This window comes from Lynx rufus, unplaced genomic scaffold, assembly GCF_022079265.1.
Source record: "Lynx rufus isolate CCGP_SWC_20201006 ecotype Redwood Valley unplaced genomic scaffold, mLynRuf1.p SCAF_11, whole genome shotgun sequence".
Taxonomy (NCBI): Eukaryota; Metazoa; Chordata; class Mammalia; order Carnivora; family Felidae; genus Lynx; species Lynx rufus.
Genome location: NW_025814825.1, coordinates 32368026 through 32489921, shown reverse-complemented (window position 1 = coordinate 32489921; position 121896 = coordinate 32368026). Strand labels below are relative to the sequence as shown.

Here is a 121896-nt window from a genome sequence, read left to right as displayed (position 1 = left end):
AGAGCCTGACGCGGGGCTCGAACTCACGGACCGTGAGATCGTGACCTGAGCTGAAGTCGGCCGCTTAACCGACTGAGCCACCCAGGCGCCCCTAGTGATAATTTTTTAAATCAAGAAAAAAATGTTTAGACTTCAGAGTCTTAAATACACTTTTTTTTTTTTTTTTTTGCAATTTATCATTATATACACATTTGCGTAACAGGTGATAGGTTGATCAAAAAAAGATGTTCAAACATAATAACGTTACGTTAAAATAAACTTTAGTGTAATGTGGAATGGAAATACAAGTTAAAAAAAAAAGATAAAATTTCCAAATGTTAAACAAGAGCGGTGTAGGGTTTTGTTTTTTTTTTTATGTTTATTTATTTTCGAGAGACAGAGAGACAGAGTGCAAGCTTGGGAGGGGCAGAGAGAGAGAAGACACAGATCCGAAGCAGGCTCCAGGTTGATGTGGGGCCTCGAACCCACAAGCTGTAAGATCATCACTTGAGCCAGGCACTTAAACGACTGAGCCACCCAGGCGGCCCTGTGTAGTTTTAAAAATAGTATTTGTTATCTGACACCACTTTTGAATAGATTTAAAAGAATGACATCACTGCTTTATTTTTTTTAATGTCAGTATTTATAACAGTTGCCAAATTATATCTTCTGCAACTATTTACATTTATGATTTGAAAATTTACATGTCTAAAATTTGCAAGTGGCTGCACAGTTTTTCACAATTATCTTATGGAGTACACGCTTAAAAAAAACGCAGGAATGCGATAGCCCTACCGTGTGCCTGACTGCTGCATAGGAGGCAGGTATATCCTTAACTAGATTTTGCCAAATTCTGAGTCGTTGCCCCATTTTACACTCCCCCTAATGGTATCTGAGAGTTCTCCTACTTTTACATTTTCTCAAACACTTAATTAACATTGTCAACTTTTAAGGGTTTGCCCGACTGAAGGGTGTAAAATGCTATCACTTTGTACTTTTAGGTTTACACTATCTCGATTATTGGTGGGATTGAACTTCTTTTTCATGCACGGTTTGACCAGCTGTCGTTTCCTCTTCTGTGGGTTGTCTCCCTCATATCTTAGCCTGTTTGCCAATTGTTAAGGTACGTATTTGTGATGCAGGGAACTCGTTTTTACATGTTGACTTTTGCAGCTTGTTTTGGGGAAAGCACTTTATGCTTCTGTACCCCTGCTAGTTACAATATGAAATGTGTGCATCAGATATTTCATATATGGACAACTGGAATTCCTGGGAATATTTGTCCACGGTTGCTGTTGCAGGTAGGTGGGGTTTGTTAGATTTGAATGATGTTAGGCTCAGTGGGGGGTGCAAATAATATACAGATGAGCCTATTTTCCTATTTGCCCTAACAATGTTGATTAATCCATTAACAAATGAAAGCAGAAAACCCTCAGAATGGGGTTATTTTTCAGATAATTCTCATTTTAAATACATCTTATTTGTAACTTTGGAATATTAAAGAATTATCTGGAGAAGTGTGTGTTTGAGGGAGGTGGGCACCTTTGACAAAACGCAACATCCCGGCCAGTCTGTAGGAGACATGACAGATACTCAGGTGAAAGAGAGTTAAGTAACAACTACTATAGTCCTGGAAACAGAGATCTTTGCATGTACAGCAGTTGTTATAATCTGGAGAAAAGGATGGGAGGTAGAGAGAGGAGAGAATTGTAAGGGATTTTCCAGTATAAACAGTACAGGGAGTGCAAAGCTCTAACTCTCCTTGAGATCCTTTTTAATCACTTTTATTTTTGGTAATATAATCTCCTTTTTTCCCCTTCTTGACACATTTCAATAATTAGAATTATTGGAAAAATAGGATTTATTTTTATTGAAATTCACTTGGCGGTCATCTTTGAAATAATATTTTTGTTCCAAAAAGGTTTTACTGAATTTTTATAAAGTGGCTTTCCACAACCAACTAGAGTCTGCGCACTCCTTTTTGGTAACTTTCAGAAGAATCCGTAACTGATCAGACAAAAGCACAAACGTGTCCCTTAACCATTCCTACTTGAAAAGAATATGCCTGGTTTTCAGTGCAATGTACCTGTGGTATATCTGACAGAATTGAAGTTGCCAAAATTGTTAAGCAGATTCCAAGATGATTTGGGAAGTTTGGCTTGCTTCCCATCACTGGCATGCTGGGATGTGCTAAGATTCCCACCACTAGCATTCAGGGAAGTGCTAAGATTGGACTCCTACATAAAAGTGTTCAAGAAATAGGTTCACCTAATTGGGTTCAAAACTATATGAAGCCCAGGTGTCCCCAGTCTTCAGGGATCTGTCCTTTCCTTTGACACCCTGAGTCACATGTGGCAGCAGGGAGTGCTGTCCTCATTATCTTTCCCTCCCTAGGTATCTGAGAAATCTTCAAGTGGCTGCGTAGTTACTTTATGGAGTACATGTGCAAAAAACTGTAGGTGGCCAATAGGTCTTCAGTGTGCCCAAAGTAAGAAATCACCCGTGCCCCTCCTTACCCCATGTAGACCGTTCCTCATCACTTCCATCAACTGTCCACCCTTCTTAGGTCACTTCTTGCTGTTTGGTAACCGTTTTCACCTTCTCACTGCTCTTCTATTTCTGCTACACGACACAGGTAGGTTTGGGCCTTGCTTATTTCAGAGATAAGATCAGGCTGTTACAAGGAGCAAACATTGAATGTGTGTCTATAGCACAAGAGAATTACGACATAGAAAATATGACAGTGGATCACTGCCCCCACAGTCCAGCGCCCGTGCCCATCTACAACATGGAATATTCCTGATGTCGTATTTTAGCTCCCAGCTCCACCAGCCCCTCCCCACGGTGGGAAGGCCTTGGACAGGCTAGACTTCGTTCATCTTGCTGACATGTAAAGTAAAGGAAAATCAGTTCTAAAGCTGTGCTTCATTACATAATCTGTTCTAATATGCCATTAGTTGTAAGATGTAGCATTATTCTGGGGCGTCTGGGTGACTTAGTCAGTTAAGCGTCCAACTCTTGATTTTGGCTCTGGTCATATCCCAGGGTCTTGGGATCAAGCCCCATGTCAGGCTCCCTGCTGAGCATGGAGACTACTTGGGATTCTCTCTCTCTCCCTCCCTCTACCCATCCCCCTCCCACTCTCTCTCTCTCTCAAAAATATAAATAAATAAATAAATAAATAAATAAATAAATAAATAAAAACTTTATGCTTCAATGCTAAATAATAGTGTAATTCTTTGAAAATGTTTTGTACCAGATATTTTTTTCCCAGGGGCCACGATAATAGTTCTTGTCCCACATGTGCTTCTAGAACCTTAAGTACTTCCATATCAAGAGGGAAAGCCTAATTTCTTCCTGCTTGTATCTAAGCTAGTTTGTGACTTGCCTGTAACCAATAGAAAGCATCAGTTCTGCATGACTTCTGAAGCTAGGTCTGAGAAGGTGATACGGATGCCACTTCGCTGGCTGGAATATTTGCTCTGGAGCCCAGAGCCTCCGTGTTAACAGCCTCCGTGGTCTGTGGCTGCCATGCTGTGAGGAAGCCCAAACCCCCCCGCCTCCAGAGGGATCACGTGGAAAATCCCGGAGACTACATGAAGAGAGAAAGATGCTTTGCCAGTTGCCAGCTGATCCTGCTTCCCCAACCTCTGCTCTTTTGGTTACAGCTTCTAAAGGGCTGCAATGTCATGAGTGATTGCTTAACCCAAACCACCCAGCCAAGCCCTTCCTGAATTCATGGCCCACAGAAACTGTGAGAAATAATAAAGTGATTATTGTTGTTTTAAGCCTCCGAGTTCTGAGGTGATGAGTTAAACAACAGTATTAACCAAATCAATTTTAAATGTCAATTAAACTCAACAGAGGTTGTACTGGAAGTCATGGCAATATGAATAACCATGACCAAGTTTGCACATACACAGGCAATGACACCCATGTCATGTTGGTCCCCTGGCCAACAGCAATTGTGAAATGCCATCTATTTTAAGATGCATGGCAGTAGGAAAAAAAACATATGCAATTTAGCATTGAAAAAAATGTGGTAAAATTGGTGCAAAGGAGGGACAAATACAACAAAAAGAGTTAAGGAACTGGGAGGTAAGGTGACTTATTTTGAAAAAGCTTAATATCTGGTCATTAAGATGATACATGCGCATTATCAAAAACATAAAAATAAAATAAGACATAAATTGCAAAAAAAAAAAACAATAAAATCACCAAAATGTCATCATCCAGAGATAAACTTCCAGATTTCTAAATGTACACAGACAACATGTATAGAAATGTGGGCATATGCATGCTTTGTAAATAAGTTCATCCTACGTTGCAGCCTTTTTTTTTCCCTCAGTTGAAAACATGTTGGTTTCATGTTTCTACCTCAGTAGATAAAACACTACCTAATTTTTTAATGATAGCAGAATATCTTATTTACTTAGCCAGTCATTTAAATGATGGACATTTTCGGGCGCCTGGGTGGCGCAGTCGGTTAAGCGTCCGACTTCAGCCAGGTCACGATCTCGCGGTCCGGGAGTTCGAGCCCCGCGTCGGGCTCTGGGCTGATGGCTCAGAGCCTGGAGCCTGTTTCCGATTCTGTGTCTCCCTCTCTCTCTGCCCCTCCCCTGTTCATGCTCTGTCTCTCTCTGTCCCAAAAATAAAATAAAAACGTTGAAAAAAAAAATTAAAAAAAAAATAAAAATAAATGATGGACATTTTGTTTAGCTTTATCTTTTTGGTTTTGCTTTTATGATTATTAAAACATCAGGCATATTTATGCACATATGTTTTTCCTATTGTATAACTACCTCTTTGTGGAGAATTTCTAGATACAAGATTATTGGATTGAATGGATTTCCCCAAATAGAACTGTGGTATGGACTGATAAAAATGCCTCCCAGAAAAGTTGTATCCATTCAGACCTCTAGCAACAGCTTTTGAAAATGCCTGTTTTCTGTCTCCTTTGCCAAAGGAATGGAGAACATATCACCCCAAAGTGTGCTGCTTTGGTATGTTGATTATTTTGAATTAAAGGCACTTGAGAAATGGCAGATACAAGAGGGCATTCTGACCCTCCTTTTTATTTCTGAAGGCAGGAGATAAACCTCCCATGTGAAAGGTGTCCACCCTGTACCGGGAGAAAGGAGAACATTTTTATCACCAGTGACAAGGAACTGAAGCAGAAAGAAATCTGTTTGAGCAGACCTTGTTCAAATACATCTTATCTTCCTTTGGCCGCTCCATATAGTTACTTTGGTACAATTGCCTCTTATTGTTCAACCTACTATAGAGGTTCTTTATCAGTTCTTTTGGTAAAGTTCAGAGGAACTTTACCAGTTCTTTTGGTCTCAATCCCTATGAGGACTCTTCTGTCATGTAAAATAATATAAATGTGTGTGTGTTTCTCCTGTTAATCTGTCTTATGTCAGCTGAGAAACCCTAAGAGGGGTGGTAAAAATTTGCCTCCTCTACACCAACATCTGGCTTTAGTCATTCATCTAATGCCAATATTATGGTTTTTAAAGATTTCTTTAAAAAAAATTGCAGGATACAAAATCAAGTACAAAAATCCATTGTGTTTCTATACATTAATAATGAACTGTTATGAAGGGAAATTAAGAAACCAATCCCATTTATAGTTGAATCCAAAAGAACAAAATACCTAGGAATAAATTTAACCGAGGAAGTGAGAGACCCGTATACTGAAAATTATAAGACATTAATGAAAGAAATTGAAGAAGATACAAATAAGTGGAGAGATATTCTGTGCTCATGGATTGGAAGAATTAATATTGTTAAAATTATATACTACCCAAAGTAATCTTCAGATTCAGTGCAATCCCTGTCAAAATTCCAATGGCATTTTTCACAGAGATAGAGAAAACAATACTAAAATTTGTAGAGAACCACAAAAGACCCATAATAGCAAAAGCAATCTTGAGAAACAAGAATAAAGCTGAAGGCATTGCTTTCCCAAATTTCAAACTATATCACAAAGCTATCATAACCAAAACAGCATGGTTTTGGCATAAAAATACACATAGATCAATGGAGTACGATAGAGTGCCCAGAAATAAACCCATGTGATTAATTTATGACAAAGGAGTCAAGAATATACAGTGGGGAAAGGACAATTTCTTAAATAAATCGTGTTGGGAAAACTGGACAGCCACAAACACGAAAGGAAATGGGACAAAAATACACAAAAATTAACTCAAAATGGACTAAAGACTTGAAGGTAAGACATGAAACTATAAAACTCCAAGAAGAAAGTATAGGCGATAAGCTCCTTGACATAAGTCTTGGAGATGATTTTGAATTTGACACCAAAATTAAAAGCAACAAAAGCAAAACAAAAACAAAAACAAACAAAAAACACAAACAAACCCAAGTAGAACTACATCAAACTAAAAAGCTTCTGCATGCAAAGGAAACCATCAACAAAATGTAAAGGCCAACTATTGAATGGGAGAAAATATTTGCAAATCATGTGTATGGTAAGGGGTTAGTATCCAAAATATATAAAGAACTCACACAACTCAATAGAAAAAATATGATTAAAAAATAAGCACAAGATCTGAAGACATTTTTACAAAGAAGACATATAGATGACCAAAGATATGTGAAAAAATGATGATCACTCATTGTCAGGGAAATGCAAATCAAAAACCACAATGAGTTATCACCTCACACCTATTAGGATGGCTATTGTCAAAAAGGTAAGAAACAATGCATATTGGCAAGGATGCGGAGGAAAGGGAACCATTGTGTACTATTAAGTGAGAATGTAAATTGATAAAAGTTTTTGTGGAACACAGTACAGAGTTCCTTACGAAATTAAAAATAGAACTATCATGTGATCCAGCAATCCCATTTCTAGGTATTTATCTGCAAGAAACAAAAATACTTACTCAAAAAGTTATACGCACCCCATGTTTATTGTAACATTATTTGCAATAGACAAGATATGGAAACAACCTAAACATTCGCTAACAGATGAATGAATAAAGAAAATGTGGAATATATACACAACGGAATATTATTCTGCCATGAAAAGGAATGAAATCTTGCCATTTGCAACAACATGGGTGGACCTTGAGGGCATTAGGCTAAGTGAATTAGGTCAGAGAGAGAAAGACAAATACTATATAATCTACTTATATGCACAATATAAATACAAAAAAAACAAAAAACAAGCAAACAAATAAACAGAAAAGAAGCTCACAGATGTGGAGAACAGCTTGGTGGTTTCCAGGGTGGGGGTTTCATTGTGAGTGAAATAGGTGAAGGCAAAAGGTATAAACTTTCACTTATAAATGAATAAGTCATTGAGATGTAATGTATAGCATGGTAACTATGGTTAATAATACTGTATTGCATATTTGAAAGTTGCTAAGTGAGTAAATCTTAAAAGGTCTCATCATAAGAAAAAAGAATTCTGTAACTATGTATGGTGAAAGATGTCAACTGGACTTATTGTGGTGCTCATTTCACAGTATATACAAATATCAAATCACCAAGTTGTATACCTGAAACTAATGTAATGTTGTATGTCAGTTATACCTCAATAAAAAAAGTGGGAGGGGGAGCTTACCATAAAAATGTCTTTCTTGTTTTTATTTGCATTTTAGGAAATAATGAAACTGAACAGGTCTTTTTTTTGGCCCAGTCTAACTTATTTTTTTGTAAGTTGACTATTTTATAGTCTTTGACCATTTTTCTTTTTATAATTGATTTGTAAGAGCTCTTCATACAGTGGTAGTAATTCTTTGTCCATCATGTGTGTTACTAAATAGTTTTTCCTAAGTCTCTCAAAACTTCCATAATTGTGGTATTTTGTTTTTGTTTTTGCTGCCAGGAAATATTTAACTTCGATGTAAATTTTTTTCCTATAGTTTCTGGCTTTGGTGTCAAGTTAAGAAAGTCATGTTCCACCCTTATATCAGAAGTGTTTTCTCATAATTTTTTTAAATTTTTTACATTTATGAATGCTTTTTATCTAACTGGAATTTAATGTGTGAAATTTGACTTTTCCTTAAAGTGGCTGGCCAGTTGTCCCAAATTATTTAGTGAATAACAAATCTTTCCCTTGTGACTTGAAATGCCACATTTATTTTACTCTGAATTCTCATAATACTTGAGTGTTTCTGGAATTTTCTGTTCTGCTCCTTGGCAGTGTGTCTTTTCCTATATCAGGACCATCCATGTTGTTCTTGTGGCGGTTACTACTATTACTGCTGAATACAATGGGCATGCATATATCTCTTTAATTTTTTTTCAGTTTGAGTTTTTGTTGTGAGCTGCTATTTTAAATGTGGTAGTTTTCTCACTTGTTATGGTTGGTATGTGAAAAGAGCAATTGCATCTTTGTATCTTTATTTTGAAACTAGCTATCTTCCTGATTCTCTTAACAGTTCCAAAAATTTTGCAGTTTGTTTTCCAGGAGTTCACACATATAAAATACTAACACTTTTGCATTCTCCCTTCAGATATGCATGCTTCACTTCATTTGCTTGATTAATTGCATTTTCTTTGATGTTGAGAACAGTATTAAATAATTGTACTGATCTAAGATGTTCTTACCTTATTTCTGACTTTAAAGGAAATATTCCCCATTATTTAGCCACTAAGCATAACGCTGGCTTTAGAGTTACATTGTGTATTGGTTTTTTGTTTGTTTGTTTTTTAAATGTTTATTTTTGAGAGAGAGAGAGACAGAGACAGAGACAGAGTGTGAGCAGGGGAGGGGCAGAGAGAGAGGGAGACACAAAATCCGAAACAGGCTCCAGACTTCTAGCTGTCAGCACAGAGCCCGATGCGGGGCTTGAACCCACGAACCGTGAGATCATGACCTGAGCCAAAGTCAGACACTCAACCGACTGAGCCACCCAGGCGCCCCAGGCTGTATTTTTTTTTTTTTTTTAACATTCAGGCAATATCCATTTAATCCTACATCAAGCTTTTCAAAAAAATCTTAAATAGATTTGGAATCGACATGTTTGGGGTAGCTAAGCAAGAATATGTGAGTTTATTTAGTAATGTCAAATGGTCCTTGCAGTCTAGAATGAATTGCACTTATTCAGGATCTGTTATCCTTTCAGTATTTCATTCAGTTCTATCTCCTAATGTTTTGTCTAGGATGGCTTTGATCAACATAAGTGAGTTTGGTTAGTAGCTTTCTTCTTAAGGTTTAAGCTTTCTTCTTACGTGTTGCTTCTAACATGTATTTGGAATGTATCTTTTTTCTTTAAACTGTTTCAGGGCTCAGTAGAGAAGTTTCTTCCATATAGTTTTTAAAGATTTGCTCACGTGATTATACCAGGTGACTTTAAAAAAAAAAAAAAGCTTTTTCATTTTCTTCTGACTTTTGTTTCAAGGTAAGAAGGACTTTCCAATTTAATGTTATTAAAAGTGTTTGGTCACACTTTTGTATTACCTGTTAAAAAATTCTATCTATAGTTAATTTTGTGCTTGTTCTTCTTGAAATAGATATCATATTTTGGGTTAAATACTAATTAAATATTTTATGAATATTTTGGTAAAGAATGTATTTTTCAAGCAGCTCAACAACTCTCGCAACAACAACAAATATTTGGCTGAGTTGGCCATACCTGAGTTAAATTTTAACCTATGACAGTTACTCTAATGTCACAGTTGAATATTATTGTCTAAGAATTGCCCTATGTATGCCAGGCTCAAAAAAAACTTTTCCTCCTTAGGGAAATTATTAAAAAAAATTTTTTTTAATGTTTATTTATTTTTGATGAAGAGAGAGCACAAGCAGGGGAGAGGCAGAGAGAGAGAGAGGGACAGAGAATCTCAAGTGGGCTCTGTGCTGACAGCAGAGCCCAGTGTAGGGCTCAAATCCATGAACCACAAGATCATGACCTGAGCTGAAGTCAGATGCTGAAGATTAAGCAGATTAAGGGGCGCCTGGGTGGCTCAGTTAGTTAAATGTCTGACTTCGGCTCAGGTCATGATCTCGCGGTTCGTGAGTTTGAGCCCCGCATCGGGCTCTGTGCTGGCAGCTTGGAGCCTGGAGCCTGCTTCGGATTCTGTGTCTCCCTCTCTCTCTGGCCCTTCCTCTCTCTCTCTCTCAAAAATAAATAAACATTAGAAAAAAAATTTTTTTTTAATTTTTTTTTCAACGTTTATTTATTTATTTTTGGGACAGAGAGAGACAGAGCATGAACGGGGGAGGGGCAGAGAGAGAGGGAGACACAGAATCTGGGCCATCAGCCCAGAGCCTGACGTGGGGCTCGAACTTACGGACCACGAGATCGTGACCTGGCTGAAGTCGGACGCTTAACCGACTGCGCCACCCAGGCGCCCCAGAAAAATTTTTTTTTAAGATTAACAGATTAAGACTAAAATGAATGCTGGGCAGGCAAAAGGAACAAAAACTGATTCCACTTCAGTTTTCACACTTGGCATTTGAAAAGCACAGGGAGGACATTATGGAGACCACTGCGGTTCCTCTTGTCTCCCATCTGTTCCTCTTCCACAGCTACTCCCACATCTTATCCTCCAATTCTCAGAAGATTCTTCTTTCGGTCCTAGACCACACACCTCTTACTCTTCAACTTCAACTTCACCTCTTTCCTTCCAAATCTACATCACAAAATCTCCAAGCATCATTAGGCAAAACCGGACTCCCTCTGAGGGTGGGAGATAGAGACTAAAAAAGCTGTCAGCAAAGGGGAAATAGTGGGAAAATTCATACATTAATAATGTAATACTTAAGGCAGTGTAAATTTGGAAACGACCTAAACATGAAACAATTGGAAAATGGTTAAATTATGGCATATGTGGTACTGGCTGTATGAACAAGATATAGTCCCTTTGTTCATTAAGTTTATAGTCTAATAGAAATATTTTATAGCCATCAGCAACAAACATGTTTTGGAAATAAATTTAATAATGTGACAAGAAAACTCATGGTATAATTTTGAGTGGAAAACTCCAGGTAAGAAGCTGCATATATAGTAATAAAATCCCAATTTAAAAAAACTGATATACGTAAGTCCTTGCATACATATGTGTATGTACATATATATGTGTTTATATCAAACTGTTAAAAGTGATTATCTCTGGATATTACAGGCGATTCTTGTTGCCTTTTTTTTATACTCTTCTGTATGTTCAAAATGTTAAAGATAAGTATATTTTAATAGTAAATGGGTTTACAAATTATTGTTGTTCTCTCCTTATCATTGCCTATGTTTTCCAAATGTTCATAGAACGTATAAGTGGAAAAAAGCAGCAATCAATTCACAGTATTTGATATGACTGTGTACTGAGATACAGAAGTGGCTTCCTGATTTAGTAGACTTTTGCCTCCAGTAGCTCTATAGACCTGAATAATATATCTCTCAGTGTGTGTGTCTGTAATCTATTATGTATTATATATATAATATAATATAATATAATATAATATTATTAATTATAACAATTATAATATATAATATATATTATATATATAATGCATTCTATATCCAATTAGATTATATATATAATGTATTATATATGTAATGTATATAATATAATGTATATGTATATAATACATATAATATATGTAATGTATATAATATAATATATATGTATATAATACATTATATATATATATATATATATATATATGTATATATAAAATCTAATTGGATTGTTACAGGAGTGGAGTATTCCCAAAGCACAAACAATTCGCGTGCATATGCTTTCTTTGACTATGTCACCATGGACTCTAATGAGATCAAGCTTATTTGCCCTTCAAACTACAAGCACTAGAATTTCATCAGATGGCTTTTAAGTAAGCAAATTCATATCCTTAAAATATGGAGATGTAACGATGAATAGCACTGAATAGTTCTGTTCAAATTTATGTAGAAATTTTGCTATGCTTTCCTCTTGCCAGTGTAGAAATCTATAGAGGTATTAAAATGCAATTTACATTATGCTTAAAGAAAGTGACTTTGCCTAATACAATACAAAGCCATTGAATGCTAACCCCATGACATGTATGCCTCCTTGAACCACCAAATACCATTGAGAGGAGCGAGTGAATTATCGTAGGTGATTTTAATTTAGATTACTAAAACATTTCCATAGACATAGAAGTCTGGGTTGATTAAACTTTAAACTTATCTGATTATAGCACTTATTATATTATGGTTGAAGTTACAGGAAAGTACTTCAATTGATTGGATAATTATGAATAAATAGGGAAGGATATGACTTTTAAAATTTGTTTCAATTATTTAAGTGATTGCTATACGAAGGAAATTAAGAAACTGAAATGGTCTTGACACTGTATCAAATTGCCAGACAGAAACTCTGAAGATGAGTAACTTCATGGTGTCTATAGTACCATCAATTTAGAAATAGTTACTTTAAGAGATAAAAAGATAAGGATAAAAACATGAAAATTCAACTAATTGAAGTATTTCACCAATTGAATATTATTGGCAATCTGTCTCTAGCTCATTTCCTCAGTTGATTTCAGAGAAGTCTCCCTACAAAAGTGTCATTAGATGTGCTATACAGATCTCAGAAAAAGAACCGTGAACAACATTTTTATTGGTTCATTTGGTCTCAGATTTGTGATTCCCATTGACAGAGGGGATCTTGTGTTATAATTTAAAAACTCATAAGATGTTATTCTAAGGAATCTTTTCTTTTGCTGAAGATGGTGGAGGCTGGGAGTAATTGCATAACTGCCCAAGGCCATGTACCTAGAAGTGGGCAGGAGCAAGTCAAAGGCTGCTTCTTAGATAATAAAGCCCAAACTTCCTCTCAGCTCCCAGGATGCAGGCTGCCATGTCCCATTGCATCAGACCTTGACCAATTCAGAGGACTTTTTTCAGGTTCATCAGATATTTCTTGTCACGTGACTATAGATGACTACATCTCTCATTAGAGTGGTACATTTGTGACAACTGAACTGAAATTGATAAATTATTATTAACCCAAGTCCATAGTTTACATGAGAGTTCACTCTATGTGTTATACATTCTATGGGTTTGACAAATGTGTAATGACATGTATCCACCAATTTAGTGTCCTACAGAATAGTTTCGCTGCTCTAAAAATTCTCAGTGCTCCACCTGTTCACCCCTCCCTCCCCAGGCCCCTGGAAGCCACTGATCACTTTGCTGTCTCCATCATTTTGCCTTCACCAGAATGTCATATAGCTGGAATCATGCAGTATGCAGCCTTTGAAACTGGCTTTTTTCACTTAACAACATGCATGTAAGGATCTTCCATGTCTTTACAGGGCTTGATAGCTCATTTATTTTTAGCACTGAATAATATTCCACTGTCTGGATGGACCACAGTTTATCCCTTCACCTATGGAAGGACATCTTGGTTGCTTCTAGGTTTGAGCAGTTATGAATAAAGCTGCTATAAACATCCATGTGCAAGTTTTTGTGTGAACAGAACCACACAAAAGTTTTCCATTCCTTTGGGTAAATACCAAAGTGTGCAATTGCTGAATCATTTATAGGGATGTTTTTAGTTTTGTAAGAAACAGCTAAATTGTCTTCCAAAGTGACTGTATCATTTTGCATTACCACTAGCAATGAATGAGAGTACCTGTTGCCCCACATCCTTGCCAGCATTTGGTGTTGTCAGTGTTCTGGATTTTGGCCACTCTAACAGATGTGTAGTGATATCTCATTGTTGTTTTAATTTGTTTTTCCCTAATGACATATGATGTGGGGCATCATTTCATATGCTTGTTTGTCATTTGTATGTCTTCTTCAGCAAGGTGTCTGTTAAGGTCTTTGGCCCATTTTTTAATTGTGTTGTTTGTTTTCTTATTGTGCGCAATCTAATGTAGTTTTTAACCTTTATTAATAAAATCTTTTCCCTTGTTTCTTTTGTAACTCCCCCCCTGCCTTTTCAAATAAATTACTAGATTTGTTTTGCTAATACACTGTGTAAGGTTTCTTGCATTTATGTTCATGAGTGAGGTTCTTGTAACTGTCTTTTCTTGCAATGTTTTTATCAAGCTTTGATAACAAAGTTATTACGGCCTCATAAACCATGTTGGATAGTGTTCACTCTTAGTATATCCTTTGGTAATATTGTCCTGTAAAGTCAACTTTCTTGAGACTATGATTTTTTTTTGGTATAGGTTTTTAATTACAGACTCAGACTTTCAAATTGTTGTAGACTGTTCCGATTTATTATTTCTTCTGTATCAGTTTTTATAAGATGTATTTTTCTAGGAATTTATCTATTTCATCTCTTCTTTTTTCTCTGGCTAATACCTCTAGGAATTGATAAGTTTTATTAGCTTTTTTTCAGCACACAAGTTTTGGCTTAGTTAATATTTTCTACTGTAAGTATTATTTCTGGTAGGTTAATTTCTTCTTTTCATTATTTTACATTTTCTGCTTTATTTTATTTATTTTTAAAGTTTGTTTTGAGAGGGAGAGAGAGCAAGTGTGAGCAGGGGTGGGGCAGAGAGAGAGAGAGAGAGAGAGAGAGAGAGAGAGAGAAAGAGAGAGAAAATCTCAAGCAGGCTCTACACTGTCAGCACAGAGCCTGATGGGGCAGGGCTTGAGCTCACAAACCATGAGATCATGACCTGAGCCGAAATCAAGAGTCAGATGCTTAACCGACTAAGCCACTCAGGTGTGCTTCTGCTTTATTTTTATTCGTTATGTTTTTATACTTTCTTGAGATGGATGTTTATCTCACTGATTTTATAGTCTTCTTTTCTGATACTTACTCTAAAGTTACAAATTTGTCTCCAGTTGTGTTCTATGAGTTTTGACATGCCATTTTTTGTTAATTGAAGTATAGTTGACACATAATGATACATTAGTTTCAGGTGTACAACAAGTGATTAGACAAGCTTATGCATGATGCTGTGTTCGGCACAAGTGTAGCTACAATCTGGCACCTTACAACCCTATACCGTTGACTGTATTTCCTAGGCTGTATCTTTCATTCCATGACCAGAACCCTTACCTCCCACTCCCCTTTGAACATTTTGTCCATCCTCTCACACCCCTGCCCTCTTGCAGCCATTAGTTTGTTCTCTTGTTCCACCCAGTTATGGGTCTGCTTCTGTTTTGTTTGTTTGTTTGTTTATTTATTTAAATTTATTTATTTATTTTGAGAGAGACAGAGACAGTGTGAGTGGGGAGGGGCAGAGAGAAAGGGAGACGGAGAATCCTGCAGACTCTGTGCTGCCAGCTCAGAGCGCAATGTGGGGCCCAAACCCACGAAACCGTGAGATCATGACCTGAGCGGAAACCCAGAGTCAGAAGCTTAACTGACTGACCCACCCAGGTGGCCTGTCTAGTTTTTAGATTCCACATGTAAGTAAAATCATATGGTATTTCCCAACATCTTCCACAGCCAAGGTCAAGAGAGTCATGTATTCCTATTTCCCAAGGGTGAAAATCCTTGGTAGGGGGAGGAGTTTCAGATTCAGTTCGAGTCTCTGCCATCTTACCTTGTTTTCACAGATTTGTTTCCAGTCTTCCTTAGGCCTGTGAAATCCTAGGCTCTACACCTCCTGGAGTAATGGTAGGCTAATGTCTGCTTTTGGCTCTTACACAGTTCTTCCCCTACCAACTCAGCCGTGAATTAAAAAGAATTTAAAAAGATTTCATGCAGAATTTTAAGTTTTAGGGCTGTTACAGGAGCAGTTTCTATAAAAGTCTAGTCCGCCATGTTGCTGGCAGAAGTCTCCCCCTTGTCATTCTATAATTTGTGATTCTAAGATGACTTGATTAGTGACTATTATATTATGATTACATTTGTTACACACGAGCCGTTCCCTATCTGCATGTACCTAGGTCTACACGAGTCCACTAGATTTTGAGTAAAAGAAGGGGAAATTCGGCCATTAATCTGGAATTTCAGTACATTGTTAACATCAAACATTTAGATAATTATTAGATACGTCATCATTTAGATGTGCCATGTTGTTTAGACACAACGGTTTTTATGTCCTGACTTGCCACTTTTGTTTTAGATTTAAAAATAACTCATCCATTTTGGTTTTGGCTCATCTTGTCCTCTCACTGCTGCTCTATCTTTTGTTTAAAAATACCAACTGCATTTTAAAAATAGGAGGCATTATTTTAGAACTAGAGGTTAGTATAAGAGTACAGTTAAGCTGTGGTGGCATATAATTCTGATTATAATCAATTCCCTTGGCATATTCTCTTGAGGATGGGATGACCTAGCAGAAGGCATTAGTACCACCAGTTACACTGATACACTACTGAAATGTTTATTTTGGAGCATTAGGAAAAAACTTGGAAACCAAAGAGTAATTTACGATTGTTAGGGAGTTCACTGAGCCATTTCGGTTATAATTTATTAATCCCATTTTACCCACAAGGAGTTTTAATCAGATGATTTACCAATATATTGAGAAGTGCCACAAACTAGGAGAAAAATAGAAGCAAACATATTAGTTCTTATGAATAAACCAAGCTTCTTCCTCGAATTTTCTTCAGACAGTTTCTAAATAAGGAGATGTGCCAAGTTTACAGTAGAGGGGCCATTGCATTTATTGTTCCATTGTTCTACAAGTTGAAATCAAATTGAAACATGTTCTGTAATGTCTCTCTGAGGTCAACAAGGCACAATGAGCACTAGAAACAATTTGTTATTGTTCTAAGCTCTCGTTGGTGTCCACAAATAACCTTATGTGAAAATGACACACAACAATAATTCACCTGAAGAGGGTGGTTAGGGTTTGGGGATTGACTTCAGGAATAAAGATAGATTTGGTCCATACTACCTACACTCCACCAGTTGAGTTAGCCCAATACCTCATCTGATGACAATAATAAGAGGAATAATAATTCAACAAGCTGATGTTGCTGTAGTGTTTTATAATTTAGAGAGAGGTTTTTATTTACCTTATTCAGATTCTCCCACGAGCCCCTTGAGGTTGACGAGGCCATGATTATAAATTCCTCCTGTCACAAATGAGGAAGCCAAGGCTTAGAGAGATTGCACGGCACAGCTGAGACTGAATTTCAAATGTCTTGATTCTCCGCAGAGTGACCTGTCCCCATTCCAATCTGGTCATTTGGCAGGACTCTTGTTGCTGTGGGAGAAGAGTCCAAACAAAACAGAGGATGGATCCTGTCCACATGCCCTTGACATGTTCTGGGACATGATTCCTAACACTCTCATGTTATGAATTTCCTGAGGACTCTTCTGTGATGACCTCTGTGTGCTTAACCAATATCGTAAGCATCAATTATTTTGGAATAAAACAAAATAAAATCAACCACATAAAAAAACTTTTATCAGAAAGCATTTGGTGAGTACAATGAAGGGAGGAATTGGAAAAGTGAGAAGTGTGATGCTTTGAGAGTTTTATCTTTGTCTTTTCCTGTTATTAATCAAGTTAATCTTGTTTCCTTGCTTCTCAAGGTACAGAGTTTGCTGGAAAATTCCTCATGTTTCATGTCTCCTTTTTTTGATCCCATTTTTGATTGACAGTGGATGGAGGTGGTCAATATACCAGAGCGCCATGAAGTGACAAAGAGCATTTCTTGAAGAAACCTCAGCAGAGTGATGTGAGTGTTTGACAGCTTTTCTTTCACTTGTATGAAGACTGTAAGCTACTTTTCTGAGCCCTCTCCCAGTTTTGACATGCAGGCTCCTGTCCAAGTGTAGACCAGCTTCCTGAAATATTAATTTAGAAATTGTCCAGTAGAGAGATTCAGAATGGCAATAGAAGACAGCATTCTGAGATTCGTCAGACTGTTGATTTAGCATGTTTGGACCTAAAGTTTCTAGTTTCACTGAATTTTATTGTTGTATTTGGGGGCTTTTCTTTTTCTACTGCCATATCCAACCTGTCAGAAGCCCTGTATGGCCCACCATTTCATCATGTGTCTCCCTTCCTCTCTCTGTGATTCCACTACCGTTGCCTCGTCCAGGCTTGTGCACTTCTCAAATACATCAGTCCATCAACTTTCTTACTGGTCTCTCTGCCTCCATTTTGGTCCCCACCCACACTCACTCTTCATGGTGCTATCTGAGTGGGATTGTTATAAAAGACAATTCTAATCATGATGCTCCTTATTTTGACTCTTCCACTGTTGTCTTATAATTTTAACTAGTTTAGCTCAGAAGACTTTCTAGATGTTGGCTCTTCCCTCCTCTATAGCCATGTTTTTCACTCAAGTACCCTTTGTGTAGCCAAACGAAACCACATGCAGTTGTCTGAAGGTACCATGGTATCCCAGAGAAGTTACTTTAATCCTCTGTCAGGGATAACCCTACTGCACACCCAGGTGCTGAACTGATTCCAGAAGGTTTGGGCAGTCAAGGATGATGCGGCAGTGCCGGCCTGACAGCTGGCTCAGCTCCTGCCTGCTTGTGCAGAGCGGCTGCCCATGTGATAGGATTCAGGGACAAGCAGCTTCCCTCTCCTCCTCCTTCTCTACATGCCTGCAACTGTGCTGCAAATACAATATTTCCCGGTGATAGTCCTTGTCCCATTAAGATTTTGGCTTCCAATGTCAAATACAACGAAAGTATAAGTGGTCATAACGATGTTTAAATCCATTCTTTAGAAAACTGAACCAGGGGCGCCTGGGTGGCTCAGTTGGTTGAGCGTCCGACTTTGGCTCAGGTCACGAACTCACAGCTTGTGAGTTCAAGCCCCACATCGGGCTTCGTGCGGACAGCTCAGAGCCTGGAGCCTGCTTTGGATTCTGTGTCTCCCTCTCTCTGCCCCTCCCCCACTTGTGCTCTGTCTCTCTCTCTCTCAAAAATAAATAAACATTAAAAAAATTAAAAACAAAAAAGAAAAGAAAACTGATGCAGAGGCTCCTTTTAGAAAGTTATTTCCCTAAGGGGCACCTGGGTGGCTCAGTCAGGTAAGCGTCTGACTGTTGATTTCAGCTCAGGTAATGATCTCACAGTTCCATGGGTTTGAGTCCCACATCGGGCTCTGCGCTGATGGAATGGAGCCTGCTTGGGATTCTCTCCCTCTCTCTCTGCCCCTTCCCTGCTCTCTCTCTCTCTTTCTTTCAAAAGGAAAAAAAAAAGAGAAAAAAAAAAAGTTGTTTCTCTAAGACCACACAGTGGGCTGGAACCCAGGGGTCTTGGCCTTCAGTTCTGATGCTTCCTATGCTGTGATTCTGCTGCCGGTTAAAGAGGTTATTCTCAGTTCTACGTGTGTAGGATGGCCTGGCATAATGGCTGTGGTGTAGATTCCTGGGCCCTGCCTTCTAGAGCCCTAGAGTTACTAGGTCTCTGTGGACTTGGGAGTCTCCATCTTATGCCATCCCCTGGGGCATTCAGATGCAGGACAGAGATGAAAGGCTAAGCTCATTGGAGTGAAGATAGTTCCTTTCTCAGGGGATTTGTGTCTGTTGGGTAACCTAGGTCTGCCAGTTAGGCTTGTATGAAAGCTAAATATTTGAGAGGGGCAGGGAAGTAATCTGCTGCCTTATATATGCTTCTTATATAAAATGTTACTTATTTCTGGGGCCTGGGTGGCTCAGTTAGTTAGGCGTCCAACTCTTGTTTTCGGCTTAGTTGATGATCTCACGGTCAAGCCCTGTGTTGGGCTTTGTGCTGACAGTGTGGAGCCTACTTGGGATTCTCTGTCTCACTGTCTCTGTCTTTCTTAAAATGCATAAATAAATAAAAACTTCTTTAAAAATGTTATTTATTTTTAAAAAGAACAGAATTAGGCTCTTGAAATTTACCCTCTACTTAGAAACCGTAACTGCCATCAGTGGATATAAGAGGAATAACAGACAAATGTCTGGGGACAATGTGCACTCAGGGCTCATCAATTCTCCGTCTACCACAGGGCCCCGCTGTCATGCATGGCTCTTGGACTTTCACTCAGAGCCAGTCCCAGTTAGTCACAGTATGGGGAACAGTTGTTGGCCACTTTCCAAGCCTGTGTGGTTTGGGCTATTTGTAGCTTGTCCCTCGATTTCCTGGCATTTTGTCCACAAAGTGCATAACAGAAGGGAGTGGCCTCTTAATCCTTGGCACAGGTTTTATAACCTTCTACAGAATTTCCCAACACTGTGAAAAAAATGGTTCCACGGTTCCTCTTTCTTCTAACCAAAGGTTTTGTTTTGTTTTGTTTTAAGGAGACTGGACTGTTTTCTTCTAACTATATAAAACTTTCAAATTAAGTAGAAAACGTTCTTGAAAGCACTATTTATAGACTAGAGGGAGCCCCTTAGGGGCAGGATTTGATACTACTCATCTTGTCCCCTTGGGATCAACACTGAGCACGTGTCTTAGTGAGTCTTAGTGGTGTGGTTTTTCCTTGCAGGGGTGATCATTTGGTTCGATAACACTAAAGGCTGGATGAATTTACCTGGAGAGGACCGTAACGAAAATCTGAAATAACCTTTATAATTTTCAAGTGAGGAAATGAAGGCCAAACATGAGAGGCTACAATAAGAGTATACTGGGTATGTATGAATCCAGGGGGCTCTGGATAGGAAGAAAGGAAATGGGTTACATTTCAAGGCATTTATGATTCTCTGATTAACCAGCCTCCCAGGCTTGCCTCCATGGGGTCCATAGGCCCCTAAGACACTGACACATCACCAGACAGGCTGATTGTAAGATTCTCTAGGGTTTTAAAGCCAGGTGATCTAACAGCTTTCTGAGCACTTTCATTTGATCTCCTGTTTGTTTCACAACAGGAGATGTAGAGATATCTATGAGAAGGGGAGGGCCTTTGATTTTGAAGGGCCGCATTCCTGGGCACAGTCATGGCTTACTTCTTTTGAAGAGAGGAGGTTAGGGTTTTAGTAATAGTGGAATCATTTCTCCTTGACAGAGAAGGAGCTTCATTTCAGTTTAGCCTGGGTCTTAGTGATAATGAGTGTGTGTGTGTGTGTGTGTGTGTGTAGTAGATGTATGTATATATATGTATACTAGGTGTATGCTATATGTATATTGTATGCATATTATATGTATATGTATATGTATATGTATATTATATGTATATATATGCTAACAGTGTCTATCTGTCCCTGAAGTTGTGGATGTTTCCTGATTTTGTGGCATTAGTGTCTCCTGGCATCTCAGTGGAGGCCACCTCACTTTAGATTTCAATCCAATGGAATCTGGACTCTCTCTGATCCCTCAGTGATTCTTCAGGCAAGGACACTGGTGGGGAAGGTGGATTGGAAACCAATGGAGACTTAGATGGGAATCCCTTATTAAGTATGCTAAAAAGATAATTTTTGACATTCCACTCTTATAACATTTTATCTCTGTATTAAAAGAACAGGGTAAACTAAGTCTGTGATAGCCTTTAACACCTTTTTCCTTTTCCCTCACTTTCCTTCTTATTTAAAATTAAATCTTTCCAGGGACTGGACACTAAGAGCTGACTTATCTGTGCAGTGTCACAGTGTTTCTGGACTGTTCCTATTTACTAATCACAGTCCCTCAACTTTCCCAAGGTTTATTCCCACTTCAGCTTCAGTCTCTGCTTAACCCTCTACTCCTTAAAAATAAGGCCTTCCCAGGCTCTTCTTCATAACCTAACAATCCCTTATCTCCCCTTTCTCAACATCCTAGTCTCATTTCCTGCTTGTTTTTTTGTATCACCACTCTCTTTGTTAGTTCGCTTTGTTTAGCTAGAAATTGAGCTAAGGATAGGGATTTTTATGTGTTTTGTTTATGTGCTGTGTCCTTAGCACCTTGAAGACTATCTGATGCACAGCAATTGCTGAATAAATGTTTGTTGGATGAATGAAATGTGTGGGGAGGTAAAATACTGAAGTGAAGTACTGCTAGAGCAAAGAAAGAAGAAAAACGTAAACATAAGCTTAGCGTCTCCTCTCCTGCTGCCGGCTTCTTAGCACTCCCAGATCCCACGTTCTGAGATGTGTGACCAGAGTCTGTGTTAGATAAATAGATTAAGGACAAAAAGGCAGGGGGCACCAAACTGTGTCTTGTAACCGAGAAGTACAGGCTTGGGTCTGGGGATGCAAAACAGCTCAAGGACCCTGGCTCTCCAGCAGTTTGTTCTCTGCTTCTACGGTACTTCTTGGCTTCATTCTTCTGGTGCCCTCACATGGCGGAGAGGACATAGCTGCTGCGAGCTCTAAAATTGTATCTTTAGGGGTACCTGGCTGGCTCAGTCAGTCAAACATGTGACTCTTGATCCTGAGGTTGTGAGTTCAAGCCCCATGTTGGGTGTAGAGCTTAAAATAAGTGAGTAAGTCAGTAAGTAAATAGTACCTTTATAGCTCTCAGTTGGAAAGAACATTTTTCTCACTGTCTGCATATAAAATTCTGGAAAGTAACTCCATTTGGTCTAACTTGGCCAACTCTTCCAACTACGGTCTATAACCAGTCCAAGCTCCTCTGCTCGCCATATGACAGACCAGTAAGTCAAGAGGCAAGATGTTGGGGCAAGGAAAGCAACTTTATGTGGAAAGCCAGCATACCAAGGAAATGGCAGACTACTGTCCCAAACAACCATGTCCTCTAACAATGAAATTTAACCTTCTTTTATGTCAGCAAAAGGGGGAAGCGGGAGAGAGTTGAGTCAATGGGTGATTAATATCTGTAGACTTCTGAGGAAAGTCACGTAACTTCTTTGTCCTTGGTCAATTGATCTTTGTGTACAGACATCTGGTCATGTTGTTCTTGTAAATCTTAGACATAGCATAGTCATTTCTGCATGTACTTCCTTATTTCCCCAAGAGAGGTAGGTTTCGGGGTGTGGGGGGGGGGAAGCAGTTTTCACAAATCTTAGCTGTAAGCAAAATTCCTTCAGTGATTAACATGCCTATGTGGAGGGCCCATCAGAAGTTTCTAAGCTGTAGGTCACAGCACCCGGGAGAGAGAAACAATATGGAGTCAGACATGCTAAGCTTCTCCCTGGTACAGATCTAAGCTCTAAGAAAGCAGGAACATTTTTACTTTTGCTCACTGCTGAATTTTAAGATCTAGAATACTACATGGCACAAAGTAGGTGCTTAATAATTGCTGAAGGGACAAATGAATCACTGTGACAGGAACAGGATGCTGACTGGCAGCTGCACTATCATCAGATGAAATGAGGGAGGTGTTGTTAGCCCTGCCCCCCACCAAAAATATTAAATAGACCAAGAGAGGACAGGATGCTGGGCAGCTAAACTATTAGCTGACCACCATAGAGTCTAAAAGTCTTTATGATTATTTTTTTCAATCAGAAGTAGTAATTTTCCATTGTAATCTAAGAGTGCCTTTCTGGGAGAGCTTTGAGTGAAGGGGTTAAGGATTAAGATTGACATGAACTGTGGCCATCTTCCACGTGTTAGCATGTTGGGATGAAATGCTATCTTTCTAGTAAAAACTTTTACAGAAATAAGAAGATTAAATGTGTAAAGGGACTGAAGGATGGATACATAGGCACACTTAGATCATTTTAGAAATTGGTAAACAATATCACACTTGAATTTAAAAAAATTTAAGTGTAGGAAGGAATATATGTAGTGCATTTTCACAGATTAAAAGAAGGAAAAGTCCGGGGCGCCTGGGTGGCTCAGTCAGTTAAGTGTCCGACTTCGGCTCAGGTCATGATCTGGTGGCTCACGAGTTCAAGCCCTGCGTCGGGCTCTGTGCTGACAGCTCAGAGCCTGGAGCCTGCTTCTGATTCTGTGTCTCCCTCTCTCTCTGACCCTCCCCCCGTTCGTTCTCTGTCTCAAAAATAAATAAATGTTAAAAAAATTTTTTTTTTAAATTAAAGAAGGAAAAGTTCTCTATGGGCAACTCAGCAATATTTCCTAACATTTACATTAGAGATTTAAAAATCCCTAAAACTATTAAAAAAAAAATTTTTAAATGTTTTATTTAATTTTGAGACAGAGTATGAGCAGGGACAGGGCAGAGAGAGAGGGAGACACAGAATCCAAAGCAGTCTCCAGGCTCTGAACTGTCAGCACAGAGCTGGACGCAGGGCTTGAACTCATGAACCGGGAGATCATGACCTGAGCTGAAGTTGGACGCCCAACCAACTGAGCCACCTGGGTGGCCCTAAAATTATTTTTATATACTGGTTAGTGAAAATAGGAGTTTTTCCAAAAATGTCTCCTGAGGAAATAATAACAAATGTGCAAAAAATTATGTAAAGTCACAATTACAGTTACTTATAATAGAAAAAAAACCCCACAACTGCTAAAAAACAGGAATTAGCTAACCTGTGGTATATTCATATATAGAATAAGACCAAAGTCATGTTTTAGAACACAATAACACAGAAAATTATTCCCAGGATACTGTTAATTGAAAAAAGCATGATTGGAGATCATGATGTGGAGCATGATTCCAGTTTTATTTAAATACCTATCATTTGAACAGCGTGGTTCTCTTGACAAAAAGGATTAAATTATTACTGGTGGATTTTATTTTTTTTCTTTGTGCTTTTCTGTGAATTTTGAATTTTTTGTGTGTGAACATGTATTTCTTTTGTAACAACATCGAACACAAAAGACCTTAACATATTTGTTTGTAATTTTTCCAACATTCTTTGTATATAGAGCTTAAATAGCTAACCAGTCTTAGGAAGTACTCCTGGTTATATTTGACATGCTGAAATTTATACTGAGGCATTTTTTTATTAATTTTTTTTCAAAATATAATTTATTGTCAAGTTGGCTAACATACAGCGTGTCGAGTGTGCTCTTGGTTTGGGGGTAGATTCCCGTGGTTCATCGCTTACATACAACACGCAGTGCTCATCCCAACAAGTGCCCTCCTCAATGTATACTGAGGCATTTTAAAATGTATACATCCTGTGGACCTTTTCTTCTTTTTGGCTAGAGGGATTTGGTCCTGTAGCTTTTGTTTCTGCCATAATTGCACATGCTACCACTTTTCAAATGATCTGCTCCAAAATTCCCTGCAAGAAGAAAGTGTCTAGGAGTTACTGCAGAGAACCCACAGGAAGCATAAAATGAAACTTTACCTGTAACGGAAGTAGGTAGGAGTGCCTGGTTGGCTCTGTCCATGGAGCATTGGACTCTTGGTCTTGGGGTTGTGAGTTCAAGCCACATGCTGGGTGAAGAGATAACATAAATGTGACAGAAGCCTCGATTTGCTTTCTCTTGTAAAATCTACCACCAATGGGATGCTAGCAAGCACTGTGAAGAGCTCAACTACAGGATCTGTGGATAGAATTAGAACAATGTGGGAGGAATGGACAAGGTAACTTCAAGAGGACTGATTAATTAAAAGAATAGCAGAATGGTGTAAGGCACATGGGAAATCAGAAACATTTCTTGTTTTCATGCAAACAGGCTTGAGGCCGGGAGGTGGGGGCAGACGAAACAAATAGAAGCTGAAGCAAATCCACTATATTACTCAAGAAAATGTGTTCCTAAATCTGTCTTCACAGGGCTGAAGTGATTCCACAGGTCCAATATGTTTTGTTCTTTCATTCAAGCCCAGAGAAAACACTGGTATCACCACTGGTCCATTTTTTTTAATGTTTAATTCTTAAAGAAAGTACAACTTTTATTTTCGAGTGTCTCAGTGATGTTCATGGTTCCGCATTTGTATAACAAAAATTGACAGAAAAATATGTTGTTTACCTTGAGAGGAACAAAGCAGTCAGAAAAAATTGTAGAGAAGTGTCAGTCACTCAAGAGAGAATATAGATTTAAGTAATAGTTGCAACAAAAGTCTTTAAGATTTTAATCATCTTAATTGGCAAGAATATACCATAGTTTCAGCAAGAAAGCCCAAACTTAAGAGAAGATAGATTATTTAAAATAAGCTTCCTACACCCAAAAAACAAATAATCCAGCGAAGAAATGGGCAGAAGACATGAATATACACGTCTCTAAAGAAGACATCCAGATGGCCAATAGGCACATGTAAAGATGCTCAACGTCGCTCCTCATCAGGGAAATACAAATCAAAACCACACTCAGATACCACCTCACGCCAGTCAGAGTGGCTAAAATGAACAAATCAGGAGACTGTAGATGCTGGAGAGGATGTGGAGAAACCAGAACCTCTTGCACTGTTGGGAATGCAAACTGGTACAGCCGCTCTGGAAAACAGTGTGGAGGTTCCTCAAAAAATTAAAAATAGACCTACCCTATGACCCAGCAATAGCACTGCTAGGAATTGACCCAAGGGATACAGGAGTACTGATGCATAGGGGCACTGTACCCCAATGTTTATAGCAGCAATCTCAACAATAGCCAAATTGTGGAAAGAGTCTAAATGTCCATCAACTGATGAATGGATAAAGAAATTGTGGTTTATATACACAGTGGAATACTACTTGGCAATGAGAAAGAATGAAATATGGCCTTTTGTAGCAACGTGGATGGAACTGGAGAGTGTGATGCTAAGTGAAATAAGCCATACAGAGAAAGACAGATACCATATGTTTTCACTCTTATGTGGATCCTGAGAAACTTAACAGAAGACCATGGGGGAGGGGAGGGAAAAAAAAAGAGAGGGTGAGAGCCAAACCATAAGAGACTCTTAAAAACTAATAATAAACTGAGGATTGATGGGGGGTGGAAGGGAGGGGAAAGTGGGTGATGGGCACTGAGGAGGGCACCTGTTGGGATGAGCACTGGGTGTTGTATGGAAACCAATTTGACAATAAATTTCATATTAAAAAAATTAAATAAGTTTCCTATAGAGAACTACCTTAAAGAAACAATAATATGGGAAGACTACTTTGCTCAGAATAGTTGAAAAGTTAGAAAACTTTGTATGTCTAGTAACAGAGCAGCGGTTATATGATACATTGTCATATATCCACCCACTGTAACAGGATAAAAATATTAAAATGATGGTTATAAACACTCTGTAGCAGCATATAAATATTTATGCCCTAACATTAGTTAAAACTATAAAGGTGCCTGGGTGACTCAGTTGGTTAAGCATCTAACTTCGGCTCAGGTCATGATCTCCCAGTTTGTGAGTTCGAGCCCTGTGTCAGGCTCTGTGCTGACAGCTCAGAGCCTGGAACCGGCTTCACTCTGTGTCTCCCTCTCTCTCTGCTCCTCCCCTGCTGTCACTCTTTCTCTCTCTCGAAAATAAACAGGGGCACCTGGGTGGCTCAGTCGGTTGAGTGTCTGACTTCAGCTCAGATCATGATGTCATGGTTTGTGGGTTCGAGCCCCGCATCGGGCTCTGTGCTGACAGCTCAGGGCCTGCAGCCTGCTTCAGATTCTGTCTTCAGCTCTCTCTGCCCCTCCCCCACTTGTGCTCTGTCTCTCTGTCTCTAAAATAAACATTAAAAAAATTAAATAAACATTAAAAATATTAAAAAACTATAGATATAGCTTTGTATATATATATGGTTATATATATATATATATATATATATGTATATATAGTTAAAACTGTATGTATTGTTTTATATATGTATATATGGCATATCTTAAAAAATTAATGGAAGGAAACACTTCAGTATATATTCCATTTCATTATTTTTTTTTCTTATGTGTGCTAATAATATCAGTTAGAACAGGGGTGTTTTATTTTTCATCTTCCAAAATTTCCATACTATGATTCTATGAAAAAAAAAAACTTTTAAAAAATTCAGTCAGGTTTATCCCAAGATTAAAAAAAAAAAAAAAAAAAAGAACTACTCTGAGTTAGGCCCCTCTAAGAATCTGAGGTTAAGCTGACCTCATGTTGATTTTCTTATTTTATAAAACATAATGGAAATTATAAAATTTACTCTATTTTTACATTGACATGGAATATATAGTTTCCCCAGGTGTCCACATTTCTTTCAAGGCACAGGCATTTCTTCTACTTAGGATTAGATGAGTGATGCATTTGGAAATTATTTAAAAAATAAAAATTTTATTAAAACGAGAGCTAATAGTATCATTATCTCTATTAGCTGTGGTATAGAGTTGTGAATACACTAGACACATGCTCACTAAATGTGTATTAAATGGATCAGTGAACTCATGGGACTAGAGACACCTGAGTCAAAAGATGGTTTTTCACGGAATACCTGGGTAACTCAGTTGGTTGAGCGCCTGACTTTGGCTCAGGTCATAATCTCATGGTTCTTGAGTTCAAGCCTTGCGTCGGGCTTTGTGCTGACAGCTTGGAGCCTGGAGCCAACTTTGGATTCTGTGTGTGTGTGTCTCTCTCTCTGTCCCTCCCCCCCCCCCCATCTCAAATAAATAAACATTAAAAAAAATCCAAATTTATATCCGGTTTAAATTGATTTCGAAGGACTATCAAAGGAAGCTTGTATTGAAACAAGGACTCAAGAGCTGGTCGAAGGGCAGCATGGATGGCTCGGAGGTTAGACCTACTGAACTAGGTTGTGGGGATTAGAGGGAGAGGATAATGTGGGCTCATAGGAACCTCAATTCTGTGATTATTTTTATTTAGCAACATCTGGAAGAGCCAAGTCCTTCTCCACAGGCCATATGTATCCACGAGGAAATGCCAGAGCTGTCCATCACTGGGGCCTCTCCCTGCTCACCAGCCAAGGTTGCTACCAAGAGTCCTCAATCTGCTAAGAGTAGGATTGGGGTAACTACCTTGATAAGCTGGATTTTAATTTTTGTTTGTTTAGGATAAAGAATCTTCCTGCCTTGATAGGATGTACTGGACTATTTGAAAACTGTGTCAGTTGGGTGAGGCCTAGACACAAGCTAGCCTATGTGAAAAATTTAGTTTAATGGGTAAAAGGATGCCTCCATCTTAAGCATGAAAACCAGAGTTTACAAAAAAGTTAAACATTCATTGTAGAAATGGCCCTTCTTTAATAGATGTGAGGTGATAGGTCTCCCTTAGTAACCAAATTTGTCACGGTTCCCTATGTAGGTATTTCTGGGATTCCCTGCAAGATGCTTATAGGACAGAAACTGGTCACAGTTTTTGCCACTTCAACCATCTAGTTGCTGCTCTCTGTCCTCTGTCAGTGTATTTTCTGCCAACTCATCTGAACCCACTGCTTCCATAGATCTCATCCCCTCTAGCTGGATGCCTCTTGACTATTTTCCCCCAGGTGGGCACAGTCAGGTCCCTTAATCCCCCATAATCGCCTATTAGATGGTCCAAAGCTTTATGAAGGCTTGTAAGGCTTTAAGGCTTGAAGGTTTTATGAAGATTTCAGAAGAAAATAACAGCAAAGAGGATACAAAAAGAATGTTAGTTACGGCGGCCTTCAAAGCCCCTTCATGAGGTCAACTACAAGGTGTACCTCTTTCCCCAACTCCCCCTCCAGTGTAGCCCCCAGCCTGCTGCTTAACCACCCCCAGGGCAGTGCCCTCTAGCACATCTCTCTTAACTGGAGTCTAGGCCCCCAAACGCTAAAGGTCCCCAAGCATCCATGTTTCCCCACGCCTTTCAAGGATGACTGGGAATATTCATTCATTGAAGGGAAGAGGCCACAGGAATAAGGTTTTTGTGCTATCTTTCCCAATCAGATGGGGGCCCCCAAAGGTGGGGTGACCCGATTGGGTGGAAGCTGGAGGTACCGGCAGTGAAAGAATTCACCCAAGGCAGAACAAAAGAGACAGAAGTTGACTGAATGAGTACACCACCAGGTAGCCACAGGCAGGACAGCAAAGGAGAGACTGTCTGCCATGAGGGAGTGGTGAGGGGCCACAGTTATAGGATAGAGGGAGGGAGGACGGGGATAGAATTTTCCCTTTTTGGTAATCTTAGGAACTGTACCTGGTTGTAACTGGTCTCTTAGGGCCTATGGTTGTTTCCAGGTGGCCACTTAACGAGACCGTTTGTGTTCAGTTCAGTGGTTGGTGGTTGCCATGGGCCTTTTTACATTGCTCAAGTTTCCGTTGCTCAAGCGTGTTGCCTAAAAGCAGCCTCTACAGTTTTCTCAGAAAGCTCTGGAATGAATCAGAACTCTGAAGCTTAACAATAATACATTTTCCTAATTCAGGGTGTTTCATTGTCCATGACACCAATTATGGGATAAAGAGCCGAGGCCCGGGATGGGCTGCACCAGTCCCAGCCTGTTCTTTTTTTGACATTCTTGGTGGCGCTGTAGGGTGAGGAGAGCATCAGGACTCCAGACAGACCTCTCTTGGATGCTGGCTCTTCCATCCCATCTCTGCAGCCGAGAGAGACACATTACTTGGCCACATGCATTCATGTCCCACATGCACTCGTGTGTACGAATAGGACATTAAAATTCCACACTCAGAGAAGAAACATTTCTCTGCTGGCTATATAAACTGTAGAAAGCTACATCTGTTTTTTAAAAATCTGCCCACTTGACATTTCTAAACAGAGCCTTTGGCTTGCGATGGAACAGAGTACATCTGCGTTTGCATTTTAGGTGTTTAGGTGCATGTTTAGGGCTATGGGTGGGTACTGCATAACCCTAGGACCTACTCAGGTGGCTTTTCATGGAAGAGAAGAGCGCTCACCCCGCAAAGCAAACCCAACCCACCGCCTTTGAAGAGACAGTCTGCTTGCAACTTTTCCAGCTTGAAAATAAAACATACGAAAGAAGAGTTATGAAGAAAGACTAGCCCTACCAGATATTGAAAGGCACAATAAAGTTGGAGTAATTAAATCAGCTTATAATCAAGGTACAAGTAGCAAATCAGTGAAACAGATTACTGAGTCTAGAAATAACCTGCATATGTTTTGAATTTGACATGTAGGATAGTATTTGGAATTAATAAGCCAAAATTAGATTTTGTAATAAATTACATTTGAACAACTGCAAATTTAAGAACAGTATACAGTTGGTTCCTTACTTTATGTCCTACACCAGTGTAAATTGCAAATGATTAAAACACACTTAAAGAATTGAGTAATGGGGCGCCTGGATGGCTCTGTCGGTTGGGCATCCAACTTTAGCTCAGGTCATAATCTCACGGTCCATGGGTTTGAGCCCTGCATCGGGCTCTGTGCTGACAGCTCAGAGCCTGGAGCCTGCTTCAGATTCTGTGTCTTCCTCTCTCTCTGCCCCTTCCTGCTTGCACTCTCTCTCTCACTCTTGCTCTCTCTCTCTCAAAAATAAATAAACGTTAAAAAAAATTTTTTTAAAGAATTGAGTAATAATAGTGCTGGAAGAAAATACCCATAATTAAAAAAATAATTTGGAGTGGGGAACCTCTTGGGGTCTGACATAAAACCCAGAAGTTATAAAGCACAAGGTTAATAAATTGGGTTATGTTTTTAATGATGTGAAAACTTCAGTGTTGTAACAATAGTGCAAAAAAGTACAAACAGTTCAAAGGCTGAAGTAGGAAAAATTGTGAATGTATATGATAAAGATAGAGTAATTTCATAAATACATGTGTATATTCTTACAAGAAGAGTAATGAGCAATCCAAGAGAAAATGAGGAAAAGATACAAATGGGTAGTTCACGAAGGAAATGTGTTTCTGGGTATGTATCTGTGTGCGTACAACCAGGGCGTTATAAATGCACACTTAGGATTTGTGAGTGGGGGTGTTCTTAATTTTATTCATAATTAAAGAAATGAAAAGTAAAAAAAATATAATTTTCACCTACTGGCAAATACTGCATGCTGGCAAGGACGTGGAAAAGCCAACATTTTGCTTTCAATTATTGTTGAGAGCAACATGACTTCATGTATCTAAATTTGCAACGTGCATCCTTTTTAAGCCAAAGATTCCACTTCTAAAGGTATGCTGCCACAGGTACACAAAGATATAGGTACAAATAATGTAACCTCAACATGGCTTGTAATAAACGACTGGAAGTTACCTAATGGCAACGAACGAGAGGGCTCATTAAATTATAGTCTGCCCAAACAATATTCAGTTCTTAAGAAGAATGAATTAGATCCGAGTATACTGACACGGAAAAATGTCCACGTATATTGAGTTTAAAAAGCAAGCGATGGAACAGTATGCTTTGTGTGATTCCCATTTGAATATTTAAAAAAAAGTATTATATACAGATTTAATTACATGGATATAAATCATTTCTTTTTTTAATGTTTATTTTTGAGAGAGAGAGAGAGAGAGAAAGAGACAGAGTGTGAGTGGAGGAGGGGCAGAGAAGGAGGGAGACACAGAATCTGAAGCAGGCTTCAGGCTCTGAGCTGTCAGCACAGAGCCGGGTGCAGGCCCGAACTCACTAACTATGAGATCATGACCTGACCTGAAGTCAGACTTAACCGACTGGACTGAGCCACCTAGGCACCCCATTCATTTCTTTTCTTTCTTTCTTTCTTTCTTTCTTTCTTTCTTTCTTTCTTTCTTTCTTTCTTTCTTTCTTTCTATTTTTATTTATTTATTTATTTATTTATTTTTTGACAGAGAGAGTGTGTGCAAGCAGGGGAGGGGCAGAGAGAGAGGGAGAGAGAGAATCCCAAGCTGCACTGTCAGTGCAGAGCCCGACATGGGGCTCAAATTCACCAAATGTGAGCCAAAATCAAGACTCAGTCTTGACCCCATTTGGCATAACAGACTGAGCCACCTGGGTGCCCCACATGTGCAGAAATTATTTCTTGAAGGATATAAAGTAAACCATGGAGTGTGGTTGCCTGTGGCCACGTTCACTGAGGAATAGGGAGAGGGATTTTACTTTTCACTGTGTACCATTCTGCATAATTGAAGATTTTACTCTGAATATGTACTATTTTTATGATATATGTTAAATTTAATCTTTGGGAATAGTCTTGGCTAGGACAGCAAATTATATATAGGAGGTGTAGGTATCTGTGTTTGCCTCAAGGTTGAGGAAGCCACATGGGGTTAGGAGCACATGTGATCACTTCACACACAGCTTCTCTACCTCTTGCCTTGCTAAGGAATCCGGTGTGGCAGATCACCTTTGGGCAACCCTGAGGTGAAACAGGAAAGTCTCCAAGGAACCTTCTGTCCATCTTTCCTCTTCTCTTTCCCTTTCCCTTTCTGCAGCTCTGCCCTGCTGTGGTGCTGAGCAGAGGGTGGTCCCTGGCACCACTCTCCCTCTCTGGGCTTCAGAGGGCCCCCACCCTGGGTTTGGTACTAGCCTGTCACTGTACCCCCATCTTACCTCCCTCTTGAAAAAAGAGATGGCACAAGAGAGTAGCCATTGTAACTGAGAAGGCTCTGCCAGACTTCGTCTACTAGGCTCCAGCATGAAGGTTCTGGAACGGAAAGAACTACCCCACGTCTAATTACTATAAATGTGCTTGTGCATTAGAAAACATTTGAGTCGCTCAATGGCAACAGCTTGAGAACTGCTCAGGGCATATTAGGAAAAATGAAAAGTCTTTGGTGTAGCCTGCATTTGTTGTCACTGTAGAAAGAAAGTTCTTACTGAAGGAACTCTGGAGTTTGACAAGTCTTGAATGTTTTTGTCTTTCCTCTTTCCCCTTTCTTCTCTGGGAAGCCAGACAGCATCCTTATAGCTGAGTGTTCATAACTGCCTGAGGAGATGGCTGCTGAATATTCTTCCAGCTTTACTTCCTTTTCTTCTATACCCAAAGCAGCATTTAAGCTCCAGTCAATGGTGTGGAAATGACAGGATTCTCATGACAGGATGGGAGGCTAAGGACCTGGAAAGTTTCATTATGGGTAAGTCAGTGCCCTCCAGGAAAAGCTGGATGGCAGTTCAGTTTGACTTTGCTGGTGAGGGGGGCGCTCTGAGCTCCCTGGGCAGAGAGGGTAGCTGCCTCTGGCCTGCACATATTTTTCAGTCTGGGATATATGCCTGAGAAGTCACTCTCCATAGTTACAGTGACTTATTTGAGGTACGGAGCTCCCAGTGGGTAGGGAAATGTCAGGTGTGTAAGCCAGAGGCTGTGTGTTGCAGTGTGGGCATGTATGTGGGCTTCAGATAGGAAAAACTGAGACCAATTATATCATTTCTTCTTCGGGCTCTGGTTCTGGAGGCTTCCTGCTTCAGATGGCTTGTTCAGGAGGAGTACACTCTCAGTCCCTCTCAGTGTGATGCTGTGATGTACCTGCATGGTCATGTGGTAGAGTATATATGCATGTGTGCATGCACACGCGCGCGCGCGTGTGTGTGTGTGCGTGTGTGTGTGTGTGTGTGTATGTGTATGTGTGGGTGACAGAGAGAGAGAGAGAGAGATGGGGAAAGAAAGTGATAGAGCTAGAGATACTTTGAGAAAGAGAGAGGCTTAGGCTATACGTGAACTAATTCAGACAAATGAATTGTTGCCATATATTTGTCACGTAAGAGCTTATAGGGACACCTGGGTGGCTCAGTCGGTTAGGCCTCCAACTTCAGCTCAGGTCATGATCTCATGGTTCGTGAGTTTGAGTCCCGTGTTGGGCTCTGTGCTGACAGCTCAGAGCCTGAAGCCTGCTTCATATTCTGTGTCTCCCTCTCTCCCTGCCCTTCCCCCACTCATTCTCTCTCTCTCTCTGAAAAAATAAACATGAAAAAAATAAAAATAAAAAGAGCTTACATTTTATGCAAACTCTGTTAATTAGGGTGTAGGCTAACTTTTGATAAAATTGCTTATATCTGCTTCTCAAATCAAAGAGTCTTCTCCAAATCATCTTATTGGTAATTGCACCATTCTTGGTGACAGTAGTGTTACAGCCAAGGAATTCAGAACATCTGCCTCCCACCTATCCAGCCCATGTCCTGTCCTCCCTAGAATCTTCTCTGGGAAGGCACACCCAAATGGAACACATGGAAAGTAAATGGCCAAAACCACATGTTTGGCAGTTGGTTTTGAGCTTGAGGTCTCAGTCCACGGAACTCTAGTAAAGCCAACTGGACCGTATGAGCGCAATGTTTCATTTTCCCCCAGCTAGTTACCCAATCCTTCACCTGCCAGCTGCAGGGGAATCGAACACAGTGGAGAGAGAGAAGAGAGAGAGACTATGGGAAAAAATGCGATTGTTTCCAACCCAGTACCTGAGATGGCCTAAGCTTCATCTGGAGGCGTGGGTTCCGGCTTGGCTGTTGACAGAGAAGAGGGGGCGGAGCAGTGCAGAGAGCAAGCGCTGGGTCCTCTTCCCCCTCCAGCTGCAAGCCTGAGAGCAGGAAAGGAAAGCCACTTCCAAGTGCATTCCGCTCCTGAGTGTGCATTCCCCTGCATGATGACCCTGCCCTGTGGTGTAAGTGGCCCCATCAGCATCCTGGAGTCAGACGACCAGACCAGTTGACACAATCACTGCTGCTTCCGGTGGTGTTTGCAGTGGGAAGGGGAAAAGGTGAAGAAGCCTGGGTGTGAACAGGGTAGAGGGATTAGAAGGAGCCTCTGGAGTTTGAGGCTCCTGGAGAATCTTACAAACCACTTGGTCTCATCCACACAGTTTGGAGATGACATTTATGTAAATGAAGTGAATTCTACCAGCAGGAGCAGGATTAGACAGAAGATCTCAATGGGGAAACCATGCACCACACAAGTCCACCCCCCACCCCCCGCAGCCCCCACTCCCCGTGCTCTGGGACCCATCATATAAACAAATATCCCGCAGAGCCTGAGTGGCTCAGTCGGTTAAGCATCTGACTCTTGATCTCGGCTCAGGTCATGATCTCACAGTTTGTGAGTCTGAGCCCCGTGTCAGGCTCTGCGCTGACAGCGTGGAACCTGCTGAGGATTCTCTCTGTCTCTTTGTCTCTCTCTCTCCCTCTCCCTCTCCCTCTCCTTCCCTCTCTCTCTACCTTCTCCACCCCCTCTCAAAATAAATAAATAAACTTTAAAAAATTCCAGCAACTGGCAGACTATCCCATCTTTAATAATCATGACATTTGCTTTTATGATGCAAATTTATGTTTATAAGAATTTTTTTTTTTCCCTGAGCACGTCACATAGTCCCGGAAATTATAGAGAAGAATTGTTATTAAATTAGAGCTAACAATGGATATTTTTCTTTTTAGTTTGGGCTTCCAGGCCATGCCCGCTGAAACATGTAAGAAACCAACTACTGTATGTGATGCGGTGGTTCTAAAGGCTTACGACTGCTTTTTCACAAACCGCTGTCCTCATTTAGCCACAGTCCATGGAGATGGAGAAGGTAGAATCTTCCCAACATAATGACTGTTCTTCAGAATAATTTCATAAAAATAGACCTAGCACAGCCCAGTTATTTCTACTCTTGTGAAAAACAAGTGAAGGGTCTAAAGCATGCCTTCAGGAACCAGTCCTGGGGGTGGAATTGGCATTGCTGTGATTCTCCTTATATTTCTGATTATGAAACCTATTTATGAAAATACCCAGAGAAGGTTTTGGAGGAAAAGCCATGAGCTAGGAGAAGATGGTGAGTGAGTGAGGAAAACTTGCTTTATGTGACCCGTTGAGCTGAAATTGGACCATGATACAAACACAACAAAATCATTGTAAGCGGGGACTCTGGGATTTCAGAGTTCTGTTAGAACCTGTTGATCTCTGGTTCAAGTAAGGTCAAGATCTAGCTTATTTCTCATTTGACAGAAATTGGGGCTGCGTCTTCCATCTCAGGGGTAGAGAGAAGCCATGCGGTTGTCCTCCTATGTGATAGTATCTGCTGTTGTAAAACTTGTATCCTCTACCCCTACTCTTTCCAATTACAAGGGTCAAGATTTTACCATCTGCTTAAGTCAATAGTAGGGCACGTGAAATTGTAGCATGGGAAATCTTAGATTTCGGACCCAGATTTTAGGGTTTAAGTTCTGAATTCACCACTTCTTAGATAAGGAACCTTGGGCAAGTTATCCCTTTCCTACTGTGGTTTCCCCACTTGGAAAAGAGGGATCTATTTAACCAACATCAAAGAATAGGTGTGATGATTATATGAGAGAGCATGGGCATAAAGGTGTAGCATAGAGCTTGGCACCTGTTAAGCTCAGTGAAAGCCAGTAGTGAAGTGCACCTAGCTTCTGGTACATTGTATGAATTTAAAAATATTTGCCTCATTTCCCTTCCTTTACTCCTGAAATCCAACAGTCTACCTCTTAGGATCACATTGCTAGTGTGCGCAATAATTGTTTTAAGCTAATTAAATGTTTTTATCTGCAACACATGTCTTTTATATTTTATGACTCAAATCACCAAATAAGCACAGACATTTTCTGTGACTAAGTCAGATTCTCTCAGTACAGGAAACAAAATTCCTGAGTGGGATGGAGAGACCAAGAGGCTCCTGAATGTGTTGATATTAGAGTAACACATTAGATCAGAATCCTCATGGTATGGAAAAGTCAAGAGCTCTTTTCATTAGAGTTGTTTGGAAACGCAGCCTGAGAATAACAGAAATGAGGACCCCTGGCTTAGAAACAAGCTAAGTATTTCTGGAAACCACATACATTCTTTCATTTAGTGAAACATATTCTCCTTATGAGCATAACACAACCAACCTCCCAGTGCTGTGGTGATGTGTCCTAGTCTTGCCAGGGCTCCCTTGGCACGTTGCTAGAAGATATCAGAATTCTTTTCTGAGAGTTTCAGTGACCTGCGGGGGACACAAACAGACTGTTGAAGAGAAAAATTGGTAATCAACTAGTCTATGTGCTTTTAATGGTAGAAATATTACATGAGAATGAACCTCAGAATGAAGGAGTATTCAGCATGTTTCCACTGGACCCTTTCTAACCATTTATTAGGCACTTCCTTATAGTCAGGCACTCTGCTAACCTCTCCCATATGTTCTCTCATATAAGTCTTCCAACAGCTCTGGAATGCATTTTAAACGCAAGGAAAGAGGGGCACCTGGGTGGCTCAGTAGGTTAAGAGTCCCAACTCTTGATTTCAGCTCAGGTCATGATCTCACAGTTGTGGGATTGAGCCCCACATGGGGCTCCATGCTGAGCGTGGAACCTGCTTGGGATTCCCTTTCTCTCCCTCTGTCTCTGTCACCCTCCTACTTGTTCTTTCTCTCTCTTTCTTTCAAAAATAAATAAATAAAATTAAGCACAAAGAAACGGAGATTAAGAGACATTCAGAATGCAGCTTATTAATGGTGGAGCTCAGATTAGATTTTACATCTGACCTCAGGAATCAAATTCTTAACCATTATACTGCATGACTTTGCAAGTGAGTTCAAGGCATACACTTTGGATGGGTGGATGTCTTTAATTTCAACCAGTGATCAAATGTCAGTATTATACTCTACAATCCTGGGACTGCTGAAATAGTCTTAGGGGTATATACATTTGAGCAAAGACTTCCCTTCTCTGTCATGTTTTCAAGTTGCGAATCCTACAGAAGGAATTCTAGAATAAATCTGTGTAAGGGTGCTACCCATTTCCCTTAAACCAGGAACGGAACCAGACTCATAGAAGTCTGTTGTCCCAACTCATTCACTGACCAACTTTCACTCAGTGCATTCAGTGCCGGCTATCTGCTGGGCGTGCTTCTGGGCACCTGTGACACGTAAGTGAGCAAGATAAATAAGGTTCAGTCTCTCCTTATATTCCGGTTTCTATTCTAGGCTCTAAAAGTTCCAGAATCATCCTAACTCTCCAAAGAAAACTGGCATTTGCTAGTTTGAAACTCTGCAATGGAGATGGTCCAATGACTTGATTGCCTTTGTAGACTACAGTGAAATTTCCTCTTTGCTCCTTGGGTCTAAGTAAATGTCAGGAATACTGAAAGGTTGGAAGTGAATGGTTCTATCAACAAATCCATACTGATTGGATGTAGTGGCATAAAATGGACTCAGAAACCCATCACCCTCCAGGTATGCTGCTCTGCTTCTATCATCTGTGACCTATGTTGGTGCTTTTGGTGTTCACTGGCTTCTTCAATTGTCATATAGCTATAAGTACAAATAGGGGCCTTAGCCGTTGTTTACTCCTGCCCTGGAAGCTCACATCTATGTGTCTAAAGGTTCTCTGCTAGGCAAACATTATGATAATTATGATAAGGAGTCTTTTTTTCCAGTATCAAAAAATGATGTCTCCCTTCAAAAACAAATGAAAACTCAAACACAGGGTTTTCTGAAATTCACCCTCTCGATGAACCCTCAGGTAATTTGACCATTCCTTTCTTTACATCTCTGAGGTCACAAAGAAGAGGACAGTCAACGTTAAACTTCTGTTCTGACAAGAAGTTGAAATATAGTGGCTAAGTTCAGAGATCCTGAGGCTGGAATGCTTGGATCCAAATGTTTGACTCTGCCTCCAGCTAGCTGTGTGACCTTGGAAAGTTACTTAACTTTTCTGTGCATCAGTGTTCTCATATGTAAAATGTGGATGACAAGAATAGTACCAATTCCATCATTTGCCTATGAAGACTAAATGAACAAAAACATACACAGCATTTAGAAAGGAGCCTGGCACAAGATGAGTATTCAAAGTTAGCTGTCATTGATTATAGGTTTTATTGCATTGTGAAGCCTCTAATCATCCTGACTTTTCTCTGTAATGTGTCTGCTCAGACTTATACCTGTGGATCCCTATAATAAACCATGTACTTAAGATTAGTCTGAGAGTTCTCTGACCTGTTCTATTTCTTAAGCCCACAGGGCATTGTCTATGAGATGGTCATATCCCCTAGGTTCAAGGGCAGATAGGGATGGGGGGAGGGGGAGAAATGATGTGTGTTGTTTCCCATTTCCAGCACTAAATGGGTCGTTACTTTAACAGATCCTTAATTAAATTAGCTTCATCATTTGGGAAGCAACATCAGGAACTAAAACACAAGCTAAGGAGCTATAAAATTTCCTTGTTGTACCTAGTGGAACCTGAGGCCATTTGTTACCTTGAATTTGCCTAGTATTTCAAATATGGCAAATATTTTGAATTAAAAATTTTTTTATGTTTATTTTATTTTTGAGAGAAAGAGAGAGAGAGAGAGAGCGTGAGTAGGGGAGGGCCAGAAAGAGAGGGAGACACAGGATCCAAAGCAGGCTCCAGGCTCTGGGCTGTCAGCACAGAGCTGGATGCAGGGCTCAAACTCTCGACAGTGAGTTGCTTAACCAATTGAGCCATTTAGGCGTCCCAAATGTGGCAAATATCATTTTGGAGACCATGGTCTGTATAATTGGTTTAGGTTAAAAAAGGCTCACTTAAAATGTACAAGATAGTTGCACAAGTACTAGTGAGGGCAGCAGTAACTATATTTTAAAACTACTGCTTTTTCTAGGGGCGCCTGGGTGGCTCAGTCAGTTGAGCATTCAACTGCAGCTCAGGTCATGATCTCAAGGTTCATGAGTTTGAACCTGGAGCCTGCTTCTGATTCTGTGTCTCCCTCTCTCTCTGTCCCTATCCCTCACGCTCTGTCTCTTTCTCTCAAAAAGAACATTAAAAAATTTTTTTTAAATAAAAATAAAACTACTGCTCTTTCTAAATTGCCCTTCTTAGGGGTGCCTGGGTGGCTCAGTCAGTTAAGCGACTGACTTTGACTCAGGTCATGATCTCAGGGCTCACGAGTTTGAACCCTGCATCAGGTTCTCTGCAGTCAGTGCAGAGCCTGCTTCAGATCCTCTGTCTCCCTCTCTCTTTGCCCCTCCCCTGCTTGTTCTCTCTCTCTGTCTCTGAAAAATAAAATAAACATTAAAAAAGTAAGAATAAGTTGTCCTTTTTAAATGTATAGGGACGAGGTCCCAGTAAGGAAGCATCCTTTCTAAGCACAGGGTAGCCAGAGCATAAATGCTATACCAAGGAACTCTCTGGTTGTTTGAATAAACCAGAGACCTGGTCTCTTACTAAGTTTTTGGGCAGGGAGATGATAATGGCTAGAATGACCATTTTGGGGACTCGGGGATTTTAGAAGTCTCCATTATTCTGTTTCTGATGCAGAAAGAGAAAGAATATGAAATTGCCCCTGATAACACAGTCCACATACACAGATAGCAGTTCTCTTTACCCACAGCATGAATATTTAGTGAGAACGAACCTCAGTTTAACTTTGTCAGCAGGAGGATGCACCGTCTATTGTAACATGCAAGCTGCTAATAGCTAGGAGGGCAGGCCTGGCCTAAGGCAAGGAGGTTTTTGGTTTTCTTCTTTTGTTGAGAATATGAACACTTTCCTGAGCCAAATTTTAATTAAGTGGTGATGGAAACAAAATTTGGTAACCAGAGGTAGTATTCTCTCCCAACTCTTTTTATTTCAATATCTTTCCAACGTACTTATTGTGTGACTGAAGCTTACTTATCTCTCAGTGCCTTAGTTTCCTAATATGTGAAATGAGATGAATAGGGGCATCCCTTCCATGGGGTTTTTATCAGAACTCCATGATATGATATATGTAAAAGGTTTATGGTACCTGCTTGCTCACAGTAAGTAGTCTGGTAGACTGACCCTTGAACAACATGAGCGTTCAGAGCCCATGCAGCCAGAAATTCATGTATAACCTTAACTCCCCCAAAACGTAACTACTAATAGCCTACTGTGACAGGAAGCCTTACCGATAATATCAACAGTCAACGAACACATATTTTGTAGGTTGAAGGTATTATATACTATATTATTACAATAAAGTAATCTAAAGAAAAGAAATCGTTATTAAGGAAACTATTTGGAAGAGAAATCCATTTTTAGTCAAAAAACCCACACTTAAGTGGGTCTGCGCAGTTCAAACCCATGCTGTTCAAAGATCAACTGTATTTGCTTTTATTGTTGTTATATATTCATGTTTCATAAGTACAGTGTTTGGATGACCACATAGACTATTATTCCAACAGTTTCTCTGAAGAGAAAAAACCATCAAGAAGCATGGGAGTATGCTTCATCTCATTTTCCTCAGTGACTTACCCCAAATGGGGACCTTCTTGGTCTGGTCAACACACCCACAGCTGACTTAGATCTTTGAGGAGGGGAGCAGTCTGTGTAGGGCTGATCTTTTATTTCTAAACCTATTAAGTGATAGCAAACATCTTTCAGACACAAAGGAAAACCTAATTGAATGACTTATTTTATTTACCAGTATCACTTAGCCCCCAAGTGGTATTAGAGAACAATTTTGCTTTATTTTATTTTATTTTTTAAATGTTTATTTCTTTATTTTGAGAGAGAGAGAGAGAGCGCACATGAGTCAGGGAGGGGCAGAGAGAGAGAACCCCAAACAGGTTCTGTGCATGGGGCCCCTGGTGGGCTCGATCTCATGACCATGAGATTGATAGTGACCTGAGCTGAAATCAAGAGGCAGACGCTTAACCAACAGAGCGACCCAGGTGCCCCTAGGTTGTTATATATACTACTGGAAATTTTAGATAAGGATCTGAACTTTAGAAATTCAGCAGCAAAATAAGGATATATGAAAAGCGTGCATCTCCTGTATCTATAATAATTCTGTACTTATTGTTCCTGAAGAGACATACAGGTTGTACTGTTCCTGTCACATCTGTCTTAAAAGAGTGGTTGGCGGACTTAAAGTGGTAAAATAGCCGAGAAAATAGCCAGGATGTATTCTGATTAAGCAAACTGCTGAGCCATATTTTGTTTGAGGGAAATAGAAGAAATAGGCTCTCATCTCCTTATATCAAGGCTTCATATAAAGTGATCAAAAAGCCTTGTTTTCACCTTCTTGTCCCAGCTGTCTTGGGGTTTGGGCTCCTCCCAAGAGCAGCAAAGCAGAGGGAGAGGGAGTCCTGTTTTTCTCAGGAGAATGATGGTGAGTCAGCCGGCCAGCAGGCCTCCACTGCACGGGAACGCTCAGTCCTGCTCGCTCCCTCCTCCACCTGGTGTTCTGGCTGTCCCTGGATTAGCTCCTAGTGCTGTATGCTCTGCAACAGACTTCACCGTGGGGTTCTAGGCTCCCTGCCCCAATCTCCTGAAATTCTTGGCACTGACTGTGTTCTGTGGCCTACTGAGAAATATCAGAAACTGCATGATGACCCGGACCAGAAGCATGGAACCCCCCATGCCTAGCTCCCCATAGTATGCAGTACTGAAACGGACAAAGAGGACTTGAGAAAGGAAGTGTTCCCTAATAGTGAGGAGTTAAAACAGCAGGCTTAAAGTATAGGTTCCTGCCACCAATATAGAATTAAGCTGGGCAGGGTTAAACAGAATACCAGGAAATAGAAGAAATTAGCCAATAATGAAGAGTAATTATCTATAGTGACTCAGCGTAATTGCAATTACACAGCATAGAAGGCTTGCCGCTCAGGCATGGGGATACCTCCACTCAGCCTTTCCCAACTGACCACAGAAAATGATTGGGGTGACTATTTTCACAGTTTTCCTAAAGATGACACAGAACATTCTAGATGCATAAGAGAGAAGTTAATTTCTGACATATTAGATGCTTCAGGCCATTACAGCTTAATTCTCTCAGGTGAAGAGAGGGGTCCCCATTGTTCTTGTACTTCATGGATGTATCTTTTTTTTTTTTAGTATTTCAAGTTTTTATTTAAATTCTAGTTAGTTGACATATAGTGTAATATTAGTTTCGGGAGTCGGATTTAGTGATTCATAGCACCAAGTGCACATCACAACAAATGCCTTCCTTAATACATATCACCCATTTAGCCCATCACCCCCACGTTCCTCGCCCCCAGCAAACCTCCATTTGTTCTCTATAGTTAAGAGTCTCTCTTATGGTTTGCCTCTCTCTCTCTCTCTTTTTCCTTCCCCTATGTTCAACTGTTTTGTTTATTAAATACCACATATGAGTGAAATCATATGGTATTTGTCTTTCTCTGACCTACTTCACTTAGTCTTGCTCCATCCACATCACTGCAAATGGCAAGATTTCACTCTTTTTTATGGCTGAGTAATATTCCATTGTGTATATATACCACATCTTCTTTATCCATTCAGCAGTCAATGGACATTTGGGCTCTTAACATAATTTGTCATTGTTGATAATGCTGCTATAAACCTTGGGGTGCATGTGCCCCTTTGATACAGTATTTTTGTATCCTTCGGGAAAATACCTAGTAGTGCAATTGCTGGGTTAGAGGGTAGTTCTATTTTTAACTTTTTGAGAAAACTTCATATTGTTTTCCAGAGTAGCTCCACCAGTTTGCATTCCCACCAATAGTGTAAGAGGGTTCCCCTTTCTCTTCATCCTTGCCAAAATCTATTGTTTCCTGGATTGGTAATTTTAGCTATTCTGACTGGTGTGAGGTGGTATCTCATTGTGGTTTTGATTTGTATTTCCCTGATAATGAATGATGTTGAGCATCTTTTCATATGTCTGTTGGCCATCTGGATGTCTTCTTTGGAAAAGTGTCTATTCATGTCTTTTGCCCATTTTTTAACTGGATTATTTATTTCTTGGGTGTCAAGTTTGATAAGGTCTTTATAGATTTTGGATACTAACCTTTATCACATATGTCATTTGCAAATATCTTCTGTCATTCCTAAGGCTTCCTTTTAGTTGTTTCCTTCACTGTGCAGAAGCTTTTTATCTTGATGAAGTTCCAATAGTTTATTTTTGCTTTTCTTTCCCTTGCCTCCAGAGACATGTCTAGTAAGAAGTTGCTATGGCTGGTGTTAAAGAGGTTGCTGCCTGTGTTCTCCTCTAGGATTTTGATGGTTTCCTGTCTCACATGTAGGTCTTTAATCCATTCTGAATTTGTTTTTGTGTATGGTGTAAGAAAGTGGTCCAGTTTCATTCTTTTGCATGTTGCTGTCCAGTTTTCCCAGCACCATTTGTTGAAGAGACTTTTTTTTCCATTGGATATGCTTTCCTGCTTTGTCAAAAATTAGTTGACTGTATAGTTTTGGGTCCATTTATGGGTTTTCTACTCTCAAAGATGTATCTTTTTCAAAGATAGTAATGTAGATAGCCTATGGTTGGGGATGACTGTTTGGTCAGGGAGTAAGGTATATTTTCCTCATCCCCTGACCCAGGGCAGGTTTTGGATTTCATACAACTGTGAATTACCATTCGTTCATTCACTCAACAAATAACTATTCATCTCCTTTCCTTTCCTAGGCATTGTGCCAAGAACAGGGGATATAATGATGAACAAGAAACAGATACAAACAAATAAGGGATGATCTGTGCTACTTTGAGGAAAAACTCAAAGCGACCAGGAAAGAAAGAAGATGGATCCGGGAGCATGGTGGGTGTGTTGGGAGGTAGACATACTCCAAAGAGGGATGTTACTAAGCATACACAAATGTTGTTGACCCAGCTTGGCCGACACACCTATCTGGAAGGTGACGGTATAGCCATTCAGGCAATGTTTATGTATTTATGCACAAAAAAAAATGTTATCTCTCTGCCTCACAGGTATTTTATAAACACAAGCAATTCCTCCTGTGTATCACTGCCATGATGCTGGAAACACTGCATCGCCAGTAACCAGCAGAGAGCCTGGGACATAGCAGGCATGTGATCATGTTGAATAACAACACTCATGAATAAATGAAAGGCACTTGTAGAACAATAGGATGTTGAATTTATGGTGTCATAAAATAAATCAGTTCCACATTTTGTCTATTGTTGAATTTTTGGCGACTATGAAACACCTTCATTTTCTTCTCGATCTTATTTACTGAAGCCAAAGCAATCACAGAGAATATAAACTTCTTTAAAAGGTTGTACTTCTCTTTCCTGTAAAAGGGAAAAACCTGCTGGTATAGCATGTCTTGTGTGTGTGTTGGCTTTAGCTGTGTTGGTTCAATTCCAGAAGTCGTATACGTCTGCAGTGATAACAGTATCAGACATCTACCCTTAGAATGTTTTCAAATTCCAGTTTATTTCTACATTTAGTCCTATAATTTATTCCTATATTTAAGGACCTTGCAATGCTTTAGAGATTTTCTTTTATCTTTAAACAACTCTAAAGCTTGCAACACAATTTTCTCCTCTAAAGGGTCTGTGCTATTTATGAAGCAATCATTTTGACGTTTCTTGAATTTATTTTAGAACAAGAAAAATCACATATTTATTAACCTGGTAGAATGATATGTAAAGAATTAATTTCTGGAAGATCAACAATTTGAGACACCAGTAGGACTGATGCATGATGCTTAATTTCAATTGTCAACGTGGCTAGGCTATTGTGCCTAGTTGTTGGATCAAACATTAGTCTAGATATTGTCAGGAAGGTATTTTGTAGATGTTATTAACATTTACAATTACAGTTGACTTGAGATGAAAGCGATAGCCCTTGATAATGTGAGTGGTACTCACATAATCAGTTGAAGATCTTAAGTATAGAAACTAAGGTTTTGGGGAGAAGAAAGAATTTTGCCTTGAGACTAACATAAAAATCCTGCCTGTGCTTTCCAGCCTGCTGGTCTTCCCTATAGATTTTGGACTCAAGACTGCAACTCTTGCCTGAATTTCTAGCATACTGGCCTGCCTTAGGAGTTTTGGGCTTACCAGCTCCCACAATTGCATGAGCCAATTTCTTGAAACAAATGTCTTTATTTATAAAATATATATATGGAAATATATTTAAAATATATTATATATATATAATTATATATATATTAATTATATTAATATATTAAATATATTTAATATATTAATATATTAAATATATAATATTTAAATATATATTATATTTTACAAAAATAAAATATACCCTATTGTCTCTCTCTTATCTCTTATCTGTATATCTATATATCCCTACATATATGTGATTCTTCTTCTCTGGGGAATTCTGACTGATATAGGCTGTTTGATTCTTCTCTCCTGAAACTGTGTCTCCAGTCAGATCAGGGGAAAATTCGTAACAGTTTCTAGACTTCTACTGCTTTGATGGGAGACCAGAGGGTTGAAAGCAGGCTGAGAGAGTGCTCTACATTTCAAGCCGCCCCCTCCCAAAAGGAGAGGAGCTTGGAGCTGGGGAGAGGAACATGAGCACACCCATTCATGTGATTCATCAGTTCTCTATTTAGCAAACCAGAAAAATATGGGGAAGATTTTGACAGCGTGTTTTATTTTATGTCAAGGAACATCTCCCTCTTCATAAAAATCATATTACACTTTTAGCATTAGCTAGGGTCCTGCATGAGAGGAGTCAGGGTGGATCTCAGGGCAGGTGGTTTTTGTTGTTATTTGTTTGTTTGTTTTTGTTTTTGTTATTTAACCAGGACTTTACATAATATTAAAGTAGCTGGAAGCTGGATTATTATTTCCACAGGGAAAGGAGAGACAGTGTATCTCAATTGAATTCCAACAAATGACATTTATTTGAGACCAAGTTCACACGTTTAATTCCCAGTTTTGCAAAAAAAAAAAAAAAACAATACAAGTAAGACTGGGACCTCAAATTATACTACCTAACAGGTATACTTGTAATGGGGTCCAGGTGAGTGGTGTAGACAGACTTATTCCCATTGCTGTGGAAAGTACTCACATGATGCCTTCTATAGATACTGGGTTGGGAAGACCATCCCTCTGTACAAGAAAAACAATGCCTTACTTTAGTATTACAACTCTTAGAACAGCTTTGATCATGGATTTTTGGGGGGGGGGATTGAATAAAAGAAAGATGTACATAGAAGTTAGTTTCTGCTACCCAAATATTCTATTGTATAAAGATCATTTTTTTAAAGAGCACGTAATCATTTTAAACATATTAACTTGGTAACATTTTGCCTGATGAAAAATATTAACCTATTAGCCAAAGGTACATTCTTGCCACTTCCACATGGAAAATGGTGGCAACGTGTGATTATTTCTTGAATTTGGGCTCTGAAGATTATCGACCCGGATAATTACCCAATCCCTCCTCCAGTTTACTTCATAATCAGGACATATCCCTCTTCCATAGCTTCAATTATAAAAACATGCTGTACCATTAAATGAAAATTTGGGTGACTCAGATGGACTATAGCACAAAATACCCAGATGCAAAGTTCCACAGACACCACACTTTTTGAGGTAAAATATGGTGGGTTCTGACTAGATGATTGTGGCCATACCTTCTTTCACAGTCTGGGACTTCCATTCTGCAGGAGCATTAATACCTTTCTTGTCTCATGTTTTGTCAACCTGAATGGGCAGGGTTAGTTCCATATTCTCTCCCTCTCTTCCTGAGATCTCCTTTCTATTCCTTTTCACCCAAGACCAACTTTACTCCACATTTCCAATAACATCCATCTTACAGACTTCTCATGTACTTACTTTTTCTTGATTTATAGATCTATAGAGACCACTGCAATCTTGACCACTAAAAGGCCAGTTGGGGAATGATAGTGTAATTCAATCATGGAGTTTGATTTCAACTTTACAGAGGATACATGGGGGTGTCTTTCCCTAGGACACACAACTACTACTACTTAAACTTACACCTAGTTGCTACTCTCTTACTTGATTGTTGACAAACAGAATGGCAAATGTTGAAATTTTACTGTTCTAGAGTATGAAAGATTGCTTGTGTTGTCTCTCCTAAATTTGGGGGGTAAAATGATTTGTAGGTGAGAATGAATAATAGAACTGAAATGGATGTCAGGGTATCTAATTGCCCTAACTGCTTTCAGGTAGTTTCTAGACCAGCGACGGCAGAACAAGCTTTTTCTCACATAAATCGTCTAATTAATTGCGGGTGACTGCCTGGAAGCCCGTGTTGATATGAACTCTGTGTTCAAATCTAGGCTCTGGGTTTGCTGTAATCAATTATTGATGTCTGCCATGGGTGAGGGATAGGACAGCGTGGACGTTAATGACACCTCGTTTCCTTTTTTTCGGATAGAACCAACAAAGATGGAGAATTACTTTTTTAGTTTAAAATGATTTCAAACACTGAGAACACATTCCAGGTGAGAAAGACAGGGGAGGGGGAAATTCAACTTGATACAGAGAAAAGAGGATACTGACAAATAGCCATGTTTTTTGAATCTGATAACTTCTCTGGAAAGTGCTAAGATATAATAGTACTCTAGGGATGATTATGTGGACACTAATAGAGACTTTAGAGGCTAACAGAGTGTCATCGTTTGCTTTTCTAGCTCAGAAGAGCAAAATGGTGAGTGAAAGTGTAAAGTAGAAGAAAATTGGCCTTCTTCACAACTGAGTGAAGATGCTCTTTCTGTGTTCAGAAAACGTTCTTGAAATGGACTTTCAGTGATCTAAATTTAAACATGTAAACTTAAAAAAAACACTATTTTGCTGAACTCTATGAAATAGCCATTTAATGGAATTTGGCATTTCATAGAAAATCCATTTCCTCATGAAACCATAACTTGCTGTTCTTGGTGCAAATATCTTCAGAAAGACTTTTTTGTTGTTGCTTTGTTTTAAAATGTCAATACCCTATACTTAGCTTAGAAATAAAACAGAAGCCACAGTAAATTTCTTTCAGAGATGTTAGCCTGGAAATATGATTATATTGTAGCTAAGCCCCAACAAAATGTCTGAAGGACTAATGAAGTCTTCGTAAATGCAAGCAAATGGACTTACAACTCCACCTATAATATGAATAGTGACAGCAATCATAATCATGACCACTTATTGAACAATAAACTATCATTTATTATGATATGCCTGCTTGCTTCCTGACTTTCTTCTTTCCTTCCTTCCCCTTCCCATTCTCCCTCTTCTTGTTCCCACAAATGCTGACTTCCTACTATGTTCCAGAAACAATACAAAGCTCAAGAAACAATGACATTGGTGATCCTACAAGGATTCTGACTTCATAGAGTTTATACTCTAGCGGGGGAAAGCTGGGTATTCATCAAATATTAACAATAATGTGTTGTGTCAGGATGGACTGAGATGTCTGTTTCCCCTTTGGGGGATAAAGAGGAAATTTGAGGACTAGAAAAAGTGATTTCAGTGTGCAACTAGATGGTTGTTAATATGAGGAAGGACAAATATATCTTTATTGTGAAACAACTTGGATATTATTTTGCAAGGAATTGGGCCAGATTCAGATTAATAGGAGAAATTAAACTTAAAAAGTAAGTATACAGCTATATTTGTCTCTAGAAAGACATTTTGCCTGACAGTGGTAAGTTTTATTTTGCTGTAATGTGCTAACTACCAACAAATGGTTCCAGATCTACTCAGTTTCTCAGTAATCTACATATAGGCCTCTCTTGATTCCAGGAGGCTGCTTAAGGGTGACAGATGTTATTGTGCTATGGAATGTTAATTGTTAATTAAATATTTTTACTAAACAAATTAGTCTGTCATCAATCAAGTATAGCTTAAAGAGTTTTAATCAAAAGGGCATAATTTTGTGGTTTTCAAAGTTATGTATTAATTTTAAAAAGACAAAGAAGAACTATTACAAACTTGGAGATGAACAATTGAAGCCCTTAGTTTCTCTAAAAAGAAGATTGTTCATAATGAAACAATTAATACTTTTCCAATTAGTCCAACTTAGGAATATCCAAATATCTCAAGACATAAAATGGATGTGCTTCTATCTTTTGTTGCCATGGACTTGTGCGAACAGGGATTTTTAAATAATGCCACGGTGAAAACAAATGTAGGAATAATCTTGGTACTGCAGTGGAATCCAAAATATACCTAATATCAGAGGATAGGTAATAAAGACTACAAAATTCACTTCTTGTATGAACATATTTTATATCAAAAGTTTGTAAGAAAAATGTAAGAATATATTATTTTGATCTTAATGAATTAAGTTGATTTAAGTTCTCTCATATTTTTGTTACTTTATAAGGTAAAATATACTGAGCCTTTCTAGCATTGCTGAATACATTTGAACCATTCATTCAAGTATGGAGTACACATCATGGGTACCCATCTGAATGTTTGTTGAGCTACCCTTTTCAGAAAGCCGGGGTCAAATGAATGGGATGGAAGGTTGCTGCTTTAGAATGAAGGCTCTTCCAGATGGTCTCACCTACTCCTAGTTTTATAAGTGTGAAACAGAGGAATTAGAAGCTTCGGGAAAAGAGACAATTAGAAATTTTAACCATGCAGTTATTTGACTGAACAGGAACAGAAAGCAGTGGAACCAACCCTCTAACGGGGCCCATTGGTGGAGAAACTGTATCCAGCACACTTGTGGTTAGCTAATTTTCTCTTGTGGCTAATAAATCACCAGGCAGTGGGAGGGCATTCCCTATGGAAAGTTGGAAAGACGGTGCCTCAAAGCAGGTGTGTGTGTGTGGGGGGGGGGGTGCTAGGGCCCTAGAAGGAGATGGTGTTGGAGTTCACGCTCTGTGCTCTCAATCTGCCTCTCACCCCCTTGAGTTGCAGTTGGGAAGGATAACCTCTTAATTATTTCATTCTGTACCTTCCTTGGAAGCAGCACAATTGCTTAAAACTAAAAAAGTGAGTCGTTTAAAAACTATTCTGCTAATAAAATTGAAAGTTTAATTTCTTTATGTATGTTTTATATATGCATGTATATATAATTTTGCAGACATTCATATACACACATAATTTTGCATAAGTGTGTATATGTGTATACATATGAAAATTTTTTTGCATTTGAATGTTACCTGGCTTTTCCTTCCTGCTCTTCTTCCTTGACTCAGTTCTTTGATACATGATAATCCAAAATAATATTCTATTTTTAACTATCTCTCTCCCTTTTGAATATTTTTTTTTGCTTTTGTTTTAGAAAATGAGATATTATTCCCACGTTAGTACATTTTGATTTTTTCACTCAGTGATGCCTGTGGAAATTTCTCTACGATCATTAGGTTTTCTAGGTATAAGTGCATGCATCAACAGTAATATATTATTCTGTTTTTCTTTTTCAATACTTATTTTACTTTTTTTACTTGCTGAATTGGCTAGAGCTTTCATGATAATAATTAAGAATCTTGGTATTATATATCATTTCTTCTGTAATGTCTGATTTTAATTAAAATGCTTTATGACATTAGGGTATCAAATGTCTTTTCAGCATCTGTTAGTATGCTATAAATATTTTGATTTGTTGTCGGATTCTGTTTGCTAACACTTGTTTTTAGTTTGGGCATCTTTATCTGTAAGGAAAACTGGTCTATTATTCATTCAAAAGATGTTTAGTGAACACCTGCTTTATGTCATGTGTTAGTCTGGGTGCTGAGGTTATAGTATTTAAGTGTAAACATCTCTGTCCTTATGGAGCTAACATCTAGAAAAAAGTTTTCTTTCTATTCCTCTCTTCTTTTTTTAAAATTTTAGTTATCAGGTTTGGTATTAGAATAATTTTATCTTCCAAAAGTTAACTGGAGACATTTTCATGTTCTTCCCAGGAATGGAATATATTAAATAAATATGTATCTATTCTTTAAAAGGTGGCTAAAACATAGTTATAAACCCAGACGGTCTTGTACTTTTTTAAATGGTGGAATTTTCATCTCTTTTCCAATTTTAGGGTGATTGGAATATTCGAATTTTCCTTTTCTTCTTAGATCAGTTTAAAGAATTAGTGTTTTAAAAGAAAAGCATTTTCAAATGTGTTTCCTTAGTTTCATTGTCTTATAGATTATCTTAATTTCTTCCACATCTGTGGCTATATTTCTTTTCTTAATTCTAATATTGTTCTATTTTTGCTGTCTTGTTTTTTTTAATTCAAGATCCTGATGAAAACCTTATTTTTTCCCTTCAAAGAGTCCATTTGTAGTTTTTTTTAAATCTTTTATGTTCTGTGTTTTCTATTTTATTAGTTTCATTTTTATTGTTATTAGTTCTCTTTTCATTGCTATTTGGTTCCTTTTGTGATTCTTTCTAATTTCTTAAGATTAGTTCTTCTGCTCTTTGTGCAACTCTTTCTTACTCTTTCTTTAATAATCAATGCATTTAAGGCTATAAAATTTCTTTGGAGTAGAGCTTTGTCCCATAGATTCTGAATGAATGGTTCTCCCTTTCCTTGCTTTCTAGATGATTCTGAGTCCTTTTATTGTGCTTTTTGATCTAATACTTATTAGAAATGTGTTTCTAAATTTTCAGTAGTAATTCACGGCGCTTTTTTATTACTTATTTCAACTTTCATTGGCATATGTGATCAAAAAAATATAGTTTGTAAAAACCTCCAGTTTTAGAATCTGTTAAAGTTTTGGATCAAGTGCATGATTAATTTTTCAAAATGCTCCCTGTGTATATGAGAAAAACTGTATTCTCTATTTAAGTGTAAATTTTCATGTGCACACCCAGTGGTGTGCTGGTAACAGCAAACTCTCTGGATATGATGATTTATAGCATCTGTGGCATTTGCCATTTCCATGCTGTATATACGACCACCATGGCCTGTTTCTAGCTACCAACATGACATCACTCAATATGGAAATGGGTAGAGATACTCACAATTGACTCTCCAAAGCTGGTACAAACCAACTTCTGTGCCCCACTACATATACTATTAAATCAAGTTTATTGACGGTATTATTAAATTCTTCTATTCTTACCTTTTTTTTTTTAAGTTTATTTATTTATTTTGAGAGAGAGAGACAGAGAGACAGAGAGTGCATGTGTGTGCACGCACGGGGGAGCGGGAGGGGCAGAAGGAGAGGGAGACAGAAAGAATCCCAAGCAGACTCCACGCTGTCAGCATGGAGACCTACATGAGGCTGTCAGTGCAAAGCCCTACAGGGTGTTCTATCTCACAAACCTGAGATCCTGACCTGAGCCAAAATCAAGAGTCAGTTGCCTAACTGACTGAGCCACTTAGGTGCCCCCGTCATTATTTACCTTTGAGGACTAGGTTCTGAGACAACTGGATTGAAGTCTCCTAATATGATCTCATTTTCTTCAAGTTTTCCTTGTATAGATAGTAGTTTTTGTTCCATATATTTAGCTCCTGTGTTTTTTTTTTTAGTATATATAGTTTATAATGATTTAGCTAAATTCCTAAACTGTGCTTTTTATGAGTACATAATGATTCTTTCAATCCTATATATCATTTTAACTTTAAATTTCACCTTATCTGGTATTAATATTGCCACATCTGTTTTCTTTTTGTTTGCATTTGTCTGGTATCTCCTTGCTTATCTTTTCATTTTCCATCATTCTTTATTACTGAAATGTGTTTTCTGCAAACAGCTATATATATATATATATATATATATATATATATATATATAAAATCTAGTCTGACAGTCTTTGTATTTTAATAGGATACCTCAGCATATTCAAATTTGATATAATGACTGTATTTCTTCAGTCTCTCCATTTCATTACTTGCTTTGTTTCCCTTTTCTTAACCTAGCTGGTTTAAGTTGATGTTCATTCTATGTCTGTCCCCTTGTTAATTTGGAAGTGGTAGTGTATTTTTCCCTTTTCTTAATGACTGTCTTCCAGAAGATGACTAAACTATTTCCCTCATTTGGGGTGCTTTCAACGTTTGGTGTTCTATTTCTCGAGTTCCCCCTGCCCTAGAGGGTGAAATTATTAAAATATTTGGGGCACCTGGGTGACTCAGTTGCTTAAGCATCTGACTTCTGCTCAGGTCATGATCTCATGGTTTGTAAGCTCAAACCCCACCTAGGGCTCTGTGCTGACAGCGTGGAGCCTGCTTGGGATTCTCTCTCTCTCTCTCTCTCTCTCTCTCTCTGCCCCTCCCTGCTCTCCCTCTCTCAAAATAAATAAATAAATAAATAAATAAATAAATAAACTTTAAAATACTTTTCCTTTCTTCTACCATTTCCTCCTTCTACCATTAAACTTTTGGAATGCTTTCATTCTTCCTCACTCTCAATTCCTAGATTTTGCTGGGAGTCAGTCTCTATTAGTGTTTTCCTCCTCTGCTATTTCAAGCGTCCTTCAACCCTCTGTTGAGCAAAATCAGATAGTTTATCATCATTTTCATATCTTCAGCTTTATGTGTGTCTGCACCCATATTTATATACAAATCAATCAGATTTATTTTTCACTGATTCTTAATTTTTCTCTTTTTTCATCTTGTGATTTCTTTTTGGTTTCACTTATTTAATTCATATTGCTGAGTACTGTCCTAAGATGGACTATATGCATAATTCACTCTCTGAAGTCTTGGACGTCCTCCATGGAAGGGTGATCATATCTTCACAGGGTACAGAATTCAGCTTCAGCCTTTGCTCGTAGCTGTGGATTTAACCTTACTGCTTAACTTCCAAGGTTGTAGGTGCCAGTCTGATTTTTTTTTTTCTTCCTGTGTAGGCAGCTTTTTTTTTTCTCTTGGTGGTGTGTCAGATTTTTTCTCTTTATCCTTAAAAGATCAGAAATTTTATTAAGGCATGCCTAAGAATCTTCCAGGCTTGAAATCAGAGAGCCCTTTCAATCATGCAGATTTAAGTTTTTTGTTATTATCTCAGGAACATTTTCTCTGTTTATTTGTCTAACTACTACCTCCTATTATCTGTCTCCCTTTAAACTTCTAAAATATTTGTTATTAATTTGTTAGGTCTTCTGGAAATACAGGCTTTAAATCTCTAAGCTTTTCCTTCATGATTTCTATATATTCTTTTTTCTCAGGTCTTTGATCTATTTCTTGCTGGCCATTTTCTTTTTTTTTTTTTTTTAATTTTTTTTTTAACGTTTATTTATTTTTGAGATAGGGAGAGACAGAGCATGAACGGGGGAGGGTCAGAGAGAGAGGGAGACACAGAATCTGAAACAGGCTCCAGGCTCTGAGCAGTCAGCACAGAGCCCGACGCGGGGCTCGAACTCCTGGACCGCGAGATCGTGACCTGAGCTAAGTCGGACGCCCAACCGACTGAGCCACCCAGGAGCCCCTTGCTGGCCATTTTCTAGACTACTAATTTGGGGTTTACAATAATGATCTTCCCTGTCCCCCCCCCCGAAGAAAAGTAACATTGTACTTTTGTTTGATAAAATTTGTCCTTTAAATTAACACAAATTTCAAGAAGGGTGGATAGGTTTTGAAGTCACAGAGACCAGGTGTTGGAATCCTCACTCACCCCTTACCAGCTCATGACCTCGGACAAGGCAGTTACTTGCTTAAAACTTAGTTTCCTTATCTGTGGTAAAGAACCTGCTACCCCCCCCCCCCCACTTAACTGAACTATACTAATAATTACATTATAGGAAATAAATAGATATTTTTTGCAAGGTACTAGGAACCTAAAGAATATTCCATAAATATTTGACTAAATATCCATATTAAATGATATAAAGTTAAAGTCTGTGTGGGGGGGAATTTAAGGCTTTTTTTCAACATTACTTATATGTTCTTATGCTTTTTTGTGGCTTTTGTATAGAAAACTTTTAAAACTTTGCTAATAAAATCATAATGCCTTCTATCTGTATAATACTTGGCAGTTTATCTGTAGCTCTGTGATTGAAAGCAGGTATTATTATTTTAACTGCTGCTGAGTTAAATGATTTTGCAAACTTTACAGAACTAATAGGTAGCATAGGCTGCTGTCAAAATCTCCGAGCTAAAAACTTTTCTCCTGTTGACCGTCAATACCGCAAATATCAAGAACTATATTTTTAAAAAATGTAATCAAACAGTTTCTGGATGGATTTTATTCAGTCAGTTATGTATTCAATGAGTAGAAATAAAAAAAAAATACATAGACGCACCTTACTATGTGCCATGCATGCTTCTGAGTGCCGAGCATAAAATGGTGAGCAAAAGCAGATATATTTCCTGCTCTCAGGAAGCTTTCAATCTAGTGAGAGAGATGTCCATTAATCAAAGAATCATATACATATGTGTAAACTGAGAGCTGAGAAAAAGTACAATTGACAAGGGGATTTTATGTTGTTAGGAAGGTTAGAAAGGCTTCCTGGGGAAACAATGATAAGGTGAGGTCAGAAGGAAGAGTTTCTGTTAGTCAGGCAAAGAAGGGCTAAGTGGGGAGAGGAGCCTTTGAGACAGAGGGAAAAGCAGAGACAAAGGCCCTGTGTCAGGAAGAAGGCTTTCAGAGTGAAAGATTGAAATCAGACCAGTGTCATTGGAACTCGGAGACTGAAGGAAAATGTGTGAGGGGAGCTGCAGAGAAAAGTGGGGACCAAATGATGCAGGATTCTGAGAGACATGTTAAATATTTTGGTCTTGGGGCGCCTGGGTGGCTCAGTCGGTTAAGCGTCCGACTTTGGCTCAGGTCATGATCTTGCAGTTTGTGAGTTCGAGCCCCGCGTGGGGCTCTGTGCTGACAGCTGGGAGCCTGCAGCCTGCTTCGAATTATGTCTCCTTCTCTCTCTGCCCCTCCCCTGCTCATACTCTGTCTCTGTCTCTCAAAAATAAATAAATGTTAAAAAAAAATAAAAAAATATATTTTGGTCTTTATCTTAGAATGCCAGCTAGAGTTTTAAGAAGTGTGTGTGTGTGTGTGTGTGTATGCATGTGCTGACGGCACTGTGTTTACTTAGCAAACATTACTCTGCTTGAGGTGGAAAGTAGATTAGAAGGCCAGAGTGGATACAGGTAAAGAAGTCGGAGGCCCTTGAAAAAGTCCAGTTAAAAGACAATGGTGGCTTTGAGTAGCAGGTGGCAGTGAAGACAGAGAGAAGGGGTCAGATCTGTGAGGTAATCAGAACGCAAAGCAACAGGACCTGATAATGGGTTATATATAGAGGCTGAGGTAGAGGCTTTGAAGAATGAACTCTAAACTTCTAGCTTGAATAGCTCCTAGATGGTAGATGTACTTTCTGTTTTAAGGAAAACTGAAATAAGGCCAGATGTGGGGGATTACAGATGATGAATTTGGTCGAAGATTTTCAAGTTAAGGTGTCTTTCAGACACCAGATGGAGATAGGAAGTAGTAGTTGGCTACATATGTCAGCTGCTCAAGGAATAGGACTGGAGATAAAACGTGTTGAGTCATCTACTGTAGATGATTATTGATGTCGTGGGTGTAGTTGCAATAAAATCGTCTCTCCCATACTTTCTCAGACATTTACTTCTTGTTTTGTTTTGACCACTAGAATCAGTAGGTTAAGGAGCAGGGGCCAGCATGATACCCTAAATTAACCAGGCTTAGCTGTGTCTCCACAGACACTGGTAGAAAGTGCCTAGGAGCATTTCTGCACCAGTGACACGGACACTGTAGAGCAGTGAGGGAAGGAAAGCAGGTAGACCAGATGGCTCATCCTGCCAAGCAGCAGATATGTAAAAGATGTCTCCTCTACTCAGATACTATACTGTGAAGACGGAAGAAAAAGGAGAATGTTGAGATTAAAGAGAAAGGGAGTTTGAATTAACTATTTGTTCAAATGAAATTATTGCACTGAAGGAGACTTTTTCACAAAACTCGAGACTAAATCCCTTTGACTTGTGGAATTTAAGTATTTCATTTTCCCCTAAGGTATTTCCGCCATGGAAATGAGAGCCTCACAATGATGTGTATAGGTGAGGGACAAATAGGACTTTTGTTTGTTTTGTCATTATTCCACATCTGAATTGTATTGTTGTTTTGTGCACATCAATGCCCTGCCATACCATAAGTTAAATTGTCTGACGCGCATGCTGTTATAGACCTCACTGTGTCTTACAGAGTTCACAGAGCTAGCTAGCAGCAGAGATGGAGAAGGACCTAGTTCTTGTTACCGTATCTCCTCTCAAGAACTGTGATTAGATAAAATCTATATTCCTTTTAAATTTATGCTTTGGAGAGTTTTATAACCATTTTATGTATTAATTCAGTCATGGTATGGCATGTTTGATTTGATATATAAATAGTTTTAACTTTTGTGTACATGCAGCTGGTAATTGGGCTCTGATATATATATACACACATATAATATCAGATATATATTATTTATTATTAGTTATATAATATATATGTTATATAATATGTAAGACTATATTATAGAACATAATATATTATATAACTATATATTTTTTTTCTTTAGATTTGGCTCTCAGCAGTTTCTAACACCCAATAGCAGCAAAATCCAGAAGGGTGAGGAAATCTCAGCTGTATTCAGATAGCAATGATTAAAAACACTCAAGACAGAAAACTGAGGACAGCTGTCTCCACAAATCACCTTGCACAAAGGGACCGGCCAGCAAATGAACAGCTTCAAGAGCGCTGGCCTTACACATGTAAATCTATAAATCAGTTGCAACCATTCTTCTTCAAATGTGCATCTCATGCTCTTGCAGTCAGTGTGCACCTGGGAGCATCCTCTGCATGACCTTTCAGCTGTCTCCTGGGGCCAATTCAGAGAATAAACAAGCCAGCCCAACCTCAGGCAACTATCTGCACCCATCTATGGTCTCCTCTGACCGATCAGCTTATACAGCCTGTGGAATTTTGGAGAAACGGAAGCCCAGTGTTGAGATTTTTATCCCAGGTCCCACAGCCAGTGAGCAGGAACATGTTTTACGCTGGAGTTCATACTCTGTCCATGGTCCATGCTACCTCTCATGGGGCAGTGGTGAAAACAAGGGCATTGGATTCAGTCCTGGACTCAAATCTACTTCCAAGCTGCTTGGAAAAGCTAATTAGCATACACAGACTTCAGTTTGCTGGTCTAGAAATTGGAGATGATAATACTTCTATCATGGAGTAGTTGTGAGGAATGAAATGGTGGAGGCCACCTGCCATTAGCATGACGCCTGAAGTGTGGTTAGGGCCCAATAAATACTATTTTATTGGTGTTGGTGTTTTTGCTATTTTTGCTATTACTTGTAATGCCTTCAGAGGAAAATTCCTCCAAAACTGCCACAAAAGTTCCAAATTCTTAAAGGGATCAACACCTGACCTACAGCTTTCTGTAAATGACTTTTGGTGCTGATAGTATGAGCCATATGGGTTCGGTAGAAGCACTTCAATTAAAAGTTCTCCCTCAGATTGGGTTTAGTATGCTACTCTTTGGGTACAACATGATTTTCCTCAGCTAGTTCAAGCACTGACCTTTTAATATTTTCACCAAGGGAAGTGGAGACAACAGGATTTGAGTCAGATAAACCCCTGGGAGATGAGAAAGGATACTATTGTTGCTGGCAACTTAGTAACATCATGAGTACCCTGAGAAGTGCTATTTAGGGCTCCAATTCCCATCCAGCGTTAATGTCTAGAACCTTCCAAAATAGGCACTGCACACTGAGGAAGCTTGTTCATGCGCCTCTGGCGGGGCACTGTGGTAGACACCGTTGATGTGAATGTCTGTTCAGAACAGAGACCCCAGTAAGGGGTGGGATCAAGAATAATATGGGATGTGCAAAGGAGCGTGGCTGGGTCAGAACAAGTGCCCTGGCTACGCCGGTTAAAGGCTGTCTCTGTGTTGTGGGGAACTGGAGACTGACATCAGAACCCAAAGGGTCTTTCTTTCCACTGTATGCCAGCTTACCTCATACCAAGCACATTTGTCTTTATCATCATCATCATCTTCACCAAATCCACCCACAGGTGAAAACAAAACAATACAAAACCTTGTTGGACTGAAGCAAATCAACTTAATGATTTCACCTAATGCTGGTGCCCAATGGAGGAGAAGCTGGTAAGTGGTCACCCTGCCCTCTCATAGAAAACAGTTTAACGGGGCTTCCTTCTGTCTCTGTGTGTGAGATATTATTCTTTTAATTTTTTTTTCAACGTTTTTTATTTATTTTTGGGACAGAGAGTGACAGAGCATGAACGGGGGAGGGGCAGAGAGAGAGGGAGACACAGAATTGGAAACAGGCTCCAGGCTCTGAGCCATCAGCCCAGAGCCGGACGCGGGGCTCGAACCCACGGACCGCGAGATCGTGACCTGGCTGAAGTCGGACACTTAACCGACTGCGCCACCCAGGCGCCCCTATTATTCTTTTAAAAAGCAGAACCCAGGGGCACCTGGGTGGCTCAGTTGGTTAAGCCACCGACATTAGCTCAGGTCATGATCTCATGGTTCATGGGTTTGAGCCCTGCAATGGGCTCTGTGCTGACAGTCTGGAGCCTGCGTCGGATTTTGTGTCTTCCTCTCTCTCTGTTCCTCCCCCACTTGCACTCTGTCTCTCTCTCTCTCTCTCTCAAAAATAAATGAATATTAAAAAAAAGTTTTTTTAAATCAGAACCCATTCACGGCTTGATCTCAGAATGTAAAAAGACTCGACTTGCCCTGACATTTCTGCAGCATTTTCAGAGTGTAATTTAATTGCATTTAATTGGGTCTCAGAGTAACTCCAAACTTCTGAGCCGCTCCTGGAACTCACTTTTGCTTCTGCCCCCAGGAGTTTCCGTAACAAAGTCCCTTGTAGTTTCAGTCCAGGAGCTCCCTGAGAGCCCACCAGAGCCATTTAACTTCCTCCTGTTAGAGATAATGAAGGGGCAACTGCTGGGAACTTTCTTTCTGTTTCTTAGCCCCCTTGTATCTAATACTGTGAATCTTAACTCTATCAGATCCGACACCTAATTATAGCAAATATTTTGTAATCTCTTTACTATCCTAAAATGAAATACATATTCACACAATTGAAACGTTAATAGAGGGGCATCTGGGTGGCTCAGTCAGTTAAGCATCTGACTTCCACCTCAGGGCATGATCTCGCAGTTCGTGAGTTCAAGCCCCAAGTCGGGCTCTGTGCTGACAGCTTGGAGCCTGGAGCCTGCTTCAGATTCTTGTGTGTCCCTCTCTCTCTGCCCTTCCCTCGCTCATGTTCTGTCCCTCTCTCTCAAAAAATAAATAAACATTAAAACTTTTTAAAACATTAATATCTTAGCAATAATATAAAGGAAAAATAAAAAGAAAGAAATTTCTAAAATGAGGTGTGTTTCAATATGAAAATTTTCAACCATGGCCACAGTAGAAGACCTACTTGCATTTGTATTTGAAACTGCTGTGAATGCCGAGACTGTGAAAAACAGGCGCACAGAGTCTAGTACTACCATTTGTGCTGCTGTAAGTCATGGTACTGTCCAAAATGATGAACAACTCTTGAAAGTTTCAAACAATGGAAACCCTTTCTTTGATTTACATGGTGGTTGGGTTTCTGCAAACTTAGTACCTTGCAAAAGATACTTTGTGTTTATATGTATCGCAGGGTTATGTTCTTGGCTCTGATAATTATACATAGGTTTTGTTCCTCATGGCTCTCTGGAGTGACATGTATAAAGCATGTGGAATGGAGGACAATTGTTTGTCCCAAATGTTGTGAGACAGCTAGAATTTCTGTGGCTTCCCATCATCAGCACAACCAAAACTGTTGAGTGGATGAATTCTGCTCTTTGTGGATTTCATCAGTTAGAAATTTAATCTGCACCCTTGAACCCATAACCCACAATGCTGTTCTTAATAACGTGGCAGTATGCTTGTACTTCTGCAAAAAGTGATGGAGAACTGTATTCTTATTTTAACAGCCTTTCTAGGCTGCTGGTCTGTGTTCAGGTTGGAGTCTAATCCTCAGGGGATTTCCTTCAATTTACAAGGGCACTTCCACTCTCACCCCGACCTCCACCCCCAGCCCAGTGTCTGCCACGTTCCTGCCCACAGACTTGGTGCTGGTTCACATGGACCACTACACAGGCTGGAGACAGCCAAACTTGTCATCCAGGCCAAGCTTTATTGGCTATTTATTCTGTCCATTCCAGGAGAAGTCTTCTGATTCATAACGGTAAGTTCTTTCTCTCAAGTCATGAATCTTTTTCTAGAAAGAGCCTTTTAGCCATCAATAAATTGAACCCAATGACAAATGGAATTAACATAGATCAGGTCCAGTGTTTTGCAGCTGTGATTTCTGGCAGTGGAGGGATGATAGCCATTTTAATTTAAAGAGATTGTATTCACACTGCCTCTCAGCAGTGTTTCCTGCTGCTTTTATTTTCCGACCATCCACTTTTGGAATGGTTTTGTTGGGCTGGTCCCCCTTTGGCTAGTGAGGTACAGTCCTTAGTCTAACTGCCAGGTTCTTTCTGATTTGCCTCTTTCCTTGTGGCTTTCCCGTTTTGTGACTCCTGGCTTTCACTCATGATGCCTTGACGACACCAAAAGCCTCAATAGTTTCCAAGTCTTTACTCAAGGCATTCCCTCTGCTTAGGAAGCCTGCCCTGCTGACCTTCTGATTCATTCCTGAAAACTGCAGCTCAGACAATGCCTCCCTCCTAACACCTTGCTTAACCACCCTCAACATTGGAGTTGATCTCTCTGTGCTATGTGCAGCACATTTTACATGCTTCCATTGTCACATGCACCACACTGCCTTATAATTTATGATTTAATCACATGTCTCCCTTTACTCTGGGACTTCCTTATGAACCAAACCCATATGGTTTTTTTTTTTATTTAATTTAATTTTTTATTTTTTAAATGTTTTTATTTATTTTTGAGAGAGAGAGAGAGAGAGAGAGAGAGAGACAGAGTGTGAGCAGGAGAGGGGCAGAGGAGAGGGGAGGGGGGAGACACAGAATCTGAAGCAGGCTCCAGGCTGTCAGCACAGAGCCTGATGCGGGGCTTGAACCCATGAACTGTGAGATCATGACCTGAGCTGAAGTTGGAAGCTTAACCGATTGAGCCGCCCAGATGCCCTTATCTTTTTTATTTTAAATAAACTTTAATTTTTACAACAGTTTTGGATTTACAGAAAAATTGCAAAGACAGTACAGAGACTTCCCATATATCCCAGCAGCTGTTTTCTCCTTTTGCTAACATCTTACGTTAGGTAAAGTACACTCGTTATAATGGTTGAACCACCATGATACACTCTTAACTAGATCCATATATTAAGATTTCTTTGGTTTTTACCTAATGTCCTTTTTTTTTGTTCTAGGACCAACCACATTATTCGTTGTCTCCTTAGGCTCCTCTTGGCTGTGACGGTTTCTCAGACGTCCCTTGTTTCTGATGACCTTGGCAGTTTTGAGGAGTACTGGTCAGGTATTTTGTTGAACGTCCCTCAGTTGTGATTTGTCTCAGGTTTTTCTCATGAGTTGACTGGTGTCAGGGTGCATATAATCAACACGATTTATCACTGTTATGGCGAGCTTGATTATTTGGAGGAGTTAGTGTTTGTCAGGTTTCTTCACTGTAAAGTTGCCAGCCTTCCAGCCCTTTCCATACTACGCTCTTCGGGAAGAGTTGCCGTGTGCAACCCACACTCGAGGAGGAGGTTCTGCTGAGGATCTATTTGGGATGCTTCTGCACGGCAGATTTGTCTCTTCTCCCCCATTTGCCCAACTGTTCTTATATCATGAATGCTGAGTGCTCAGCTCAGGACTGAGTAAAAATGGTAGTTGCTTAATACATTTTATTGGTTCTGATTTTCTAAGCAACCACGGTAAATCTCTCTCAGTATGAGCGTAACAATGCTAGTAACTTCAACAATAAGAACATTGAAATAGGCAATGTGGTCTTAGAAGCACTGTTCAATGTGTTTTAGCTCAAGTCGTCATCACACGATCCTGTCAGGATGACACTATTATCACCAAAGAGAATTTGTTCAGCTCATCTAGGGTCACACTGCTAATACGTGGTGGAGACCAGATTCAGATCCATGGTGTTTGATTCCAGAATGCACACTCTTAAAGCAATAAGAGGCTGGAGTGCCTCTTTGGTTTCTGTTCCAGTTACCTTGGACTTGCTGTGTTGAACTGATCCCCTAGGACTACAGGGTTCAATATGCAAATAGTCCCCAGCTGGCAATCCTCCAGCAGCATCTCCTTGTTTATACCAAATTTTCCTTTAAATCTGTGAGGTCTGCACAGAAATTCTTAAGAAATCGTAAGAGGCCTCTCTTTTGAAGCTTTCTTTGGAGCACTAATCAAGTTCCCCAAGTTATGGAGTCCAGACCCCAACACCATACCTTGGAAATGGGCAGAGGGTACTCAGCTGTTATGAATAGGAAGAACTGCCTGGGCTCATGGTCCTTAAAATAGGACACATGGCTCCTCAGGGTCATAGGGGAGATGTAATAAGAAAGTTCCTAGATATTGGAATTTTGGGATAATTTTATAATTTATGCTAAGAATAGGCCAGAGTATTTAACACTGGAACTGTGATAGGAAATCAGGATCTATGGCCAACATTCTAGTTAGGTTATGAGTTGAGGACATATGTATGAGCCTCAAGCATCTCTATTTTCTATGATGCATAAAATCTGAGAGTAATTCCTTTGGGTCTTGAATATCCTGCTTCAAGGCTGAATAAAATGGATGGATTAATGCTTTTGTAGTCTGTCCCTTGTCTGTATTTCAGAGTGAAATTAGCCATTAAAAATGAGGAAAGGAGAAAGTAAAGATAGGAAGCTGAATTTTTTTTTTTTTTAGCAACCAGCTGTTATTCTTTGGTAGCAAGGAATTACGGTAGTTTGTACAATTTATCTTTGTAGAGTTTGTTTATATACTGAGTAATAATACCTCAGAATAGAATCTACTCTGAGCCCAGAGTTTAAGAGAGATATTAACAGTTTATTTTTAACTCCATTTAAAAACAAAATAAACAGCATCTCCCAAAGCATGATCTTGTACTTTGATTTATAGCCATAAGAAATCTAAGAATATTCTAAGTCACAGGATTCCTTTAGACCAAGAATTACAAAGATTTCAAACCATGCAATGAGCCTTTCAGATATCCCTATGGAACAGGCCAATCTGTTTGTCATCAAATGAATGCGCTAAGCTCCCACATGTGCAGGCAGCCAGAATCGGCGCAGATGAAAAAAATTATGAAAATTACTTGTTTCACTCATCCTTTAGAGCTGATTGATTGGGGAGGCGATATTCTGTAGGCTATGGTATGGGGCCCCATAACCAGTAGCTCTGTCACACCACTCTTGGTAGCTAACATTGCTAAATAATGACCAGGAAGGTATTTTCCTGTCTTCCTCACCGTTTCACCTGGATGTTCATGATCATTATCTTATCTGCCTGCTTGCAGGATGGTTTTAGGCCATCAGGAAGGGGGCTTCACTTCACTTTTCTTTTTGGCTTAATGGCAGGCACTACTCTGAACACTTCAGGTGTATTAACTCTTTTCATCCTCGTAACATCCCTGTGATACTATTATTTCCCCCTTTTTATAGATGAAGAAACTGAGGCACAGACAGGTTAAGCAATGTGCCTGAGGCTGCACAGCTAATAAATGATAGAGCTGGAATTTGAAGCCAGGCAATCAAACTTCAGAGCCCATGCTCTTAACCAAGATACTAGGCTGCCTTAGCACATTTATCGGCGTAAAATCATAAATTTGGAGGGTTTCCTTAAATCATCTTCCATAAAGACCTCCTCCACTCTATTTTGTGTGCTGGCAAAACAAATTTGGTGAAAACTGCAGCTGCTCTAGTTATTCAAGTTCTTCTAGAAGTCTGTGAAGTCTATCCTGTCAGGAAAAAGGAGTGGGGCTGCACATGAACATCTAAACATTTCAGAGGACTACTGTATCCTAAAAATAGTCAGAAACATGGAATAAGATTAAAGTATAAGGATGTTTTTCAGACGGTTAACTTATGAGGGTAAAAAAAGAGGAACAATTGAATGTTGGGAAATCAATTTAATTTTTTTATTTAATTGGAAAATAGGTGTATCATATTTACCATTCATCAGACATAGTTGTAAAAAATATTAGCTTGTTTAAACCTCAACAAAATCCTGTAAAGTGGATATTATTATCACCAGTTTACAGATTTAGTGCCTGAGGCATGGGTGGTTTAGGAAATTCATCCCACAGGATGGAGCCAGGATTTTAGCCCCCCAGGCCGGCTTGGGACCAGCTTTCACTGCTTTGCACCTGAATGCTTGGAGGCCCCTATAATTGTGTTTTTGAAGAATTTTGTATTTTGTCTTTGGTTTTTTTTTTTTTTCATTTTTCTGTCTTTTTTTTCTTGCCTTCTTGTGAATTACTTAAATTCAATTTTGATTCATAGATAGTGTTTTTGAGTGCTTCCTTTCGTACAGTTTTTATAGTGATTGCTCTAGCTATTGTCCAAGCTATCCAACATTCAGGGAACTTAGTATAAAAGACACCACAGTCTGTTGGTGTCAACATTCACCAGTTTGACTGAAGTGTAGAAGCCTTACCTCCCTTTACTCTCTCCCACTACACTTGTCTTAAATTCCTTTATATACATTGAGAACCATAGCACACATTGTGATAATTTTTGCTTCAACCCTCAAACATAATCTAGAAAACTTAAGAAGGAAATATTACTGTATTTACCCATATTTTTTATTTTCCTGCATTCTTTCCTTCATCCGGATTTTCAAAGATTCCTTCCCTTATTTTCTTTCCGGTTAGAGAGTCTCCTTTAGTCATTTTTATATAGTTGCTCTGCTGGCAACAGAGATAGTTGCTCTACCTCTGAGAATATCTTCATTTCTCCTTCATTCATGAAGGTTGTTTTTGCTAATGACAAATTTCTGGATTGACTCTTATTGTCATTCAGCATTTGAAAAATGTGGTGCCGCTTCCTTCTGGCCTTCATGGATTCTGATGAGAAGTCTGACTCCTGTGAATTGTTTTTTTCCCTACAAGCAAAAACAGGCTACTTTCAAGACTTTTTTCTTAGTCTTTGGATTTCAGAAGTGTAACCGTGGTATGCCTTCACATAGATTTCTTTGGGTTCATACTGTTTGGGTTTCTCTCAGCTTCTTGTATCTGTAGGCTTATGTCTTGCCAAATTTGGGAAATGTTCAGCCATGATTTCTTGAAGTACTTTTTCAGCCTGCTCTCTTTCTCCTCTTTTTCTAGACTTCAGAGACATGAATGTTAATCTTTTGTTACAGTCTTTCATGTCACAGAGGCTCTAATCATTTTTTTTTTCTATTTTCTCTGTCACTTCAGATTGGGTAATTTCTATTGTTTCATTTTCAACTTTCCCGATTCTTCCTCTGTCCTCTCCATTCTGTTATTAAGCCCATCTGCTGAGTTTTTTATTTTATTTAGGATGTGTTTGAGTTCTAAAATTTTCATTTGGTTCTTCTTTATACCTTTTGTTTCTTTTCTGTTACTTCCTATATTTTCATTTGCTTCAAACATGTTCCTAGGCTCATTGAAGCACTTTTATGATGGGTGCTTTAAAGTCCTTGGCAGATAATTCCAACATTTGTGTCATTTTGGCATTGGAACATGTTGTTTTTCTTTTCTTGTTTGATTTGAGATCTTCTCTGTTCTTGGTATGACTGATTTTCTGTTGAAATTTGGACTTGTGTAGTGTTATAAGACTGGATATTTACTTGTTTATTTATTTACTTATTTATGCATATATGTATGTATGTATGTATTTAAGTGCACAAACAGAGGAGGGACAGAGGGAGAGGGAGAGGGAGAGCATCTTAAGTAGGCTCCACCTCCAGCATGGAGCCTGAGAAGAGCTCGATCTCATGACCCTGAGATCATGATCTGAGCCGAAATTAAGAGTTGGATGCTTAACTAACTGAGCCACCCAGGCACCCCTGGATCTTATTTAAATAGTTCATTTTTAGAAGGTTTTTTTGTTGTTGTTGTTTTTGTTTTTGTTTTTTTAATATGGAGCCTCAGGGCTCCAAGCAGGGAAAAACAAAAGCTATAAGTCCTCTTAAAGCCTAACACCATTAGGGGCACTTGGGTGGCTCAGTCAGTTGAGTGTCCAACTTTTGTTTTCAGCTCAGGTCATGATCTCATAGTTTGTGAGTTCAAGCCCACATTGGGCTCTGTGTTGACAGCGTGGAGCCTGCTTGTGATTCGCTGTTTCCCTCTCTCTCTCACTCGCTCTTTCAAAAATAAATAAACATTAAAAAAAAGCCTAGCATCATTATTTGTACTATGTCACTCTGCAACATTCTATTGGGAAAACAACCTGCAGTGTCTGCCTTAACTCAGTGGAAGGCAAAATCAAACTCCACTTCTAGATGAAGGGAGTGGCAAAGTCAATTGCAAAAGGGCATGCACAAAGGGAGGGAGGGCTATGTCCATCTTTGAAAACAATCTGTCACGTTAACAGCTATTTTGCCTTATGGAATTACGGATTACTCTTATTTCATCAATTATTTTTTTTCTATGGTTTCCTAGTTTTCTATATAGGACAGTGCTTCCTTTAGTAGCAGAAAAATGTGTCATAAATAGCCAAAAAAAGTCATGTACTTGTCAAATTATACTGTGTCAGGTGATCTACAAATGGAATTCAACAACTGTAATCTTTGCTCTTTGAAATTGTAAAATGTTGAAAGGTTGTGTCTGGGATGATTTCCAACCCTTGAAAGTGATGATCTGCAACGTGTGTCTTTTAGTTCTGATCCTCCTGCTTCAAGCCTGAGATAGGGGCCACTCTGTACCTATCACCCTTGCCTTTACATAGCCTCAGGCAAAGGATAACCCTCGCAACCTTTGCACCTGCTGGGCTGTAGGCCCTTGGAAGATGCCAGATTTCTCCAAGCATTGCCCCCTCCGCATTCCTCCATACATCTTATTGGCACAGGTGGGAAACACACCTCTGTCACCATGTAACTACCATGTCCATGCACATAGCAGCAACTCCCTTTTCCCGGATATGCTCTGAGGGAGGACGAAGACATAGGAGGGATTCTCCAGCCTCTCCTTAGGGGTACATTAGGGCTCTCCATGGGGATCAGAAACTCCTTGAGGGCAGAAGTTGATTACACACAACCGTGGGTGTTAGAACATGTATGTTGAATTGGATTTTAAATGCTAGGATGAAAATCCACTACTTTAAGTAGATTCCTTCTTTTTGAAGGAAAGAATTGGGAGACCTTATTTTCCTCATCTTGAATAATTATGGCAGCTTGTGCTAATGTAGCACCATACAGTTTTCACCTCGCTTTTCCTCCTCACATAACTTTCAGTGTCTTGCATAAAATGGGATTAGTGATACCTACGTTGGAATGTTGGGAGTTAGATAACAACTACTGGTTTAGGTACATACTAAAGATTTTTGTTTTTTAGAATTAAAGGTGATGATAAATGTGAAAGGAGTATTTTAAATTTTGTAATATTCAGGGCGCTCAGCTCAGGTCATGATCTCATGGATGGTGAGATGGGGCCCTGTTTCAGGCTCTGCGCTGACAACATGGAACCTGCTTGGGATCGCTCTCTCTCCCTCTCTCTGCCCCTCCCCTATTCACTTGCTCTCAAAATAAATAAATACACATTAAAAAATTATTAAAAAGTTTTTATAAGATTCAAATATTAACTATTAGTATTCTTATTCCTTTGAGGCACAGTGAATACCATTTCCTTTTCTTTCTTTCTTTTTTTCATTCTAAAATGAAGGAACTTAGATTTGTGGAAGCTAAACAATTTGCCAGTTTGTTAAATGGTGGACTTTGGCTTTGACCTACATCTTGTGGCTCCTATTTCAGTGATCTTCCAAAGGCTGTCATTTCAATCTGGGGTCAGCCAACTGCAGCCCATGGGTTAAGTCCCCACTGCCTGTTTTGTAATGGAACACAATCTGCTCCCGTGTTTTGGGATTATCTGTGTCTGCTTTCACACTACAATGGTGGAGTTGAGTGGTTGCAACAGAGCCTAGGCTGGTCTAAAATATTTATTATCTGACATTTTACAGAAAAGGTTTGCTGCCTCCAACTTTTATTGTCGTCCCAAATATTATAGAACCAGTGCCCACAAAGAATGATATTCTGGAGTTCTTGAATAACGTCAGCTGGTGCCCGTTTCAGCTCTTCACTCCCAGCTAAGTCAAGGTGAGCAAGTGGGGCTCTTAATTTTCCTTCCTAGGAGAAGTTTGGAAGTACTTATTCTTAGGAATCCCTCTGACCCTAGCTTCATTAAACATCAACACAGGAAGGAAGGCAACTTAGAAACAAGTTGCTCAGTATCCTCACATGAAGGAGGAGAAAACCAAGACCCACCAAAGGGAAGCAATTCCCCTTAAGTTAGGAAGTGGTTGGCAGTTCGATAAGAGCCCAAGTATCCTGACTTCTAGCGATTCTACTACACTGAAAACTGAATTAGACTGAATTATAGTTCCCCACCTATGGATTGCAGGTGTGAATTTCCATCCAGGTATTTTGAGCTCTTTCTGAAAAGGCCACAGACAGATTAAATGAATCACAAGACACTAGCCAGAAAGTTCACATTAGGATCTGGAGCTCTTGAGCCTAAATATATAGACCAAGCATCTCCTTGTTTTGCTAAGAAAAATTACAAAGAACAGCTTGCACTATTCATTGATCTGTTTTTGACCTTGATTTCCCTCATCTCCTAATTTCCTCATGGATAAACATAGTGTAGATGTTACTGTCTGACCCAAAGTCATGGAGGGCTCAGGAGATCAGACCAAGCCTATGACAGCTGTTGAAATAGCATGAGTGAGTTCACAGAGGGAGGAGTTCTTTCATGAAGGATACACTACGTTCCTACTCTGGTTGCCGAGTTTCTTTGTGTTGTCTCTGGGTGAAGATCAAAGATTTTAAATTTACTGATTCATCAATTATGTGGAGTTTGTACAGTTTTATAAGTGAAAAAAAAAATGCCTTGTGTTAGGGGGAACCTAGGCCTGCTCATTGTATTGATGGTGTTTTAGGCCTAGTTCAACAGCATAAAGAGCTTTGTCCCTTAAGGTAATTAAACTCAGCAAGGCTCTCAACTGGAAACTGTCTGGAACCCAGAAGGGCCAATAGGAGGGGAGGTAAGGTAGCCGGAAAGGTCATGGCAAGGACATAGCTAGGGGATAATATCATTGGATAGGCCATTTAAAAACAACAAAAACAGGGGCACCTGAGGGACTCAGTCGATTAAGCGTCAACTCTTGATCTCAGCTGAGGTCATGATCTCACAGTTTGTGAGTTCAAGCCCCACTGGGCTCACTGCTGTCAACACAGAGCCTGCTTTGGATCCTCTGTCTTCCTCTCTCTCTGCCCCTCCTGGCTCATGCACTTGCACTCTTTCTCTCACACAAAATAAATAAATAAACTTTAAAGAGATTTGAAACAATGACAACAACAACAATGACTTTTGGATCTAAACTTTGTGTGACAAAGTCCTGATAACTCTCAGGACTGGGCATGGAGCTTATTTTCTGTCTGCCTACCATCCCTTCCGTTGTTCTAGAAGTAGTGTTTCCTTCCTTTAGGGAGCTCACCCTTCTCACTTCATGTGGCCCAAATGGGGTTTTCCACCACAGGGCTCTTTGCCCTTGATCAGATGTAGTCAGATGATCTAAATGAGGCCAATTGGGTTATCTCTCCCAGAAATTTACATCCTGAACACAGAGACCCAGGTAAGAATGCTCACTCTACTGTGGAAGTACCCAAATCTGCCCTGGGCCAAGGCTTTGGTTTTGGTTTTGTCTCTTTAGTTTTTTGAGCTCACTCAGTATCATTCCAATGTATTATTTTTTTTATTTTTTATTTTTTGCTTAAGTTAGTTTTCTGTTTTTATTGCTTATGGGATATTTAAATGATACCAAGGAACACAAAATAAATGGGCCTAATATACATTATCTTATATATTTAACAAAACACTATCTATTATTATATATGTAGGTTAGGTTACATTATTAGTTCTGTTGCATGCATAAAGAAATTAAAATTAGAACTTAGGTACACTGATAAGGTTTATGCTGGTAATAAGGGAAAGAGCTAAGGTTGGGGCTCAGGATTGTCAGATCCTGAATCCGTGACATTGTAGGGTCCATGAGTGCAGGGTGCAGCCCACGGAAGGCACTGGAAGCTGGGTCTCCAGAAGCATCCAGGAGAGTTGCAGGGAAGCCAGCTGCTCTGCAAGGAACAGCCTAACATCAATCCTGCCCCTCCCCCACCCTCTTTGATTTCCTGGAAGCAGTCAAATTTTACCTGAAAGGGTTCAGCCTTGTTTTACAGAAACATCGTTAAAAAAAAAAAAAAAAAAAAAATGTACAGGCAAGGAAACAGAGCTTCAGGGATGTCAAATGAATGTTGACACTTACGAGGTCACAGAGCAAGTTAGTGCCAGATCAGGGATCAAGCCCAGGGCTTCCTGACTCTTGGGGTAGCACCCTTTCCAGTTCTCCACATAGCTCTTACCTACTTGATTACTCTGGAACTGATGCCATGTTATCCTTTCCCAAAACAGTGGAGTGGAGTTGCACCAGATACGCATTTAACTTTTGTGAATTTAAGTGTTTGAACACTTGGCAAAGAGAGGAGACAGGAATAGAGAAAGAGCAAATTTCAATATCTCAAGTGGTTCCATCTGTCAGTCTGGATTATGGGCCAAACGAGAAATGAGATGGGTGAGTATGATGATCATTCAGTAGGTTTCATGTCCCATGTATCTCCCATAGTGTGAGCATCTAACCATGTATAAAATACATGGCCATGTATGTATGTCTTTTTTTATTCAACATGGACTCTGAAACACAGTCCACCTATTTAGACTGACTTCTCTCCCTCCCTAACTGTAGTTGTCTGTACAATATTGGTGGATAAAACTGACTCTGGTGGACTTCCTGACAGCTGGTGTTACAATTTATAGACAAAGACATTTTCAAGAATAATTTGGACTGTAGCTATTATTTGCTTAATGTACTGACTTAAGAATTTCAGCCCCATGTAAGGTGCAGTTCCACGCCTTACCACAGTGGAGGCAGTTGAATATGAAAAGCTTCAGGACATGGGCTCTGGTGTCAGAAAGATTTACATTCATATACTAGGATTCTGAGCAATCCTTTATGTCCTCAGATTATAGGGAAAAAATTGACGTAAAGTGTTTAGCATACTTCTGTCTACATCAAGTGCCTAGGTGCTCTCTATTAATATGGTTATTATAATGAAGCTGTTCAAAGAAATTTTGTAATATTAGCTAAATATAGTAAAGAAGAGGGCCGGTACTTCTGACCCTTAGTTCATGTCCTTTATGTTTACCTTTACATATATTCATAAAGTGAGAAAATTAGACCAAAGATGCTCCTCAAAGATCTACATCTCTAATCATGGCAATATAGATAGCCTCAAATTTCTGTTTCAGTTTTTTGTTGCCTTACTATTTGGATAGCAAACCATCCCAAATCTTAGTGGCTTAAAAATACAAATAGATCTAGTTTGCAAGTCTGTGGGTCAGCAAGGCAGGTCTGGACTCCTATGGGCTCATTTCGTGTGTATGATGAGCTGTGGGATGGACAAGCATCTCTGCTGATCTTGAACAGGCTTTTAACACGTGTGTGGATCTGCTGGTTGTAGGCAGGTCTAGGACAGTCTTGGCTAGTACAACTGAACTCTCCTTAGCTACAGTTCATTAATCTGGTGGTGGCAGGGTTCCAGGAAAGAGAGGGGAAGGCACACATACCTCTTGAGACTCAGTCTCAGGACTAGCACAACGTCACTTTCTCCATATTCTATTAGCCCAAGCAAGTCACGGGACTGGCCCAGATTCAAGGGGGTGAAAAAAGAGTTCATCATTTTGATAGGATGAGCTTCAAAGTTGTATTTTCAAAAAGCATGGGCACAATAAGGAATATAATTGGGACTATTTTTTAAATCAACTTTTCATAACTTCAGATGTCTTAGTATCTGTCAGTGGGCTCTGATGTGTTCTACAGACAATATTTTTGTCTTCCCTGGGAGAGAATTCAGGGTTTCCAGCAGCGTGATGGTGACTGACACATGTAGGCCACCAGGTTTCCCTCAGTCAATTTTCCCCCCAAGCAGAATTCCTGGGGTTGAGACAAAGTTTCTATCAGAGAGTCCTGTCAGAACTTGACCTGGAGAGGCAAATATTTGTTTCAGATTTGGAATAAAAGTCCTCCTATTTATTCATAGAATCATGACCATCTGCACATGGCCTAAATTTGCAAATGCATTTGTCAGTTAGGATTGTATAAAAAGGCAATTATTGCCCCAAATAATGACAGACTGATCATTATTCTCCCTCATGATCTTCAGAAGAGGGGAACATAGGCAAACATATGGTATAGAATACTACTTTCAATACTACGATATAATTTTTGTCCTTTGTTTAGCCATGGTAGAGGTGGTGGTGGTGGTATGTGTGAAAAATAAATTTAGAATGTCCTGAAAATGTTCTCTAAACAGAACAGTGGCTTCTTCTCATCAGATGTCAGCCAAGAGGTCTGTGATGTTCATGTGGCTACCATTGCTGATAGTACAGGTTCTGGTGTTAGTCAATGATGACGATGAGGGGGCTACTAGCTTTCGAGTTCAAGAATAGAGTGTGACCCCCTGATGCCATGTGACAGATTGCAGAGGGCATGACAAATACAAATATGAATAGTTCCATTAATTGCTCAAAGAAGTAGAAAATGCAGAGTCTGTAATCGTGTTCTTTTAATTACAGTACATACACAGAATGTGCATAGATCATTACTATTCAGTTTGATAAAGTTTCTTTGCGTGAACACAATTACACAATTAGTACTTACATCAAGAAATGAAAAGTATTACAAGGACCACTGAAGCCTCTCTCATCCCCTCCTAGGCACTACCGCTCCTCAAAAGTACCACCCTATTGTTTTCTAACAGCACAATTGGTTTTGTCAGTTTTTCTGCTTTAAATAGATGGGATAATACAGATTTTTATCACCTAGTTCCTTTTCTTCAACATAATGATTCTGAGGTTCATCCAAATTGTTGCATCTATCAGTAATTCTTTCCTTTTAATATTCCATTGTATATGAATCATCATGATTTGTTTTCCCATTCATTGGTTGACGAACTTTTGGGTTGTTTCCAGGTTTGGGCTATTATAATTAAGCTATGATGAATATTTTCTGCGCAAGCCTATATAGGAACATACATACCTATGCTTTTCTTGAATCAATTCCTGGAAGTGGAATGGTTGGATATTATGGTAGGTATACATGTAACATTTTAACAAATGGCAAATTTAGGTAATAACCTTCTTTTCATTCCCACTATGGGTGATTTCTGTTCTCTATTTTTTTTTAAGTTTATTTATTTATTTATTTTGAGAGAGAGAGATGGCAAGCTCAAGAGGGAGAGGAATGGGGGGGGGGGAGAGGGAGAGAGAATCCTAAGCAGGCTCCACGTCATCAGTGCAGAGCCTGACCTGGGGCTCGAACCCACTATCCTTGAGATCATGACCTGAGCTGAAATCAAGAGTTGGACACTTAAATGACTGAGCTATCCAGGTGCCCCTTTGTTCTCTCTTTTATTTCTTGATCAGTCTAGCTGGGGTTTCTCCATATTACTGATATTTTCAAAAAGGCAACCTTTGACTTGTAAATGTTTTCTGTTAGCTATCCATTTTTTTTCATTAAATTCTGCTTGATTTTCTCCTTTCTTCTACTTACTTTGGGATTACTTTGCTCTTTTTCTAGCTTATTTTTTAAGGTAGAACATTATGTCATAGTATTTAGATATTTTGTCTTTTCAAATTCAGGCACTTAGAGCTATAAATTGCCCTGTAAGCACCACTCTAACTTCATCTTTCACATTTTGATGTATTGTATGTGATGGCTAATTTTACATATCAGCTTGGCTTGACTTCAGTGTATAGTTGTTTGGTCAAATGCTAGACTAGTTGTTACTGTGAAGGTATTTGTAGATGGATATAGTTAACATTTGTAATCAGCAGACTTAAGGAAAGCAAATTACCTTTTGAGTGGGTTTCACCCAGTTAGTGGAAAGCCTTCACAGCAAAAGCCGAGGTTTCTCAAAGAAGGAATTCTTCCTGAAGACTACCCTGACTGAATTTCTAGCTGGCTGCCCTGCTTGCAGATTTCAGACTGAAAAGACTGCAACGTCAACTCTTACCTCGAATCTCTAACCTGCTGGCCTGCCCTACAACATACTTTAAAATTTCCCTGTGATTTCGTCTTTCACTCACAAATTACTTAGAAATATATTGGCCCCAGGGGAAAAAAAAAAGAAATATATTGGTTAAACTCTATGTAGAGTTTTCCTAGATATATTATTTTATTGATTTTTAAATCAAATTCTATTGTGATAAGAGGATGCCCTTTGTATGGTTTCAGTACTGTAAAATGATTGTGACTTGCTTGATGACTCAGTGTGTGGTCTCTCTTGGTGAATGTACCATGTGAACTTGAAAAAATATATATTCCACACTTGTTGGGTGTCATGTTCTATGAATGTCAATTAAACTGAAGTGTTTAAAGGTACTGTTCAGGTCTCTATGCCCCTGCTAGCATTTTAAAGGCTAGTTGGTCTAGCAATTATTGAAAAATGGATGTTAAAATCTTCTATTCTAATCATACAGAGGTCTCTCTCTTCCTTTAATTCTTCAACTTTTGATTCTTATCGTTTGAGGTGCCATCATTAGGTGAATATACATTTTATTTTATTATTTTATTTTATTTCTAAATGTTTATTTTTGAGAGAGAGAGAGAGAAAGAGAGAGCAGTGGGGGGGGGGGGGCAGAGAGAGAGGGAGACAGAGGATCCAAAGCAGGCTCTGTGTTGAGAGTGCAGAGCCTAATGTGGGGCTTGCACTCAGGAACCCTGAGATCATGACCTGAGCTGAAGTCAGATGCTTAATCTACTGAGCCACCCAGGTGGCCCAGGTAAATATACATTTTAAGTTATTATGTCTTCTTGATGAAATGATCTCTTTCATCATTATGACTGTCCATCTCACTGTTCATCATTATGAAATGTCCTTTTTGTTTTAAAGTTCATTAATTTTTATAATCGAAACCTTTTCTTCTGATATAAAAATATTAAATGATAGTCATTCCAGTGCTTCTGGAATTCATTCTAATGCTTCTTGTTTGCATGGTATATCTTTGTCCTCTTTCCCTCCCATTTCCTTTGAAACTATCTTTGCCTTTATATGTAAAATTTATCACTTTAAGGCAGCTTATGGTTGGGTCTTGCTTTTTAAAAATCTACACTATTAATTTTTGCCTTTTAATTAGAGTGTTTTCTTTAGGCTTGTAACATTTAATGTAATTATTGATATGGTTAGATTTAAGACTACCATTTTATTTAACTTCTGTTTAACTTTGGCTTTTGTTCCTTTTTTCTTTCTTTCCTGCCTTTTTTAGATTTTTGGATATTTTTTAGCATTCCATTTTAATTTACCTATTGCCTGTTTGGCTATATTCTTTGTAGTGGTTGCTCTAAAGATTACACTATACAGATCCAATTTCTCACTGTCTGTTTAGATTTAATACCATACCACTTCAGGTAAAATGTGGAATTCTTGCAACCGTACATGTAAATGTGCTTCCTCTCATTACCCTTTATGTTAGAGGTGTCATATGAATTTCTTTTACAATTATTGACATCTCTCTTTTTTTTTTTTTAATTGTTTAATGTTTACTTATTTTTGAGAGAGACAGACAGACAGAGCACCAGCAGGGGAGGGGCAGAGAGAGAGAGAGACAGAATCCAAAGCAGGATCCAGGCTCTGAGCTGTCAGCACAGAGCTTGATGCAGGGCTCGAACCCACCAAGGGTGAGATCATGACCTGAGCCCAAGTCAGACACTTAACCGACTGAGCCACCCAGGCGCCCCTACAATTATTGACATCTCTTGAGATAATGTTATAATTTTTGCTTCCATTGGTTATACATATTTTAAAGAGCTTAAGAGGTAAAGTAGGTTTTTACATATGCACAGATATTTACAGTCTCTTGCTCTTCCTTCATTCCTGAAGGTTTAACTTGTCCTTCCTTTGGCATCATTTCCCTTCGACCTGATCATCCTCTAGCAATTATTTCAGAGTGGGTCTTTTGGCAACAAATATTCTGTGTTTTCCTAAATGATAACATTTAGTTTCGCCTTCCTTCCTGAATGGTATTTTCACTAGATAGAAAATTCTGGACTGAGCTCTTTTCTTTCAGCACTTCAAAGGTGAGTTCTACTGTCTTTTGGCCTCTGATAAAAGTTCTGTAGTCATTCAAATGGCCCTTCCACCTGTAGTGGATTGCTCTTTGGCTAGCTCTTATAAGATTTTCGTGTGTATGGTGTTCTGCTGTTTAATTTTGATGTGTTCAATTGCAATTTTCTTTGAGTTTATTCTACATGGGGTTCACTGAACTTTTTTAATCTGTGAATTTATTCCTTTCACCAAATTTGGCATGTTTGGGGACATTAGTTATTAAAATATTTTTTCTACCTGGATCTTTTTTCCTCTCTCTCTAGGACTCCAGTGATATATGTGTCAGACCCGAAGATATTGTGCCATAAAATGTTTTAAATCTGTTCTGTTAATTTTTTAAATCTTTTTTCTCTGTTGTTCAGATTCCATAATTTCTATTTCTCTATATTTAAGCTCACTGACTTTTTTTGTCTTTCATCTCCATTCAGCTATTGGATGATCTAGTGAATTTTTAGTTTCAGATATAGTTTCCACTTCTAAAATTCTCCTGTGGGTTTTTTTTTTATAGTTTCTATTTCTCTGATTTTTGAAAACTGTTATCTTTTCACTCATTTCCACACATTTCTGCTAGTTATAATGGCTGGTTTTACATCTTTGGTGATTCTAACATCTGGGCCATCTTGTGGTTGGCATTTACTGAGAATCTTCCAATGAGAATTAGTCACATTTTGTATTGTCCTTTAGTTAGTCAGTAATTTTGGAACCGTTTGGGTTCAGACCAGAAGTGTCTTTCCTTCTGTGGGATGTGTTTCTAATTTCAGTTCTCAAAGCCTTTGCTATGCTGCTTTGATCTGCCCTACGAATGCATAATTTATAGTTGAGTCCAAGTTTGGGACAGGTTCATATTGCAGAGTTAGGGAATCTCCTGTTAGCTCTCTCCTCTCCAGGACTACCCCACCCTCTCCAGCCTACTACATTCCTATTTCTGGTGGCTAGAAAGGACAGCATTTCTATCAGAGATTTTTCCACCAATGCCACTCATGTACAAAGCAGTTCAGTGATTTCATTCTGCCTTAAGTGAACAGCCATGAAAGAAAAGGAAAAAAAGGATAATTCACCTTTGCATAGGTCACTTCTTCCAGTTTGGGCTCCTGTCCACAATTTACCTTTTTTTGTTTACTTCTAAGGTACTTAGGTAAGTGATTTTAGTTAGTTTAGGTCTTAGGGTTTTTTTTATTTGTTTGTTTTTGTTTTTCTGTTTTTTTGCCTGACTACTCTCTTTTTCTTTGCCCCAAGAACCACATGTCTCAAATAGTCTACTCCTTAAGCCTAATACCAGAAAGAGCAGAAGAGGAACAAAGCCATAGTTGACCCACAACTGTAATTAATGCTAATTGTTGCAAGCCACTGAGATCATGAAATTATTAATTAATGCAGGGCATCTTTTGGAAAGATAGTGTTCGTGGATTTGAAGAATTCACCTTAGTAGGGTCTGGATTTTCCTCCCGCAGACTTCAAAAATCTGACAGTAAGCATACACTGAACATGGATCCATTGCTTAGGTCAGACTTACAAACTCATAAGGCTGATGTATAAGACCAGACTGTCATTTCATTAATTTATTTTGAAAATATAATAGGTAAGTACTGAAATACTTAAACCTACATGGATAGCTCTTTATTTCTTAACCAGAAAGTGCACAGGGGAAACCAAGTCATAATTGGAAGGTTGCTTAGTAATTATTATAGGAGAGGCTGAATAATAGCCCCTAATGTGCCTAAGTTCTAATTCCTAAACCTGTATTACTTTATATGGCAAAAGGGACTTTCAGATGTGGCTACATTAAAGATCTCGAGATGGAGAGGTTTGCAGGCATAAATGATCCAGGTGGGCCTGATGTAATTCCGTGGGTCCTTATAAAATGGAGGCAGGAGATTGGGTAGAAGAAGGTATTGTGACAATAGAAACAAAGACCAGAGTGGTGTGGTCACAAGCCAAGGCATCTGACATCCATCAGAAGCTGGAAGAGGAAAAGTAGGGACTCCCCTACTGGGAGGCTCCAGAAGAAACTAGCCCAGCTGATGCTTTGATTTTAGCTTCATTTTAGACTCCTGAGCTCCAGAATTATAGGAGAATAAACTTGTGTTGTTGTAAATTACTTAGTTTGTGGAAATTTGTTATATCAGTGATGGAAAACCAGTACACATGAGATCAAGAAAAAGGGTCAGAGGAGTCAAGTAGTTAATGGAATTAGCCTAAAATGGTTTGATTTCTCCACATAACAATAGGAATGAATAATTAAAGTCTAGCGAACAGAACTTCATGAGGTGTGGGTGTGCACTATGATTTGATGACCCTGAGATCAAGACCTGAGCTCAGATCAACAGTTGGACACTTAACCAAGTGGGCCACCCAGGTGCCCCTGACTTTCTAAAGTCTTTTAAATGCTATGTTGACTGACCTATTCATTTATAATTGTCACAATCTTACTTTGGATATTTATTACATTCATGTAGGTCTCAGATATGCTGCATGTTTATGAGACCAACTCTATTTTCTAGGCTTGATTTTTGCATACTTGGATCGATTTCATTCTCAGAGATCAAACTAATTCCCATTATTACCAAGTGACATGTCAGAGCCTCATCCTACACTCTAAACACCAAGTCTACTTATCAAGAAAGAGGTTCATATCCAAACAAATCATTTCTTGAATTGTAATATCACTCCTCGATCGTGTAAAACAGAAAACTTGTTACCTAACAGCTGCCTGATGATCATGTAGGATAAGGCAGCAGTAAATGTTTATTTGGATAAATCTTTAGATCACTCCCTACCCTCTAATTTTTTGTTGTCACAATGTAATAAATTTCACAGTAAGAGAAAAACTAAACTTTGCTGATATTTCTTTTTAAAAAATTTTTTTTTCAACGTTTTTTATTTATTTTTTTTGGGACAGAGAGAAACAGAGCATGAACGGGGGAGGGGCAGAGAGAGAGGGAGACACAGAATCGGAAACAGGCTCCAGGCTCCAAGCCATCAGCCCAGAGCCTGACGCGGGGCTCGAACTCACAGACCGCGAGATCGTGACCTGGCTGAAGTCGGACGCTTAACCGACTGCGCCACCCAGGAGCCCCTTTGCTGATATTTCTTAGTTTTGCCTTTATAATTAATTACTTGCAACATCTTTAAGTGAGGAAAAATTACAACAAAAACTTCCAGTGTGTAATGTTATATATTACAACTCACTAGGTATGCTTCATGGAGTATAAGAAATAGTATGAAACGTAAATTCATAAGAAAATTTACAGGAATAAATGATAAAATAATTAAACTGAATAACCACACAATGCCAAAGCTCTGTAACGTGTTTGTGTGTGCAGAGGTGCATTAGCAATCCAGATCCAAAAGGAAGATTTCATTTCTTCATGTTAATGCTAAAATCCTTATATTTGCACATCTTCTGAAGTACAATTGTGTTCTGTTCAAAATATATTTGCATTTTAAAAGCTCCCCCCCCCAAAAGAGTGAGAAAGAAAGTCCCTTTAAGCAGAGGGCTTTTAAGATTGCTAAAAGTGCAAGGGCAGAAACGTTAAGACCTTTCCTGGCATGGTAAAGAGGATTCTTGGAAGAAGGTAAAATACTAAGTGATGTCTTTTAAGTAATAACTCCTGATTATAGGTAGCAGTCTCAAAGCGGGGAAATTGGCAAAGAGGACCTAAAAACAGACGCTTGGTCTCGAAAGGAATAATTGCAACCGGCTCAGTCAGGAAGCAAACCAAAACAGGATGGGAAACAGAGACAGACAGTGCAGCCTGAAGTCAAGTTCTGAGGCCAGGATCATGGAGAGCACCTGGGGATTCAGAGGGAGAAGCCCTAAGGCAGGTGCAGTGGATTGGTTCGGGGGAAGGTTCTGGGGCTGGCCTAGAGGAGTCAAAACGATAACAAGATGAGATTTAGAACTGGTACCTTGTCCGTTGCTGAGACAGATGGTGCTTGCAGGCCATAGTGGCCCCACTAGGGATTCTTGGTCCGAGGTCATGAACTCCCGAGGAATCTATGGATAAACTAGGAAATATGCAACTTCCTGAATTGTTTATGAAATGTGTGCATGTGTTTGTGGATTTTTTCGGGGGTGGATGTCCCATAATTGACATCAAATTCTCACAGGAGTCATGGCCTTCAAAACGCTCAGACTGCCAACTCGCGGCTCAGAAGTTACAAACGGGTGGCCTGCGGATTTGCTTACCATTGCATTGTGGCTGCAGAGCATGTGAAGAGGCCTGTGATGAAGGCTGGTCTGAGGTTTAGTCCCAAAGCAGCCAGCTTATCACCGACTTTAAAATAAGTGCAATCTGAGCCTTTAGGTAACCACATACCCCTAGCAAGCATTTGAGTTGTAAGTGCTGTGCCATTTCCACTCAGTGAACCAGTGTAAGGCTGGTGGTACAGGAACAACCAGAGGGGCTGGTGAAAATTACAGGTCTGTGGGGACGTCTTGGGGGTACTTGGGAATCTGTAATGTTATTGAGTCCTCTATGACATCACTACTCAAAGGGGGAAGAATAGCAACAATGATATCACTTCAGAGGCTGTAAAAAATAGAGAATCCATGACCCTCTTCTTCTCCCCTCCCCCCACTGAGTCAGAATTTGCATTTTAACTACATCCTTAGGTGTTTTGTGTGCACATTAAAGACCGGGAAGTATTGCAGCAAATTTTAGGAACTACTAGCCTAAAAGTTCACTCTCACTCCTCACTGATATGAAGGGAACTCTAAACAGGATAATGAGAATATTTTGTTAGATATGGGTAGTTATTTTAAAGCATCTTATATTTTTACATTTGATTATTTAAAAAAATAAGTTATATTATAATCGATGAGGTTTTGGGGGGATCATGGAGTTTGTGGGGTCTAGAGCAGACAACCAAGAAAGAATTCTTGAAGACGTCTTTAGTGCAAAAATGTGGTTTTATTAAAGCACGGGGACAGGACCATGGGCAGGAAGAGCTGCCCTGGGACCATGAGGAGTGACTGGTTATATACTGTGGGGTTGGGGGAGCTAAAGCCCAGGGGAAGTTTCCAGTGAGCTTTTCATATGCTAAAAATGACTCCCAGGATAGTGGAGGCCTTGCTATTGTCAAGCTAAGGTGGTTTTTCCCTCTAGCAAAGCATTAAGACAAGGAGTTCCTGGAGAAACGGTTTACTCTGACAGAGTCAAGGATTTGTCAGTGGGCTGCAGATGATGAGGAAATTTAGTTCTATCTGCCATTTCCTCCTGCCTTTGTTTCCCACATCAGTATGGAGGGGTGATGGAGACTTAGGTCCTGCAGGACTATGATCTCTAGCAGTTAACCATTTGTTTTTCCTTTTTCTTTGTTCTTGGGCAGCCAGGAGTGCCAAGGAATATCACACATATCCCACCTGGTGGGGCTGGGGGGAGTTGCGTCCTGTCAGCTTGCCTTATGCTCCCTCATCAAAAATTTTTTAATAAAGTAACATTATGTATTAGTTAATGCCCTCCCAGGAGACGAAAATACACATTGCAATGTTATGAGAAGCAAGCCAGAAAAAAGGGGGACCATTTAGGTAAAGATCGAGCTTCCTCCTATAAGAGCTGTGTTAATCTCTTTACAAATGTGCTTTCCATTTCACTTGATTCTTTTAGAAGCAGCAACTTGAACTTTCCAAACCCAGAGCTCTGTGTAGCAACCGGTTATAGGGGGCTTTTCTCATCAGACTGGGAGATCAGAAGACTGTGCAACTCTCCTCAGGGCATTAAGGGGGGGGGGCGGATGTTCTGCAACTACCAGTTCAAAGAAGAAACAAAACTAAAGCAAGTACATTTCAGCATGGGCTCACCCTACCCAGATTTTACTGAGGTCTTTTGTTTTTGTCTTTGTTGTTTGTTTTTTTGGTCTCCAGCCCCAGTCCAAGGGCATCTCAGCACTATGGTTCCTCTTTTCCATATGCCTAGAAGAGAAAACTCACAAGAATATGGTGCCCGTGTTTTTCTTTCTCCACCCTCTTCTAATCAGAATGTGATTAACTGGTTCAATGATCAGTCAAGAAGCTGCAGGTTTTTCCCCTCTCCTCTAATCCTCTTTGCTTCCTCACCGGTTATGAGTGAGCTGCTAATATTAAACAAAGTGATTTAACCACCCTCTGCGTTTTATAATCTCTACCTTTTTTTTCCTGTAGCAGATTTAATGCCGCTTCTTAGTAGAGACCTGGTCCTGTTCTGAACATTTGGAAGAAACAGTTTTTAAATATAACCTACCACAGCGATTCCTACACAGATGCTCATCCAAGCTGCTCAGTAACCCAGACAATACCACAGTCACCACACCCACGTGCTCTAGAAAGTTTCCAACCAAAAGAAAAAAAAAACAAAAAACATCATTACTTAGTCCTGAAAGTCAGCACCTGAAAACAACAAATTAATTGGAAATTGGACACAGGTGTTTACAAAGAGGTTCGCATGCTTCCTAATTAATTTTAAAATTTTGTCTTACTCAAAAAAATGTACATGTTGGTAACTGGTACGGCCCCCAGGGATGTTCATGTCCTAACCCCCAGAACCGGTGCATATATTACTTTATTTGCCCCCCCCCCCCCACACGACTTTACCTGTGAAATTAAGTTAAGGGTCTTGAGCTGGGAAGATGGTTTTGGGTTATCCAGGTGGGCCCAGTGTAATCACAAGGATCCTTACAAGAGTGGGAGCAGGAAGCCGGAAGTCGGTGGTAGGTGTGCAGACGGGAGCGGGTGCGTGGGTTGGAGCGTCGCGAGGAAGCCGCCTCGAGCCACGGAACACGGGAGACCTTCGGAAGCCAGAAAGTCAAAGGAACATCCTTCCGGAGAGCTGCCAGGAGGAACCAGCTGTGCCAGCGTCGTGATTTTAGCCCAGAGAGACAGATTTTGGACTTTCCTCCAGAACCGTAAGAGAACGAGTTTATGTTGTTTTAACCCGCTAAGGTTGTGGTACTGTAGCGCCGGGTCGGGACGTGGAGGCTTTTCCTCCCAGGAAGTAGCTTTGTGCGTGACTAGCGTACATTCTGGGGGCTAAGACCCGCAAGGCTGAGGCCCAGAGGTAGCGGCGTGGGGAGGTTGCCTTTTCCACAATTTCTTGTTCCTTTGTCTCTCCTGTCCGGTAACCTCCAGTCTGAAAGGACCGTCTGTGTTCCAGAGTCATCAGCCATGTCGCGCACGCGCACATACCCGGGTTGCCTTCCCTGGTCTTAGTGTTTGCACCCCATTTCTTGAGGGGGGGGGTTCTACCACTTAATTTTTTTTGGAGCAGCAACAAGAAAACTGCGGTTATGTAGATATTTCGGTAGTCACTTTCAAATTTTACCTAATTGCGTTTTTTTAGTATAAAAAGATTATATTGTGGATGTTCTGCGAGTTTTCCCTAAAAATAAGTACTGTACGTTTTCACTTTTGCCTTGTCTTATCTATTATCTTGCCTGGTGGCTTTATCAATCTGGTGAGTGTTTAGAATGAAATAACCAACCTGTAAAGGCTAGGAGTAAACTTGGACTTAATAGGTGTTGGCTGGGCCTCACCTCCGTCTGCCACGGAACGCTGTATGGGTGACGAAATTTGAAGGGGGGTTGGGGAGCAAACGGCTAAGAAAGAATTGAGACGTCTTGAGTGCAAACGGGTGGTTTTCATTAAAGCACGGGGACAGGGCGGGTGGGCACGAAGAGCTGCATTGGGGTTGTGAGGAGTGACTGGTTATATACTTATAAGCTGGGGGGGTATAGGTAACGTGACTCCCCAAGGAATTTCTGGATGCCGGAAGCAGTGCCTCACGGGAAGGACCCTGAAGATTTAGCTGTTGTCAAGGTAAGATTGCTATAAGTTTTAAGGAAGTGTAAATGCCACGGTAGCCATAAACATTTTAAGGAGTGTTACACGCTGCAGGTCTGTTATCACTGGGCTGTAGGCTGTAAGGGAATTGTACTTCATTTTTCTTGCCTTTGTTGCCCTCATTATGGGCATGTCTTCCTCAGTATGCTTTGTGGTTAACCTTTTACTTCTGAGAGTTAGAAATCTGTACGTTCGAATCCTGGCTCTGCCTCTGTGCAGTTTGTATCTTTAGGTATCAACTTGTCGAAGCTTTGAATTGCATATATGTAAAACAGGGAGTGCAGGGATGTTATAAAGACCATATACAACAATGCATGCGAAATGCTTAGTATGGTTTCTACTACATAGTAACTGCTACCTACTCGATAAATACCATCCACTGATTGGCTGGTTAAAACTGTAATGGACTTGAATATGGTACACCAGTGTTTGGTTTTGCTCATGTTTGGGCCAGGCTTGATCTGCTCTGGGTACGCTTGGAGGATTGAGGAAATAATCCCTGGTAACCCATCAACCAGATGGAAAGCATCATCTTGAGGTTGGAAGGAAATGATTCTGTAAGAGCACTTATTTGAAAACACCATATTTTCCCAGGAGTGAAATGTGTATCCAGCTCTGTTTTGCATGTGACAAAACATGCGTGATATGCTCTGTGTGGGAGGTAATTTTTAGGATTGTATTAATCCCCAAGCAGAAGATCACATTGTGTCTTAGTTCTTATTAAAGAATCAAATGACGAAGCTGTCAATGCAGACAAAAATCCCGTACCGTGTGTGAGTACTTACAGTGTTGGATGGAAGTAAGCTTTCTGTTCACTGGGGATCACTGCTTAATTTCCACAGCATCTTCTATTAGGAACCACCTCAGGAGAAAACTCGGGTCACCAGTAGACTTGGCCCTCGTCCAGAGTGTGGTGTGACTAATCTAACAAGTACCCGTGACAGGCAGCTAGACTCTGATGGGACCTGAGAATTCTTCAGTGACTGGTATAGCTTAAAATGCATAGATTTCTAGGAGGTACTTTTACATTAAAAATGATGCTTACTTTAGCACTGCATGGTGTTAGCCCCCTTTCTGTGCTTTATGTCCTATAACAATTGAACAGGTAAGTAATCTTAAGAGATCCTTTCTTATGAGGAAAAAAAATTTAAGGTTAAATAACTTGCCCAAAGTCATACAAGTGGTAAGTGACCAAAGTTCAAACCCAGGTTTTTTGCCTTGCTGGCCTGTTTTCCTAACATCAGCTACCCTACCTTTGCAAGTCTTGAGACCCTCAGAAGTGATCCCCTTTGTTGTAGTAGCCAAGAAGAGGGGAAGGCTTTGTGTGTGGCTGTCCTCCTCTGTAAAGTCTTCTTTTCCTGGCACTGGAAGCAGCACATGTACTAAAGTCTGTCCCCTTAGGGCTCAGGAAAGTTCTAGGTACTCCATCCCCATGTTTTTCTGGTAGCCTGTTAGGCATAAATCAGCCTTTTGTACCTGTCTTCACCTGACCACAAGCAGAAAACCTGTTGCTTTTTACCGTGAGGAGTCTGCGATGTTACTGCAGTATAATTAAGGGGCGTGTTGCCTATTTGGAAAATTGATGCTCAGGTGAAAGCAACGGGCAATTAGATGGGGGGGGATTTGGCTTTCTTGTGGTGGGAGGGAACCCAGCAGCAGCAGCCGCCGCCGCCTCCAGACCAAGGAAGGACCTGGTCAAGAGGGAATGGCTCCAGCAAGAGGCTAATGCACGAGCTACTGACTTTCTAAACCACAGCTAGTCCGTGGCGGTGCTGGGCGGATTATTCACTGACCAATTGGACATCTTAATAGAACCAGGTGTTCGCCAACAAATGTTTCTTATCCTCCGTGTTCTCTTGCCACAGCAAGAAAGCCTAGTAATATATAGAGCAGTGCAGACAGGTGAGCAGCTGCGTAATTAGAATTACAAGCCTAACCTGTAACTTGGAGAGCAGGATTGTATAAATCAGTTATTCTCCACCCTGGCTACACATCAGAATCATTAGGGGGGCTTTGAAAGACTGTCTTGGCTTTACCTCCAGATGTTGTAATCTAATTATAGCTCAGACATAAGTGTTTCTTTAAGCTGCTGAGGTGATTTTTAAAAGGACAGCCAGGTTTGAGAAGCATTGTGTGACTCCTAAGTGAGCCTTTATTTTTTTTCTAAGAGGGGAAGTATTTCTCACTGGCAGTGATGTCTAGAAAATAACACCCAAGTTGAGGCCTGTGTGGTGGTTGGACTGGAGCATTTTCATTCTGGTCGTTTCTAGGTTCTTCGTGTGCAGCCCTGGCTCCCCTGTGCTACCCCTCAGGTGTCCCCACCCTCTCAGGGAGCCATGTTTGACCTTGGGAGGGCTGAGACCTGGAAGGGGGAGAATCGTTAATTCCTGGCATGGAGTGGATACTTCGTGGTAGAATATCTGTACGGCTCCTAGACTTAGTCAACTTGGACTAGGTGGTGGAATATCCCTACTGCTAGACTTTTGGCTGGGCCGAGGGTGCCCACATAGTTGGTTAAAGGTCATTTCGGTTGAGGATGCTCTTGTGCTGCTTTCATGAAAGTTGCTTTATCTCCACACCTCAAGTGGAACAGTTACAGGGACATGACCTCTTGTTTCCCTGAACCATTGGTGGTTTGAAGAACAAAAGTGTTTGCCTCGGTCGAGGTTCCAGGAGGGGGCCAAGAGGGCCTTAGGAAACCCATGCCTTATACATTTTCAGAGGGACCATGCACCTAGGCACTAATGAACCATTCTGTACCTTAACCGACTAGGTTCAGTCATCATCTGGAATGCCTCCTGGGGGCCAAGTGGGCCTAGGGGTTGGAGTAACTTGTGCCCATAGATATACTCCTTAGTCACGGAGTGGGGCTTTCAAGTCCATTTGTGCCTTCCTTGGCTGGGAAATAGGAGCCATCCTTTAAGGTAGAGGAGTCTTCATAGGGGGTGGCAAGGGCTAAATGTAGGGCCACACAATTCCCTTGTGGAGCCTTATTTCTTTCACGAAAGGTGCTTTTCCCAGGCAATTGCCCAACAGACGATTCCCCAGGTTCTTCTATTAAGGCCAAATTCTATAAAAACAGCAATTCAAGAAGCTTCCCTGTCCATGGGCTGCCCTGCAGTCCTGATCCGTCCACAGCCTGGGCCCTGCCATCAGGCTGGTTGGATAGCTTGGCTTCCGGCACTCCTGGGTGAGTTGAACGTACATTACCGATGGACTGGGGTGGGGGTGGGGGCAGGGTGGCTCAGTTGGTTAAGCATCTAACTGTTGGTTTTGGCTCCACTCTCCCATGGTTGAGCTTGAGCCCCATGTCTGACCATACAGAGCCTGCTTGGGATTCTCTCTTCTCTCTTCCTTCCTCCATCCCCCTCCCTATCCCTATCAAAATAAACTTAAATCAATGGACTGAGAAAGGAGATTTAGATGGGGGCCACTCCCAGAAATCAGGTTAAGGTCAGAAGAGAACACAAGGCTAAACCCACCTTGAACATTCAGTAAGGGAATTCTTGAACTGGGATGTAAGCTTTTTCTACATTTTGGATTCAACCTGAAACATTGGCACTTCCTGGGGCTCAGGCATGGGGGCATTCAAACTGTGATTAAAACATTGGCTTTGCTGGTCTGGAGACTGGTCAGCCTTAATAGACGTCTTCTAATCTCCTACATAATGCTACTGATTCTTGGGAAAACCTTGACCCCTTTTCTTCATGAGGAAAATTCATTAATCTTGTATCCATCTTCTAACTAGTGAGGACTACATTTTATCAGTCTTGGCTGGAATTAACCTGCTAATCTAAAAACCAAACTTATCGAGGACCTACTAGGTGTTAAACATAGAGGTAAATACTGAATAAAACCTGCCTTTTCCCCACAGGCTCACATTCTCAGATGAGAAATACTCTTTAAAAAGTAAAACGGGTTTAAAAAGTCTATAGGTTAGGCCTATATACAGGTTTCTATGCAGGTGAAGGAAGGGAGGAGTTAGTTTACCTTGACCTCAAGGGGCCTTCATCGTGCAGAGTAAAATCTCCATGTCCGTGTTTGTACTTTGTTCCTACTCCCTTACGTGACCCGGGGAAGCAGCCACTCAGGTGCCCTACTGTGGAGGGAACCATTGGAGACTATCAAGCTTGATAGGTTGGTCTTCTATGTAGTTTGGGTTGGGACAGATTGGGACTCTGTGTCTTGTCAGTATGAGACACCATATCTGTCTTCTAGCTTGGGGAGGGCTGAGGAGGTGACCAACATGGGGCAATTTGGTGGCCTTGAGTCTGGAGGTTATTTGATGGGAGTGGAGAACTTCTAAGAAGTCCGAGAATCTGAGGGCATCTTTGTTCAGCCACTGAATTTGGAAATCCAAGCTGCTCTAGGACCACAGTAGTGCAACAGCTCTTCTCATGCTTTTTCTTTATTTTTCCCTTTAACGTTTATTTTCGAGAGCTCTAGAGGAGGGGTGGGGTTGGGGGGGGGAAGGTGGAGAGAGGGGAACCTGATGCAAGGTTTCCTATGACCTGAGCCGAAATCAAGAGTCGGATGCTCAACCGGCTGAGCCACCCAAGCATCTGTCTCCTGCCTTTTTTTTTTCTTCAAATAGTCACGAGATCGGACTCTTGTGGCTGATAGTTTCTACCTGAATGTCAGAATATATCCTTGGTTCTATTGGTCTGGTTGGATATGTTTCATGCACCAAGATACTTAGCCCAGTTTCTTTGCCAGTACCAGACCAGTACCTATAAAGAAAATGGAGGGTAGTATCTCCAGGAGGCTGATGTCCCCACCCTCCTCCCATCATTATACGGGCTTGATAAATTGGAAGGCACAACTGAAGAGGAATAGTAAAACCTAGTTCTAGGAGAACGTGGTTCCGTGTGTCTTGTTGAGCAGCCTGAATAACCTCCATTTTTGGAGCTAGGTTGTATTTGCCTTTGATCCATTATGTCTGGTAGAAGTCATGAGGTTCAGAACACTTTGCAAGATTTTTGTCCTCAAACAAAACAAACTTGTCTCCTCTAGGAAATCAAGGCTCTAAAGGCTTATTACTGGGCACATAAGTACTTAGGAAATGTCCATTCCTTTTTTCAAGTTTATTTTGAGAGATGGCACAAGTGGGGTAGGGGCACAAAGTGAGGCAAACAGAATCCCAAGCAGGCTCTGCATGGTCAGTGTGGAACCCATCATTGGGCTTGAACTCAAACTGATATCATAATCTGAGCTGAAACCAAGAGTCCTATGCTTAACCAATTGAGCCACGCATATGCCCTTAATTCCTTGCTCTTTTGACTCCCTTTCCTATGCAGACAAAAAATCCTCAGGGTCCTGGCAACCCACCTCTACTACTCCCTGGTCCTACTCCTTACCAGCATCACTTCCACCATTACAACGATAGCTTACCATATGCTAAGACTGTTCTAAGTACTTTGTGTTCTAAATCCCTTATCCAGCAACTCAGAGGTGGGTATTATCTTTATAATGAATCTGATGGAGAGGTTCAATAACCTGAAGGTAAGGAAGGGCTCACAGCTAATAAGTGGCAAAGCCCAGATTTAAAATGGAATCTTACTAGAAAGTCCACACACCTGTTAAGCTTTTTCCTTAGAAAAGGGGTGATCAATTCAGTCCCATTGGTGTTTGTAACTTCTTGTCTTTGCCAGTGGTCTACTCCTAATGTTTCCATTGCCCTATGGAATACATTTCTAATGGTGGAGCTCCAAGCTGGAGACATGATAAACCCACTCTTGCCTACCCCTGTGGGAGGAAACCCTTAACTGGCATCTGCTTTAACATAAAAGAAGTGCTGAGCTCTGATCATTCAAATCATTTTGTTCTTAGAACAAAGTGGCCATAATTTCACATAGGAGCTGTCTACTTGTGGAGTTCTGAGCAAGAAGTTGCCTTGGTAACAGCATTTGGAAATGACCAAGGTTTGGGGGACTTCTATCAAGACCCACTACACGGTGCTTTGAGGGTCTGCCTCAGCTGGGCCTCCTTCTCTAGATCAGCTCCCTCTCTCCTTTTGTGACCAACTTAAAGGCCAAGTGGGGTAAAAGGCTGTAAGCATGGTTGGACCAGTCATTAGAGCACACCCAGCTGGAAGGGACCTCAGGACCATCAGCTCAAAATTCTAGAGGGTGTGAGCAGTGACTGGTACCTCAGTGATTTGGGTTTGGGTTTGATGGTTAGAATTCTCCCATGAACTACAGAAATTTTTACTTTAAGATCCTTCCAGATCTTCTTTTGAGAATTGTTACCTTGTTACTCTACAAGGTAGAGCTCAAAAGTGTGCCTGGTTTCTCCTGACCATCTGGTATCTGGGGACAAGGAATCTGTTCCTTCTAAGGCCTCTAAGTTCCCGTGCCATCTGTTAGTAATAGTGTAGTTATAAAGCATCCAGCATCTTCAATGCTCCACTCTAGAATCTTCTCAGCTTTACAGTTTCTTCTAAAGCATGGTTCCCCAAACTGACACCTCACATGTGGTCGGTCTGGCCAGTGTAGAGACTAGCCTAGTCCCCTTACTAGATGGGAATATTACCCTATGTTGTCCAACATTTGACTTTTCTTCGTAGGCCTTCAGAAAATTTGTTCTAACAGAACAAGGCCTTTTAAACTTGTTACACTCATGACCAGAGTCCTAATTCCTACATTGGAAAATGGTAGGGTAGCATGTATAAAACATGAGTTACGATATTCTTAATTCTGCAATGTTGATAGAGAATGCTTTGACATGGATACTAAAAAGTATGCTTCATAGTATAAACAGCTTAGCCTTGTTCCTCTGATGAAAGCTAGGTGTTCTATTGAGACGTATGTCTGCTTTCTGACTTTAGACAGCATGTTAAACTGTCAGAGAAACACGACAAAGAGCAGGACTGGATTGATCGCAGGCTCTGTAGTGTTAAAGAGAGTATCTCAGAAGCCAAGGAAGGGAAATTGGGCAAGATCCCCTCTCTTCACCCGAGCTGGAAAGTAGAGTGGGCAAATGGAGCTGGAGTTTGTTTCAGGAGGCAATAAAACATGGTGGAACAAAGGAGGCAATAAAATACGGTGGAAGAACCTTCAGTTAGAATTACATACCTGAGTCTGAGTTTGGTCTGATTCCAGCACATTGTTAGAGCTTCTGAAGTGGATTTCATAAACCCAAATGTCTGCCCTTATATTGGGAATGGTGAGGATCACATCATGAATTTTACTTGATAGATGTAAAACATCTAGTTGAATGACCGGCCCCCAAATCCATTCATCTAATATTACCCTACTTCCCTTTAAGGAGTTCTGAGAGAAGGCAAACCCAATGTGCCAATGGAGGCTATTTTTGGAAATCTGACTCTGCTTGTCTGTTAGCATGAATACAATTTCAGGTACTGTATTGGACATGGAGAAGTAAAATGGGCTTTTCTGTTCCCTGGAAGCTTACCTATTGGGGACACAAGATTTTATAAAAGCTGTACCAAAAATACTACAGTAGTGTAGAAGAAAGTCTTCTAAGTAGTTTGGGAGACTTAAAGCCTTTTATCTCTAAGGTGCTCTTGGAAGAGCAATAGGAATTTGTACCCTAGAAAAAGTGAACCTCAAGTGGGGGGGGGGAGCCAAAGGCAAAAACAGTGGTGGCAGTGGGGCAATGAGAAAGTAATGTTACCTGACCCTCTGTAACTGTGAGGCATTTATGCATTGTTAGTGAATCGTCCCAACAACTACAATTTCCTGAGTATTTCCCATATGCCAGACACTGAAGCGTTTATGTGGAGTCTCCCTGATGTCCTGGTAGCCTTTTGAAATAGGTACCGTCTCCTTTTTGGATGGAAAAAAGTCAAGATCTGAGTAGTTACATAACCAGCAAAGGGTAAAGTTAAAAGGGGAAGCTGAGGTTTGAATGCAGGTAACCTCCTTTCTGACCTCGTGTTTAAAGAGTTGAAGGAACAGAAGGTGTTTTTATAGGTAAAAAAAAAAAAAGTAGGATCAGTTTTTGAACCTAGATCAACCTGATCCATGTGTGTTCTACTGTAAATGGCTAGACCCCAGCCTGGAATAGGAGCATCTCAATGAGGATCTGTAAAAGGACCAGAGAACTGGACAGACTGCTTTGGGTAAGTGAGTTGACGGTTTAAGGTCTCCCCAGCTATTCTCCAGAATGGGATTGTGATCAAAATGACTTCGGTTTCCTTGGAAGTTAAATTGTATATTCCTGAGAAATAGTTAATAGTCTCTTTAATTTTAGCAAAACATAAACTTAGGAATGGGACACAGAGTACTCACTTAAATCCTGCATATAACAATTGCAAATACTTACATGCTTTCCATGGATTAACTCCCTTAATTGTCATAGCATCCCCTATCTTAGTTTGGCGTTTTTACCAAATCCTGTTTAATGGAAATAATACAACTGAAATCTGAATTAGAAAAAAGGTGGTTGTGTTTTTTAAGCTAGGACTTGACCTGAGTATTTCTTCCACTATAGCCATGTCTCTTGAGACCAGAACTCCTGAGGGAGATGACGGGATATGGTGAACTGTGAAGGGGAGAGGAAGTGGTGAGAAATGAGGGCAATACAAGGTTGGAGACAAGTAGGTATGGAGGCTGATCTGAACTGAGGTTTCTTAGGATGCAAGGAACATCAAAAGACCCTGTTAGTAAAAAACAACTGGGTTGCAAATCTAATCGATCTGGGTAGGCAGCTTCTCCAATTCCCAAAGGATAGTTCTGTGGCAAAGTGGCTAAATCCTGATCAGTACCTTCTTGTTTGGCATGGTACTTTTAAACTGGTTATTGGCAGCCTTTACCAAACCACCACCCAAGGTGTATATTTGTTTACTCAAACCTGTCTGCATCCTGAGGTTCTGCATTCCCCTCATTATAAAAAAGTCAAGAGGATTAAGTCACTTGCTGGAAGTCTGAGTTGGTAAGCGGAGCCAGGCTTTCTTTCCCATTGTGATGCCTGCCTCCTTACGGGAAACTGTTATCTACTGATCAACTTTTTCCCTTTCCATGAGGAAAAGGCCCCTGGTGGTTTGACTTGGATGTTGTTTCTTAAAGAAAAAAAAAATAAAACGAACAGTCCTAACACCTTTTGCTTTCCTGTTTCTTTCTGTTCTTGACTTAAACCAGTCTTGTTGAGTTGGAGTCCAGGGCTCTGTACTCAGCATAATTCTAAGAAATCTATTTCCCATCCTTGTCTAACTCTGTATATTGACAGCTGGAAAATTGGGGAGCACGTTCCTTTCCCAGGGGTAAGATATCAGCTGCAGAAACTTCATGTGTACTACACAGGCCATATATTTGAATCCTGTGCAGTTAAATATGCTTCTAGGAAGCAGAGGGCACTTGGTGAACAATGCTACCTGAGCTCTTCAAAGATCCAGTTTTGAGCCACATGATCTATAAGTTTATCCAGTGGTAAACTTAGGTAAATCTTAGGATCTACAGGACTGCTTATTGAAAAACAAAGCCAATTATTGAAGTAGTGGAAAATGGGGAGTTACTTCGTAGATGGAAAATCTTAAAAGTTACTTGTAATGAAATACATAATTGGAAATGAGATTGCTTTGGGTCATTTGTATTGCCTCCTGCATGTTAAATTTTTGCCCAAAAGGCTCTATCCTTCTAAGACCTGAAGATGACCAGAACAGAAAGTCAGCATTAGTTTCTGTGTTCAGTGATTGAGGCAACAGGCCTTTTCTGTTGCAAGTAGTTGATTGCACTCCTGCCCATAGTAACGAACGAAGAGCTAACAAGAAGTGAGAAAAGTTGTGCTGTCTGTGGTGGGACACTTCCCTGTGTGCATGAACAAATGAGAATGTTGAAAAGCAACAGGTAGGTCAACAAACTGAGATGACCACTCCATCTGGCTAGGGTTCATGGACCATAGCTGAGGAAGGTCTCTCTACATTGTTTCTTTGGAGACCTTAAATAAAACACACTGGAATTTAAACTTTACGGGGATCTGGGCTGTTCTGATGAATAGGCTACTTGATATTTTGTGGGAATTGAGCCTTGTGGCCAGGACTTTGTGGGTGTTGTACACCATGACACAGGTCTCCCCAATCATGACCCTACATTCCCGTGGTCCGAGTGATGTGTTCAGAGTCCCACACCTAGTCTAGGCTGATCATGGTCATTAGGGACATAGGATTCTTCTGGCAGCCCTAATCAATAGATGATTGACATCAGAACATCTAAAGAAAAAGGTGGTCCTCGGCAGATGCCCACTATACTTGGAAAATGGACAACAAGGTGTGAGACAGGAAGGGGAAGAAAATGAAGTTAGAGCAAAAGTACAGGGGGCCAGTGTGCAAGTTAAGAGTAAACTCGCCCAACTATTAGCAGTGCTGATAATCGTAAAGGGTAATTCTGAGGGAACTCTGCCTAAAGACATGTAAGTTCTGAGGGTCTGTGCAGGCACTGGGGATGTTTCCAGAGGATCTGCCTCTAGTGGATTGAAATTGCAGTGTCTAAACCTAATGCTTGGGTGTAAAGAATTCAGTCTGGCTGTTTGCAGCAATAGGGATGGAACTGGAGGGTATTATGCTAAGTGAAATAAACCAGGCAGATGAAAGACAGATACCATATCTTTTCACTCCTAGGTGGATCTTGAGAAACATAAAAGATGATGGAGGGGTGGGGGGGGCAAACAATAGACTCTGAAGTAATGAGAACAAACTAAGGGTAGATGGGGGGTGAGGGAGAGGGGAAAAGTGGGTGTGATGGGCAGGGAGGAGGGTACTTGTTGGGATGAGCACTGGGTGTTGGTATGGAAACGAATTTGACAACAAATTAAAAATGCCTGAGAATAAAGCCAGTGAAGGCTCATATCTTCAAAGAAATGAAAAATTTAAAAACTGAAGAAATCCCCTGACTGCAGCACAGAAAATAGATGGGATGAGAACAAGACTGTGAAAGTATCTAAAGTGGACCTCCCTCCTACATACTCCTTGCAGGGAAGAAAATGCAACTGCTTTTTCCTCTGCCTTTCAGACTTAAGGACCCTAAGAGCTTCCCTTTAAGAGAGCCCTAGCTACTTAGACAATCTCTATCAGCTGCCATACTCCAAGCTTCTTACTTGGTGCATGCTGGAAGGTAGCCTATTAGCTTTGTGAATTGTGTTCCCAAGCTGAATTCAAGGACCTGCCTAAATACCCCTGTTTCTGAAAGCAATGATGCTGTAACCTAAACCTGTTTTGGCAACCAATTTATCCTGCCACTGACAAATGGTCTGGAAAGACCATTTCATGACTTGTCTCTCCCAGATCTTAAGACCCCTGGCTCTGACAAGTATACATGCTTGAGGATGAAATCCTGTATCTGTAGATTTCCCCTAGATCTTGGTGTTTCATAGATACAACAAAGGTTGGCTATTATAATCACCACCCTCTGGATGTGAGTCTGGCATGCCAACAAGATCATGGTGAGGGGAAAAGGATTTTCTTGAATCCATGCTTTGTGTCATAGGAAGTACATAGAGGAGGGGGTGCTTCCAACTTGGGAGACTGCTCCATGAAAGTACCTCTTGGACTAGGAAGCTGGGGAATTCTGGTAGCGCTGCCTTGGACTAATGTTGAAATGGCTCAGAAGGATCGTTATTCTCCCTTCCAGGGACCAAACCAGAGCAGTACGTGCACTTGGGATCGGGGTTAGGCTCTGGTTAGTGTTTCCTCCTCAGCTGTGTCTTGAACCATGTTACTTGAGCATCTTTGATCTAGCCCCTCTTGCTGCTGCTTCAGTCCACAAGTTCTCTCTTTGCCCAGGGACATGCCCTGCACTCTGCCCTCTATCTGGACCATGCTGCCCTCAGCTCCTCATGTGGCTGGCTGGCCCTTTCACTGATCAAGAGTCACTTGTTCTTTCCCTCCTTAGTTATGCCTTCCCTGAAAATTTTCCCTAAGTTGGTCTCCACATTTATTACATCATGGGATCCTCTATGCCACCTCAATAGTACTTATCAATTGGTCATTCGTATTTTTCTCTCCCTTTGTATGGGGCTGGCCAATCACCAACTGACCTCAAGGTGGGTCCCTTCCAAGCCTTCATAGGATGGGCACCAGTGTTGGGAAGAATTATGTCCTACAGCATGGGTTAAGAAACCAGCCTTATTAGGGATAAGGGAAAACCAAGACCAGGGTATAGTGAGAAAAAGCCTAAGTCATACCAAGTGTGGTCGAGCCAGGAGGCTGCTAAACACACAGGTCTATGCTTCAGGAGAGGAGCTCTTTGCAATTCCAGCAGCCCATGCTAATGAAGGCTGAGCAATACATAACAAAGTATTGATGCAGTTAAGGACACAGTACCCCGGGATATGGCATCTTAGCAAATACCTTAAGCTGAAGAAGTTTGAGAAAATGGCAGAAGCAGGACAGTCACTCTCCCTGCCCCCCTCCCCCCCCCCTCCCCACACCTGCCCTTCTTCCCTGAGGTAGGTCCTAAAACCCTTATGTGAAGACTGCTTTTCTCTGAAAGAAACCTGACCTCCAAAGAAAAGGGATTCTGAGGATAAATAGGCTGTACTAAGTTTTCCTTAGTTTACCAAACTTCCCTTTTGTTTTGCCCTATTGTATATCTCTATAATTGTCTACTCATCAAACCTAACATAGAATACCCAGCTTAACCATTTCTTGATCTTTATTTCCTTATGAAGGCTCTTGTGTCTCATGAAACCTTATTTTTTTACATTTGAGACTGGGGCAGATTGCAAGTGGGGGAGGGGCAGAGAGGAGAGAGAACCTGAAGCAGGCTCCAGGCTCTGAGCTGTGAGCACAGAACTGGATGGGGGGGCTCAAACTCACAAACGGTGAGATCATGACCTGGGCCCAAGTTGGATGCTCAACTGAGCCACCCCGGTGCCCCTTGTGTCATAAAACTTAGTTGGGGCACTGGGGTGGCTTAGTTGAGCATCCAACTTGGGCTCCGGTCATGATCTCAGTTTGTGAGTTTGAGTCCCCTATCAGGCTCTGTGCTGGCAGCTCAGAGCTTGGAGCCTGCTTCAGATTGTCTCCCTCTGTTTCTGTGGTCCCCCACTTGGAGTGGCATGTGCTTGTGCTGGTGCTCTTGCTCTCAAAAATATTAACCACAGGTGTATTTACCTTAACATTTTCATGTTAACCTCTTGATCAGCTTAATTTTGAGGCCCCATCTGGGACCCTAAGAAGGTTAAGGAACTTTTTCCTGCCCCTACAATATCCTAGACTTGAGTGGCTTACAAACAACAAACTTCCTTCTTAGAGTTCTGGAGACCAGGAATCTGATATCAGGACACCACGGTCCAGTTCTTGTCAGAGTCCCCACCTACCTTGTGGACTACTGACTTCCTGTTGCCCTCACGTGGTGAAGAATGGAGAGGAGGCAAGCTTTCTCAGGACTCCCGTAATGACATTTGTCCCTTTCATGACCTCATCTCGACTACCTTAAGTCCAATCTCCTAATCTCATGGGTTGAGGGGGCTAGAGTTTCATAGAAATCTTGGAACACAAATTCATAACACTTCCCCTTTTAAGAGGGCGAAATTGAGAGCAGTTCTTGAGTAGGGGAATAATGAGATCATTTTTCCACTAGGCAATCTGGATTGGAGTGCCAGCTATTTAAAGGAGTTTGCTGGGAGACCCAGGTGATCAGTTTCTGAGGACCTCTTAGCCCTGGAGAGATGACAGTAGGCTATTCTGGGAAGGAAGCTCTTAGCTCCATGAGGGGCTAAGCTCAGGTGAAACACTTTCTGCTGGGGAAAACAGAATCCTTGGTCTCCATGGGCTGGCTATCCAGACAACCTAGAGTGAGCTCCCAGTTCAGGATAATTCTCTTCACTGCATCTATGTCACATACTACGTTGACTGGAACATAGATACTCCATTGTATTTTCAGCACATGAAACCAGGAAGGAGCTTGGATTCTGTCTAAATTAGATTTTTTGATAATTATTTCAACAGCATAGTCTGTGGTATCTACTAATAAAATCCTAATTAGTCTCTACAGGGATTTGTATACATGGCACATAGCCTGGACATCCATAAAGTTTTCTAGTATTCTAGAATCTACCTGTTCCTACCTTCCTGGGGTGGGGGTGGGGGGGGGGGTCTAGAAGCATCCTGCGAACCATGTCCGGATTCAGCAGCCTGCCAGGGAAGTAGGACCTTGGAGTGTTTGGCCAAAACAGATTATACACTTCCCAGAACACCTGTAATGGATTAGGGAAGACCTCATTGTTTGAGTACTGCCTGTCTGCCTTCACCTTATAATCTGTAGCTTTTAGGTCCTCTCAGGTAGAGCAGGACTGGTAAATAAGGTGACTTTGCCTAAGGGCACCTCAAAAATGTTTGCTATGGTTCATCTCTCCAAGAACTAAGATACCTCGGGGCTCACTAGGAACTTGGAAACCAATAGATCGCTTTCACCTTAAGTCTCTAAATGACAAAATACCAGCGCGTTCTAGGGCCAATGATAGGGTACTGCCTAATTAGCAGGTTGGGGGCATAGGAGATAAAAGGGTCCATGGTGAGGGAAGGGGGGAAAAGGGGAACACATGGAGTCAAGGGAAGTGACTTACAAGAAGGGGACCACAGTTGTAGCCAACATCACAAAAAAATAAAACCCAACCAAAACTGGGATTTTTGAACAGCAATGGCCTGAATGGTCAGTCAGGTTCCTCTTCAGCCTTCTTTGTACATGGTTTTTTCTTATTGTTTGCTTATCTGCTTTCTCTGTTGCTTTGCCTATGTGGAAGAATAGGACTGTCCCATGGTGATGGATGGACAGTTCTTAATTGTTCAAACCACAGCAAAGACTGCCTGGCACTTGAGAACTTTGATCTATGACTGGACCAATTACAAAGGATTTGAGATCTGGCTTCTATAATAAACTCCTCTTAAAAGTCTGTTCTTCTGGGTGGGCTTCTAGTGGGAGCGGTGTAAGGATCTCAAGGCCTGGGCATCTACCTCTAAAGCTGTCCTTTCAGTCAGTGGATGGAAACTTGATCAGGGGAGAGGGAGCAGGACCTGAGAGGGACTAGAGCAAACTGGACAATTGAACGTAGGTTCTCAGTGATCACTGGCTTTTATAAGAGTTAACTGTTCCCTTGGCAGAGACTTCCAGGAGTAAAAAACTAGAAAAAGGCTGATGGTGAAAAACTTGAAGAATTGAGGTTATTTTTTTAACTTTTATCTATTTTTGAGAGATAAAGTGTGAGCAGGGGAGGGGCAGAGAGGGGGAGACACAGAATCCAAAGCAGGCTCCAGGCCCTGAGATGTCAGCACAGACCCCAACACAGGGCTCGAACTCATGAACTGTGAGATCATGACCTGAGCCAAAGTTGGATGCTCAACTGACTGAGCCACCCAGGCACCCCCAGGTTATTTTTGTTTTTAAACCTTATTGAGATATGCTTGAAGTGCAAAAAAACAAAACAAACAAAAAAAAAAACCAAAAACCTACTTAACATCTACAACTTTGAGTTTAGAGACCAGTATGTACCCATGGAATCACTGTTGCAAACTGGGCCGTAAACCTATCACCTCAAAGTTTCTATGTACCCTTTTACTTCTCTGCAGTAAGAACATGTATGATTTAACCTCTAATTTGCCTGGAATGTATTACTATACTATGAACTGGTAGCAGTTTCTGGCCTGGATTCCTTTACTAGTCTAAGCAAGGATGTGGATTTAGATTGCCCTGTGTACCCCTTTTCATCCTTGTCCTCTGTGACCAGGAGAATACATTTGAAGATGGTTTGGTTGGGATTGGCATCTTTTCAGGAATACTTGTTTCTTAAAGGGCTTGAATGGGAGTTTTTTCCTGACCCTGGGGACCGTAGACTTGGCCACACATGTTAGGTGAACCCTGGAGTTGCCTGGGACTTTCTTTAATCTTCTGGCTTGAGGACTTTTCTACAGAAGGCTTAGGTTTCTTTTATTTGACATTTGCTTTAGTCATTATCTCCACAAGGTAAACTATGTCAAAAGGCTTTAGAAAAACAGGAGTATATTGCTCTCACTGACGGTCAAATGAACAAAGACAGCTTCAAAGACTGCAGCAGGTACTAAAGCAGTGCATGTCCCCCCTGCCCTTCTGAATCTAGGTTGGTGATTCTTAATCAGAATGTTCTCATCTCTACCTATGTTTCTGAAGTGCCTTTCAAACAACTTATTTTAGAATCCTGGTGCTTCATTTAGGGGTCTATAGACATTACACATTAAATTCAGAAAAGTATTGTTCATGGCCTCAGGGAAGTCTCCATTCCTGTCCTATCCCAATTTCCCCAATATTGTCTTCTCAATCTGCTTGTTTAGTGTTGGCTTCCTCTAGGGTTTTGCCTTGGGACTTGAGGAAAATGAGGAAAGAAGTGGATGTTCTGGTTTGTCAGCTGTTGAAAGGGCTAGACAGTTCCCTGTTAGGTTTCAACTCTAAAAAACCCAATGTGATATCCTTTTAATTTCATCCTCTTACCCCATCTGAGCTGGGTTTTCCTACTTCCTTTCATGAGTGAAAAGGGGATTATTAGTATAAGATTAAAAAAACCCTATGTAAACTGTAACCAAAGTGATAATTCAGTTCCTCTGGTACTTGGTCGTCTTGGGAGGCTCTCTTCTGCCACTTGGTCTGTTACCCACCCTTAAAACACACTCAAGATGCATCAGAAGGTGAGGCCCTATTGGGCAAAGTGAATGTATCCATTCCCCAACGATTGATCTTGCATGAGGAATTTGTGGGGCACTATTGTATAGTTGGAAATGAGAAACTCTTTAGACTGTTGGCTACAAAGCTTGGGCCAGGTTTGTCATAAGCAGAAAATTGTAGTTGCAACATATTTTAGTACCTGAAGCAGGGACAAAAGAGGCATGCAGTTGTCAAAAGCAAACCTCCCAGTGATCAAGAACATCTTGCAAAGGAGGACGAGCACTGGGAGGTGCCAGGAGGCAAGATTATAGATCAGGTAGCAGATCCTAAGGGAAGTGCTTAAGATGCATGGACTATACCTCTTCAGATTCCTGAATACTTACTGCTGAACTAGTTTTTGTTTTGATCAGAGACGAACGAAGCTGCAGTATGATCATGCTAAGGTGAGCACATCAAATAGGTCTTCCAAAAGTATCACTTCATGCTTCCTTAGGTACTTTCCATGTCCCTCTCATCTTCTGCCTGCTTCTCCAAGTTCATGAAGGTCTGTGCTTTCCCCATCCACATAAATCCTACTTCCCAAAAGCCTAGAAACTTATATTAAAGCTAAAAGTCTTAGTCCCCACCCAGCCTCTCCAACAACCTGCCCTGCCCTGCTGCCATTTAATAGAAAACCATAGAACTTTCAAGTCTCTGTATTTCAAGTTGTTAGCTACCTCCCTTTTTCTGCCTTTCATTTGCCAATGAGGTCTGTCTAAAATTTTAGCTTTTTCTCCCCTGGCAATGAACTATTTTTGTTAACATTTTCATTCCAGGAGATTGGAAGTGAACAGTTTAATAGACTATACTAAACTAGGTTACTAACGAAGCCTGTGCTATAGCTGCTCCTCTTAAGGTAATGAGCTTCTGTTTACATGCCCAACTGCTCCTCAGGGCCATCCCATCCATCTGCTTGGCCATCAGCGAGGAGAGTCTGTCTTCTGGGGTTGTGTGGTTCAGACTGTTGCTCAACTCCAGTCTCCAGCCCTGCCTCCTAGTGGCCTGGCCTGTGCTGCCTTTCTAAGCAAGGGAATGGTAACAGGTAAATACTGGATGTGTCTCTTCCAGGAGAGGCTAGATGTTTCTATGTTAAGCTACTAGTACCAGAGAACACCAGCATCTAAGATGGAAGGAGGCTGACTGTTAGGAAAAGAAGGGAGAGGGGTAGCTAGATACTAACGAAATTTTAATCGAATACTAGAATTCCCTAGTAGCTTAGCAAAACAAACCAGTGGTTCTCCTCTCTGGCTACAGTACAGAATCACCTGGTACTTTTTGAAATACTGATGCCTGGGCCCCATGCTCAGGGGTTCTGATTTTACTAGTGTGGGTAAAGGACTTGAACATCGGTATTAGGAAATAGGTAAAGTTGAGAAACCCTGATCTAGGACCACAAGTCTTCACACTTTTCAGTGTTTCCAGCATGCAGTCAGAAAAGACTCCATAGAATATGGTCTTGGACTATACACCTTGGGACTGTGTATCTCATGGGGTGGGGGGAGTTCTTAGAATTGGGTTTTCTATAAACCTATCAACCCTCTGAAAATTCTCTAAAACAGCATCTTTCTGTGCATCCTTTGTTCATCCAGACCATTTTGTGTCCTCCTCCTGACGATCCTAGGAGGAAAGGCTCAGTATCCCATTATACAGTTAAAGCAACTCAAGTGAAGGAGATAAGATTACTTGTCCCAAAACAGACTAGCAAATAGCAAAACCAGACCTCAAACATGAATGCTTTGTTGAAGTGCTAAGGACAAGAAAAGCTTGGATCACACATTTCTTAAGCTTTACTGAGCTACCCGTTGGCACACTAGTTGATCCCCTGGTATCATCAGCTCATGGCTCAAAGAGGTTGGGCAAGAGGAAATGACTGGAAGAGAGAAAGGCAGCGGTTACCCCAGGTTGGCCCAGGCCAGGAGAGGTCCTGGGGAAGTGGGATGGTCCACAGGCTATCCCAGTGCTACGGATTCTGAGGACATGATGGGTCAGCCAGCTTTGCTTATAAGAAAAAGCCAAACATGCTAGAGCAAACGAGAAAGCCCCAGTGCTTTAATTCTAGCTCTTTTCCCTGCTCTGTCAGATGTCAATCCTTGTTGTCCCCATAAGGAAATCTTACTGTAAAGAGCTCTGAAAGCTCCATAGACCCCATTTATGAAAACAGATGCCACCAGATGAAGGGCAACATTGTCAGAACAGAAGGTTAACGAATGGTGGTGACCTTGTCTTGGGCATGTCTGACATTGGAAGGGGAGAGAAACCCATTTCCTATTGGTTATCCCTTGCTCTACATCAGAAGGGAACATTTTCCCTGAGTTCTACACATTTTAGCCTAAAGTAGATATAGCTTAGATGGGCTTCAAGGTTCTCTGTGTTCTCTGCATCCTACTGCTTGCTTGATCGTTCCAGCTGGATGCCTCAGAGTTGACTACACGTTCTTGTCACTTTCTTGGTGTCAGACTAGCTCCATTGTCTGCCTAGCTGCTCCGAGCAGAAATGGAGGGGTCCACCGTGTCATCTTCCTCTCTGATCCTGTAGCTGATCAGGCACTGATGTCTGGGGCTCTCTGCTCATCAGTGTTTCCTGTCTACTTCTGTCTTCTCTGTTGTACTCATTAACGGCCATGATAACCTGTCTGGACCATTGCGGTAGCTCTGCCTCTCCCTGCTTTTCCTGCAGTGTGCATGTCCCTCCCACTCATTCTTCCCGATGTGTGATCTCAAAATGTTAATTTTTATTTTAATCATGGGGGAGTGGTGGTGGTGGTTCTTAAAGATCAAAACCTCTGGGTGCCTGCCCCCCTTACCGGCTCTCATTCCCCTCACTTTCTTGGTCCCTTTCACACTGTTTCATATTAGTTCTTTTGGGGCCTTTGGACCAATTTTCCCACTTCTAGGATGCCCTCCCCTTGGCTTCACTAATCTCATTTGCATCCCCACTCAAATATTACATGAGTGTCCTTTCCTGTTTCTCCCCAAATGAGCTTGAATCCTGCAGTGGTGAATCCTGCCTTTCTGCACACACTTTTTTTAGAAGTGTGTCCAACTTATGGGAGATGCAGGTTTTGGTTCAGAATATGGAAGAACTTCTTTTAACTTAAAAACTTACCTCCAAAATAGCATATATAGTGCAACAAGGATTTCAGGAGTAGATTCCTTATGCCCCTTACCTATTCAGCCCACCCCCCTCCCATACCCCCTCCAGTAATCCTGTTCTCTGTATTTGAGTCTCTTACCTGCATACGGTTTCTAACTGCTACAAGCGGGCAGTGCTAGGGCAGAGTCTCCGCCTGCTTTGTCCATGCTGTATTGCCATCACAACTCAAGGGACAAGCACGTATCAGGTAATCCATAAGGATTTGTAAGTACAGAAATGAAGGAATAAGTGATAGGATAATACCCCACTGCCCCATTCTTACATAAACACTATTTTATCCATCTGGACTAAAGAGGACTCCGCCATTTCCCTGCTTGAAGTCTTCAGTGGTTCAGTTCACATTTTAATGTGTTACCTGGCTAGAGTATAAAGATGGTGATCAAAAGCTATTGACAGAATATTCTAAACTACTCTCTCCCATCTGACTCTTAAGGACTTAGTGAAGTGGGTAGGTCTGCTATGATAGTCTTTGTCTAGAGAAGAGGAACCTGGAGCTCCAATGAGGTTGACTGACCTGCCTAAGGTCAGAGATGAGGCATAAAAGGGGAAAGAATCCTCACTACAGGATTGCTATCTAGCACAAATAACAGTAAAGATCACTAACTTGGGGATTTGAAATCACTTAGATGGTGTTCTAAGGGCTCTATGTAGAACTGACTTCAGTGTACCATAAAATACTATAATGTAGGATTACTATCCTTACAGACATCAAGGCTCAACCGTTAGAGGCTAGATCACACGTTGTAAGTGATAAGACACTGGGCACTGTGGCACCAGCCCTTTGTTCCTCTCCTGTGGTTACAGGAGCTTCTGGCCACCTAGATGACACTTGTGTCATGGGGGGGGGGGACCTCTTTAAACAGAGTGAGGCGTGTCTTGCTGTTGATTTTCCTTCATTGTTCCTTGTTTCTCCTTGTATCCCACCCCTTCCTGTTTCTTGCTAGGATTCTTCATGTAATGCGGTAAGTCGAGTTGGTGTAACAACAAATTTAAATTTTGAAGAGCACCTCAGTAATCAGTGCACATACTTGTTGAGAATGATGGTCGTCTACTCTTGAGGGAGGTGAACTGCCAACAATGATCTTACTCCTACTGGGTTGAAGCCATTTTTTAGCCCTTTAGGTAAGCTCCTTGATGTCGTGGAAAATGCTGGGAATTGAAATTCAGAAGACTCAGCATTTGGGCCCACCTTGGTCCTTCAGTGGTGTGATGTGTAGCAAGTCATTTAACCTTTCTGAAATCAAGTCTCTTCATCTAGAAGATGAAAAAATTCTGTCTTGTGGACAGTCCTCTAATTGTAAAGCCTTTATCAGAAGAGTACCTGTGGTACTTCTGGGAGGCATTAATGAGGCAAAGAGGGAGTTCCAGCACTGGGAAGATGGGTACAAAGGGCCCCATAGGAGGAGCCACTATGAAACATTCAAGAAACCAAATAGAGCGTTCTCCTTAGGGGAGTATTAATGAAAATGTTAGACTCTGCTGATCAGCCAGCTAGTGCCAATGAATATGTGGAGTACATTTCCAAATGGCCCATGTGTGATGGAGCTCAGAACAGGGTGGGAAGGTGGGGGAGGAAAACCTGAATGATTGGTCTTCGGGCTTGGGTTGTACATGGCATGACAAGAATGGGGGCTCTGGAGCCTACTACCCAAGTTCTCTTCTAAGGGCTTGTTCACTGACCGTTGGACTACAAGGTGCCCTTGAGACTGTCTGCTCCTGGAGGCTGCAGTTTCCTGGCCCATTTAATGGTATTCTTACAACAAGTCCTTTAATAACAATCTTACTGCATATCTACTCAAGCATTGTACTGTGGATTGAGCAGTAAACAAAGACCAAGTCTGTGTTCTAATGAAGTAACCTCTCTCTGTGATAATTCTGCTAGCATAAAGCAGAAAATGAGAATCACTGATAATGGGGATTCTAAGTTAGATGGAGAGGCTAGGAGAGACCTCTCAAAAGGTCGCAAGTGAGGTTAAATGTGAATAATAGCAGTGAATCTCAAGGATATGAAGAATGAAACTGCCAGAGGAAATGGGCAGTGCAAAGGCCCTGAGGTAGAAACATACTAGAGGTGCTCACATAATAAGTGTTGGGGTGGGTGAGGGGGGAATAGAACCAAGATGGGAATGGTATGTGGGAGAAGTAGACACAACCCTATAAGGCATTTTGAACTCAGTAGAAGCTTGGGATTTTAAGTGTAGTGGGAATCCATTGGAGGGTTTTGAACTGGGATGTGATGTACTGTTTTTTTAAAAGGCTCTGTCAGCTGTACTGATAAGACTATGGGGTGGAGGCCATGGAGGTAGACTCTTTACTAGGAGGCTGTCACAGAAAACCAGGTGAAGCATGTTGGTGGACTCCAGTGGTGAGGAGTGGGTAAATTACACCTGTTTTGAAGGTAGACTAGAAGTAGTGCTTGTGAATTTGATGTTGAGGGGTTCTCTGGGTCTGGTCACTCATTCTCGCTGAGCCAGCACTCTCATCTGTGTGCTTGGAGTTGGCCGTGACCCTGGGAACGGTCAAGAGGTGTAAACCTGTGTACACGCATTCTGTACCTTCTTCCTTCATTCTGGTCTATTGGATCGTTTCATTGAGGGGTGTCCTCTCTAGGCGGGTGTAAGTGGGAATCTGTCTGCTCTTATGCATTGCTGTGTCCTGTATGTGGGAAGCTGAGATTACTAAAATACATGTCAAATGTTTACTGCACTTATGGAGCTCTTAATCCAATGGGAGAAGACACGTGACCAGAGGAAGGTGAAAGAAAGGCTCTAAAGGGTTAAGAAATGCATTAGGGGAACAGAGCTTGGAGTGTTCGTTTCTTAGAGATGAGAACCAAAAGTCCTGGATCGATAGGGGAACTGGCAAGGAATGTCACCTTTAAAGGAGACTCTCCAACTTAATGTTGATGTCTGTTCAAGGTCCATTTCCTGTTTTCTTGCTCTTTTCTCCCTTTGGCTATTGACTCCCTTTATGGTTCCTTTTATGTATTGTTGCATAAATGTGTAATCTGTGAGTGTAGAGGCAGGGGGAGAAGCTTATCTCTGACAAAGACTGTATGCTACATTAGGATGGAGACCCAAGGCTGTTGCTCTTGATCCGTGGCCATAATCTTCAGGCCTCCAGGTTCTTATTTGTTGCCCATCAAAGCCAGGGCAGCAAGAGACTCTGTTAAGACTTGTTACCGTGAAACTTGTGATATCCCCTAACCGTGAAGCTTGGGCCTTGGGGCCCACAGAAGGTTTTATTAACCTTGCTCTGTAGGCTGCCTTAGAGATTTCCGACCTGCAAGGGAAGAGCATTTCCTGTATTCCTCCTCTCAGACTGAGGTAAATTCTGTGCGTGTGTCCTTAAAAAATTCAGTTACTTTCGCAGAGGGGGGAGGGTCAGAGAGAGGATCCTAAGCAGGCTCTGTGCTGTCTGCACAGACCCCAATGTGGGGCTCGATCTCACAAACTGAGATTACAATCTGAGCCAAAACCAAGAGTTAGATGCTTAACCGACTGAAGCACCCAGGCTCCTGCAGAACTTGGTGGTGGTCTTCATCTTGATCAGGCATTCCTTTCGTAAGGCGGGTACAAACGTCCTAGCAAAAGGCTTCAGTTTCTGAAGGTGATCAAGGCGGAGAGCTACTGCTGCAGAATTACTGCAGACTTGTTTACGATAGGTTTCATGTGGATTATGAATCTGTTGCTGTATCAAGTGTCATTAGCTGACATTGCTTTGAGAGACTCCTTAGAAAATGGTTTGCATGGACTTTAGAGCACTTGTCAACTAATCTTGTTGAGTTGTGCATGTGTTGACCCTACTGGATTCTAAGTTCCTAGAGGACAGAGCATTGATTACTCATTCTCCACCCCCCCCCACCCCCCACTGGGCCCTTTCAGGCTTAGAACGGTCATAAGCCAGACCATGCTTCAAATAGAATCTTGGTCAGGTTAACTTCTGTGCCTTAGTTGCTTTAGAAATGAAATGGGAAACCTATGTAGGTTATGAAGTTTTGGGGGATCTTAAATAAGAATACACTTAAAGTACTTAGCACTGCTGCTGAATCCACAGCACTCAGGACTATTATGCAAATGCTTAATGACCTCATTGAATTTGGTGGACGCTCTTAGAGACTAGAGGTCTATTGTAGGAAGTTCATGACTGGCACAGGGGACCAAGGTGGCATCCCAGGCCATTTGGTTTCCTGATCAGTAAGAGCTGGGACTGTGCTACCTGGAAGAGGTCAGGGTTTGTTTTGGGTGTGTCTTGATAGAGCCCAAGTGACTAGCCTACTAGACATGTGCCAAAGGTTGAACTCCTTCTTTGGAGTAGCATGGAAATATCAAAGGCTACTGAGCTGACATTGGGCCCCTTGTTGGGGAAGCGTTGTCCCATCAACCAAGTTATGAAATGGAGTAAAACCGATTAACTCCTGCTCCCCATTCCAATCCATTCCTACGACACTTGTGCCTTTTGTTTCAAGTGACTTTGGTGAGTAATATCTAATGACCTGGCAGGAATTGCCATGAACACTGGATACACTGGATCTCTGCTACGAAGGTTTGGGTCTTTGCAGTAGTCTCCATTAACTGTGTAGGGTGGGACTGGGGAATTTGGGATCAGAATCAACTCTTGAGATTGCCTTTTTAGGGGTACCCAAGTACCACACATAACAGGTATGTGTGACTGTCTACTTTTATCATGGGGCCAGAACCCAGGAGTTCCCAGACAGCGCCTCCTGCCGTATACTGGCACAATTTAATTGGAGATAAAGAGGACTCCCGGTTGTAGAGTCGCTATTTTATACCTATCTTGTTGAATCTTCACTGAAAGCCTGAAAGTATTCTTTCATCCACATTGAAAGAACACTAACTTTTCCAAGGTTAGAAGATAAGGATTTAAATCAAATTTTCTGAGCTCCAGCTATACTACTCACCTTCCAGTAGGCCTGTTATTAGAAAGTGAGTTTGCAGTATTACATGAAAATAACTTTTCTTTAATACTAGACTATTGAGCCTACCCCAGTCCTTTGTTCTGTGGTCCATAATTTAATAGCTTTTGTCAATAAAGGAAATCAAGTGTTGGTAATTTCAGAATAGCAATTTTCTGGGACTTGCCTGGTAAATGAACATTTTTCTTGTGTACTGTGCAATCCTGAAACATTGGTTGAACAGGGAAATGTAGAAATACTTCAAGAATTCAATGTCTTTCACACTTCTTGAGCTGTGAATTTGTATATATATGCTAAAAACAATTGTCCTTTAAAGTATTCACTATGGAAGGTCATCTGCTTCCATCCTCTTTGGCCCCTCAATTTGGGAATATTTTCAGAACAAGTTAAGCTATGAAAGTAAATCAATCTTAAATAATTTCTATTACTGAAAATCCTAATACATGTGTAACACTCACTAAAGATATGTTGCCCAGCTCACTTATATTCAAGGTCATATGCTTTAAGGATGATGTGGGAAATAGAGATCTGTTGATTAAAGTTTCTCCATTACTACATATGGCATGCCTAATTAAAAATTGGAAATATTTTTATCCATTAAAACTCCCCCCAGTTTCCATTTTGCATGACCTTTGTTGAGAGCATTTCACCTTCAGGCATGTGTTTAAAAAAAAAAAAAAAAAGACTCGGTGTAGAAATCTACAACCCATACTACCACTTAGGATGAGTCTTCCAAACCCTTTGAATTTTTATAAACCTAATTACTAGTTAAATCGACTTCATATTCGGGGTGCCTGGGTGGTGCAGTCAGTTAAAGGTCCGACTTCGGCTCAGGTCATGATCTCGCGGTCTGTGAGTTGGAGCCCCGCGTCAGGCTCGGTGCTGACGCCTCAGAGCCTGGAGCTCAGATTCTGTGCCTCCCTCTCTCTCTGCTCCTCCCCCGTTCATGCTCTCTCTGTCTCAAAAATAAATAAATGTTAAAAAAAAAATCGATTTCATATTCAAAGGCACACATGGTTCTTCTCTCAATTTGTTACTGAATTGAGAGAAATCGGTTCTTTGTTCAAAAGTTCTAATGAGAAACGGTCCAGCATATTGTCCAAGAAGGGGCACTGTAGTGTTGAACAATGTGAGCTTTTAGAGTGAGACCACCTTAGTCAAGGTGACTGTACCACCACTGGTAACCAGTCATTATGGAGTATATGTGACCTCTGTGCCTCAATTTCCACTTATTTCTGATCTCTATTCTGTTACTTAGAAACATGCTATCAGTTTTTTTTTTTTCCCCTCTTTCTGGGTAATCTTTTTCTCTTACTGTGACTTAAAAGAATATTTGTTTTAAGTATCTGATACTCTGCTATTTCCAGGAGTAGAAGATCCTTGGCTCAGGACCTCTGCTTATTCAGTCATATTTCAAGTGTTTAAATTGTGGAAACTTTACAGCCATTGCCTCTTTAGAAATTGCTCTTAATTCAAAGGTTGTAGGAATTGTTATAGACCTACATTAAACACTCACCTTCCATTCTCCATATCCTTCAGTATTTCTTACAATTTCATTACTTCTATCACTCAACGATCAAGTGCCTAGCACTCTGCATGGAAGGCCTTGATTCCTTACCACACCCTCTGTTGACACTGGGTATTTCCAGTGACTACTTGCTCTTTGTCAGAACTTTCTCCCATTTCACCATTTCCCCCTCCCCGAGTTTTATGGAGAACATGGTTGAATTCTTTGCTTACAATGATACATAGTGTCAAGTACATCTTTGCCTAACCTACCAGTGAAACGAACATGATTTGAAAAGATGACAGAAGACACTCTTGCTGCCAAAGGAAACCCAAGACAGTCTCCGGGCAATAATCAAAAGTATTAACATTAGCCCCTGATGGACGATGTCAGTCATTTACCACAGTTACTGTCACAGGTCACTGATAAGCAGGTGGTGATGTCTTTCTTTGGCAATCAGTGATTTTTCAGAACAGTGTAGTAGGTTTAACTCCACAGAAGTCTGGAGAACATTAAGAAATACATACTAGATTTTCTTAGTGGAAAGCCTTGTTTCAGCTTTTGAGCTTTCATTTTTGTAACCTGTATTATATGCAGAAAAAATAGTTTTAACAAAATTTTACAGAACTGCTAATTACCCACACAATTGAACAAGCAGAAAATGAATAGCTGAGTATGGTTGTAGTCTTTGTCCATAGACTATTGCATGATCATAAAAATCTTTATGCAAACAAAAATGACACTGAAGCATCACTGATATATTCAGAGCAAAATAATTCACTACAAATTTATCAACAAAGAATAAAACGATGCATTCTATTAGAGAATCTTAAAAACTAAGGAGGGGCGCCTGGGTTGAGCCCCAGACTCTTGAGTTTGGCTCAGGTTGCAATGTCGTGGTGGGTGGGATCAAGCTCCACAGTGGCCTCTGTGCTGGCAGTGTGGAGCCTGCTTGGGCTTTTCTCTCCTTGACCTTTCTGCACTTGGTCTCCAGCATGTGCTCTCTCAAAATAAATGTAAAAAAAAAAAAAATAAAGCTAAGCTGCGGAAAATAGATGAAATCAAAAAGGATAAAAATAAAAATAAAACTATAAATGGTTTCTGGGGAGAGATCAAGAAACGGACAAATTCCTGGGAATGGAAGGAAGAGATGACACGTAGTATCTGAAATGAGAAAGATGTTGTAATTAGAAACATTAAAGCTATTTAAAAAATGAGAAAAATAGGAAATGTTAGTAAAAATGGGAAAATATCAACTAATAACAAATCTTCAGACGTCGGAAATGTAAGTAATGACTGTGCTGGATTTTTTTTCTTGGGTTTACTTTTTGAGAGAACAAGGCAGGGGGAGGGGCAGAGGGGAGAGAAAATGCCAAGCAGGCTTAAGGTTGTCTGTGCAGAGCCCCACACAAGGGCTCAGTCTCAACAACTACGAGATCACAACCTAAGCCAAAAATCAAGAATTGGGTGTTCAGCTGACTGAACCATCCAGGTGCCCCTGGCCATGTTTAATTTCATAATTTATCAAGGATTCACCATTAATGAACTTTAGCTTGGAGTACTTTACAGGTGAGTTCTATCACACTATTAAGCTACTGAAACCATTCCAGATTTCTAGTAGAAAGGTCCAAGGCATACTTACACACCTACTTAAAATCTACCAGAAATGGTAGGAAAGAGTAAACCATTGTCTGCAATGATAAAAAAAACGGTCTACTGCAACCTGAAACTATAAAGCACTGGCCAAATACATGTTTTCTTCTGAGAAGTGCTTTTGCTGAGAGGTGCTCTTAACCTTCTGCAAGATCCAGATCTCTGTGTACTTGAGTGATGTAGTACTGAAAGGGGGGGGTGGGGGGAGATCCACTGGAATTGGGCTTTGAGCTAGAGGAAGGGATCATCATGGGACATATGGGATGTCCCTATGGATTCTTCAAAACCACAGGAAGTCCAGGAACTATAACTGAATGGTATACCTTGTGCTCTGTCCTTTGTCTTGTCTCTAACCAGCTCTCATAATTGAGGTAGATACTGGAAGTAGAGTGATGGAAGGAAAAGGAAGGTAGCAGTTGCAGATGGCAACAGAAAAGACATAGATTAATTCCAGCATGCAGGTATTATTGCCCTATCACAGGAACTGTTCAAGGTTAAATACTTAACATGCACACAGGAATTATTACTACCCTAATTGTATATACTAAAAAACACTAGTTGTCTGACCTTGAACTAGTAAGTAGCAGCATTGGAAGAACAAGTAGGTGACTTCAGAGCCTGTGTTTAGCTATGATCCTCTGGGCTTCCCCCAGTCCCCCCACTGTTTCTGGGACCCTAAAAGATTTAGTGACAAGGTAAAGGAGATGATAAAGAGGAGGCTGCAGATGACCAGCTCATGCCCACCTTCCCCCATAGAATGTTCATCTAGAATCTGACGGCTGAATCCTTCAAAGGTAAGTAAGAATCTTAAAATGAACGTCATACATCATAAAAGGAACTGTGTAGAGGGACCCAGGAAGGGCTCAGTTCAAAACTTTGCTATATTCTTACAAAAACTACAGGTAATACTTCGAAAAAATCTCAAGATTAGTGAAAAAATGTTGGAAAAGCCCAGAAATGGAAATGAAACCTAAACATAATGAAAATAAACTAGAAACAAAGTAACGAAAATTCAAGCAAAGATCGGGTGGATGGCTCGCAAAAAGTTCTATAAAAGTAGTAAGACTTACAGAATGCCTTTATTCCTTTTTAAAGTCAAAGGAGATCTAATACATAACTGGTATTGAAAACGAGAATGGATGGAACAGATCCAAATGTTGAATGCCAAGGAGAATGAATTCCAAGAATGCAAAGTTCACCATTAGAAAAAGAGATACCCCTTATCAGATTAAAAAAAAAAAAAAGATATTGGTGCTAAAATGCATGTGATGAAATTTGAAACACATTCTTTTAAAAATAAGTTGAGGGCACCTGGGTGGCTCAGTTGGTTAAGCATCTGACTTTGGCTCTGATCATGATCTTGTAGTTCCTGACTTGTGAGCTCCATGTCAGGCGCTCTGCTGTCAGCACAGATCCTCTGTCCTCCTCTTTGCACCTTCCCCACTTGTGCTCTAGCCAAAAAAAAAAAAAAAAAGTTGAGTACGTTAGCATTGGAAAAATCGGTATGATGTCAATCTCAAATGAAAAGATAAGCTTAATGTTTCGGAACACCAGATTTATTCTCAAAACCAAGATAACAAAGGTTCTGTTATCAGGTATTTAACTTCACTCTAATTGTAGCCATCTTAATCATATAACAAAATTTATGAAAATACTGAACAGGTGATGAAGGTGTTAATACTGTAACTAAAAAAAAACACGAATAGCAGAAAAACATGTCAATTAAAAGATGAGGAAAGTCTAAAAATAGAAGACCCTAGTAATCTTACGGAATTTCTTACCCTTGATACTAATTCCAAAGAATACAAATTAAGAGAGGATTTGTTTTCGGGGCACCTGGGTGGCTCAGTTGGCTAAGTATTAAACTTTGGCTCAGGTCATGATCGCGTGGTTTGTGCATGTGAGCCCTGCTTCAGACTCTTCTGACAACTCAGAGCCTGGGGCCTGCTTCAGATGCTGTCTCCCCCTCTTTCCACCCCTACACTGCTCATGCTCTATCAAATATTAAATCTTTAAAAACTATTTGTTTTTCCTATTGCATTAGAAGGCTAAACTTGTAATATCCAAAACAGGAAATGTATATTCATAGACACTTCCGGTAAAGCTACACATTAGCACAACCTTCCAAAGTCTTAGAAACGTTACAAATGTTACCACTTGCCTCAGCAATTTCATCTCTAGACCTTTCTTAGAAAACTGGACAAGTGTAAAATAGGATATACCTTAAAGCATCTGAATCTTAGTTGTTTAATGGCAAAAAATTAGAGGCACCTAGAATGTTTATGACCTATCATCTATGTAAGAGAAACTATCCAGAAGATCTTAATTTTACCCTATAAAAATTTTGGGCAGTTGGTGTAACAAAAATTCTTATATCTAGGTGGTAGGATGATTTTTATACATGTTTTCTAATGTCTCCTATAAGGATGATGTATTTGCATAATATAAAAGTTTATAAGAAACTTTCCAGTATCCTGTTAGGTAGAAATGCTTATATGGTCTTCTCTTACTTTGAGCTCCAGGGCCAACCAGAATGCCTAGGAGAAACCCTGTAATTAAAATGTTAATGGTGGCTGCTGTTGGGAAATGAAGTTACAAATGATCTTTACTCTTCCTTGTATGTATGTTCTCCTGTCCGTAAGATGTTGCCTTCTTTAATTCTTTGTAAAGACAGAACTCCTCCAAAAAGAGCAAGAAACATGAAAGAAGTTGACCCTTACCTATTCATTAAAACTTCCTCATTTGCTCTGCTTAATCTGAAACTTCATGTGTGACCCCAGTAGGGGGCTCATTTGATTCAGGTTGTCTTCCTCTCCTTACTCCCTTTTCCATCCAAGAGGCTGATTTTTGAAGAAATACACAAATTAAGATTAAGTGGAATTAAACAGCAGCCTCCTTCCTGATACCATGCTTCAGACCTTTCTCCCTCTCAGCTGTTCTCTTAGATCAAAGACCGGGGCCCCTCTGAGTGTGGTTTTCACTTCACCTTGAGGTTGAAGGTTTGAAGCTCTACACTTTTTCTTAAATTGTAATATTAACCATTTGGGTTACTGACTTGTAAAAATACATGCTTAATAAAAAGGCATACAGAAAAAATGGGAAAGGAAAAACAAATTCCAACAGAAGTAGGTCCTTAAAAATCGAACATCTCTCAAGATGTCTCTCTGAATTCCGAGAAAGACTAGAGAGCAACTTAAAAGTGGCATTAGTTTATATAGACTACTTAAGAGTACGGAATTTGTCTTGTAAACTAAAGGAGGGAAAGCAAAATGGAAATCCTAAACTTAACAGGTCATCAGAAGATCTCTGAGTTCCTGAAAGATCCTGTTCAGGTTAAGAAAGAACAGATAGAAAGGTCCCTGACTGGTTGAGTTGGTAGAGTCTGTGACTCGGGATCTTGGGGTTGGGAGTTTGTTTGAGTGAGGGAGACTTCACTTTAAAGCAAAACAAAAAAATCAAACTACACAATTTTTCTTAATGTTCATTTTTCAGAGACAGCATGAGTGGAGGAGGGGCAGAGAGGGAGGCAGAATCCAAGCAGGCTCCAGGTTCTGAGCTGTCAGCACAGGACCCAATGTGGGCCTCTAGCCCACAAACTGGATCATGACCTGAGCCAAAGTCAGATGCTTAACCGACTGAGCCACCCAGGAGCCCCTAGATATCCTAGATTTTAAAAAGTATTTAAAACCTATATATTTAACCTTACTCCAAAATTCTTTTTTTCTTTGGTAGCTTTTTCTATCCTTGCGTGTCTGTCTATCCCACTAAGTTTGGAGTTGCACTGAGGAAAGTCACTGGAGGCCACCAGATTGATTTATATTGACTGTGAAAAGAACGCAAAATGGGAAGGAAGTGCCCATCAGCATGCACCAGCACTGCTGGGTTCCAACATTCCTGCTGCTTTGAATCACAGGGACACCAGGCAGCCCCTCAGTGTTCATGCCACATGTGACAGTTGTCAAGGCTGACCTACAATACATCAGACTGGCTTGATCTTTAATTGCATGTAAAATCCTAGAGGAAAAGAAAAAATGGCATTTCTATAATCTTTTGCTCCTCCACCCCCCAAAACCCTTGGTCTCAAGATTTGTTGGTATCCAAGAAATGTGGTCAGTCATCACTTTTCAGGCAGACCCAAATTCCAGATTTCTCCAGTAGTTAATAGTCGAGGACTACAGGTGACAAGTGAAAGCTGGTAGGCTACTGGAGTGGTAATGGGACACTTTGCCTGTGTTTAAGTCTTTGCAAAGGGGGAGGATGGAAGAATTAAATGATAGTTTCTGATAATACTTAGGCTGATCATGTTTCATGTGGAAACTTGTATGAATGTTGAGATTCTTTGCTGTCTTGTCAGGGCTGACCCACTTAGGAAATACGGTTTTCCAGTGGATCACAGCTAACACCCTTCACTAATGTTGCCCTCAGCTTCAATGAACTTCCCAATCCATGGTGACCCCTCCTAGAGGAGATAGTTTATGGTCTATAACTGAGACAAGACAGCAAGTCTCAGCTCCAAGGATCACTTTGGGATAACTCCAAGGCCGTTTCAGGCTCAGAGCTCCTTGTAGGATTGAAAAATGTTCAGTTGCAACAGCCTTCCTAGTCCACTTCATCTGCTCAGTCTTGCCTTCCTCACTTTACTATAGTTGTATCTTGAAGGTATTCCCCAAAACACCTTTGCACAAAACAGAAGACCACATTCTCCTTAGAGGCCAAAGGTAGAAAATCAGTCGAATACATATATAGTAAGCTTTTCATAAAGCTAAGTTTTAAAGAATTACCTTGTGGTATGTAGAAATGTTTAAAAAAACATGGTAATGATAGATGATAACTATAAAGTATGACCTAAGCTCTAGACTTTTTTTTAATTTTTTTTTAACGTTTATTTATTTTTGAGACAGAGCATGAACGGGGGAGGGGCAGAGAGAGAAGGAGACACAGAATCGGAAACAGGCTCCAGGCTCTGAGCCATCAGCCCAGAGCCTGATGCGGGGCTCGAACTCACGGACCGCGAGATCATGACCTGGGCTGAAGTCGGACGCTTAACTGACTGAGCCACCAAGGCGCCCCTCTAGACTTTCTTTTCAAGCAGTGGAGTCAGTAGGCAGACCAGGAATGCCGTGAATTCATACATAATCATTTTGTGACCATGCCAGAGGGAGTAATGACAGGCAACTGTGTCCAGAATGATGTTGGCACACAGTCTTGGAGCTTCTCTTTGACCAGCTAATCTTCCTCCCTTAGGATTTTACTCCCCTATTATGTTCCTCCCCAAAACTCCTAATAGGAGTGCAGATGCCATGTAAGTGGGGATGGGAAGGGCAAGCTGGAGGGGTGCTGTGAATCTCTGCTTACATGGTTAATCGTCAGCTGCGTTGGTTGCTCAGGTGGCTGTTAAGACAGAATTCTGAACAGAACCTTCTGCCTTAGCTCTTTTGTGTCTTCCTCTATCATTGTGATTCTGGCATACTCTAAAACATGGCCTATGTACATTTAAATTTTATATAGTGTGCAACATGTTTTCAAACACATAAACAATAGAAATCAACGTGAACTTTTTGAGGACTATATCTTATGCATATATTAAAAGAACAATTCTTCTTGGGCAATTAACATTTCTTGCCAAGCCAACAGGCTGCCACATTTGCTCCTCTCCATGAGGCCACTGTCTTTGTTTCCCCAACCAGTCTCTTCTACGCTCCCCTCTTTCAGCCCAGGTCACCCTCCCTTGCTCTGGGTGATTGTATATCTTCTGTGTTTCCAATCTACTGTGAGTCCCAATCTCTTTTTTTCCCTTTGATTATCAAGAGCCTCTTCATTTACCAAAGCCCATCTCCTGCAATTCAAAACTTGTGGCTTTCAGAATGATTGCTTCTGTTAATAGCTTAAATTTTTTTAGAAGTAAAAACCCATACTGTTTCCCTTTTATTGCTCTGAGGAATTTAATTCTTTGAGAGGCAATGTGGATGCTTCTGACACACTGGGGAGGGGGGATCATCCATAAGGAAGTACAGAAAACAATTTTAAGATACTGTGGGAAGCATATGCAAGGCTAAGTTGCAGCCCCTGTTCTGATTGCTGTGTTTTCTACTTGGAGAGACCATTTCTGGGGGTTCAGTCACTCAGCCTCTTGGAGCTCCTCCACGAGCATCTTCACCAGTACTGTTGAGTCGAGACTTGCTCAAAGTCCCATTCTTCCTGTCATTTGATCAGTGTTCAATCAAGATGAAATTCTGTTACTCATCACCTTGGTCTTTTGGGTGAAGGTTTTAAACAGGGCTTGAGAAGCATGAATATGAATTTGGGGGCACTCTGACATTCTTTCCAATATCCCTAGTAGTGATTCATGGAACCCATGATTTTTGCAGAATACAGTCACAATCACCATCTTTGTTAATGTAGCACATAGAATCTTAAAAATTCATACCAGAGATGGAGATGAAGCTTTGTAGCTACCTATAGGAGGCCACATTCTAATTAAGCTGCTTTCTATTTCTAATGAAACCCTAATTAGAACTCATAATTTGAGTGGCATTAATGTTCTCTGAGTTCCATGAAAAGCTTGCTGCGGTTGTTTAAAACCCATGGGTGTTGAAATAATAGCAAAGTTGTCCCACCTGGATGTGGATATATTTAAATGGAGAACAATCTATATTTGGTAATGTTGAGACCGGTTTGATAAAATGGGCTTTGTCGGCTGCCAATTCTTTCTCCTTTTGATTGCATCTTTTGCTCTGTTCAGCTAATATTTAAAAACCTAGTCCTGGTCGTCTTAAAACTTTGCCTCCACCCATGGCTTAAAATGCCAACTACAAAATAGAATCCAAAGTTACTAACTACGTGTGACCTTGCCTAAACTTCCCAAACCATTTCTTTCACATATGCCCTCACTGTGAAATCTCTCCTTCCACCAACCTTTTCTTTTCGGATTTTAAAATCTTTGTATATTTTTCAGAGAGAACACAAGCAGGGGAGGGGCAGAGAGAGGGAGACACAATATGAAGCAGGTTCCAGGCTCTGAGCTGTTGGCAAAGAGCCCCATGCAGCGCTCTAACCCACAAATTGTGAGAACATGACCTGAGCCGAAGATGAGATGCTTAGCCACCCAGGAGCCCCGTTTCCACCAAGCTTACTCTTGAGCCACACTTAAACACTTGCCATGACAAGAGCCTAGGGATATAGTCTCTTCTCCATGTTTTCACATGGGCTGTCTTCTAGTTGAACTGTTCCTACTTGTTGACCACGTGAAAAATTCTTGAGTTATGCTCAGGTGAAAAAAAAAATCAAGTAGATGATTACACATGTACACAGTCATGGAAGAGAAAATTGTGGGACATTGGAGATCATTAGTTTTGATGTGAGTTAGTATGGAGTATTTTGTGTTCGTATCAACATTTCCATACTGTAAAGCAGCTGGCACAACTATTTGAACTACTTGAGCAATGTAATTTCAGTCCAACAGGTCAATTATGATTGGTGTTCCTTGTAGATACGGGATAGCAAATGTCCATGCCCCCCAGCCAAATATCATCAGGAGCCTATCTGTACTTGAAGTTGGGTTTACTACACATGACAGTGAGAGCGAGCACACATAGGGAATTGTGGGATTTCTCAGTAAGACGGGTGTTCAAACTTAAAAGATTTGGGCTTTGGTGAGGTGGTTTTTAGGCTGGTCTAAGTAAAGATTTGCTGTGTATCTGGTGCTGTCTAAAGCAGAACAATTCAATGATTGGGTGTATTTACTTTCAAGGGCAGAACCGAGCAAGGCTAATGCTGTAATTGGTAAAGAGCAGTCACTCATAGTAGCCAGGAGAGGGGCATGTTAGGTCTTCTGTGGGTTAAATGGTGATTTTTTTTTTCTTTTTATGCTTACACAAAGTTAGGGAGTAGCCTTGTTTGCTGCCCATTATCATGGGCCCAGAGTAAGCATATCTGCTGTTCTGCGAGAATGTTTATGTCCAACAAGAGAATAACCCGGCCTCTCAGA

The 121896-nt window shown here is 40.5% G+C and overlaps 1 long non-coding RNA gene across 2 annotated transcripts; it reads left to right on the top strand.

The window, feature by feature from the left end:
* The first annotated feature begins 17098 nt into the window (after positions 1 to 17098).
* LOC124506690 (uncharacterized) lies at positions 17099 to 45142 on the top strand. Of its 2 annotated transcripts, XR_006960866.1 has the most exons (4): positions 17099 to 17198; positions 17455 to 17531; positions 20267 to 20408; positions 44669 to 45142. It is a non-coding gene; the product is annotated as an uncharacterized LOC124506690 (long non-coding RNA). The 2 variants fall into 2 exon arrangements; XR_006960865.1 differs by having other exon boundaries at positions 17099 to 17531.
* The last annotated feature ends 76754 nt before the right edge of the window (positions 45143 to 121896 follow it).